The following is a 144,179-nucleotide window of genomic DNA, read 5'->3' on the forward strand; positions in this document are numbered from 1 at the left end:
GAAGTTGCTGATCTGTCACTCTGGTGCCAGGACAACAGCCTCATCATGAATGTCACCAAAACTAAGGAGCTGATTGTGGACTTTAGGAGGGTACAACAACAGAGGGCGTACTCACCACTGGAGATTAGCAGGACTACTGTGGAGAGGGTGAGCGGGTATAAATACCTGGGAGTCCACATCACCGAGGATCTGACATGGTCAGCAAACACAGACACTCTGGTGAGAAAGGCAAGGCAGCGCCTCTACCACCTCAGGCAGCTGAGGAAATTTAAAGTTTCCCAGAGGATCCTTCAGTCCTTCTACTCTGGAGCTGTAGAGAGCGTCCTGACAGGAAGCATCACAGCCTGGTTTGGCAACTGCTCCGCTCAGGACAGGAAGGCTCTGCAGAGAGTAGTGCGTTCGGCTGAACGCACTATTGGAATTACACTCCCCACCCTGCAGGACTTGTACACCAGGAGGTGCAGAACCAGAGCCGGCAGGATCATGAAGGATCCTCACCACCCCAACAACAGACTGTTTCAGCTGCTGCGGTCAGGCAGGCGCCTCCGTAGTCACGCTGCAAGAACAGAGAGACTGAGGCGGAGTTTCTTTCCTCAGGCCATCAGGACTGTGAACTCCGACCTCACCAGGACCCCCACATAGACCCACACAACTGCCCCTCTTAGGCACACACACACACACACACACACACACACACACACACACACACTTACTGTAAATATTGTGGTTTTTTTTTATTGTAAATAGTGTACTTGTTGCCCTTGCACATTCCTGCTGAGCATTGCCACTTTCATTTCACTGCACACCCTGTGTGTGTATGTGACAAATAAAACATCTTGAATCTTGAATCTTGAATCTTGAATGGAGACATTGTACTTGTAGCAGATGCTACAGCTCCACGAAGTTCCTGGTTACTCTGAAGAGTTCTAAAGACATTTCCTGATAAGAAAGAACTACTGCGTTCTGTTTGTCTGCAAACCAAGACAAGCATAATTGAGAGCCCAGTGACAAACATTTGTCTTCTTTGTGAGGCAAGTGACCAATAAAGGCAAATCCCAGAACCATACACGGTGCCTCATTAGGGTTATAGGAAGTTATTATGAAAGTCTGTTTTAGGGGGTACTTTTGTTTTATTTTCTGTTGTAATGGCTCCTTATATAAATGTATGATTAATTGTTTTGTGCGCTGCCAGAAACAATTAGGGGCCGGTGTGTAGGAGCCATTTTCTTATGTTATTGTTACTTTGGACATCCCACCACTAGGTGGGGCAAGTTTGCTGTAAAGTGTTGTTTGTCCCTACTTAATGAGGTGAAGTGGGAGGCCAGGTGTTGCTTATTGACGAGACCAAACAGTTTTTGACCGTCGGAATGTGAGCCAGGTCTCCTACGAAATTAATGATTGTGAATAAAACCACAGGAGAAATGATCGGGACTCTTGGTCTTACTAAAAACGCGTCTAAACCTTCGGCAATGAGCAGCCAGTAGTGGCCCACGTTAAACAGGTAACGGGGGCACTACATGCAGTATATGAATTCTTTGACATTTTATAATTTAACCAGTTTGCTCCAACAGATGAAAAACTGATACAAGTTTTTAATCACTTTATTTGATTACAAATACAGTTCTATCTGTGCAAAAAATAACAAACATTTGGCAAAAAATAGCTTATTGTGGCTGCAATTAACCTGTTTTGCACTGAATATCTTTTCAAGATCACAAAAATAACTTGCAAAACAAAACTAGCAGACATGTGTGAGTCATCACGTGTTATCATTATTATTAAAGCTCAATGTCGAGCTCTTGTTTTGAAGGGCAATGGTAGAACTCAAGGAGGTAACACTTGGTAAGTCGCCAAGAATCTCGGCCGTCGCGCAATCAGATGTTTTGTTTATGATTTGTCGACCAATCAGAGGTCTTCTTCAAATCTCATATTAATGAGATGCCAAGTCATAATTATGAGATACTATCTATTATGAGATAATATCTATTTTGGTGTTCACATCAAAAGCGTCTCAACGTAGACGCGTGTGGTTGCGATAGACGCAAATCTTTTCCTGGCGGCGCGTTTTCGGCTCTGCGAATTTTGCCTTTTTGCATCTTTGGGTAATATAATTTAATCAAATCATGAACTGCAAGTAACCACAAAGATATGCTTAATATTTGTTGATTTCATTTAATTACCATAATCTGGATGTAACAGAGTGGAAATCAAACCAGTGAAAAATACATTTCATAAATGAAGAATATTCATTTAACATGCAAATTATAAATGTAACTTTCTTAAGCAACCATTTAAACATTTATCATGAACACACATATTTAGTTTGAAAAGAAAAACCAGCAGCTGCAGCTTGCTTACAAACTCTGGGACAAATATGGAAGAACAACATTGAACCAATTTTTCAACACTCCAGGAATAAACAGGCTTCTTCTGTACATTTAATTTCTGAACGGACAACATGAAAAACAGCGAAATAGAAAAAAGTCATGTCAATATGTTGTTTCTTAAAAATATGCTACCAAGGTTAAAACATTGAGAGGAAATAAAACAGTGAACACAGTGCACATGTGTGTGAAGTATAGCAAAGTAGAGTTATATGACTTTGGAATTCAGGGACACACAAAATACATTTCTCCTCCATTAAACGGCAGCGCAGGAATCATATTCATGAGCACATCTTGTGTCACCTTCACCCAGCTGACCCCACCTGTAGCTGGTGGCCTTACACTGGCTCAAGAGACACATGTGGGACTATAGAGCGCTATCAAGGTGCACACAAGATTATTTTATTTATTTTACAAACAAGCTGAGACAGAAGCAGTCGGCCTGAAGTTTAATGTTTATTAGAGTGTTTTGGTCTTCTCTGCTGCCTGAGGAGGGGGGGGGGGGTCTTGCTGGTGCTGTTATCTGCAGCCTCATCACCACGAGATGCCGATAAATCTCGCACACTGTCTCTTGAATTAAAATTCAACTCTCCAGTCCATGAGCTGCAGTCCCAACAGCAACCACAAGGGGGAGACAGCAAGTTGAGGGGTGTTGTTCCTCCTCCTCCTCCTCACAGCTTTTACACACATTCTGGCGGTGGTCACAGTGGGGAGCCGCTCCATGGAGCATCAAGGTGCGATGTTTTGTGTTTATAATAACCGAAAAGTCTCCAGATGCGTCTCTGACGTCACGTGTTCCATCTTTTGTAATCTTTGGAGCGTTCATATTATTCTGTCTCACTGCTCAAACTTCATTCTGAGGGTTTTACTATTAATATTAAAGTAACCTGCAACATGTAATTAAAGATTATAGATGACGTGTAAAACTGACTAAAGATGATCTGTAACTAATGTGCATAGCAACATGTTCTGATGAAGTGAGTATGAGACACATATGTATTATAATGTGTAGCTCTTGGCTAAGATGAGGGACCTAGTGTGATTTAATGAGAACAATCAAAAAGAGTATCAAGTATCTGTTGAATGTTCAAAGATCTTAGAACTGACTCCAGAACAGGGAGCTTAAAAAGTCATGAATATGTCTCAAAATCAACAGTGAAGTTTCAGCAGACCCAACGGCTCATCTCATTACTGGGCTGTGCCATGCGTTCCCGGGGGCCAGCTGGACTTTGAACGTCTCATGTGTAGAAAATAAAAGCCAAAGACTAGATTCCACTGGATGGGTTGAACTGTTGATGCTGATGTCTTCATGTGTGGGAGAACATGTTGACATGTGTACATAGGAGAACATATTGACGATGTCTCATAGAACATGTTGTATGATGTGTTCATGGAGAGAACATGTGACATGATATCTTCATAGGGAGAACATGCATGACTGTTCTAAATGATAACTGTGGTACATAAACACGATACTGTCATCCTATACGTGCTCGAAACCTTTGAATGTATTCTCTGTGGTTCTGGACTTCAGTCAAGAAAACCTCCATGTTCTGCTACGACTCAGAAACTGTTGGTCTAGATCTGCGAGGCCTCCTGGAGCAGATGAACACAAGATAGTGTCAATATCATACTGCTAACAGCTTCTGAGTGGGCTGAACATGGCATGATTTGATTTAAGAGCATATTCTACAGCATGTTCGACAAATAAAAGAGAGTTGGACTAAATGTGATAACAATGACTAAACAAGCAGACCAACCGAAGGCGAAGGCTTTAAGGAGAACCTTTGAGGCCAGATGAAGGATGAAGATCATCTCCGTTCTCGATATTGCTCTTCACACGCTCTAGCAAAAGTGGACTTGAGGCGATTAACAACCATTGCACCGGCCGGTTACCTAAAAGTACCTGAAACAAAACTTGAAGTGTAAAATACACTTAAAACAACAAAAGTGAGCAACTCAAGTGTGCTGCGAATAGAGGCAGAAAAGTGAGCCAGTTTTGTCAGATGAACAGAACAGCAGGACAAAATGTGCGTCTCTCGAAGGCCCACACGCCCTTCTCAGCTCCGGCTTCTCCCTCCTGGGAGTACATCTCAGGACCCGCCAAGCTGGAAGAAAATGTATAGACTCTTGAGAGAAATCAAGACTTTAGATTTCTATGATAGACATCAGCGTCATTAGGACACAAACAAATTGAAAACAAACAAATTATATAAACACATATCTGTATGTCCAAAGTGATTCTCAGTATCTTCTGTCCAGGGCTGTCTGTTGCTCTGTGGTGGTATGTCTGTGGCCTGTGGTGGTGGCGAAGGCTGTCTGGTTGGGCGTGGTGGTATGAAGGCCGTCTGTGGGTCTGTGGTGGCGGTATGAAGGCTGTATGTATTCTGTGGTGTGCGTATACGTCTGTTGCCCGTGGTGGTATGAAGGCTGTCTGTGGCTCTGTGGTGGTATGAAGGCTGTCTGTTGCTCTGTGGTGGTATGAAGGCTGTCTGTGGCGGTATGAAGGCTGTCTGTGGCTCTGTGGTGGTATGAAGGCTGTCTGTGGCTCTGTGGTGGTATGAAGGCTGTCTGTGGCTCTGTGGTGGTATGAAGGCTGTCTGTTGCTCTGTGGTGGTATGAAGGCTGTCTGTGGCTCTGTGGTGGTATGAAGGCTGTCTGTTGCTCTGTGGTGGTATGAAGGCTGTATGTGGCTCTGTGGTGGTATGAAGGCTGTCTGTTGCTCTGTGGTGGTATGAAGGCTGTCTGTGGTGGTATGAAGGCTGTCTGTTGCTCTGTGGTGGTATGAAGGCTGTCTGTGGCTCTGTGGTGGTATGAAGACTGTCTGTGGCTCTGTGGTGGTATGAAGGCTGTCTGTTGCTCTGTGGCGGTATGAAGGCTGTCTGTGGCTCTGTGGTGGTATGAAGGCTGTCTGTTGCTCTGTGGTGGTATGAAGGCTGTCTGTGGCTCTGTGGTGGTATGAAGGCTGTCTGTGGCTCTGTGGTGGTATGAAGGCTGTCTGTAGCTCTGTGGTGGTATGAAGGCTGTCTGTAGCTCTGTGGTGGTATGAAGGCTGTCTGTAGCTCTGTGGTGGTAAGGAAGGTCTGTGGCTCTGTGGTGGTAAGGGGAAGGCTGTCTTCGTTTCTGCTCTGTGGTGGTATGAAGGCTGTCTGTGGCTCTGTGGTGGTATGAAGGCTGTCTGTGGCTCTGTGGTGGTATGAAGGCTGTCTGTGGCTCTGTGGTGGTATGAAGGCTGTCTGTGGCTGGTATGAAGGCTGTCTGTTGCTCTGTGGTGGTATGAAGGCTGTCTGTGGCTCTGTGGTGGTATGAAGGCTGTCTGTAGCTCTGTGGTGGTATGAAGGCTGTCTGGCGTGGTGGTATTAGGCTGTCTGTTGCCCGTGGTGGTATGAAGGCGGTAATGTGGCCCAGGTGGTATGGCTGTTCAGGCTCCTGTGGTGGCACAGAAGGCCGTCTGTTGCCCTGTGGCATGAAGGCCGTCTGTATTCGTGGCATGAAGGCCGTATGTATTCTGGTGGCGAAGGCTGTCTGTTGCTCCGTGGTGGCATGAAGGCCGTCTGTGGCCTGTGGTGGCATGAAGCTCTGTTGCCTGTGGTATGAAGGCCGTCTGTATGAAGGCTGTGCTCTGTGGTGGTATGAAGGCTGTCTGTGGCTCTGTGGTGGTATGAAGGCTGTCTGTTGCTCTGTGGTGGTATGAAGGCTGTATGTGGCTCTGTGGTGGTATGAAGGCTGTCTGTTGCTCTGTGGTGGTGGCGAAGGTCTGTGGCTCTGTGGTGGTATGAAGGTCTGTAGCCTGTGGTGGTGGCTGAAGGCTGTCTGTAAAGCTCCGTGGTGGTATGAAGGCTGCCGTCTGTGGCTCTGTGGCGGTACGAAGGCTGAGGACAGCTGCATGTGACATCTCTGAGACAAAAGGTCGCAGGTCTGACTTTAAGGACATTGCCAAATTCATTGAGCACGAGGTAAAGGTGATTTCTGATCCCGTCTTCGGAAACATCCAGGACCCTCAGTGTGGTGTACAAAAAGGGGGCGACAAAGTGAGGTCACGACCGGGATCACAATTCACAAGTAGTAGTTTTGTAACCGTTGTCTCTGTGGCCGCTGGGCCAGCTATGAATGAAACCCGAAGAAGCATTCAGACTCAAACAGAAAATGTGTCACATACAGCCGTCAATATTTCCTGTATATTTTGTCACGGTGGACATGCATTGGAGCACTGTATACCCTTCAGGAAATGAACCCATAGGTAAAAATTAGACTTTCTAAAAGAAAAGAGGGTTTGTTTTGGGTGCATGCACACAGGACACATTAATAGGAGTTGCAATAAGCGCTTGTCTTGCGAAGTGTGCAATCAACGTCATCCCAGCACTTTGCACATTAACACAAGAGAAGGAAGTAAAGGCGAAGATCAGCCAAAGGAATTGTCAGTGAGTGGCACGACTGTCTCAACTTGTGGTCATAGTTTCAAGTTTTCAAGTTTCAAGTTTTTATTGTCACATCCCCTTTTATACAAGTATAATCGGTTCGTGAAATTCTTATGTGCAAAACACCCGACAGCAGTAGCAGACTAAAAAAAGAATAAGAATGAGAATAAACTATACAATATCATACAGGGGCCGGAGGCAGTAACGGCATCCTTCCAATCTTACCCGTCAATGTTAAGTGTAAAAAGGGAAACAAAATCATACAAACTTATGCATTCCTGGACCCAGGAAGTACTGACACTTTCTGTTCGGAACGTCTAATGGAAAGGCTGAACATCAAAGGAAGAAATACAAAGGTTAATCTAAGTACAATGGGTCACAGCAGTACTGTTACATGTTGTGTTGTCGAAGGCTTGGAAATCTCTGAACTTGCCAAAAATCAGTTCTTTGAGCTTCCTAAACTGTTCACGCAGAAGAAAATGCCAGTGTCGACAAGCAATATAATTTCTGAAGAAGAGTTGACAAAATGGACTTATCTGAAAGGTCTAGACGTTCCTCGAATTAATGCTGATGTCGATTTGTTGATTGGCACAAACGCATCAAAGTTAATGGAACCAGGGGAGGTAATCAACAGCCGTGAAAATGGGCCATATGCTATTAAAACCCTATTGGGGTGGGTGATTAATGGCCCCCTTCAACAATACAGGGATGAGCTGGGGAGTGGCTACCCCTCTGCCACTGTTAACCAAATTTCTATAAAAAACCTGGAGGAATCGCTGAGGCTCAGCGAACACAGGAGTGAGGAGCTCAGGGAGGAGTTAGCCAATCAGAGAGCAGCATTCACCAGTCGGCTCCAGAGCCTGAAGAAGGAGCTTGAGTCTGAGGGCGGAGCTCTACGAGGGAGAGTGGAAGAGATGGAGAAAGCAGCAGGAGTATTTGCCTTTGTTACAGGAGCGACAAAGGTGGAGTAAGGAAAGACAAAATCTTGTTCATGAGAGAGATGGCGCGGCTGTGTCCAGACGCCGTCGAGGTAGCTCCGCGGAGATTGTGCGCTCTTTTAGTTTTTGTGTTTATTTTTAATGTTTTCTTTGCCACAAACACGGCACTAACAGCATCGACCACAGCACACTTTTGGACATAAACTTTGCGCAAAACAAGGGTTTTGTCCACTTTTCCATCGATCCAGCGTGGCGGCCAGAGATCGTGAGCGAACCACAACAACAACAGTGGAGCCGCTACTACGGGAGGCAGCGAAACATCGAGGAAAGCGGGCGGAATTGAACAGACTGAGTTCAAGCCCACCGTCCACCTCTGCCCAGCATCCTTCTTGCTAACGTCCAGTCTCTGGAAAATAAGATGGATGATGTTAGGGCAAGGATCAGATTCCAACGGGACATGAGGGACTGTAATATCTTTTGTCTGACGGAAACATGGCTGACCCGCTGGTGCGGATCAAGTCATATGCCCAACCGAGTCCTTCTCTGTTTTCCGTGCAGACAGAACGGAAGAGTGGGGTTTGCTTCATGACGAACAACATGTGGTGCGACCCCAAGAACATTAAGACTCTTTCTCGTTCCTGCTCGCCGAACCTGGAACATCTGACGATCTCATGCCGTCCATTCTACCTTCCCCGGGAGTTCAGCTCGGTCATCACCACAGCCGTCTACATTCCACCAAGCGGACACCGGCGTAGCACTTTCTCGGACCTACATGATGTGTTATGTCGGCATCAGAACAAGTATCCCGACGCCGGCTGTGGTGGGTGGCTGGGACTTAACATGGCAAACCCAAAAAAAGTCATGCCGAATTTTCACCAGCACATTACGTGCTACCAGAGGGGAAAAGACCATGGACCACTGCTATATTTATCTAAGAGAGGCATAAGGCTGTCTTCTTCTCCGTTAGGGAAAATCAGACCATGCCGCCATTTTTCTGCTTTTTCTCCGGAGTATGTTGTTGACCGCGCTGGAAGCGGTGAAAGTAGACGAGGAACGAAGTGGTCTGATCAATCAGAGGCTAACACAGGACGCCTAATGATTTGACCGACATAATCCCAATCCAGTCTCCAGTGACGCTAATAGTTTATGGAAGTAGTAATGAGCTCAGCAACGCTTAACGGACACCATCGTCACGGTAAAAGTTAGGTCTTCAACTAACGCTCGCCCCACGGGTCACGTAGGCATACATTTTTTTGGTCAGGGGGCCGCAACCGCTGCATTTTGGGAGCCTTTGAGGGCGCTAAAAAATCGAACACACCCCTACAGGGCTCACAGTGCCCCTTCCTGCTGCTTACATCTGGGAAAAAAGATTTAATTCTGACCTTCACCGCAGAGCGATTTTTTAAAAATGTATATACTGGGAGCATCCGATGCCACACACCAGAGGGCATAACGACCATGCATTAAATCAGGCCACTGGCATACACTCAAGGGCCGCCGGTATGCCAATTACCAACTTTGGCTCATCACGAGAAGATGGTCAATTTGCAAGAAAACCACCCATGATCGGCGATTCCTCCGGCATCAGTGAAAGCATCTGTCCGCGGCGTAGCACGGCCCGTGACGGCTCCTGTCATCTACTCTTTTAAAGTTTTAGAAGGTTTACAATATAGCTGTGGATTTTAGCTAGTTTTCAACATGCCCAAAATGCTTGAAATTGAAAACCCATATCCTAGGGTGGCGTGACTATACTCAAAGAACTAACCTCTAGACCCTTTCTAAGAGGTACTTTCGGCACTTCCGGTCTAGCAATCTCTCCGGGTTTAGCATTTAAATGTCCAAAAATGCTTGAAATGAAACGCCAGATGTCATGGATGCCCCTGGTCCTTTATGGACCACCTTCCAGTAAAATGTCACCAGTACCAGCAGGAGAACCATGGTCACATTACGACAAAAGCACCCAGGACCACCACCTTCTGGGCACACACAGAGCATGTTCCAAAGTACCCAGGACTGAGCCACCTCCTGGCACACAACAGGTAACATGTTTCCAAAGTACCTAGACTTGAGCCACCTTCCTGGTACACAACAGGTAACATGTCACCAGTACCAGACTTGAGCCACCTTCCTGGCACATACCAGGCAAATATGCACCAAAGTACCCAGGACCGAGTTTACCTTTCCTGGTACACAATAACAAGTCACCAAAGTACCCAGACTTGGGAGCCACCTTTCCTGGCAATATCAACAGGCGCAACATGTTACCCAGTACCCAGGACTCTGGAGCACCTTCCTGCGTCAACAGGTAACATGTCACTCAGCATCAGGACTTGCCACCTTTCCTGGCATGCAACAGGCAAAAACATGTTCACTCAAAGTAACGGTGACTTGAGCCACCTTTCCTGGGCACAAACAGGCAACATGCCCGTGCACCCAGGTTTTAAGGCACTTCTGTAACAAAGAATAACCCCAGGCACATCACACACTAGGCCGGACCACCGAGTGACAATACTAAAGATTTAACAAATTTCAAAGATCCAGGAGATCAGACAGGAGGGTCACCAGGTATACATCACATACAAGGCTGGACCACCAGGAGGACAATAGCTTGGGCATGTCAGCCAAAGACCCGGGAGGATTGGGGACAGTGAGGGTCACCAGGCACATTCCCTCCAAGACCCATCCACCAGGAGGACTATATTGGGGTACGTGGTCAGTCAAAGATCCAGGGAGGATTAAAGACAGTGGGAGGGTCACCAGGCATACATCACATTACAAGGCCGGACCACCAGGAGTGACTATAATTGGGGTAAATGTCAACAAAGACCCGGAGGATTGGGACAGTGAGGTCACCAGGCATACATTCCCTCCAAGACCGGCCAACCAGGAGTGACTATACTGGGTAAATGTGAGTCAGACCCGGAGGATTGGGGACAGTGAGGGTCACCAGGCATACACCCTCCAAGACCGACCACCAGGAGTGACTATACTGGTGTAAATGTGAGTCAAAGATCCAGGGAGATTGTATGAGGTCAGGCATAATCTCCAAGGCCGGACCACCAGGAGGACTATATTGGGGTAAATGAGTCAAAGATCCAGGAGGATTGTGATGAAAAGAGGGTCACCAGGCATACATCACATACAGAAGTCGACCACCCAGGAGTACCTATACTGTAAATGTGAGTCAAAGATCCAGGGAGGATTGGGGACAGGAGGGTCACCAGGTTAAGAACATTCCCTCCAAGGCCGACCACCAGGAGGACTATAAATGGGGAGTCAAGATCCAGGAGGATTGGGACAGGAGGGCTCAGGTATACATCATACAAGGCCGGACCACCAGAGTGACCATACTGGGGCAATGTGAGTCAAAGATCCAGGAGTGATTGTACAGTGAGGGTCACCAGGCAAACATCACAAGGCTGGGACTACCCAGAGTGACTTACTTGGTAAATGTGAGTCAAAGATCCAGGAGGATTGGGGACAGGAGGGTCAGGTACATCACATACAAGGCCGGGACCACCAGGAGTGACTATACTGGGGTGAGTCTGAGTCAAAGAACCAGGGAGGATTGGGGACATTGACTGTCACGGGACAAAGGCCAAGGTCTGTGGGGCCTCTGGAGCTTACTCCATGACCTTGCTCACCCTCCGACCCCGTGCACCCACACTTAAGCACCCATCCCTGAGTTAAAACCCTCTAACAATTTTTTTTCCGTTTCGGGCCCCTGGTGGTATAAACGGAAAAAAAAAAAAATTTATACCACCAGGGGTCCGAAACGAAAAAATTCGGCATAATGGTTTTAACTCAGGGCAGTGCTTAAGTTTGGGGTCCACGGGGTCGGATGGTGAGCAAGGTCAGGGAGTAAGCTCCAGAGGCCCCACAGACCAATTGCATTTTGCCTTTTGTCCCCCCGGTGACAGTCACTGTCCCCCAATCCTCCCTGGATCTTACCCAAGTAAAGTCACTATCAGTTCGGCCTTGGAGGGAATGTATGCCTGGTGACAGTCACTGTCCCCCAATCCTCCCTGGATCTTTGACTCACATTTACCCAAGTAAAGTCACTATCGGTTCGGCCTTGGAGGGAATGTATGCCTGGTGACAGTCAATGTCCCCCAATCCTCCCTGGATCTTTGACTCACATTTACCCAAGTAAAGTCACTATCGGTTCGGCCTTGGAGGGAATGTATGCCTGGTGACAGTCACTGTCCCCCAATCCTCCCTGGATCTTTGACTCACATTTACCCAAGTAAAGTCACTATCGGTTCGGCCTTGGAGGGAATGTATGCCTGGTGACAGTCACTGTCCCCCAATCCTCCCTGGTTCTTTGACTCACATTTACCCAAGTAAAGTCACTATCGGTTCGGCCTTGGAGGGAATGTATGCCTGGTGACAGTCAATGTCCCCCAATCCTCCATGGTTCTTTGAGAGGGGGATTTGACTAACATTTACCCAAGTATAGAGTCCTTTGTATGGGTGGAAGATGGTCACTTTAGCATGCAAGTACCCAGGTTTTGGGCACCTTTTCTGGGTACAAAACAGGAGAAATCCCCTTATAATAACCAGTGTCACTTGATGCCCTGAACTAATAACTCCACCTGATCTCTGTGTGGGAGGACCATGGTCAATTTAGCATGCATGTACCCAGGTTTTGGGCACCTTTTCTGGGTACAAAACAGGAGAAATCCCCTTACAATAACCAGTGTCACTTGATGCCCTGAACTAATAACTCCACCTGATCTCTGTGTGGGAGGACCATGGTCAATTTAGCATGCATGTACCCAGGATTTGGGCACCTTTTCTGGGTACAAAAGAGGTGAAATCCCCTTAAAATAATGAGTGTCACTTGATGCCCTGAACTACTAACTCCAACTGATCTCTGTGTGGGAGGACCATGGTCAATTTAGCATGCATGTACCCAGGATTTGGGCACCTTTTCTGGGTACAAAACAGGAGAGGAGGACCATGGCCACTTGAGCATGCAAGTACCCAGGTTTTGGGCACCTTTTCTGGGTACAAAACAGGAGAAATCCCCTTAAAATAACCAGGGTCATTTCACATACTCGGCCGGCCCATAAAAGTGTATGCCAAATGACAGTTTAATGAACTGTGTCATTTGGCATACATCTATGCCAAATGACAGTTTAATGAACTGTGTCATTTGGCATACATCTTCATGGGCCGGCCGTGTATGCCAATTTACCCTAACTTTGGCTCTACTACGGGAGGAAGATGGTCAATTTGCAAGAAAACTACCCAGGATCGCGGCGATTCCTCCTAGGTGCACATCAGTAAAAGTGGTCTGAGTCTATGGTACTTGGCCCCGTATTTTTATTCGCAATATTCACTTTTTAAAAGTTTTAGCTGGCTTGGCTACTGATTAGCATGTGGCTTCTAGCGATTTTTCAACATGCTCCAAAATGCTTGAAATTGAAACCACAGAGTCCCCAGGGTGGCGTGACTAACATACTCAAAGAACTAACCTCTAGACCCTTCATAAGAGGTACTTTCGGCACTTCCGGTCTAGCATGTAACTTCCGGTTTAGCATGTAAAACGTCCAAAATGCTTGAAAATGAAACGCCAGACAGCCATGGATGCCCTGGTCCTTTATGGGACCACCTTTCCGTAAATGTCACTAAAAGTACCAGGAGAACCATGGTCACATTACGATAAAAGTACCCAGGAATTGAGCCACCTTTCCTGGGTAAAGAACAGGTAAAATGTCACTCAAAGTACCAGGGACCATGCACCATAGATGTCATGTGACCCGATGAACAATAGATGTCATGTGACCAGATGAACAATAGATGTCATGTGACCAGATGAACAATAGATGTCATGTGACCAGATGAACAATAGATGTCATGTGACCAGATGAACAATAGATGTCATGTGACCAGATGAACAATAGATGTCATGTGACCAGATGAACAATAGATGTCATGTGACCAGATGAACAATAGATGTCATGTGACCAGATGAACAATAGATGTCATGTGACCAGATGAACAATAGATGTCATGTGACCAGATGAACAATAGATGTCATGTGACCAGATGAACAATAGATGTCATGTGACCAGATGAACAATAGATGTCATGTGACCAGATGAACAATAGATGTCATGTGACCAGATGAACAATAGATGTCATGTGACCAGATGAACAATAGATGTCATGTGACCAGATGAACAATAGATGTCATGTGACCAGATGAACAATAGATGTCATGTGACCAGATGAACAATAGATGTCATGTGACCAGATGAACAATAGATGTCATGTGACCAGATGAACAATAGATGTCATGTGACCAGATGAACAATAGATGTCATGTGACCAGATGAACAATAGATGTCATGTGACCAGATGAACAATAGATGTCATGTGACCAGATGAACAATAGATGTCATGTGACCAGATGAACAATAGATGTCATGTGACCAGATGAACAATAGATGTCATGTGACCAGATGAACAATAGATGTCATGTGACCCGATGAACAATAGATGTCATGTGACAGATGAACAATAGATGTCATGTGACCCGATGAACAATAGATGTCATGTGACCAGATGAACAATAGATGTCATGTGGCCAGATGAACAATAGATGTCATGTGACCAGATGAACCAGAGATGCCATGTGAACAGATGAACAATAGATGTCATGTGACCAGATGAACAATAGATGTCATGTGACCAGTGAACAATAGATGTCATGTGACCAGATGAACAATAGATGTCATGTGACCAGATGAACAATAGATGTCATGTGACCAGATGAAAAAAGATGTCATGTGACCGATGATCAATAGATGTCATGTGACAGATGAACAATAGATGTCATGTGACCAGATGAACAATAGATGTAATGTGACCAGATGAACAATAGATGTCTTGTGACCAGATGAACAATAGATGTCATGTGACCAGATGAACAATAGATGTCATGTGACCAGATGAACAATAGATGTCATGTGACCAGATGAACAATAGATGTCATGTGACCAGATGAACAATAGATGTCATGTGACCAGATGAACAATAGATGTCATGTGACCAGATGAACAATAGATGTCATGTGACCTGATGTACAATAGATGTCATGTGACCAGATGAACAATAGATGTCATGTGACCAGATGAACAATAGATGTCATGTGACCAGATGAACAATAATGTCATGTGACCAGATGAACAATAGATGTCATGTGACCAGATGAACAATAGATGTCATGTGACCCGATGAACAATAGATGTCGTGTGACCAGATGAACAATAGATGTCATGTGAAAATGAACAATAGATGTCATGTGACCAGATGAACAATAGATGTCATGTGACCAGATGAACAATAGATGTCATGTGACCAGATGAACAATAGATGTCATGTGACCAGTGAACAATAGATGTCATGTGACCAGATGAACAATAGATGTCATGTGACCAGATGAACAATAGATGTCATGTGAAAATGAACAATAGATGTCATGTGACCAGATGCACAATAGATGTCATGTGACCAGATGAACAATAGATGTCATGTGACCAGATGAACAATAGATGTCATGTGACAGATGAACAATAGATGTCATGTGACCAGATGAACAATAGATGTCATGTGACCAGATGAACAATAGATGTCATGTGACCAGATGAACAATAGATGTCATGTGACCAGATGAACAATAGATGTCATGTGACAGATGAACAATAGATGTCATGTGACCAGATGAACAATAGATGTCATGTGACCAGATGAACAATAGATGTCATGTGACCAGATGAACAATAGATGTCATGTGACCAGATGAACAATAGATGTCATGTGACCAGATGAACAATAGATGTCATGTGACCAGATGAACAATAGATGTCATGTGACCAGATGAACAATAGATGTCATGTGACCAGATGAACAATAGATGTCATGTGACCAGATGAACAATAGATGTCATGTGACCAGATGAACAATAGATGTCATGTGACCAGATGAACAATAGATGTCATGTGACCAGATGAACAATAGATGTCATGTGACCAGATGAACAATAGATGTCATGTGACCAGATGAACAATAGATGTCATGTGACCAGATGAACAATAGATGTCATGTGACCAGATGAACAATAGATGTCATGTGACCAGATGAACAATAGATGTCATGTGAAAATGAACAATAGATGTCATGTGACCAGATGAACAATAGATGTCATGTGACCAGATGAACAATAGATGTCATGTGACAGATGAACAATAGATGTCATGTGACCAGATGAACAATAGATGTCATGTGACCAGATGAACAATAGATGTCATGTGACCAGATGAACAATAGATGTCATGTGACCAGATGAACAATAGATGTCATGTGACCAGATGAACAATAGATGTCATGTGACCAGATGAACAATAGATGTCATGTGACCAGATGAACAATAGATGTCATGTGACCAGATGAACAATAGATGTCATGTGACCAGATGAACAATAGATGTCATGTGACCAGATGAACAATAGATGTCATGTGACCAGATGAACAATAGATGTCATGTGACCAGATGAACAATAGATGTCATGTGACCAGATGAACAATAGATGTCATGTGACCAGATGAACAATAGATGTCATGTGACCAGATGAACAATAGATGTCATGTGACCAGATGAACAATAGATGTCATGTGACCAGATGAACAATAGATGTCATGTGACCAGATGAACAATAGATGTCATGTGACGATGAACAATAGATGTCATGTGACCAGATGAACAATAGATCTCACTTTACTAGATGAACAATAGATGTCATGTGACCAGATGAACAATAGATGTCATGTGACCAGATGAACAATAGATGTCATGTGACTAGATGAACAATAGATGTCATGTGACCAGATGAACAATAGATGTCATTTAAAATGAACAATAGATGTCATGTGACCAGATGAACAATAGATGTCATGTGACCAGGTGAACAATAGATGTCATGTGACTAAATGAACAATAGATGTCATGTGACCAGATGAACAATAGATGTCATGTGACCAGATGAACAATAGATGTCATGTGACCAGATGAACAATAGATGTCATGTGACCAGATGAACAATAGATGTCATGTGACCAGATGAACAATAGATGTCATGTGACCAGATGAACAATAGATGTCATGTGACCAGATGAACAATAGATGTCATGTGACCAGATGAACAATAGATGTCATGTGACCAGATGAACAATAGATGTCATGTGACCAGATGAACAATAGATGTCATGTGACCAGATGAACAATAGATGTCATGTGACCAGATGAACAATAGATGTCATGTGACCAGATGAACAATAGATGTCATGTGACCAGATGAACAATAGATGTCATTTACCAGATGAACAATAGATGTCATGTGACCCGATGAACAATAGATGTCATGTGACCAGATGAACAATAGATGTCATTTACCAGATGAACAATAGATGTCATTTACAGATGAACAATAGATGTCATGTGACCAGATGAACAATAGATGTCATGTGACCAGATGAACAATAGATGTCATGTGACCAGATGAACAATAGATGTCATGTGACCAGATGAACAATAGATGTCATGTGACCAGATGAACAATAGATGTCATTTACCAGATGAACAATAGATGTCATGTGACTAGATGAACAATAGATGTCATGTGACCAGATGAACAATAGATGTCATGTGACCAGATGAACAATAGATGTCATGTGACCAGATGAACAATAGATGTCATGTGACTAGATGAACAATAGATGTCATGTGACCAGATGAACAAAAGATGTGACCAGATGAACAATACATGTCATGTGACCAGATGAACAATAGATGTCATGTGACCAGATGAACAATAGATGTCATGTGACCAGATGAACAATAGATGTCATGTGACCAGATGAACAATAGATGTCATGTGACCAGATGAACAATAGATGTCATGTGACCAGATGAACAATAGATGTCATGTGACTAGATGAACAATAGATGTCATGTGACCAGATGAACAATAGATGTCATGTGACCAGATGAACAATAGATGTCATGTGACCAGATGAACAATAGATGTCATGTGACCAGATGAACAATAGATGTCATGTGACCAGATGAACAATAGATGTCATGGACCAGATGAACAATAGATGTCATGTGACCAGATGAACAGTAGATCTCATGTGACTAGTGAACAATAGATGTCATGTGACCAGATGAACAATAGATGTCATGTGACCCGATGAACAATAGATGTCATGTGACCAGATGAACAATAGATGTCATGTGACCAGATGAACAATAGATGTCATTTACCAGATGAACAATAGATGTCGTGACCGGGAAAAATAGATGTCATGTGACCCGATGAACAATAAGTCATGTGACCAGATAACAATAGATGTCATGTGACCAGATGAACAATAGATGTCATGTGGGTGAACAATAGATGTCATGTGACCAGATGAACAATAGATGTCATGTGACCAAAGAACAATAGATGTCATGTGACCAGATGAACAATAGATGTCGTGACCAGATGAACAATAGATGTCATGTGACCAGATGAACAATAGATGTCATGTGACCAGATGAACAATAGATGTCATGTGACCAGATGAACAATAGATGTCATGTGACCAGATGAACAATAGATGTCATTTACCAGATGAACAATAGATGTCAAAGTGAACAATAGATGTCATGTGACCAGATGAACAATAGATGTCATGTGACCAGATGAACAATAGATGTCATGTGACCAGATGAACAATAGATGTCATGTGACCAGATGAACAATAGGTGTCATGTGACCAGATGAACAATAGATGTCATGTGACCAGATGAACAATAGATGTCATGTGACCAGATGAACAATAGATGTCATGTGACTCGATGAACAATAGATGTCATGTGACCAGATGAACAATAGATGTCATGTGACCAGATGAACAATAGATGTCATTTGAATATGAACAATAGATGTCATGTGACCAGATGAACAATAGATGTCATGTGACCAGATGAACAATAGATGTAATGTGACCAGATGAACAATAGATGTCATGTGACCAGATGAACAATAGATGTCATGTGACCAGATGAACAATAGATGTCATGTGACCAGATGAACAATAGATGTCATGTGACCAGATGAACAATAGATGTCATGTGACCAGATGAACAATAGATGTCATGTGACCAGATGAACAATAGATGTCATGTGACCAGATGAACAATAGATGTCATGTGACCAGATGAACAATAGATGTCATGTGACCAGATGAACAATAGATGTCATGTGACCAGATGAACAATAGATGTCATGTGACCAGATGAACAATAGATGTCATGTGACCAGATGAACAATAGATGTCATGTGACCAGATGAACAATAGATGTCATGTGACCAGATGAACAATAGATGTCATGTGACCAGATGAACAATAGATGTCATGTGACCAGATGAACAATAGATGTCATGTGACCAGATGAACAATAGATGTCATGTGACCAGATGAACAATAGATGTAATGTGACCCGATGAACAATAGATGTCATGTGACCAGATGAACAATAGATGTCATGTGACCAGATGAACAATAGATGTCATGTGACCAGATGAACAATAGATGTCATGTGACCAGATGAACAATAGATGTCATGTGACCAGATGAACAATAGATGTCATGTGACCAGATGAACAATAGATGTCATGTGACCAGATGAACAATAGATGTCATGTGACCAGATGAACAATAGATGTCATGTGACCCGATGAACAATAGATGTCATGTGACCAGATGAACAATAGATGTCATGTGACCAGATGAACAATAGATGTCATGTGACCCGATGAACAATAGATGTCATGTGACCAGATGAACAATAGATGTCATGTGACCAGATGAACAATAGATGTCATGTGACCAGATGAACAATAGATGTCATGTGACCAGATGAACAATAGATGTCATGTGACCAGATGAACAATAGATGTCATGTGACCAGATGAACAATAGATGTCATGTGACCAGATGAACAATAGATGTCATGTGACCAGATGAACAATAGATGTCATGTGACCAGATGAACAATAGATGTCATGTGACCAGATGAACAATAGATGTCATGTGACCAGATGAACAATAGATGTCATGTGACCAGATGAACAATAGATGTCATGTGACCAGATGAACAATAGATGTCATGTGACCAGATGAACAATAGATGTCATGTGACCAGATGAACAATAGATGTCATGTGACCAGATGAACAATAGATGTCATGTGACCAGATGAACAATAGATGTCATGTGACCAGATGAACAATAGATGTCATGTGACCAGATGAACAATAGATGTCATGTGACCAGATGAACAATAGATGTCATGTGACCAGATGAACAATAGATGTCATGTGACCAGATGAACAATAGATGTCATGTGACCAGATGAACAATAGATGTCATGTGACCAGATGAACAATAGATGTCATGTGACCAGATGAACAATAGATGTCATGTGACCAGATGAACAATAGATGTCATGTGACCGATGAACAATAGAATTTTTCCCTGAACAAAGAAAAGGTTTATGTGACCAGATGAACAATAGATGTCAACAGATGAACAATAGATGTCATGTGACCAGATGAACAATAGATGTCATGTGACCAGATGAACAATAGATGTCATGTGACCAGATGAACAATAGATGTCATGTGACCAGATGAACAATAGATGTCATGTGACCTGATGAACAATAAGATTTGGGTGAACAATAGATGTCATGTGACCAGATGAACAATAGATGTCATGTGACCAGATGAACAATAGATGTCATGTAACGAGATGAACAATAGATGTCATGTGACCCGATAAACAATAGATGTCATGTGACCAGATGAACAATATATGTCATGTGACCAGGAAAAAAAAACCCAAAAAAAAAACCCAAAAAAAAAACCCAAAAAAAAAACCCAAAAAAAAAACCCAAAAAAAAAACCCAAAAAAAAAACCCAAAAAAAAAACCCAAAAAAAAAACCCAAAAAAAAAACCCAAAAAAAAAACCCAAAAAAAAAACCCAAAAAAAAAACCCAAAAAAAAAACCCGAAAAATTTTTAAAAAAAAAAAAAAAAAAAAGTTTTAAAAAAAAAAAAAAAAAAAAAATTTTTAAAAAAAAAAAAAAAAAAAAATTTTTAAAAAAAAAAAAAAAAAAAAATTTTTAAAAAAAAAAAAATGTAGGGGAAAAAATTTTTAAAAAAAAAAAAAAAAAAAAATTTTTAAAAAAAAAAAAAAAAAAAAATTTTTAAAAAAAAAAAAAAAAAAAAATTTTTAAAAAAAAAAAAAAAAAAAAATAATGCGGGAAAAAAAAATTTCCGGAAAAAAAAATTTCCGGAAAAAAAAATTTCCAGATGAACAATAGATGTCATGTGACCAGATGAACAATAGATGTCATGTGACCAGATGAACAATAGATGTCATGTGACCAGATGAACAATAGATGTCATGTGACCAGATGAACAATAGATGTCATGTGACCAGATGAACAATAGATGTCATGTGACCAGATGAACAATAGATGTCATGTGACCAGATGAACAATAGATGTCATGTGACCAGATGAACAATAGATGTCATGTGACCAGATGAACAATAGATGTCATGTGACCAGATGAACAATAGATGTCATGTGACCAGATGAACAATAGATGTCATGTGACCAGATGAACAATAGATGTTTCCCAAAGAACAATAGATGTCATGTGACCAGATGAACAATAGATGTCATGTGACCAGATGAACAATAGATGTCATGTGACCAGATGAACAATAGATGTCATGTGACCAGATGAACAATAGATGTCATGTGACCAGATGAAAAAGAGTCATGTGAAAATGAACAATAGATGTCATGTGACCAGATGAACAATAGATGTCATGTGACCAGATGAACAATAGATGTCATGTGACCAGATGAACAATAGATGTCATGTGAAAATGAACAATAGATGTCATGTGACCAAAGAACAATAGATGTCATGTGACCAGATGAACAATAGATGTCATGTGACCAGATGAACAATAGATGTCATGTGACCAGATGAACAATAGATGTCATGTGACCAGATGAACAATAGATGTCATGTGACCAGATGAACAATAGATGTCATGTGACCAGATGAACAATAGATGTCATGTGACCAGATGAACAATAGATGTCATGTGACCAGATGAACAATAGATGTCATGTGACCAGATGAACAATAGATGTCATGTGAAAATGAACAATAGATGTCATGTGACCAGATGAACAATAGATGTCATGTGACCAGATGAACAATAGATGTCATGTGAAAATGAACAATAGATGTCATGTGACCAGATGAACAATAGATGTCATGTGACCAGATGAACAATAGATGTCATGTGACCAGATGAACAATAGATGTCATAAAATGAACAATAGATGTCATGTGACAGATGAACAATAGATGTCATGTGACCAGATGAACAATAGATGTCATGTGACCAGATGAACAATAGATGTCATGTGACCAGATGAACAATAGATGTCATGTGACCAGATGAACAATAGATGTCATGTGACCAGATGAACAATAGATGTCATGTGACCAGATGAACAATAGATGTCATGTGACCAGCTGCTCAATAGATGTCAAGAGATGAACAATAGATGTCATGTGACCAGATGAACAATAGATATCATGTGACCAGATGAACAATAGATGTCATGTGACCAGATGAACAATAGATGTCATGTGACCAGATGAACAATAGATGTCATGTGACCAGATGAACAATAGATGTCATGTGACCAGATGAACAGTAGATGTCATGTGACCCGATGAACAATAGATGTCATGTGACCAGATGAACAATAGATGTCATGTGACCAGATGAACAATAGATGTCATGTGACCAGATGAACAATAGATGTCATGTGACCAGATGAACAATAGATGTCATGTGACCAGATGAACAATAGATGTCATGTGACCAGATGAACAATAGATGTCATGTGACCAAAAAAAAGGATGTTAAAAAAAAATGGGAAAAAAAACGGAAAAAAGAAGAAAAGGAAAAAAAAAAGGGAAAAAAAAAAGTGAAAAAAAAAAGGAAAAAAAAAAGGAAAAAAAAAAGGAAAAAAAAAAGGAAAAAAAAAAGGAAAAAAATTAAAGGAAAAAATAATAAAATAAAAAATAGATGTCATGTGACCAGATGAACAATAGATGTCATGTGACCAGATGAACAATAGATGTCATGTGACCAGATGAACAATAGATGTCATGTGACCAGATGAACAATAGATGTCATGTGACCAGATGAACAATAGATGTCATGTGACCAGATGAACAATAGATGTCATGTGACCAGATGAACAATAGATGTCATGTGACCAGATGAACAATAGATGTCATGTGACCAGATGAACAATAGATGTCATGTGACCAGATGAACAATAGATGTCATGTGACCAGATGAACAATAGATGTCATGTGACCAGATGAAAAAAAAAAAAAAAAAAAAAAAAAAAAAAAAAAAAAAAAAAAAAAAAAAAAAAAAAAAAAAAAAAAAAAAAAAAAAAAAAAAAAAAAAAAAAAAAAAAAAAAAAAAAAAAAAAAAAAAAAAAAAAAAAAAAAAAAAAAAAAAAAAAAAAAAAAAAAAAAAAAAAAAAAAAAAAAAAAAAAAAAAAAAAAAAAAAAAAAAAAAAAAAAAAAAAAAAAAAAAAAAAAAAAAAAAAAAAAAAAAAAAAAAAAAAAAAAAAAAAAAAAAAAAAAAAAAAAAAAAAAAAAAAAAAAAAAAAAAAAAAAAAAAAAAAAAAAAAAAAAAAAAAAAAAAAAAAAAAAAAAAAAAAAAAAAAAAAAAAAAAAAAAAAAAAAAAAAAAAAAAAAAAAAAAAAAAAAAAAAAAAAAAAAAAAAAAAAAAAAAAAAAAAAAAAAAAAAAAAAAAAAAAAAAAAAAAAAAAAAAAAAAAAAAAAAAAAAAAAAAAAAAAAAAAAAAAAAAAAAAAAAAAAAAAAAAAAAAAAAAAAAAAAAAAAAAAAAAAAAAAAAAAAAAAAAAAAAAAAAAAAAAAAAAAAAAAAAAAAAAAAAAAAAAAAAAAAAAAAAAAAAAAAAAAAAAAAAAAAAAAAAAAAAAAAAAAAAAAAAAAAAAAAAAAAAAAAAAAAAAAAAAAAAAAAAAAAAAAAAAAAAAAAAAAAAAAAAAAAAAAAAAAAAAAAAAAAAAAAAAAAAAAAAAAAAAAAAAAAAAAAAAAAAAAAAAAAAAAAAAAAAAAAAAAAAAAAAAAAAAAAAAAAAAAAAAAAAAAAAAAAAAAAAAAAAAAAAAAAAAAAAAAAAAAAAAAAAAAAAAAAAAAAAAAAAAAAAAAAAAAAAAAAAAAAAAAAAAAAAAAAAAAAAAAAAAAAAAAAAAAAAAAAAAAAAAAAAAAAAAAAAAAAAAAAAAAAAAAAAAAAAAAAAAAAAAAAAAAAAAAAAAAAAAAAAAAAAAAAAAAAAAAAAAAAAAAAAAAAAAAAAAAAAAAAAAAAAAAAAAAAAAAAAAAAAAAAAAAAAAAAAAAAAAAAAAAAAAAAAAAAAAAAAAAAAAAAAAAAAAAAAAAAAAAAAAAAAAAAAAAAAAAAAAAAAAAAAAAAAAAAAAAAAAAAAAAAAAAAAAAAAAAAAAAAAAAAAAAAAAAAAAAAAAAAAAAAAAAAAAAAAAAAAAAAAAAAAAAAAAAAAAAAAAAAAAAAAAAAAAAAAAAAAAAAAAAAAAAAAAAAAAAAAAAAAAAAAAAAAAAAAAAAAAAAAAAAAAAAAAAAAAAAAAAAAAAAAAAAAAAAAAAAAAAAAAAAAAAAAAAAAAAAAAAAAAAAAAAAAAAAAAAAAAAAAAAAAAAAAAAAAAAAAAAAAAAAAAAAAAAAAAAAAAAAAAAAAAAAAAAAAAAAAAAAAAAAAAAAAAAAAAAAAAAAAAAAAAAAAAAAAAAAAAAAAAAAAAAAAAAAAAAAAAAAAAAAAAAAAAAAAAAAAAAAAAAAAAAAAAAAAAAAAAAAAAAAAAAAAAAAAAAAAAAAAAAAAAAAAAAAAAAAAAAAAAAAAAAAAAAAAAAAAAAAAAAAAAAAAAAAAAAAAAAAAAAAAAAAAAAAAAAAAAAAAAAAAAAAAAAAAAAAAAAAAAAAAAAAAAAAAAAAAAAAAAAAAAAAAAAAAAAAAAAAAAAAAAAAAAAAAAAAAAAAAAAAAAAAAAAAAAAAAAAAAAAAAAAAAAAAAAAAAAAAAAAAAAAAAAAAAAAAAAAAAAAAAAAAAAAAAAAAAAAAAAAAAAAAAAAAAAAAAAAAAAAAAAAAAAAAAAAAAAAAAAAAAAAAAAAAAAAAAAAAAAAAAAAAAAAAAAAAAAAAAAAAAAAAAAAAAAAAAAAAAAAAAAAAAAAAAAAAAAAAAAAAAAAAAAAAAAAAAAAAAAAAAAAAAAAAAAAAAAAAAAAAAAAAAAAAAAAAAAAAAAAAAAAAAAAAAAAAAAAAAAAAAAAAAAAAAAAAAAAAAAAAAAAAAAAAAAAAAAAAAAAAAAAAAAAAAAAAAAAAAAAAAAAAAAAAAAAAAAAAAAAAAAAAAAAAAAAAAAAAAAAAAAAAAAAAAAAAAAAAAAAAAAAAAAAAAAAAAAAAAAAAAAAAAAAAAAAAAAAAAAAAAAAAAAAAAAAAAAAAAAAAAAAAAAAAAAAAAAAAAAAAAAAAAAAAAAAAAAAAAAAAAAAAAACCCCCCAAAAAAAAAAAAAAAAAAAAAAAAAAAAAAAAAAAAAAACCCCCACCCCCCCCCCCCCCCCCCCCCCCCCCCCCCCCCCCCCCCCCCCCCCCCCCCCCCCCCCCCCCCCCCCCCCCCCCCCCCCCCCCCCCCCCCCCCCCCCCCCCCCCCCCCCCCCCCCCCCCCCCCCCCCCCCCCCCCCCCCCCCCCCCCCCCCCCCCCCCCCCCCCCCCCCCCCCCCCCCCCCCCCCCCCCCCCCCCCCCCCCCCCCCCCCCCCCCCCCCCCCCCCCCCCCCCCCCCCCCCCCCCCCCCCCCCCCCCCCCCCCCCCCCCCCCCCCCCCCCCCCCCCCCCCCCCCCCCCCCCCCCCCCCCCCCCCCCCCCCCCCCCCCCCCCCCCCCCCCCCCCCCCCCCCCCCCCCCCCCCCCCCCCCCCCCCCCCCCCCCCCCCCCCCCCCCCCCCCCCCCCCCCCCCCCCCCCCCCCCCCCCCCCCCCCCCCCCCCCCCCCCCCCCCCCCCCCCCCCCCCCCCCCCCCCCCCCCCCCCCCCCCCCCCCCCCCCCCCCCCCCCCCCCCCCCCCCCCCCCCCCCCCCCCCCCCCCCCCCCCCCCCCCCCCCCCCCCCCCCCCCCCCCCCCCCCCCCCCCCCCCCCCCCCCCCCCCCCCCCCCCCCCCCCCCCCCCCCCCCCCCCCCCCCCCCCCCCCCCCCCCCCCCCCCCCCCCCCCCCCCCCCCCCCCCCCCCCCCCCCCCCCCCCCCCCCCCCCCCCCCCCCCCCCCCCCCCCCCCCCCCCCCCCCCCCCCCCCCCCCCCTCCCCCCCCCCCCCCCCCCCCCCCCCCCCCCCCCCCCCCCCCCCCCCCCCCCCCCCCCCCCCCCCCCCCCCCCCCTCCCCCCCCCCCCCCCCCCCCCCCCCCCCCCCCCCCCCCCCCCCCCCCCCCCCCCCCCCCCAATAGATGTCGTGTGACCAGATGAACAATAGATGTCATGTGACCAGATGAACAATAGATGTCATGTGACCAGATGAACAATAGATGTCATGTGACCAGATGAACAATAGATGTCATGTGACCAGATGAACAATAGATGTCATGTGACCAGATGAACAATAGATGTCATGTGACCAGATGAACAATAGATGTCATGTGACCAGATGAACAATAGATGTCATGTGACCAGATGAACAACACATGCCATGTGACCAGATGAACAATAGATGTCATGTGACCAGATGAACAATGGATGTCATGTGACCAGATGAACAATAGATGTCATGTGACCAGATGAACAATAGATGTCATGTGACCAGATGAACAATAGTATGACTGGATGAACAATGAATCATGTGACCAGATGAACAATAGATGTCATGTGACTAGATGAACAATAGATGTCATGTGACCAGATGAACAATAGATGTCATGTGACCAGATGAACAATAGATGTCATGTGACCAGATGAACAATAGATGTCATGTGACCAGATGAACAATAGATGTCATGTGACCAGATGAACAATAGATCTCATGTTACATGACAATAGATGTCATGTGACCAGATGAACAATAGATGTCATGTGACCAGATGAACAATAGATGTCATGTGACCAGATGAACAATAGATGTCATGTGACCAGATGAACAATAGATGTCATGTGACCAGATGAGACAATAGATGTCATGTGACAGATGGAGATGTCATGTGAGATGAACAGATGAACAATAGATGTCATGTGACCAGATGAACAATAGATGTCATGTGACCAGATGAACAATGGATGTCATGTGACCAGGTGAACAATAGATGTCATGTGACCAGATGAACAATAGATGTCATGTGACCAGATGAACAATAGATGTCATGTGACCAGATGAACAATAGATGTCATGTGACCAGATGAACAATAGATGTCATGTGACCAGATGAACAATAGATGTCATGTGACCAGATGAACAATAGATGTCATGTGTGACCAGATGAACAATAGATGTCATGTGACCAGATGAACAATAGATGTCATGTGACCAGATGAACAATAGATGTCATGTGACCAGATGAACAATAGATGTCATGTGACCAGATGAACAATAGATGTCATGTGACCAGATGAACAATAGATGTCATGTGACCAGATGAACAATAGATGTCATGTGACCAGATGAACAATAGATGTCATGTGACCAGATGAACAATAGATGTCGTGACAGATGAACAATAGATGTCATGTGACTAGATGAACAATAGATGTCATGGCATTGAGATGAACAATAGATGTCATGTGACCAGATGAACAATAGATGTCATGTGACCAGATGAACAATAGATGTCATGTGACCAGATGAACAATAGATGTCATGTGACCAGATGAACAATAGATGTCATGTGACCAGATGAACAATAGATGTCATGTGACCAGATGAACAATAGATGTCATGTGACCAGATGAACAATAGATGTCATGTGACCAGATGAACAATAGATGTCATGTGACCAGATGAACAATAGATGTCATGTGACCAGATGAACAATAGATGTCATGTGACTAGATGAACAATAGATGTCATGTGACCAGATGAACAATAGATGTCATGTGACTAGATGAACAATAGATGTCATGTGACCAGATGAACAATAGATGTCATGTGACAGATGAACAATAGATGTCATGTGACCAGATGAACAATAGATGTCATGTGACCAGATGAACAATAGATGTCATGTGACCAGATGAACAATAGATGTCATGTGACCAGATGAACAATAGATGTCATGTGACCAGATGAACAATAGATGTCATGTGACTAGATGAACAATAGATGTCATGTGACCAGATGAACAATAGATGTCATGTGACCGGATGAACAATAGATGTCATGTGACCACATGAACAATAGATGTCATGTGACCAGATGAACAATAGATGTCATGTGACCAGATGAACAATAGATGTCATGTGACCAGATGAACAATAGATGTCATGTATTAATGTGACCAGATGAACAATAGATGTCATGATGACCAGATGAACCAATAGATGTCATGTGACCAGATGAACAATAGATGTCATGTGACCAGATGAACAATAGATGTCATGTGACTAGATGAACAATAGATGTCATGTGACCAGATGAACAATAGATGTCATGTGACCAGATGAACAATAGATGTCATGCAGATGTAAATGTGATGAACAATAGATGTCATGTGACCAGATGAACAATAGATGTCATGTGACTAGATGAACAATAGATGTCATGTGACCAGATGAACAATAGATGTCATGTGACCAGATGAACAATAGATGTCATGTGACCAGATGAACAATAGATGTCATGTGACCAGATGAACAATAGATGTCATGTGACCAGATGAACAATAGATGTCATGTGACCAGATGAACAATAGATGTCATGTGGTGGATGAACAATAGATGTCATGTGACCAGATGAACAATAGATGTCATGTGACCAGATGAACAATAGATGTCATGTGACCAGATGAACAATAGATGTCATGTGACCAGATGAACAATAGATGTCATGTGACCAGATGAACAATAGATGTCATGTGACCAGATGAAAAATAGATGTCATGTGACCAGAATAGATGTCATGTGACCAGATGAACAATAGATGTCATGAGACCAGATGAACAATAGATGTCATGTGACAGATGAACAATAGATGTCATGTGACCAGATGAACAATAGATGTCATGTGACCAGATGAACAATAGATGTCATGTGACCAGATGAACAATAGATGTCATGTGACCAGATGAAGACTAGATGTCATGTGACCGGATGAACAATAGATGTCATGTGACTAGATGAACAATAGATGTTATGTGACCAGGTGAACAATAGATGTCATGTGACCAGATGAACAATAGATGTCATGTGACCAGGTGAACAATAGATGTCATGTGACCAGATGAACAATAGATGTCATGTGACCAGATGAACAATAGATGTCATGTGACCAGATGAACAATAGATGTCATGTGACAGATGAACAATAGATGTCATGTGACCAGATGAACAATAGATGTCATGTGACAGATGAACAATAGATGTCATGTGACCAGATGAACAATAGATGTCATGTGACCAGATGAACAATAGATGTCATGTGACTAGATGAACAATAGATGTCATGTGACCAGATGAACAATAGATGTCATGTGACCAGATGAACAATAGATGTCATGTGACCGGATGAACAATAGATGTCATGTGACCAGATGAGACAATAGATGATGTCATGTGACCGGATGAACAATAGATGTCATGTGACCAGATGAACAATAGATGTCATGTGACTAGATGAACAATAGATGTCATGTGACCAGATGAACAATAGATGTCATGTGACCAGATGAACAATAGATGTCATGTGACTGGATGAACAATGAATGTCATGTGACCAGATGAACAATAGATGTCATGTGACCAGATGAACAATAGATGTCATGTGACCAGATGAACAATAGATGTCATGTGACCAGATGAACAATAGATGTCATGTGACCAGATGAACAATAGATGTCATGTGACCGGATGAACAATAGATGTCATGTGACCTGATGAACAATAGATGTCATGTGACCAGATGAACAATAGATGTCATGTGACTAGATGAACAATAGATGTCATGTGACCAGATGAACAATAGATGTCATGTGACCAGATGAACAATAGATGTCATGTGACCAGATGAACAATAGATGTCATGTGACCAGATGAACAATAGATGTCATGTGACCAGATGAACAATAGATGTCATGTGACCAGATGAACAATAGATGTCATGTGACCAGATGAACAATAGATGTCATGTGACCAGATGAACAATAGATGTCATGTGACCAGATGAACAATAGATGTCATGTGACCAGATGAACAATAGATGTCATGTGACCAGATGAACAATAGATGTCATGTGACCAGATGAACAATAGATGTCATGTGACCAGATGAACAATAGATGTCATGTGACCAGATGAACAATAGATGTCATGTGACCAGATGAACAATAGATGTCATGTGACCAGATGAACAATAGATGTCATGTGACCAGATGAACAATAGATGTCATGTGACCAGATGAACAATAGATGTCATGTGACCAGATGAACAATAGATGTCATGTGACCAGATGAACAATAGATGTCATGTGACCAGATGAACAATAGATGTCATGTGACCAGATGAACAATAGATGTCATGTGACCAGATGAACAATAGATGTCATGTGACCAGATGAACAATAGATGTCATGTGACCAGATGAACAATAGATGTCATGTGACCAGATGAACAATAGATGTCATGTGACCAGATGAACAATAGATGTCATGTGACCAGATGAACAATAGATGTCATGTGACCAGATGAACAATAGATGTCATGTGACCAGATGAACAATAGATGTCATGTGACCAGATGAACAATAGATGTCATGTGACCAGATGAACAATAGATGTCATGTGACTAGATGAACAATAGATGTCATGTGACCAGATGAACAATAGATGTCATGTGACTAGATGAACAATAGATGTCATGTGACCAGATGAACAATAGATGTCATGTGACCAGATGAACAATAGATGTCATGTGACCAGATGAACAATAGATGTCATGTGACCAGATGAACAATAGATGTCATGTGACCAGATGAACAATAGATGTCATGTGACCAGATGAACAATAGATGTCATGTGACAGATGAACAATAGATGTCATGTGACCAGATGAACAATAGATGTCATGTGACCAGATGAACAATAGATGTCATGTGACCAGATGAACAATAGATGTCATGTGACCAGATGAACAATAGATGTCATGTGACCAGATGAACAATAGATGTCATGTGACCAGATGAACAATAGATGTCATGTGACTAGATGAACAATAGATGTCATGTGACCAGATGAACAATAGATGTCATGTGACCAGATGAACAATAGATGTCATGTGACCAGATGAACAATAGATGTCATGTGACCAGATGAACAATAGATGTCATGTGACCAGATGAACAATAGATGTCATGTGACCAGATGAACAATAGATGTCATGTGACCAGATGAACAATAGATGTCATGTGACCAGATGAACAATAGATGTCATGTGACCAGATGAACAATAGATGTCATGTGACCAGATGAACAATAGATGTCATGTGACCAGATGAACAATAGATGTCATGTGACCAGATGAACAATAGATGTCATGTGACCAGATGAACAATAGATGTCATGTGACCAGATGAACAATAGATGTCATGTGACCAGATGAACAATAGATGTCATGTGACCAGATGAACAATAGATGTCATGTGACCAGATGAACAATAGATGTCATGTGACCAGATGAACAATAGATGTCATGTGACCAGATGAACAATAGATGTCATGTGACCAGATGAACAATAGATGTCATGTGACTAGATGAACAATAGATGTCATGTGACCAGATGAACAATAGATGTCATGTGACCAGATGAACAATAGATGTCATGTGACCAGATGAACAATAGATGTCATGTGACCAGATGAACAATAGATGTCATGTGACCAGATGAACAATAGATGTCATGTGACCAGATGAACAATAGATGTCATGTGACTAGATGAACAATAGATGTCATGTGACCAGATGAACAATAGATGTCATGTGACTAGATGAACAATAGATGTCATGTGACCAGATGAACAATAGATGTCATGTGACCAGATGAACAATAGATGTCATGTGACCAGATGAACAATAGATGTCATGTGACCAGATGAACAATAGATGTCATGTGACCAGATGAACAATAGATGTCATGTGACCAGATGAACAATAGATGTCATGTGACCAGATGAACAATAGATGTCATGTGACCAGATGAACAATAGATGTCGTGTGACCAGATGAACAATAGATGTCATGTGACCAGATGAACAATAGATGTCATGTGACCAGATGAACAATAGATGTCATGTGACCAGATGAACAATAGATGTCATGTGACCAGATGAACAATGATGTCATGTGACTAGATGAACAATAGATGTCATGTGACCAGATGAACAATAGATGTCGTGACCAGATGAACAATAGATGTCATGTGACCAGATGAACAATAGATGTCATGTGACCAGATGAACAATAGATGTCATGTGACCAGATGAACAATAGATGTCATGTGACCAGATGAACAATAGATGTCATGTGACCAGATGAACAATAGATGTCATGTGACCAGATGAACAATAGATGTCATGTGACAGATGAACAATAGATGTCATGTGACCAGATGAACAATAGATGTCATGTGACCAGATGAACAATAGATGTCATGTGACCAGATGAACAATAGATGTCATGTGACCAGATGAACAATAGATGTCATGTGACCAGATGAACAATAGATGTCATGTGACTAGATGAACAATAGATGTCATGTGACCAGATGAACAATAGATGTCATGTGACCAGATGAACAATAGATGTCATGTGACTAGATGAACAATAGATGTCATGTGACCAGATGAACAATAGATGTCATGTGACCAGATGAACAATAGATGTCATGTGACTAGATGAACAATAGATGTCATGTGACCAGATGAACAATAGATGTCATGTGACCAGATGAACAATAGATGTCATGTGACCAGATGAACAATAGATGTCATGTGACCAGATGAACAATAGATGTCATGTGACCATATGAACAATAGATGTCATGTGACCAGATGAACAATAGATGTCATGTGACCGGATGAACAATAGATGTCATGTGACCTGATGAACAATAGATGTCATGTGACTAGATGAACAATAGATGTCATGTGACCTGATGAACAATAGATGTCATGTGACCAGATGAACAATAGATGTCATGTGACCAGATGAACAATAGATGTCATGTGACCAGATGAACAATAGATGTCATGTGACTAGATGAACAATAGATGTCATGTGACCAGATGAACAATAGATGTCATGTGACCAGATGAACAATAGATGTCATGTGACCAGATGAACAATAGATGTCATGTGACCAGATGAACAATAGATGTCATGTGACTAGATGAACAATAGATGTCATGTGACCAGATGAACAATAGATGTCATGTGACCAGATGAACAATAGATGTCATGTGACCAGATGAACAATAGATGTCATGTGACCAGATGAACAATAGATGTCATGTGACCAGATGAACAATAGATGTCATGTGACCAGATGAACAATAGATGTCATGTGACCAGATGAACAATAGCTGTCATGTGACCAGATGAACAATAGATGTCATGTGACCAGATGAACAATAGATGTCATGTGACCAGAAGAACAATAGATGTCATGTGACCAGATGAACAATAGATGTCATGTGACCGGATGAACAATAGATGTCATGTGACTAGATGAACAATAGATGTCATGTGACTAGATGAACAATAGAGGTCATGTGACCAGATGAACAATAGATGTCATGTTACTCGATGAACAATAGATGTCATGTGACCAGATGAACAATAGATGTCATGTGACCAGATGAACAATAGATGTCATGTGACCAGATGAACAATAGATGTCATGTGACCAGATGAACAATAGATGTCATGTGACCAGATGAACAATAGATGTCATGTGACCAGATGAACAATAGATGTCATGTGACCAGATGAACAATAGATGTCATGTGACCAGATGAACAATAGATGTCATGTGACAGATGAACAATAGATGTCATGTGACTAGATGAACAATAGATGTCATGTGACCAGATGAACAATAGATGTCATGTGACCAGATGAACAATAGATGTCATGTGACCAGATGAACAATAGATGTCATGTGACTAGATGAACAATAGATGTCATGTGACCAGATGAACAATAGATGTCATGTGACCAGATGAACAATAGATGTCATGTGACCAGATGAACAATAGATGTCATGTGACAGATGAACAATAGATGTCATGTGACCAGATGAACAATGGATGTCATGTGACCAGATGAACAATAGATGTCATGTGACCAGATGAACAATAGATGTCATGTGACCAGATGAACAATAGATGTCATGTGACCAGATGAACAATAGATGTCATGTGACCAGATGAACAATAGATGTCATGTGACCAGATGAACAATAGATGTCATGTGACCAGATGAACAATAGATGTCATGTGACCAGATGAACAATAGATGTCATGTGACCAGATGAACAATAGATGTCATGTGACCAGATGAACAATAGATGTCATGTGACCAGATGAACAATAGATGTCATGTGACCAGATGAACAATAGATGTCATGTGACTAGATGAACAATAGATGTCATGTGACCAGATGAACAATAGATGTCATGTGACCAGATGAACAATAGATGTCATGTGACCAGATGAACAATAGATGTCATGTGACCAAGATGAACAATAGATGTCATGTGACCAGATGAACAATAGATGTCATGTGACCAGATGAACAATAGATGTCATGTGACCAGATGACAATACAATAGATGTCATGTGACCAGATGAACAATAGATGTCATGTGACCAGATGAACAATAGATGTCATGTGACCAGATGAACAATAGATGTCATGTGACCAGATGAACAATAGATGTCATGTGACCAGATGAACAATAGATGTCATGTGACCAGATGAACAATAGATGTCATGTGACTAGATGAACAATAGATGTCATGTGACCAGATGAACAATAGATGTCATGTGACCAGATGAACAATAGATGTCATGTGACCAGATGAACAATAGATGTCATGTGACCAGATGAACAATAGATGTCATGTGACCAGATGAACAATAGATGTCATGTGACCAGATGAACAATAGATGTCATGTGACCAGATGAACAATAGATGTCATGTGACCAGATGAACAATAGATGTCATGTGACCAGATGAACAATAGATGTCATGTGACCAGATGAACAATAGATGTCATGTGACCAGATGAACAATAGATGTCATGTGACCAGATGAACAATAGATGTCATGTGACCAGATGAACAATAGATGTCATGTGACCAGATGAACAATAGATGTCATGTGACCAGATGAACAATAGATGTCATGTGACCAGATGAACAATAGATGTCATGTGACCAGATGAACAATAGATGTCATGTGACCAGATGAACAATAGATGTCATGTGACCAGATGAACAATAGATGTCATGTGACCAGATGAACAATAGATGTCATGTGACCAGATGAACAATAGATGTCATGTGACCAGATGAACAATAGATGTCATGTGACCAGATGAACAATAGATGTCGTGACCAGATGAACAATAGATGTCATGTGACCAGATGAACAATAGATGTCATGTGACCAGATGAACAATAGATGTCATGTGACCAGATGAACAATAGATGTCATGTGACCAGATGAACAATAGATGTCATGTGACCAGATGAACAATAGATGTCATGTGACTAGATGAACAATAGATGTCGTGACCAGATGAACAATAGATGTCATGTGACTAGATGAACAATAGATGTCATGTGACCAGATGAACAATAGATGTCATGTGACCAGATGAACAATAGATGTCATGTGACCAGATGAACAATAGATGTCATGTGACCAGATGAACAATAGATGTCATGTGACCAGATGAACAATAGATGTCATGTGACCAGATGAACAATAGATGTCATGTGACCAGATGAACAATAGATGTCATGTGACCAGATGAACAATAGATGTCATGTGACCAGATGAACAATAGATGTCATGTGACCAGATGAACAATAGATGTCATGTGACCAGATGAACAATAGATGTCATGTGACCAGATGAACAATAGATGTCATGTGACCAGATGAACAATAGATGTCATGTGACCAGATGAACAATAGATGTCATGTGACCAGATGAACAATAGATGTCATGTGACCAGATGAACAATAGATGTCATGTGACCAGATGAACAATAGATGTCATGTGACCAGATGAACAATAGATGTCATGTGACCAGATGAACAATAGATGTCATGTGACCAGATGAACAATAGATGTCATGTGACCAGATGAACAATAGATGTCATGTGACCAGATGAACAATAGATGTCATGTGACCAGATGAACAATAGATGTCATGTGACCAGATGAACAATAGATGTCATGTGACCAGATGAACAATAGATGTCATGTGACCAGATGAACAATAGATGTCATGTGACCAGATGAACAATAGATGTCATGTGACCAGATGAACAATAGATGTCATGTGACCAGATGAACAATAGATGTCATGTGACCAGATGAACAATAGATGTCATGTGACCAGATGAACAATAGATGTCATGTGACTAGATGAACAATAGATGTCATGTGACCAGATGAACAATAGATGTCATGTGACCAGATGAACAATAGATGTCATGTGACCAGATGAACAATAGATGTCATGTGACCAGATGAACAATAGATGTCATGTGACCAGATGAACAATAGATGTCATGTGACCAGATGAACAATAGATGTCATGTGACCAGATGAACAATAGATGTCATGTGACCAGATGAACAATAGATGTCATGTGACCAGATGAACAATAGATGTCATGTGACCAGATGAACAATAGATGTCATGTGACCAGATGAACAATAGATGTCATGTGACCAGATGAACAATAGATGTCATGTGACCAGATGAACAATAGATGTCATGTGACCAGATGAACAATAGATGTCATGTGACCAGATGAACAATAGATGTCATGTGACCAGATGAACAATAGATGTCATGTGACCAGATGAACAATAGATGTCATGTGACCAGATGAACAATAGATGTCATGTGACCAGATGAACAATAGATGTCATGTGACCAGATGAACAATAGATGTCATGTGACCAGATGAACAATAGATGTCATGTGACCAGATGAACAATAGATGTCATGTGACCAGATGAACAATAGATGTCATGTGACCAGATGAACAATAGATGTCATGTGACCAGATGAACAATAGATGTCATGTGACCAGATTAACAATAGATGTCATGTGACCAGATGAACAATAGATGTCATGTGACCAGATGAACAATAGATGTCATGTGACCAGATGAACAATAGATGTCATGTGACCAGATGAGCAATAGATGTCATGTGACCAGATGAACAATAGATGTCATGTGACCAGATGAACAATAGATGTCATGTGACCAGATGAACAATAGATGTCATGTGACCAGATGAACAATAGATGTCATGTGACCAGATGAACAATAGATGTCATGTGACCAGATGAACAATAGATGTCATGTGACCAGATGAACAATAGATGTCATGTGACCAGATGAACAATAGATGTCATGTGACCAGATGAACAATAGATGTCATGTGACCAGATGAACAATAGATGTCATGTGACCAGATGAACAATAGATGTCATGTGACCAGATGAACAATAGATGTCATGTGACCAGATGAACAATAGATGTCATGTGACCAGATGAACAATAGATGTCATGTGACCAGATGAACAATAGATGTCATGTGACCAGATGAACAATAGATGTCATGTGACCAGATGAACAATAGATGTCATGTGACCAGATGAACAATAGATGTCATGTGACCAGATGAACAATAGATGTCATGTGACCAGATGAACAATAGATGTCATGTGACCAGATGAACAATAGATGTCATGTGACCAGATGAACAATAGATGTCATGTGACCAGATGAACAATAGATGTCATGTGACCAGATGAACAATAGATGTCATGTGACCAGATGAACAATAGATGTCATGTGACCAGATGAACAATAGATGTCATGTGACCAGATGAACAATAGATGTCATGTGACCAGATGAACAATAGATGTCATGTGACCAGATGAACAATAGATGTCATGTGACCAGATGAACAATAGATGTCATGTGACCAGATGAACAATAGATGTCATGTGACCAGATGAACAATAGATGTCATGTGACCAGATGAACAATAGATGTCATGTGACCAGATGAACAATAGATGTCATGTGACCAGATGAACAATAGATGTCATGTGACCAGATGAACAATAGATGTCATGTGACCAGATGAACAATAGATGTCATGTGACCAGATGAACAATAGATGTCATGTGACCAGATGAACAATAGATGTCATGTGACCAGATGAACAATAGATGTCATGTGACCAGATGAACAATAGATGTCATGTGACCAGATGAACAATAGATGTCATGTGACCAGATGAACAATAGATGTCATGTGACCAGATGAACAATAGATGTCATGTGACCAGATGAACAATAGATGTCATGTGACCAGATGAACAATAGATGTCATGTGACCAGATGAACAATAGATGTCATGTGACCAGATGAACAATAGATGTCATGTGACCAGATGAACAATAGATGTCATGTGACCAGATGAACAATAGATGTCATGTGACCAGATGAACAATAGATGTCATGTGACCAGATGAACAATAGATGTCATGTGACCAGATGAACAATAGATGTCATGTGACCAGATGAACAATAGATGTCATGTGACCAGATGAACAATAGATGTCATGTGACCAGATGAACAATAGATGTCATGTGACCAGATGAACAATAGATGTCATGTGACCAGATGAACAATAGATGTCATGTGACCAGATGAACAATAGATGTCATGTGACCAGATGAACAATAGATGTCATGTGACCAGATGAACAATAGATGTCATGTGACCAGATGAACAATAGATGTCATGTGACCAGATGAACAATAGATGTCATGTGACCAGATGAACAATAGATGTCATGTGACCAGATGAACAATAGATGTCATGTGACCAGATGAACAATAGATGTCATGTGACCAGATGAACAATAGATGTCATGTGACCAGATGAACAATAGATGTCATGTGACCAGATGAACAATAGATGTCATGTGACCAGATGAACAATAGATGTCATGTGACCAGATGAACAATAGATGTCATGTGACCAGATGAACAATAGATGTCATGTGACCAGGTGAACAATAGATGTCATGTGACCAGATGAACAATAGATGTCATGTGACCAGATGAACAATAGATGTCATGTGACCAGATGAACAATAGATGTCATGTGACCAGATGAACAATAGATGTCATGTGACCAGATGAACAATAGATGTCATGTGACCAGGTGAACAATAGATGTCATGTGACCAGATGAACAATAGATGTCATGTGACCAGATGAACAATAGATGTCATGTGACCAGATGAACAATAGATGTCATGTGACCAGATGAACAATAGATGTCATGTGACCAGATGAACAATAGATGTCATGTGACCAGATGAACAATAGATGTCATGTGACCAGATGAACAATAGATGTCATGTGACCAGATGAACAATAGATGTCATGTGACCAGATGAACAATAGATGTCATGTGACCAGATGAACAATAGATGTCATGTGACCAGATGAACAATAGATGTCATGTGACCAGATGAACAATAGATGTCATGTGACCAGATGAACAATAGATGTCATGTGACCAGATGAACAATAGATGTCATGTGACCAGATGAACAATAGATGTCATGTGACTAGATGAACAATAGATGTCATGTGACCAGATGAACAATAGATGTCATGTGACCAGATGAACAATAGATGTCATGTGACCAGATGAACAATAGATGTCATGTGACCAGATGAACAATAGATGTCATGTGACCAGATGAACAATAGATGTCATGTGACCAGATGAACAATAGATGTCATGTGACCAGATGAACAATAGATGTCATGTGACCAGATGAACAATAGATGTCATGTGACCAGATGAACAATAGATGTCATGTGACCAGATGAACAATAGATGTCATGTGACCAGATGAACAATAGATGTCATGTGACCAGATGAACAATAGATGTCATGTGACCAGATGAACAATAGATGTCATGTGACCAGATGAACAATAGATGTCATGTGACCAGATGAACAATAGATGTCATGTGACCAGGTGAACAATAGATGTCATGTGACCAGGTGAACAATAGATGTCATGTGACCAGATGAACAATAGATGTCATGTGACCAGATGAACAATAGATGTCATGTGACCAGATGAACAATAGATGTCATGTGACCAGATGAACAATAGATGTCATGTGACCAGATGAACAATAGATGTCATGTGACCAGATGAACAATAGATGTCATGTGACCAGGTGAACAATAGATGTCATGTGACCAGGTGAACAATAGATGTCATGTGACCAGATGAACAATAGATGTCATGTGACCAGATGAACAATAGATGTCATGTGACCAGATGAACAATAGATGTCATGTGACCAGATGAACAATAGATGTCATGTGACCAGATGAACAATAGATGTCATGTGACCAGATGAACAATAGATGTCATGTGACCAGATGAACAATAGATGTCATGTGACCAGATGAACAATAGATGTCATGTGACCAGATGAACAATAGATGTCATGTGACCAGATGAACAATAGATGTCATGTGACCAGGTGAACAATAGATGTCATGTGACCAGATGAACAATAGATGTCATGTGACCAGATGAACAATAGATGTCATGTGACCAGATGAACAATAGATGTCATGTGACCAGGTGAACAATAGATGTCATGTGACCAGGTGAACAATAGATGTCATGTGACCAGGTGAACAATAGATGTCATGTGACCAGATGAACAATAGATGTCATGTGACCAGATGAACAATAGATGTCATGTGACCAGATGAACAATAGATGTCATGTGACCAGATGAACAATAGATGTCATGTGACCAGATGAACAATAGATGTCATGTGACCAGATGAACAATAGATGTCATGTGACCAGATGAACAATAGATGTCATGTGACCAGATGAACAATAGATGTCATGTGACCAGATGAACAATAGATGTCATGTGACTAGATGAACAATAGTCATGTGACTAGATGAACAATAGATGTCATGTGACCAGATGAACAATAGATGTCATGTGACCAGATGAACAATAGATGTCATGTGACCAGATGAACAATAGATGTCATGTGACCAGATGAACAATAGATGTCATGTGACTAGATGAACAATAGATGTCATGTGACCAGATGAACAATAGATGTCATGTGACCAGATGAACAATAGATGTCATGTGACCAGATGAACAATAGATGTCATGTGACCAGATGAACAATAGATGTCATGTGACCAGATGAACAATAGATGTCATGTGACCAGATGAACAATAGATGTCATGTGACCAGATGAACAATAGATGTCATGTGACCAGATGAACAATAGATGTCATGTGACCAGATGAACAATAGATGTCATGTGACCAGATGAACAATAGATGTCATGTGACCAGATGAACAATAGATGTCATGTGACCAGATGAACAATAGATGTCATGTGACCAGATGAACAATAGATGTCATGTGACCAGATGAACAATAGATGTCATGTGACCAGATGAACAATAGATGTCATGTGACCAGATGAACAATAGATGTCATGTGACCAGGTGAACAATAGATGTCATGTGACCAGATGAACAATAGATGTCATGTGACCAGATGAACAATAGATGTCATGTGACCAGATGAACAATAGATGTCATGTGACCAGATGAACAATAGATGTCATGTGACCAGATGAACAATAGATGTCATGTGACCAGATGAACAATAGATGTCATGTGACCAGATGAACAATAGATGTCATGTGACCAGATGAACAATAGATGTCATGTGACCAGATGAACAATAGATGTCATGTGACCAGATGAACAATAGATGTCATGTGACCAGATGAACAATAGATGTCATGTGACCAGATGAACAATAGATGTCATGTGATGTCAGCAACACTGGAAGGAAGAGTGTCCTTCTGAGCTGTACAGACCAGAGATAGAGATCAGGCCGAGCTGCCGCCTTGTTGTCTCAGTGAAACAGAGGCCGCTATTACCTGTAGGTGTGTCTGCAGGTGTGTGTGTGTGTGTGTGTGTGTGTGTGTGTGTGTGTGTGTGTGTGTGTGTGTGTGTGTGTGTGAGGGAAGGGGGCGGGCTGCAGCTCCAATCGACTGCTCTCCTGCTGACTGAGTGTCTGCTCTGCGGGTCCGACTGGTAGAGCAGCCGTCTGCACTGGGTGGAGCTCTGTTGAAACAGAGGGGGCGGGGCTTAGTGCACCTGACTGGCAGAGCAGACAGAGAGCAGAAAGAATCAACAAGACCGGCCGCCTCCAGGTAAGCCCGCTGAACCGCTTTGAACAGAACTTCTTTCCCAAGCAGCTGGACCTGAAAGACCTTTAGAAAGTAGCCGCACATCAGCTGCGTCCTCCTGGTTCTACTTCAGGGTCCTCCTGCTTCTGCTTCAGGGTCCTCCTGGTTCTGCTTCTGCTTCAGGGTCCTCCTGGTTCTGCCCTGGAGCTGGAAGCCGGACTAACGAGCTGTTGGGTTCACGGGTCACAACATGCAATCTTCTTTTGAGGCGATCAGTGAGAATGACCCAATAATTCTAGCTGAGCCCGTCAGTGTGTTCCTGTTGCTGTGTGTAAAGACATGTTTGATGAGAGTCTATAGTCTATATATATATAGCACAGCTTCTGGAAGCTAGCCTTCACCAGAGAGTCTCTGCATAGTGAGCGCGACAGAGAAGAGTCAAGAGGCTTGTCTCTTCACCCTGAAGGCCCGGATGAGCACGAAAACATAAACTCATGTTTTATATTTATAATGCAGGCAGCTCACCTGCCAGGTCTCCGGGCTCCAGGCTCCGCCCTCGCAGAACCAGCTAGACACCAAAAGATTCAAAAGATTAAACACAGAGCCAAACATATGGTTTCAAATCCTGGGACACCGAACATCACGAGGTCCGGGCCACAGAACACGGCCACGCTTACGCTTATCGCTTATCACTTATCTTCATCGCTTATCACTTATCTCATTGTTTATCTTCATCACTTATCATATCTTCATCGCTTCATCACTATCGTCATCACTTATCACTATCGCCATCCTTCATCACTTATCGCTTCATCACTATCATCATCCTTCATCGCTTCATCACTTCATCCTTCATCGCTTCATCACTTCATCCTTCATCGCTTCATCACTTCATCGCTTCATCACTTCATCGCTTCATCACTTCATCGCTTCATCACTTCATTGCTTCATCACTTCATCACTTCATCCTTCATCGCTTCATCGCTTCATCCCTTCATCACTTCATCCTTCATCGCTTCATCCTTCATCGCTTCATCACTTCATCGCTTCATCACTTCATCGCTTCATTGCTTCATCACTTCAATGCTTCACGGTCTGCTAATGGTTCCTAGCTCTGGAAGATTAGATGAAGAAAAGCTTTGTGATTTTTACAAGGCGAACCTGTAACTTTTGTAATGTGTGCCGTCTGCCTTCTTCATTTCATCTCTACAGGAACATTCAGGCTGATGTTAAACATCTGGAGTGGTAAAGTGTTGACTTTCATTACAACACCAACAGTATCCAAAGAGCCCTGTGGTAGAGTGGCTACACCCTTTTTAGTTTGAATATGTTATTTTGTGCAGAAAAAACAAGTCTGTGTTAAACATTTCTCAGAACGCATTATGCTGAGTCATGATAATTACAGTGTGGCCAGTCATGACTCACACAGTCACTCTTCAGATGCAGCCGGTTCATCTCTAGAGATACGCTCATGCTTAGTGGCATTGACACGGCACATGTGATATAATATGATTTAAAATATATAGAATCAATTATCATATCGTTATTGAAACATTGACAAAGGATGTTCAAATATTGACTGAGATATTGACGATGGCATGAAAAGCTCTTGACTCAGGATCACCACGGTGATGAAGTTCAGAACCAATGTGTGTTGGTAGGGCTTACTATTGGGTGAGAGAGTAAGAGAGCGAGAGAGTGAGGGAGTAATGGAGTAAAGGAGTGAGAGTAAGGGAGTAAGGGAGTGAGAGAGTGAGGGAGTGAGAGAGTAAGGGAGTAAGAGAGTAAGAGAGTGAGAGAGTGAGGGAGTAATGGAGTAAGGGAGTGAGAGTAAGGGAGTAAGGGAGTGAGGGAGTGAGAGAGTAAGGGAGTGAGAGAGTGAGGAGAGAGCAGGAGGAGTGATAAGCAGAGAGTAAGGGAGTGAGAGAGCAAGAGAGTGAGAGTGAGAGTGAGAGTGAGAGTGAGGAGCAAGAGAGTAAGGGAGGAGAGAGAGTAAGGGAGGAGAGAGGAGGGAGTAAGAGTGAGAGAGTGAGGGAGTGAGAGAGTGAGAGAGTGAGGGAGTAAGGGAGTGAGAGAGTGAGGGAGTGAGGGAGTAAGGGAGTAAAAGAGTGAGGGAGTGAGAGTGAGGGAGTGAGAGAGTGAGAGAGTAAGGGAGTAAGGTAGTGAGGGAGTAAGAGAGTAAGGGAGTAAGGTAGTGAGGGAGTGAGGGAGTAAGGGAGTGAGGGAGTAAGGGAGTGAGGGAGTGAGAGAGTGAGGGAGTGAGAGAGTAAGGGAGTAAGGGAGTGAGAGAGTGAGAGAGTAAGGGAGTAAGGGAGTGAGAGAGTGAGTGAGTGAGGAGCAAGGAGAAAGAGTGAGGGAGTGAGAGAGTGAGAGAGTAAGGGAGTAAGGTAGTGAGGGAGTGAGAGAGTGAGGGAGTGAGAGAGTGAGAGAGTAAGCGAGTAAGGTAGTGAGGGAGTGAGGGAGTAAGGAGCAAGAGAGTGAGGGAGTGAGAGAGCAAGGAGCAAGAGAGTGAGGGAGGAGAGAGTGAGAGAGTGAGGAGGAGGAGTGAGGAGTGAGGAGGAGGAGCAAGGGAGTGAGGGAGGAGAGAAGGAGTAAGGGAGTGAGAGAGGGAGCAAGGGAGGAGGAGGAGGAGCAAGGAGCAAGAGAGTGAGGAGTGAGGGAGCAAGGGAGTGAGGGAGGAGGGAGCAAGGGAGTGAGGGAGTAAGGGAGTGAGGGAGTAAGGGAGTGAGGGAGTGAGGGAGGAAGGGAGTGAGGGAGTAAGGGAGTGAGGGAGTAAGGGAGTGAGAGAGTAAGGGAGTGAGAGAGTGAGGGAGTAAGAGAGTGAGAGAGTGAGGGAGTAAGGGAGTGAGAGTAAGGGAGTAAGGGAGTGAGGGAGTGAGAGAGTAAGGGAGTGAGAGAGTGAGGGAGTGAGAGAGTAAGGGAGTAAGAGAGTAAGAGAGTGAGAGAGTGAGGGAGTAAGGGAGTGAGGGAGTGAGAGAGTAAGGGAGTAAGGGAGTAAGAGAGTAAGGGAGTGAGAGAGTAAGGGAGTAAGAGAGTGAGAGAGTAAGGGTGTGAGAGAGTGAGGGAGTGAGAGAGTAAGGAAGTAAGAGAGTGAGGGAGTGAGATAGTGAGAGAGTAAGGGAGTGAGAGAGTGAGGGAGTGAGAGAGTAAGGGAGTAAGAGAGTGAGAGAGTGAGGGAGTAAGAGAGTGAGAGAGTCAGGGAGTGAGAGAGTAAGGGAGTGAGAGTAAGAGAGTAAGAGAGTGAGAGAGTAAGGGAGTGAGAGAGTAAGGGAGTAAGGGACTGAGAGAGTAAGGGAGTGAGAGAGTAAGGGAGTAAGAGAGTGAGGGAGTGAGATAGTGAGAGAGTAAGGGAGTGAGAGAGTAAGGGAGTAAGGGAGTAAGGGAGTAAGAGAGTAAGAGAGTGAGGGAGTGAGAGAGTGAGAGAGTAAGGGAGTAAGGGAGTGAGAGAGTGAGGGAGTAAGGGAGTAAAAGAGTGAGGGAGTGAGAGAGTGAGGGAGTGAGAGAGTGAGAGAGTAAGGGAGTAAGGGAGTAAGGTAGTGAGGGAGTAAGAGAGTAAGAGAGTGAGGGAGTGAGAGAGTGAGAGAGTAAGGGAGTAAGGTAGTGAGGGAGTAAGAGAGTGAGGGAGTGAGAGAGTGAGAGAGTAAGGGAGTAAGGGAGTGAGAGAGTGAGGGAGTGAGGGAGTAAGGGAGTAAAAGAGTGAGGGAGTGAGAGAGTGAAGGAGTGAGAGAGTGAGAGAGTAAGGGAGTAAGGTAGTGAGGGAGTAAGAGAGTAAGAGAGTGAGGGAGTGAGAGAGTAAGGGAGTAAGGTAGTGAGGGAGTGAGGGAGTAAGAGAGTAGGAGAGTGAGGGAGTGAGAGAGTGAGAGAGTAAGGGAGTAAGGGAGTAAGAGAGTAAGAGAGTGAGGGAGTGAGAGAGTGAGAGAGTAAGGGAGTAAGGGAGTGAGAGAGTGAGGGAGTAAAAGAGTGAGGGAGTGAGAGAGTGAGGGAGTGAGAGAGTGAGAGAGTAAGGGAGTAAGGGAGTAAGGTAGTGAGGGAGTAAGAGAGTGAGGGAGTGAGAGAGTGAGAGAGTAATCAAGTTTCAAGTTTCAAGTTTCAAGTTTTTATTGTCACATCCCCTTTTATACAAGTATAATCGGTTTGTGAAATTCTTATGTGCAAAACACCCGACAGCAGTAGCAGACTAAAAAAAGAATAAGAATGAGAATAAACTATACAATATCCACACAAAAAAGAAGAAAGTATTAACAATATATATATAAAACAATGTAATAGAATATACATAAGGCAGGAGGGAGAGGAGCAAGGAGGAGGAGTGAGGAGGAGAGGAGAGAGTGAGAGAGTGAGGAGAGGAGGAGGGAGGAGTGAGAGTGAGCAGGGAGTGAGGAGTGAGGAGGAGGAGTGAGGAGTGAGGGAGGAGGGAGTGAGGGAGGAAGGGAGTGAGGGAGTGAGGGAGGAAGGGAGTGAGGGAGTAAGGGAGTGAGGGAGTGAGGGAGGAAGGGAGTGAGGGAGTGAGGGAGGAAGGGAGTAAGGGAGTGAGGGAGGAAGGGAGTGAGGGAGTAAGGGAGTGAGGGAGTGAGGAGGAAGGAGTGAGGAGTGAGGAGGAGGGAGTGAGGGAGTGAGGGAGGAAGGGAGTAAGGGAGTGAGGGAGGAAGGGAGTGAGGGAGTGAGGGAGTGAGGGAGTGAGGGAGTGAGGGAGTGAGGGAGGAAGGAGTAAGGGAGTGAGGAGGAGGAGTGAGGAGTGAGGGAGGAGGAGGGAGGAGGGGAGTGAGGGAGTGAGGGAGTGAGGGAGTGAGGGAGGGAGGGAGGGAGGGAGTAAGGGAGTGAGGGGGGAGGGAGTGAGGAAGGAGGGAGGGAGGAGTGAGGGAGGAGGGAGGAGGAGGAAGGAGGAGGGAGGAAGGAGTGAGGGAGTGAGGAGTGAGGAGTGAGGGAGTGAGGGAGTGAGGGAGTGAGGGAGTAAGGGAGTGAGGGAGTGAGGGAGTGAGGGAGGAAGGGAGTGAGGGAGTAAGGGAGTGAGGGAGGAAGGGAGTGAGGGAGTGAGGGAGTGAGGGAGTGAGGGAGTGAGGGAGTGAGGGAGTGAGGGAGTGAGGGAGTGAGGGAGTAAGGGAGTGAGGGAGTGAGGGAGTAAGGGAGTGAGGGAGTGAGGGAGTGAGGGAGTGAGGGAGTGAGGGAGTGAGGGAGTGAGGGAGGAAGGGAGGAAGGGAGTAAGTGGTTTTGCGTGGTGCCGTCAGCGTGTAGGTGTTCCTGTGGCGTGACGCAGCCCACGGATCATCTCAAACACAGGGTAGCTGCTGAGTAACGACCTGCTGGCTCCATGACTCCTCCCTCTAGAAGCTCCGCCCCCGCCACACAGCGTCACGTCAATCCTCTGAAGTCATCTGCAGGATGCATGTGGAGCATTGATGTGTGTGTGTGCATTGTAAAACAGAGAAGTAGGAGGAGCTTTAAGAGCCGTCACTGTGCGTGTCAGACGCAATAATCCTCTGCAGCCTTCACGTCCTCGCTGTTCCTTCTCTGCAGGTTGTGTGAGCTACTCGTCTTCATCAGTGGAGTCGAGGTTTGGAGAAACAAACTGGGGTCAAAGGTTTTTATAACGTATTTCGACGCCTCACATATTTAGAATTTTGTTCCCGACTGAACTGAAGGTGTAACTTATCTCTACTGTTTTTATGAAGTGTAGTTGAAGAGGGCGGAGCCATGGAGCCATGAACATGTGACACACGGAGCGTCCACTGTGGTCGGGCTGCCCTCCTCCACAGAGCTCGGCTGGGCCTCCTGTCCGCGTCTGGCCCTTTAAGAGCTGCTCAACCAGTCACGATGCAGACTGAGAACCTGTTTGGAGTCTGATGTTTATTTACATCGCTGCTCGTCTGTGGGCATTTCCTGTTAGCACTAAACAGACCGGCACCAGATCCACCACTCCAACGTGCTTCTTGATCACTGTAGTGGTGACGGCAGTACGGCGTTAAGGCGTTAAGGCGTTAAGGCGTTAAGGCGTTAAGGCGGTACACTGGTACGTGTTAAGGCGGTACGGCGTTAAGGCAGTACAGCGGTACGATGTTAAGGCGGTACGGCGTTAAGGCGGTATGGCAATACGGTGTTAAGGCGGTACGGCATTAATGCGGTACGGCGTTAAGGCGGTATGGCGGTACGGTGTTAAGGCGGTACGGCATTAAGGCGGTACGGCGGTACAACGCCGACTCTCTCGAGTCCTGGTTCTAATGGCGAGCTCTGAGTCTTGATCCTCCTCTGGAGTCCTGGTTCTAGCGGTTCGAGTCTTTTCTAGCGCATCCCGGCCGATGGCTCAACCCGTTCTCTCTCGTCGGTGTTGACTGAAGGAGGGCTGATGGCTCTTTTTGTTGTTGACTTTGTGAAAGTTGATCTTATCGCTCTAAATCCTTAATATCCTTTTTTGTGGAGTTGGCACTGTACATCGTTCAGAAGCTGTCGGCACCACTGCGACTGAAAGAACCAGGTGTATTCCTGCAAATAGACTTTAAAATACAAGTAAAAAGCATAATTTACAAGAATGAACCTCTTGCCTTGCAACGCAGAGATGACTCAGTGTATAGTGGACATTAGAGACGTCCTTAGCCCGTCCTAAAGATCTACAGCATCGTGTCTCTCCTGTGGGAAGTTCACTCCGATGAAGCAGCTAGTAGCGTACATGCCCATGTCTACGTGAGACGTGAGTTTTTCCGCGCTAGCTAACGGAACACCGGCTGTACCAATACAGCACCGCGACTGCCCGGGTGCAGCCGGGGGTCCGGGTCTGGCTCACTGCAATGACATCAAGCATAGTGCACATCCATAGTTTACCATTGAGTATGCAACCTAGATTAAATACTGTTAAATACACGTGTGTCTCTTTATCTTCTTTACCTCCTGGGCTTAAAGGGAATTTTTGGGGTTGATGTAAATTAATTTAGCGAATGACTAGTCTGCATGATGGCTTTGTGCTGGTTTTGTTAGGTGTGTCGTGGGATGTCCTAGCCAGAGAGAGGGAGGACCCAAATGCCGACAGGTGGACACAATTTTTTTTCAATTCAATTCAATTCAATTCAGTAAGTTTGTAGAGCCCATTTTCACAAATTACAAATTTGTCTCGGAGTACTTTACAATCTGTACACATAGACATCCCTGCCCCAAAACCTCACATCGGACCAGGAAAAACTCCCAAATAACCCTTCAGGGGGAAAAAAGGGAAGAAACCTTCAGGAGAGCAACAGAGGAGGATCCCTCTCCAGGATGGACAGATGCAATAGATGTCATGTGTACAGAAGGACAGACTTAGAGTTTAAATACATTCAATGAATATGACAGAGTGTATGAATAGTTGGTAGTAGACATATTCCACGATGGAGACCTCCATGATCCATCAGGCAGATGGCGGTAGAGAGGAGGAGTGGGCGGAGTCTCAACAGTGGGCGGAGTCTCAACAGGGCAGTGGCGTAGTTGGTAGCAGGAATTCCACGACCCAGACCTCGATGATCCATCAGCAGATAGGATCTATGCCGTCTCATAGGGTCCCAGACCCAAGAGGGGAGTTTGCCGGTGAGCATCTGATGGCCGGGCCTTTGCCCATGGGACCCGGTCGGGCTTAGCCTGGAGAAAGGATGTGGAGCTGGAGCGTTACCAGCTAGATACCGTTGGGTTCACCTCCACGCACAGCTCCTGGAGAAGGTTGGACTCTGTCCTCTTGTGGAGTTTCCCAGGGTGGAATGCGGCGAGCGGAGATGGGGATAATCACGAGCTCCTGCCTGAGCGCCGCCGTGTCGGTTTTCTCCCTGGAGAACGAGAGGGTCGCCTCCCCGCGGGTTGCGGGGAGTAAGGCTCTGACTGTGGTTTGTGCTTATGCACCAAACAGCAGTTCAGAGTATCCGGCCTTCTCGGAGTTGGTGGGAGGAGTCCTGGAGAGGGACCGCCTGCCGACTCCAGAGTTCTCCTGGGAGACTTCAACGCTCACGTTGGCAATGACAGAGAAACCTGGAGGGTGATTGGGAAGAACGGCTTCTGATCTGAACCCGAGCGGTGTTCTGTTACTGGACTGCTGGACCCCGTGCTAGCCACGGCTTGTCCATAACCAACACCATGTTCCAACACAAGGGGGCTCATAAATGTACCTGGTACCAGAACACCTGAGGCCGGAGATCAATGATGGACTTTGTAATCGTATCATCTGATCTGAGTATGTCTTGGACACTCGGGTGAAGAGAGGAGCAGAGCTGTCAACTGATCACCACCTGGTGGTGAGTTGGATCAGATGGCGGGGGAGTCGGTTAGAAAGACCTGGCAAGCCCAAGCGTGTAGTGCGGGTGAACTGGGAACGTCTGGGTGAGGACCCTGTCAGGGAGGTCTTCAACTGAACCTCTCACACATACCGAGGGAGGTTGGGGACATGGAATCCGAGTGGTCCATGTTCAAAGCCTCTATTGTGGAAGCGGTCGATAGGAGCTGTGGTCAGAAGGTCATCGGTGCCTGGCGGCAACCCGAGAACCCGGTGGTGAATGAGGCCTTCCGGGCCTGGTTGGCCTAGGGGCAGGGCTCCAGACTGCGACCAAATGGTCGCATTTTGCGCCTAAAATTAGACACAGTGCGAGTAAATTTTTCATCAACTCACGCATGCGCGACCAGTAAATTAGCAGATTTCTTTTTTTTGTTATTAAATATTTTTGTTGTTTACAAACTTGTTCTACACTTCAGCCCATTATAGTTAGCGGTAATGCCTGAATGACTGGTTTGCTAACCGACATTAACTCCAGAAGAAGAAGAAAGGAGACGAAAACCGAAGAAGAAGAAGGCTGGCCTGTGTGTGAGAGGGGGGGGGGGGGCTAATGTGTGAAAAGAGGCGCACTGCAGCGGAGGGCCGCAGAGTGAGAGGTCCACGAGGGGATCCTCACCACCGAGCGCGCCCCGCCCCGAGTTGAATCACTGGGTCGACTCAGCCGACTCTCACATGTCTGCCCCTATAGACTGATGCTCACGGTAAACGCATTCGATCTGGAGCGCGCGAGGGTTTTGATAACGTTAGCGGAAGGATTTAAGTGACAACATCCGGTTTTGCAAAGTTAGCGGAAAGAACTACGTGAAACAACATCCGTTTATCAAAATAAGATGTCGACAAATCATACACTAACATATAAAAGTAAACAATGAACTGATGTTGTATCTTTATAGATAGTTTCTGAGATTTAGCTTAAATTATGCTAACATTAAAAATGTTTACTGTACCAAGGAAGAGTTTATAAAAATTAGTCAGTCTTTGTATGTTAAGAAAAGTCCTGTATATAGATTTCCCAAGAGTTCCAGGAAATGAATGATGCAGATGTGTTCCATACATATCTGAAATCCTACAATAGCAATCAAACAATTTTAATGTATCAATTAGGAAATTTTCAAAGTAAAGTTCTAAATGTTTAAAGAAATCGGTAATTTCTTTAATGTTTGAGTTGCTTTATATATGTATTTCCTCATAGTCCTAGGCAATAATGCTACACAATAAATAGAATGCTTCAATCAACACCGTGATCGGTGATTGGTATTATCGGATCGGCAGATACTGATTTCAGTGATCGGTGATCGGTATTATCGGTGATCGGCAGATACTGATTTCAGTGATCGGTGATCGTATTATCGGTGATCGGCAGATACTGATTTCAGTGATCTGCACCAAAACCTGATCGGTGCATCTCTAGAAACCAACAAATGTTTTGATTGGCCACATCGGCGCAACATGCACATGCTCAAGGTATGTTTTCTTCAAATATGTTTAAACTCAATACAGTAACTTCTGAAGAGTTCTCTGTTGTGAATGTTTTGCAGTTCATGAAGGCAAACAGGCATAAGATTGTATATTGTCAAATTATTTATCAGTAATACAGTAAAATGATGGGAAAACTTTGCAAGTCGATTTATAGTGTGTCAGGGTTTTTCCTGCAGAGAAAATTTGGGCGCCTAAGCCGTTTTCCTGAGCGCCATGACAAATCCCGAGCGCCTAAGGCAAAAAAGTCTGCGTTGAAAAACAAAACAACTGTGTTCATCAGGTTCATGTCAGCGAATATGTTCTCAATAGTATGTTTCAAGGAGGTGTGCTCACCTGTGTGCGCGTATCACGGCAGAGCGGCCAGCTGCTGATCACGCACTCAATAGCTCGACTGCATGAATAGAAGGTGCGCGATAGCGCAAAAATTTTTGGGACCACCCAAGACCCATTTTGACCCAGGAAAAAGTGCGCCCCTAAATTTTCTGCTTGCGCCCCTAACATTTTAAGTTAGGAGCGACTGTGCTCCTAGTTAAAAAAGTTAGTCTGGAGCCCTGCCTAGGGGTCTCCTGAAGCAGCTGAGACCGGACCGTCATGGTGAAGAAAGAGTTCTGGCACTCACCTCTGGTCAGGAACTCTGGGTTGTAGTGAACTGCCCTGAGGGGAAGAGAAGAAGTGGACCTCCTGCGTCCAGGCCAAACCCTCTGCTGGGTCTTTTACTTACTGGTGTTAAGTTCAATCGGCTGCCACCGATCTAACCCGAGTGGTGTTCTGCTCTTCTCTTCCAGTCCATCCAGGTGAGGAGTCCCTGCTCCACTGAAAGCCCCGTCTCTGCAGGTGTGCTGGACCTGGTAGAGCAGCAGGACCCTCTGGCTTCAGAGACCATGTCTGATGGAGAGGTCCTGCCCCCCACGGTACCCTTTACAAGGGGCAGTAGAGCCAGGTCCAGTCTACCTGTGGGCCGGTCCAGTGGCGAGACCAGAGCGAGGCCACCTGGTAGGTTGAGACACACACACACACACACACACACACAGGCAAACACACACACTCACACACAGGCAAACACCTGTAAAGTCTGAGTCGAGACCAGAAGGTGAGATCTGACTTTTAAACTATTATTTACTGCAGCAGATGTGAGATGACTATCAAGCCTGCTATGTGTGGACAATATGGTCAGTAGATACACACAGGAGAGCACAGGGAAGAAATGCAGTAGAGTTTAGTAAAGAAACAGTGGAGTTCAGTAAAGAAACAGTTGAGTTCAGTCAAGAAACAGTAGAGTTCAGTCAAGAAACAGGAGAATACAGTAAAGAAACAGTAGAGTTCAGTCAAGAAACAGTAGAATACAGTAGAGTTCAGTCAAGAAACAGTAGAGTTCAGTCAAGAAACAGTAGAATACAGTAAAGAAGTACAACATTTTAGAAACACAGGTCGATGCTCTCTACGGCCACTACCATCACCGTGGTGCGTTCAGGTGCTTCAGAGGACATGATGCCCCAGATAGAACTCAGATGAGCCTCTACCGTCACACTGTGCAGTCCTGGGAGACACTGAAGCCCTCTGTGTGTGTGTGTGTGTGTGTGTGTGTGTGTGTGTGTGTGTGTGTGTGTGTGTGTGTGTGTGTGTGTGTGTGTGTGTGTGTGTGTGTGTGTGTGTGTGTGCACGTGTGTGTTCCAGGTGTGTTGTTCCTGCAGTACGGGGGGGAGACCAGGCAGGTGTGGATGCCTGAGCCCAGCGGCCCCGGGGCCCTGGAGGCTCTGCTGGTCAGCGCCTTCCCTCAGCAGCTCTCCATGAAGATGCTGCAGTCCCCCAACATGGCCGTCTACATCAAAGACCCCAACCGCAACGTCTACTACGACCTGGAGGACGTCAGGTGAGGCCGTTAGTACTACGTCAATGTCCCTCCCAGGTGAAGGGCTGGTGACGGAGGCCTCCACCCAGAGCCAGAGGAGAGTCGTGACTGTTTACCAACAAACTTCAGCTTCACATTTCAAATGTCTGTTTGATGAGAGTCCAGTCACCTCCTCATGGAGACCTGATCCCCTCCCCCGCTCCCTGAAGTCTACATGGTGGTTCATCACATGAAGCTGTCCTGTGTGCTCTGCTTACTTCTAGAAACATCCCCTCACACTCCTGTGTGAAGGTGTATCACAGAGACGCCCCACGCCACGGCAGGCCGGCCGCCACGAAGCTCAGGGTGAGCCCACCCACTGTGAACTTAACTAAGGATCAGACTCTAGGAAACAGGAGACAGGAGATGTGAGACAGGAGACAGGAGACGTGAGACGTGAGACGTGAGACGTGTTGTGGGATGTCTCAGCATCATATGAGCTTTTCATTATTTCATCGTAGATTAACTTTTACCTAAAAAACTAACAAGTCAGAAGTAGCCCCACATAAGGAGAAACGGCAGGGAGCTGCATCTCACCTAGTCTCCTAGTCCCTTAGTACCCTACTCCCCTAGTCCCCTATTCCCCTACTCCCCTAGTGCCCTAGTCCCCTAGTCCCCTACTCCCCTCGTCCCCTACTCCCCTAGTCCCCTAGTGCCCTAGTGCCCTAGTCCCCTAACCTAACAAGGTTACTGGAGCCCCCTGTGCTACATCAGCACTGTGTTCTGATTGGATGAGGTCTGAAGGCCACAGCCTGCTGGGTGACACCATCTCCTGGGCCCTTCAGCCCCCTGCTGGGCAAGGGATGAAGCTGCAATAGATGTCAGACGAGCCGTACCGGGTCCACATGCAGGAGGAGGTGTCCCAGGAGGTGTCCCAGAGGGTTCAGGAACAGCAGAACACGAGTAGGCTGAGGACACGTCGGGGAACCGGTTGCCAGAGCTCCATGATGCCATACCCGACTTGTCAAACCGGCTCAGTGGGACCACGCGCTCTGAAGACCTGAACAGGTCCAGACCTGTCCACTGGTTCTGACAAAGGGAACCTCCAGAGCAATAATGGGACTGTTGACAGGAAGGGTAGACATGACCACACACAACCTCCTGCTGTGCACTTCGTGTAAACAGACATGTGTCCTCTGGCCGGGACGTGATGCAGTTAAAACACGTTGTGAGGTGAACTCAGCAGCAGAACCGGCTGGTCCTGGATCAGCCCGGCAGGGTCCAACAGCTGCTGAGTCTGTGGTGACAGAAAGAAACAGAAGAAGCTGCAAGCGTCAAAATGCTCTCATGAAGTCAGTGAGTCACCATGCAGCTTGATGCTGGGAGCTTTTACCACACACACACACACACACACACCTGCATGCCGACACAGGGCTTCTCTGTAAAAGCCGTTTTTCCTGCACTGGGTTAATTCCAGTCGGTGGGAGCTGCTGGGAGCTCGACAAATTTCCCCTTGGGGATTAATAAAGTATATATCTATCTATCTATCTATCTATCTATCTGTCTGTTGACGTGTCTGAAGTTTCCTCATCGCGCTGCATGTCAATAAAGTGGTTCCAGAAGGTTCCAGAACGTTCCAGACGGTTCCAGAAGGTTCTAGAAGGTTCCAGAAGGTTCTAGAAGGTTCCAGAAGGTTCTAAACGGTTCTAGACGGTTCTAGACGGTTCCAGAAGATTCTAGACAGTTCCAGAAGGTTTCAGAACGTTCCAGAAGTTTCCATAATGTTCTAGAAGGTTCTAAACGGTTCTAGATGGTTCTAGACGGTTCTAGAAGGTTCCAGAAGTTTCTAGACGGTTCCAGAAGGTTTCAGAACGTTCCAGAAGGTTCCAGAAGGTTCTAGAAGGTTTTTCAGGACACACTTGCCTGAGAGGAAGTGAACTCTTCAGTGTGTGCGTTCCCATGCATCAGGATACTGACCCTGGTGGTTTCTTGTAGATCTCCAAAGAGGTCTTGTACAGCAGTCCCAGTCCGGTCCACGGCGCCCTGCACCACCTGCAGGGCTCCATGTCTCCACCCATGGTGCGCTCCATGCCCACATCCCCCTCCAGGATGGCGTACGGCGGAGGGAGCGCAGCAGGGGGGGGGGCGGTGATGGGGGACCGAGGCAGCGTCACGTTACCACGGGAACGGCTGTCGGGCGTGAGGCGGTCCAGCTCCGTGTGCAGCAGCAGCAGCGGTGGTGCCATCCTGGAGAGGAGGGACGTGAGGCCCGGTGAGCTGTGTCCATGTGGATACTACATGTGTATAGTACATCTGGATACTACATGTGTATAGTACATGTGTATAGTGCATGTGTATACTACATGTGTATAGTACATCTGGATACTACATGTGTATAGTACATGTGTATAGTGCATGTGTATAGTACATGTGTATAGTCCATGTGTATAGTACATGTGTATAGTGCATGTGTATAGTACATCTGGATAATACATGTGTATAGTACATGTGTATAGTCCATGTGTATAGTACATGTGTATAGTCCATGTGTATAGTACATGTGTATAGTGCATGTGTATAGTACATGTGTATAGTGCATGTGTATAGTACATGTGTATAGTACATGTGTATAGTCCATGTGTATAGTACATGTGTATAGTCCATGTGTATAGTACATGTGTATAGTGCATGTGTATAGTACATGTGTATAGTCCATGTGTATAGTACATGTGTATAGTCCATGTGTATAGTCCATGTGTATAGTACATGTGTATAGTCCATGTATAGTACATGTGTATAGTGCATGTATAGTATGTGTATAGTGCATGTATACTACATGTGTATAGTACATCTGGATACTACATGTGTATAGTGCATGTGTATAGTGCATGTGTATACTACATGTGTATAGTACATCTGGATACTACATGTGTATAGTACATGTGTATAGTGCATGTGTATACTACATGTGTATAGTACATCTGGATACTACATGTGTATAGTACATGTGTATAGTGCATGTGTATACTACATGTGTATAGTACATCTGGATACTACATGTGTATAGTACATGTGTATAGTGCATGTGTATAGTACATCTGGATACTACATGTGTAGCGTACATGTGTATAGTCCATGTGTATAGTGCATGTGTATACTACATGTGTATAGTACATCTGGATACTACATGTGTATAGTACATGTGTATAGTGCATGTGTATACTACATGTGTATAGTACATGTGTATAGTGCATGTGTATAGTACATGTGTATACTACATGTGTATAGTGTATACTACATGTGTATAGTACATCTGGATACTACATGTGTATAGTACATGTGTATAGTGCATGTGTATAGTACATGTGTATAGTCCATGTGTATAGTACATGTGTATAGTGCATGTGTATAGTACATGTGTAAATTACATGTGTATAGTACATGTGTATAGTACATGTGTATAGTCCATGTGTATAGTACATGTGTATAGTCCATGTGTATAGTACATGTGTATAGTGCATGTGTATAGTACATGTGTATAGTACATGTGTATAGTATGATATACATGTATAGTACATGTGTATAGTCCATGTGTATAGTACATGTGTATAGTCCATGTGTATAGTACATGTGTATAGTCCATGTGTATAGTACATGTGTATAGTGCATGTATAGTACATGTGTATAGTGCATGTGTATAGTGCATGTGTATAGTCCATGTGTATAGTACATGTGTATAGTACATGTGTATAGTCCATGTGTATAGTACATGTGTATACTACATGTGTATAGTACATGTGTATGCTGTATAGTGCATGTGTATAGTACATCTGTATATACATGTGTATAGTACATGTATATAGTCATGTGTATAGTACATGTATAGTCCATGTGTAGTGCATGTATAGTCCATGTGTATAGTGCATGTGTATAGTACATCTGGATAATACATGTGTATAGTACATGTGTATAGTGCATGTGTATAGTGCATGTGTATAGTGCATGTGTATAGTCCATGTGTATAGTACATGTGTATAGTCCATGTGTATAGTACATGTGTATAGTGCATGTGTATAGTACATGTGTATAGTACATGTGTATACTACATTTGTATAGTGCATGTGTATAGTACATCTGGATACTACATGTGTATAGTACATGTGTATAGTACATGTGTATAGTACATGTGTATAGTACATGTGTATAGTACATGTGTATAGTGAATGTGTATAGTCCATGTATAGTACATGTGTATAGTACATGTGTATAGTACATGTGTATAGTACATGTGTATAGTACATGTGTATAGTACATGTGTATAGTACATGTGTATAGTACATGTGTATAGTCCATGTGTATAGTACATGTGTATAGTGCATGTGTATAGTCCATGTGTATAGTACATGTGTATAGTCCATGTGTATAGTACATGTGTATACTACATGTGTATAGTACATCTGGATACTACATGTGTATAGTACATGTGTATAGTCCATGTGTATAGTACATGTGTATAGTGCATGTGTATAGTACATGTGTATAGTACATGTGTATAGTCCATGTGTATAGTGCATGTGTATACTACATGTGTATAGTCCATGTGTATAGTCCATGTGTATAGTACATGTGTATACATGTGTACATGTGTATAGTGCATGTGTATAGTACATGTGTATAGTACATGTGTATAGTCCATGTGTATAGTGCATGTGTATAGTACATGTGTATAGTACATGTGTATAGTACATGTGTATAGTCCATGTGTATAGTGCATGTGTATAGTACATGTGTATAGTCCATGTGTATAGTACATGTGTATAGTACATCTGGATACTACATGTGTAGCGTACATGTGTATAGTCCATGTGTATAGTACATGTGTAAATTACATGTGTATAGTACATGTGTATAGTGCATGTGTGTATAGTCCATGTGTATAGTACATGTGTATAGTACATGTATAGTCCATGTGTATACTACATGTGTATAGTACATGTGTATAGTCCATGTATAGTACATGTGTATAGTACATCTGGATAGTACATGTATAGTATGTATAGTCCATGTGTATAGTGCATGTGTATAGTACATGTGTATAGTCCATGTGTATAGTACATGTATAGTACATGTGTATACTGTGTATAGTACATGTATAGTCCATGTGTATAGTACATGTGTATAGTGCATGTGATACTACATGTGTATAGTACATGTGTATAGTACATGTGTATAGTGCATGTGTATAGTACATGTGTATAGTACATGTGATAGTGCATGTGTAGTATGTATAGTACATCTGTATAGTACATGTGTATAGTACATGTGTATAGTCCATGTATAGTACATGTGTATAGTCCATGTATAGTACATGTATAGTGCATGTGTATAGTACATGTATAGTCCATGTGTATAGTACATGTGTATAGTACATGTGTATACATGTGTATAGTACATGTAGCATGTATAGTCCATGTGTATAGTGCATGTGTATTGTCCATGTGTATAGTCCATGTGTATAGTATGTAGTACATGTGTAGAGTACAGGTGTATAGTCCATGTGTATACTACATGTGTATAGTGCATGTGGATACTACATGTGTATAGTACATGTGTATAGTCCATGTGTATAGTACATGTGTATAGTACATGTGTATAGTACATGTGTATAGTCCATGTGTATAGTACATGTATAGTCCATGTGTATAGTACATGTATAGTACATATGTATAGTACATGTGTATAGTCATGTGTATGTGTATAATAGTACATGTATAGTCCATGTGTATAGTACATGTGTATAGTGCATGTATAGTCCATGTGTATAGTACATGTGTATAGTACATGTGTATAGTCCATGTATAGTACATGTGTATAGTCCATGTGTATAGTACATGTATAGTACATGTGTATAGTACATGTGTATAGTGCATGTGGATACTACATGTGTATACTACATGTGTATAATACATGTGTATAGTACATGTGTATAGTGCATGTGGATACTACATGTGTATAGTCCATGTGTATAGTCCATGTGTATAGTACATGTGTATACTACATGTGTATAGTATTATGTATAGTACATGTGTATAGTTGCATGTGTATAGTACATGTGTATAGTGCATGTGTATAGTACTATAGTCCATGTGTATAGTACATGTGTATACTACATTTGTATAGTGCATGTGTATAGTACATGTGTATACTACATGTGTATAGTACATGTGTATAGTACATGTGTATAGTCCATGTGTATAGTACATGTGTATAGTCCATGTGTATAGTACATGTGTATAGTACATGTGTATAGTACATGTGTATAGTGCATGTGTATAGTACATGTGTATAGTGCATGTGTATAGTACATGTGTATAGTACATGTGTATACATGTATAGTACATGTGTATAGTCCATGTGTATAGTACATGTGTATAGTCCATGTGTATAGTACATGTGTATAGTGCATGTGTATAGTGCATGTGTATAGTGCATGTGTATAGTACATCTGGATACTACATGTGTAGAGTACATGTGTATAGTCCATGTGTATAGTACATGTGTATACTACATGTGTATAGTACATCTGGATACTACATGTGTAGAGTACATGTGTATAGTCCATGTGTATAGTACATGTGTATAGTCCATGTGTATAGTCCATGTGTATAGTCCATGTGTATAGTATGTATACCATGTGTATAGTACATGTATAGTGCATGTGTATAGTACATGTGTATAGTACATGTGTATACTACATGTGTATAGTCCATGTGTATAGTACATGTGTATACTACATGTGTATAGTACATGTGTATAGTGCATGTGTATAGTACATGTGTATAGTACATGTGTATAGTACATGTGTATAGTCCATGTGTATAGTACATGTATAGTACATGTGTAGAGTGCATGTATAGTCCATGTGTATAGTACATGTGCATAGTACATGTGTATAGTCCATGTGTATAGTACATGTGTATAGTACATGTGTATAGTACATGTGTATACTACATGTGTATAGTACATGTGTATACTACATGTGTATAGTACATGTGTATAGTACATGTGTATAGTCCATGTGTAAATTACATGTGTATAGTACATGTGTATAGTGCATGTGTATAGTCCATGTGTATAGTACATGTGTATACTACATGTGTATAGTCCATGTATAGTGCATGTGGATAGTACATGTGTATAGTCCATGTGTATAGTACATGTGTATAGTCCATGTGTATAGTACATGTGTATAGTCCATGTGTATAGTGCATGTGTATAGTACATGTGTATAGTACATGTGTATAGTACATGTGTATAGTACATGTGTATAGTCCATGTGTATAGTGCATGTATAGTACATGTATACTCCATGTGTATAGTACATCTGTATACTACATGTATGTGTATATGTATAGTCCATGTGTATAGTATGTATTACTACATGTATAGTACATGTGTATACTACATGTGTATAGTACATGTGTATAGTCCATGTGTATAGTACATGTGTATAGTCCATGTGTATAGTACATGTGTATAGTACATGTGTATAGTGCATGTGTATAGTACATGTGTATAGTACATGTGTATACTACATGTGTATAGTCGATGTGTATAGTACATGTATAGTACATGTGTATATGTATAGTGCATGTGTATAGTACATGTGTATAGTGCATGTGTATAGTGTGTATAGTACATGTGTATACATGTGTATAGTCCATGTGTATAGTACATGTGTGTATAGTACATGTGTATAGTACATGTGTATAGTACATGTATAGTATAGTACATGTGTATAGTACATGTGTATAGTCCATGTGTATAGTATGTGTATAGTACATGTGTATACTACATGTATACCATGTGTATAGTCCATGTGTATAGTACATGTATACTACATGTGTATAGTACATGTATAGTCCATGTGTATAGTACATGTATAGTACATGTATAGTACATGTGTATAGTACATGTGTATAGTGTATAGTACATGTGTATAGTACATGTGTATAGTATAGTGCATGTGTATAGTACATGTGCATAGTACATGTGTATAGTCCATGTGTATAGTGCATTGTATAGTACATGTGTATACTACATGTGTATAGTACATGTGTATAGTCCATGTGTATAGTACATGTGTATAGTACATGTGTATACTACATGTGTATAGTACATGTGTATAGTCCATGTGTATACTACATGTATAGTCCATGTATAGTACATGTATAGTCCATGTGTATAGTCCATGTGTATAGTACATGTGTATACTACATGTGTATAGTACATGTGTATAGTCCATGTGTATAGTACATGTGTATAGTACATGTGTATAGTACATGTGTATAGTACATGTATAGTCCATGTGTATAGTCCATGTGTATAGTGCATGTGTATAGTCCATGTGTATAGTACATGTGTAGAGTACATGTGTATAGTCCATGTGTATAGTGCATGTGTATAGTCCATGTGTATAGTGCATGTGTATACTACATGTGTAGAGTACATGTGTATAGTACATGTGTATAGTGCATGTGTATAGTCCATGTGTATAGTACATGTGTATACTACATGTGTATAGTCCATGTGTATAGTACATGTGTATACTACATGTGTATAGTACATGTATAGTACATGTGTATAGTCCATGTATAGTCCATGTGTATAGTACATGTGTATAGTACATGTATAGTCCATGTGTATAGTACATGTATAGTACATGTATAGTCCATGTGTATAGATGTGTATAGTACATGTGTATAGTCCATGTATAGTACATGTGTATAGTATGTGTATAGTACATGTGTATAGTACATGTGTATAGTACATGTGTATACTACATGTGTATAGTACATGTGTATAGTACATGTGTATAGTACATGTGTATAGTACATGTGTATAGTCCATGTGTATAGTACATGTGTATACTACATGTGTATAGTACATGTGTATAGTCCATGTGTATAGTACATGTGTATAGTACATGTGTATAGTACATGTGTATAGTACATGTGTATAGTCCATGTGTATAGTGCATGTGGATACTACATGTGTATAGTCCATGTGTATAGTGCATGTGTATACTACATGTGTATAGTCCATGTGTACATGTATAGTCCATGTATAGTACATGTGTATAGTAATATGTGTATAGTACATGTGTATAGTACATGTGTATAGTCCATGTGTATAGTGCATGTGTATAGTCCATGTGTATAGTGCATGTGTATACTACATGTGTATAGTACATGTGTATAGTCCATGTGTATAGTCCATGTGTATAGTGCATGTGGATACTACATGTGTATAGTCCATGTGTATAGTCCATGTGTATACTACATGTGTATAATCCATGTGTATAGTGCATGTGGATACTACATGTGTATAGTCCATGTGTATAGTCCATGTGTATAGTGCATGTGTATACTACATGTGTATAGTACATGTGTATAGTACATGTATACTACATGTGTATAGTCCATGTGTATAGTACATGTGTATACTACATGTGTATAGTACATGTGTATAGTACATGTGTATAGTACATGTGTATAGTACATGTGTATACTACATGTGTATAGTCCATGTGTATAGTGCATGTGTATACTACATGTGTATAGTCCATGTGTATACTACATGTGTATAGTGCATGTGTATAGTACATGTGTATAGTGCATGTGTATAGTGCATGTGTATAGTGCATGTGTATAGTACATGTGTATAGTCCATGTGTATAGTACATGTGTATAGTCCATGTGTATAGTACATGTGTATAGTCCATGTGTATACTACATGGTGATGTGTTGAGTTCCCTCATGGCGGAGCAGCCCCTCCTTCAGTGTGTAGGATCACACATGGGAGAGTATCTGTGGTGGCTGGGGTGTGGTTAGGCTCAGCTGCGGCGGAGAGTTGCTCAGGGAACAGGTGCTGGGAAGAGGCCTTATGGGCATCAGCCTGATTCCCTACAGCTGATGCTAATTAGGCCTCTTCCCAGCACCTGTTCCCTGAGCCACTCCCTCACTCCCCTCCACAGCTGAGCCTAACCACGCCCCAGCCACCACAGTGTCATACTCAGTGATGTGTCTGTGCTTCCTGGACACAGAGGTGTGGAGGCTGGACCTTTGCTGACAACGATATCATTTATCTTTAAAAACATATTATAATCTGATCCTGTGTGTGTGTGTGTGTGTGTGACAGATGAGGGCGCTGGCAGCAGTAGGACCATGGCCCTGGTGCTGCGTGGAGAAGGAGGACCATATTACCCAGACTCCTACTGCTCCTCCCTGCAGGACAGAGGGGGGGGTGGCCTGAGCATGGCCTCCGCCCAGTGCAGCGCTCCTCCGTCCATCACTGCAGACATGGTGGACGTTGGGGTCACGGGGCTCCCAGGGGGGCTGCGGCAGTACCGGGCCTCCATCAAACCCCTACTGGTCTACGGAGAGAGCCTGGAGCAGCAGACCCGCTTCCTCCACAGGTACACACACATCTAGAGCCAACGCAGGCACGTACCCAGAGTCTGGACACATAGCCCAGTTACTTTGACTTTGTGACATCAGAGGTCAGGCGGTCATAAAGCGGCCTCATCCTGCTGCCATGGTGCAGCACACAGTACCTAGCTGTCTCCACTCGGGCTGCAGATCCACAAGGCAACCCGTATCATGTCATCGATAGGAACACATGGTCTGCATTGCTCTTCACACATGAGTTTGTTATTGTCAGTTCAGACCTCAGGAAGACAATCGCATCTGTTGTACCGGTGGGGACCGGCCATCCTGTAACCAGCTGATGTTCCACCATGCAGGCAGAAGAGCAGGAAGTATGGCGACAGCCAGCTTCCTCCACTGGGATCCAAGACCCCGCCCCCGTCCCCTCACCGAGTCCACGAGGTCCGGATGATAGAGGGACAGAGCGTCGGAGGGGTGGGCCCGGTGTCTCCAGAGAGGATGTCACGTATCCGCCGGTCCCTGCGCCGGGACAGCCAGGAAGGCTCGGTGGAGATCGTACCCAGAAGAAGAGCGAGCGGCTCGTCATCCTCCCCCTCGTCTGTGTTTCTGGAGAGCCCTCTGGGACAACCTGAGAGACTGTGTCATGGTCATGTGACCGCCAGCAGCGCCCAGAGGTGAGTCATTCCTTCAATGTGACGCTAAAGTAGCAGATCTGTGAACATGAATACTCACTGAGGATCCGCATCAGCATCGTGTCCAGTGGACAGAGCTGAATACGAAACCCTAACCCTCATATGAATTACATAATACTATCAACCAAACTTTATTCCACACTCACGGTCCAGAGACAGATTATTGGTATTCCTAAACTTTTGATGAAACCAAGATTATTTCACTGTCCGAGTCGTTAACACGGCAAATAAATGTGTCCATCAGAGTTCTTCAAGCTGTTTGTGAAGCCTTGACTCCTGCAGCCACGAGCACTTCACGATCTTCTGGAAGCCTCTTTCGGCTTTGTTGATCAGAACACAGGTGTGCAGTAGAACATGCTCTAAACCAGGGGTCGGGAACCTATGGCTCGCGAGCCATATATGGCTCTTCCGGTGACGACATATGGCTCCCAGAAAATTTGGAGTTGAAAAAAAAAAAATCTCCACCCGTCTCCTGATGTTGTGCAGCGTGGACCTACAGGAACGAGTTGTTGCAGTACTTGTTGGCCGTCAGGGAGAGTTGACTGTCGAGCGTCACACGTTTCCTGGCAGTCGGGGGCGGGGCTAACGCAGAGTTGCTTAAGGTCGTGGGTGGGAGAGCCTTTCCCTAGAATTCTAGTTTGGTAGAAAGAGCTTTTGTCTGCAGAGAAGGAGGAGAGAAGGAGGAGAGGAGGAGGAGAGGAGAGATCGGTAGGCGGGCAGGTCGTCAGCGTCTTTAGATTTTCTCCATTTCCGTTCCGTTTGATGAACATTACTGAAGGGTTTGTCCGTACAAGCATAATAAGCTCAGAAGTCCTCCTGATACCAAGCTACCTGATGTTTCAATGGGATGGATGCTTGTTTCTCTATGTTGCAGTGCGAGGATGAAAGCCATGGAGGAGCAGATAGCCAGTCTGGCAGGCCTGGTGCACAGATCTCTGTCTCTTGGACCAGACGTCCACGGGGTCAAGGACACCGTCAGGTCTGTTCATGCCTTTAATCTAACAGCAGCACATCCACTCATGTCTTTGTTAATTGTTCATAATGATAATAGAGTAGTGGCTGCACAGGGATGTAGTGGCTAGCACGTCACCACAAGAGGGCCCAGGATTCGGTTCCCAGTCCGGCAGTTATGTATTTCGTTTGCATGATGTCAGCGTGGGTTCCCTCCGGGTTCTCCGGTTCTCCACCGTCCAAACACATGGTCTCAGGTTAATCGGAGGCTCTTAATTGGCCGTAATGTTAGCGTGAATGGTTGTCGGTCTGTATGTGCCCTGACTGGCAACCGGTGGCGTGTATCCAGGCTGCTCCCTGCAGACTTGGATTAGTTCAGGTTCCAACGTGACATGAGGTCTTTGTCAAATCTGCTGGATGGAGGATGGTTATGTAACTGTGTGTGTGTGTTTTCAGTGGCGATATTGAACGCACACTCCTCAACAAAGCCGGTGAGATGACTAACGATAACATTACCTGCCACCGACTACATGCTGGTGCTCTGGTTATGATGATGACCTTCCTCTGTCCTTCAGGAGTGGCAGCTGAGCCTCGGGTCCCGGCTGCTGTGATGGACAGCTTCAGCCGCGCCCCTCTGGCGCCCCCGGCCCCTCCCCAGCGCTACAGCGGGCTGCAGCAGAGCTTGGCGTTAGCAAAGAGTGACGTGTATGATCTGCGGCTGCAACTCAACCACCTCAGACACCTCCAGGTACTGATGGAGTCAAGGCCACAGCAACCTTCATCATCGTCACCATCATAGTACTAGCTGAGATGGACGGTGTGATGTCTTGATGTCTTTTTTTACTTAATTTAGAATCAGGATTCAAGGACAATGCATTGCCATCATTTACCACAGGACTGTTAAAGGAAATGCAACAAAAAGAAAACAGTAGTGCATTCCTGTGGTGTGACTCTGCTCTCCTTCAATCAGAGGATCGCCGGTTCGATCCCCGGCTCCTCTAGTCCACGTCGATCTGTCCTTGGACAAGACACGTGTTCCTGCACTGTATGAATGTTAGTCCTGATGGACAGGTGGTACCTTACATGGTAGCTCCTCCCATCAGGTGGTACCCTACATGGTAGCTCCTCCCATCAGGTGGTACCTTACATGGTAGCTCCTCCCATCAGGTGGTACCTTACATGGTAGCTCCTCCCATCAGATTGTAGCTCCTCCCATCAGGTGGTACCTTACATGGTAGCTCCTCCCATCAGGTGGTACCCTACATGGTAGCTCCTCCCATCATGTGGTACCTCACATGGTAGCTCCTCCCATCAGGTGGTGCCTAACATGGTAGCTCCTCCCATCAGGTGGTACCTAACATGGTAGCTCCTCCCATCAGGTGGTACCTTACATGGTAGCTCCTCCCATCAGGTGGTACCTTACATGGTAGCTCCTCCCACCAGGTGTACCTACATGGTAGCTCCTCCCACCAGGTGTACCTACATGGTAGCTCCTCCCATCAGCTGGTACCCTACATGGTAGCTCCTCCCATCAGGTGGTACCCTACATGGTAGCTCCTCCCATCAGGTGGTACCTTACATGGTAGCTCCTCCCATCAGGTGGTACCTAACATGGTAGCTCCTCCCATCAGGTGGTACCTAACATGGTAGCTCCTCCCATCAGGTGGTACCTAACATGGTAGCTCTTCCCATCAGGTGGTACCCTACATGGTAGCTCTTCCCATCAGGTGGTACCCTACATGGTAGCTCCTCCCATCAGGTGGTACCTTACATGGTAGCTCCTCCCATCAGGTGGTACCTAACATGGTAGCTCTTCCCATCAGGTGGTACCTACATGGTAGCTCCTCCCATCAGGTGGTACCACATGGTAGCTCCCATCAGGTGGTACCTACATGGTAGCTCCTCCCATCAGGTGGTACCTACATGGTAGCTCTTCCCATCAGGTGGTACCTACATGGTAGCTCCTCCCATCAGGTGGTACCTACATGGTAGCTCCTCCCATCAGGTGGTACCACATGGTAGCTCCTCCCATCAGGTGGTACCTTACATGGTAGCTCCTCCCATCAGGTGGTACCTAACATGGTAGCTCCTCCCATCAGGTGGTACCTTACATGGTAGCTCCTCCCATCAGGTGGTACCTAACATGGTAGCTCCTCCCATCAGGTGGTACCTAACATGGTAGCTCCTCCCATCAGGTGGTACCTTACATGGTAGCTCCTCCCATCAGGTGGTACCTAACATGGTAGCTCTTCCCATCAGGTGGTACCTTACATGGTAGCTCCTCCCATCAGGTGGTACCTAACATGGTAGCTCCTCCCATCAGGTGGTACCTAACATGTTAGCTCCTCCCATCAGGTGGTACCTAACATGGTAGCTCCTCCCATCAGGTGGTACCTAACATGGTAGCTCCTCCCATCAGGTGGTACCTAACATGGTAGCTCCTCCCATCAGGTGGTACCTAACATGGTAGCTCTTCCCATCAGGTGGTACCTAACATGTTAGCTCCTCCCATCAGGTGGTACCTAACATGGTAGCTCCTCCCATCAGGTGGTACCTAACATGGTAGCTCCTCCCATCAGGTGGTACCTAACATGGTAGCTCTTCCCATCAGGTGGTACCTTACATGGTAGCTCCTCCCATCAGGTGGTACCTAACATGGTAGCTCCTCCCATCAGGTGGTACCCTACATGGTAGCTCCTCCCACCAGTGTGTGAATGGGTGTGAACGGGTAAATGACGACATCTCGTGTCAGAGAGCTTTGAGTGGTCGGAGGACTATAAAAGTCTCAAGTCTCCCGGACCACAGAGACCTTTACCTGCATGGTGTGTGTGCCTGAGTGAAGCCACCACAACCCACGTAAAGCTCCTGAGTGGTTCCCTGTGTCCCAGCTCTCCAACCAGGAGAGCGTGACCTCGGTGCTGCGGATGGCGGGTCAGGAGCTGGTGGTGCTGATGTACGACCGGCTGGCTCAGTCTGAGGAGGCGGTGTACCGACGGAGAGCTGGGATGGAGGAGGAGAGGATCCACTACCTCGCTGCAGAGGAGAGAATACTCACACAGCTCCGGTGAGCCTCTGAAGTCACTCCTCAGTACAGCGTAGAGAAGACGTAGTTTGGTATGTCCATCTCTCTAATGGAGCAGCTCGTAAAGGTGGAGCTCATTTACTATATATTAGCTGCCGCTGGGTGCTTTAACCTATGCTAATATAGCGTTTATCAGTCTATTGTGTTTTATTTTATTAACTAGAGCTAAATAAAGTAACTAGAGTATAAGAGTACAATATTCTCCTCTGAGATGTAGTGAAGTGGAAGGTTGCATGAAATAGAAACACTCTGAGATGTTATTCTCCTGAAGTAAAGTACTTAGTTACAATACGCCATCGTTAGCTTGAGTGTTGGTTTGTCCAAAGTGGCATAGTGCATTAAAAAGCATCACAAAAGAGTCCCCTCCCCCAACCCCCCCCCCCCCCCACACACACACACACAACAAATCCCAATCCAACCCCCTCACTGTTCAACATGAGGGGCGATCATATCTGACGTGGCGGTTTAGCCTCCTCACCGTTCACACGCTGGCGGTGACATCATGACCCTGATGATGTCACTGCAGCGGAACGTTTCTGGTGACATGCGAGACGGAGAGCGGCAACTTCTTCAGGCAGAGGGAGGATGTGAGGGAACATATTGTTAAAGATAGAGCCGGGGGATGGGAGTGAGTGGATTGGGTATGACTTGGGCTTCCAGAGACTTCACTCCTCATCCTCTCGTAGCGACGCTCTGCAGAGCACAGACGAAGACTTCCCAAGCATATCAGGTACAAACTTAGACTAACGTGCAAGAATATAAAGTCATATGTTTATGATAATGAACACAATAATCCATTAAATTACATTTATTTTGTAGAGATCCAAAATCACAAATGATCCTCAGAGGGCTTCACGGTCTGAACAGATGTGACGTCCCTGACCTTTGACCTAACATCGGATCAGGAACAACTTCTCAAAGACAACCCGCAAGGAGAAAAAGAGAAGAAAACTAACAACACCAGTACAGAGATGAGTCCTCTATCAGCACTAAGGTCTAACAAGACCAGTACAGAGATGAGTCCACTATCAGAATCAGAATCAGAATCAGAAACAGGTTTATTGCCAAAGAATGTTTTCACAAACAAACGAGGAACTTTTTTTGGCGGAAGGTGCAAGATTCACAAGACTAAGACACCGGCGCCGAATGGCGCCATCTTGGAAAGGGTGGATGAAAGATTACAGCATAACATGAGGGAAGAGAGGCGAGAAAGAAAAGCCACCCCCCGACTATGCCCCTAGAGGTACAGTGTGAGCAGGAGAAACAAAAAACACCATTGCACATAAGCACATACATCTTAGACATGACTTGCAACGCGTAGGAAGGGGGGGAGGGGAGGTAAGCCAAAGACTGGGCGATAGCCCCGCCATTGGGGGCAGAAGGTAACCAGCACCGACAAGCAGCCAGCCCGTCTGGCAGCAGCCACGGCGCTGACACAGACCCCTGGCCCTGTCACCCTGGGGCAAAGCAGGCGGGCGTGGGATGGGGGTTAGTGAGTGCATTTCAGTGTGATGGTTGTGTGTGAGTGGCCTGATGTATCGTCCTCCCCCAGTCCACAACAGACAAAGTTCCCAGACCGCAAGATGGTCGTTGCCATGGAGATGGCCTTGAAGGGTCCTGGGAGAAACAACCACAGGTGTCTGTGGATAGGGGAAGGGAATGAGAGAGAGTCTCGCTTCAGTGATCTTCGGGAGTTGTTGTTCCAGTCACGGCCTTGGCCAAGGCCCGTCCTGGTAGAGGGAGCCGAAAGCAGATAAGATTGGGATTGTTTGGTCTTCCAGTAGCTGCATTTTCAATTTTGCGCACCTACTATTCCTCCATTTTCCTCCCGTTTGCCAATAGGATTTCAAATCGATCCAATTTCATTTGCAGAGCCATCAGCTTCTCCACGATGTTGTCATTCTGACGGTTTAATGCCAAAGTCTGAGCAGTACAGAGATGAGTCCTCTATCAGGACTAAGGTCTAACAAGACCAGTACAGAGATGAGTCCTCTATCAGGACTAAGGTCTAACAAGACCAGTACAGAGAGGAGTCCTCTATCAGGACTAAGGTCTAACAAGACCAGTACAGAGATGAGTCCTCTATCAGCACTAAGGTCTAACAAGACCAGTCCAGAGATGAGTCCTCTATCAGCACTAAGGTCTAACAAGACCAGTACAGAGATGAGTCCTTTATCAGGACTAAGGTCTAACTAGACCAGTACAGAGATGAGTCCTCTATCAGGACTAAGGTCTAACTAGACCAGTACAGAGATGAGTCCTCTATCGGCACTAAGGTCTAATAAGACCAGTACAGAGATGAGTCCTCTATCAGGACTAAGGTCTAACTAGACCAGTACAGAGATGAGTCCTCTATCGGCACTAAGGTCTAACTAGACCAGTACAGAGATGAGTCCTCTATCAGCACTAAGGTCTAACAAGACCAGTACAGAGAGGAGTCCTCCATCAGCACTAAGGTCTAACAAGACCAGTACAGAGAGGAGTCCTCTATGAGCACTAAGGTCTAACAAGACCAGTACAGAGATGAGTCCTCTATCAGGACTAAGGTCTAACAAGACCAGTACAGAGATGAGTCCTCTATCAGCACTAAGGTCTAACAAGACCAGTCCAGAGATGAGTCCTCTATCAGGACTAAGGTCTAACAAGACCAGTACAGAGATGAGTCCTCTATGAGCACTAAGGTCTAACAAGACCAGTACAGAGATGAGTCCTCTATCAGGACTAAGGTCTAACAAGACCAGTACAGAGATGAGTCCTCTATGAGCACTAAGGTCTAACAAGACCAGTACAGAGATGAGTCCGCTATCAGGACTAAGGTCTAACAAGAGAGAGTCCAGAGACACATTGGTAGACAGGGAGCTTCCAGGAGACAGGTAGACGGGTCAGGAGAGGTAGACGGGTCTAGAGACAGGTAGACGGGGTCTAGAGAAAGGTAGACGGGGTCTAGAGACAGGTAGACGGGTCCAAGAGACAGGTAGACGGGGTCTAGAGACAGGTCAGACGGGGTCTAGAGACAGGTAGACGGGTCCAGGAGACAGTAGACGGGTCCAGGAGACAGGTAGACGGGTCCAGGAGACAGGTAGACGTCCAAGAGACAGGTAGACGGGGTCTAGAGACAGGTAGACGGGGTCCAGAGACAGGTAGACGGGGTCCAGAGACAGGTAGACGGGGTCCAGAGACAGGTAGAGGGTCCAAGAGACAGGTCTAGAGACAGGTAGACGGGTCCAAGACACAGGTAGACGGGGTCTAGAGACAGGTAGACGGGTCCAAGACAGGTAGAGACAGGTAGACGGGGTCCTAGAGACAGGTAGACGGGTCCAAGAGACAGGTAGATGGGGTCCTAGAGACAGGTAGACGGGTCCAAGAGACAGGTAGACGGGGTCTAGAGACAGGTAGACGGGTCCTAGAGACAGGTAGACAGGTAGACGGGGTCCAGGAGACAGGTAGACGGGGTCCAAGAGACAGGTAGACGGGGTCCAGGAGACAGGTAGACGGGGTCCTAGAGACAGGTAGACGGGTCCAGGAGACAGGTAGACGGGTCCAGGAGACAGGTAGACGGGGTCCAGGAGACAGGTAGACGGGGTCTAGAGACAGGTAGACGGGGTCCAGGAGACAGGTAGACGGGGTCTAGAGACAGGTAGACGGGTCTAGAGACAGGTAGACGGGGTCCAGAGACAGGTAGATGGGTCAGGAGACAGGTAGATGGGGTCCAGGAGACAGGTAGACGGGTCCAAGAGACAGGTAGACGGGGTCCAAGAGACAGGTAGACGGGGTCTAGAGACAGGTAGACGGGGTCCAGGAGACAGGTAGACGGGGTCTAGAGACAGGTAGACGGGGTCCTAGAGACAGGTAGACGGGTCCAAGAGACAGGTAGACGGGGTCTAGAGACAGGTAGACGGGTCCAAGAGACAGGTAGACGGGGTCTAGAGACAGGTAGACGTGGTCTAGAGACAGGTAGACGGGGTCTAGAGACAGGTAGACGGGGTCTAGAGACAGGTAGACGGGGTCTAGAGACAGGTAGACGGGGTCTAGAGACAGGTAGACGGGTCCAGGAGACAGGTAGACGGGGTCTAGAGACAGGTAGACGGGGTCCAGGAGACAGGTAGACAGGGTCCAGGAGACAGGTAGACGGGGTCTAGAGACAGGTAGACGGGGTCTAGAGACAGGTAGAGACAGGTAGAGGGGTCTAGAGACAGGTAGACGGGGTCCTAGAGACAGGTAGACGGGGTCTAGAGACAGATAGAGGGGTCTAGAGACAGGTAGACGGGGTCCTAGAGACAGGTAGACGGGGTCCAGAGACAGGTAGACGGGGTCTAGAGACAGGTAGACGGGTCCAAGAGACAGGTAGACGGGTCTAGAGTCAGGTAGACGGGGTCCAGAGACAGGTAGACGGGGTCCTAGAGACAGGTAGACGGGTCAGAGACAGGTAGATGGGGTCCAAGAGACAGGTAGACGGGGTCTAGAGACAGGTAGACGGGGTCCTAGAGACAGGTAGATGGGGTCCTAGAGACAGGTAGACGGGGTCCAAGAGACAGGTAGACGGGGTCCTAGAGACAGGTAGACGGGGTCTAGAGACAGGTAGACGGGGTCCTAGAGATAGGTAGACGGGTCCAAGAGACAGGTAGACGGGGTCCAGGAGACAGGTAGACGGGGTCTAGAGACAGGTAGACGGGGTCCTAGAGACAGGTAGACGGGTCCAAGAGACAGGTAGACGGGGTCCAGGAGACAGGCAGACGAGGTCTAGAGACAGGTAGACGGGGTCCTAGAGACAGGTAGACGGGTCCAAGAGACAGGTAGACGGGGTCTAGAGACAGGTAGACGGGGTCCTAGAGATAGGTAGACGGGTCCAAGAGACAGGTAGACGGGGTCCAGGAGACAGGTAGACGGGGTCTAGAGACAGGTAGACGGGGTCCTAGAGACAGGTAGACGGGTCCAAGAGACAGGTAGATGGGGTCCAGGAGACAGGTAGACGGGGTCTAGAGACAGGTAGACGGGTCCAAGAGACAGGTAGATGGGGTCCTAGAGACAGGTAGACGGGTCCAAGAGACAGGTAGACGGGGTCTAGAGACAGGTAGACGGGGTCCTAGAGACAGGTAGACGGGGTCCTAGAGACAGGTAGACGGGGTCCAGGAGACAGGTAGACGGGGTCCTAGAGACAGGTAGACGGGGTCCTAGAGACAGGTAGACGGGTCCAGGAGACAGGTAGACGGGTCCAGGAGACAGGTAGACGGGGTCCAGGAGACAGGTAGATGGGGTCCAAGAGACAGGTAGACGGGGTCTAGAGACAGGTAGACGGGGTCCAGGAGACAGGTAGACGGGTCCTAGAGACAGGTAGACGGGGTCTAGAGACAGGTAGACGGGGTCTAGAGACAGGTAGACGGGGTCCAAGAGACAGGTAGACGGGGTCCAAGAGACAGGTAGACGGGTCCAAGAGACAGGTAGACAGGGTCTAGAGACAGGTAGACGGGTCCAGGAGACAGGTAGACGGGGTCTAGAGACAGGTAGACGGGGTCCAAGAGACAGGTAGACGGGGTCTAGAGAAAGGTAGACGGGGTCTAGAGACAGGTAGACGGGTCCAAGACACAGGTAGACGGGTCCAAGAGACAGGTAGACGGGGTCCTAGAGACAGGTAGACGGGGTCCAAGAGACAGGTAGACGGGGTCTAGAGACAGGTAGACGGGTCCAAGAGACAGGTAGACGGGGTCCTAGAGACAGGTAGACGGGGTCCAAGAGACAGGTAGACGGGGTCCAAGAGACAGGTAGACGGGGTCCAGGAGACAGGTAGACGGGGTCTAGAGACAGGTAGACGGGTCCAGGAGACAGGTAGACGGGGTCTAGAGACAGGTAGACGGGGTCCAGGAGACAGGTAGACGGGGTCCAGAGACAGGTAGACGGGGTCCAAGAGACAGGTAGACGGGTCCAAGAGACAGGTAGACGGGGTCCAAGAGACAGGTAGACGGGTCCAAGAGACAGGTAGACGGGGTCTAGAGACAGGTAGACGGGGTCTAGAGACAGGTAGACGGGGTCCAGAGACAGGTAGACGGGGTCTAGAGACAGGTAGACGGGGTCCAAGAGACAGGTAGACGGGTCCAAGAGACAGGTAGACGGGGTCTAGAGACAGGTAGACGGGGTCCAAGAGACAGGTAGACGGGGTCTAGAGACAGGTAGACGGGGTCTAGAGACAGGTAGACGGGGTCTAGAGACAGGTAGACGGGTCTAGAGACAGGTAGACGGGGTCTAGAGACAGGTAGACGGGGTCTAGAGACAGGTAGACGGGGTCCAGGAGACAGGTAGACGGGGTCTAGAGACAGGTAGACGGGGTCTAGAGACAGGTAGACGGGGTCCAAGAGACAGGTAGACGGGGTCTAGAGACAGGTAGACGGGGTCCTAGAGACAGGTAGACGGGTCTAGAGACAGGTAGACGGGTCCAGGAGACAGGTAGACGGGTCCAAGAGACAGGTAGACGGGGTCCAAGAGACAGGTAGACGGGTCCAAGAGACAGGTAGACGGGGTCTAGAGACAGGTAGACGGGGTCCAGGAGACAGGTAGACGGGGTCCAGGAGACAGGTAGACGGGGTCTAGAGACAGGTAGACGGGGTCTAGAGACAGGTAGACGGGTCCAGGAGACAGGTAGACGGGATCTAGAGACAGGTAGACGGGGTCTAGAGACAGGTAGACGGGGTCTAGAGACAGGTAGACGGGGTCCAGAGACAGGTAGACGGGGTCTAGAGACAGGTAGACGGGGTCTAGAGACAGGTAGACGGGGTCCAAGAGACAGGTAGACGGGGTCCAAGAGACAGGTAGACGGGGTCTAGAGACAGGTAGACGGGGTCTAGAGACAGGTAGACGGGGTCCTAGAGACAGGTAGACGGGGTCCAAGAGACAGGTAGACGGGGTCCAGGAGACAGGTAGACGGGGTCTAGAGACAGGTAGACGGGGTCCTAGAGACAGGTAGACGGGTCCAAGAGACAGGTAGACAGGGTCCAGGAGACAGGTAGACTGGGTCTAGAGACAGGTAGACGGGGTCCTAGAGACAGGTAGACGGGGTCCAAGAGACAGGTAGACGGGTCCAAGAGACAGGTAGACGGGGTCTAGAGACAGGTAGATGGGGTCCAGAGACAGGTAGACGGTTCCAGGAGACAGGTAGACGGGGTCTAGAGACAGGTAGACGGGGTCCTAGAGACAGGTAGACGGGGTCTAGAGACAGGTAGACGGGTCCAAGAGACAGGTAGACGGGGTCTAGAGACAGGTAGACGGTGTCCTAGAGACAGGTAGACGGGTCCAAGAGAGAGGTAGACGGGGTCTAGAGACAGGTAGACAGGTTCCTAGAGACAGGTAGACGGGGTCCTAGAGACAGGTAGACGGGGTCCTAGAGACAGGTAGACGGGGTCCAGAGACAGGAAGACGGGTCCAGGAGACAGGTAGACGGGACCAGGAGACAGGTAGACGGGGTCCAGGAGACAGGTAGATGGGGTCCAAGAGACAGGTAGACGGGGTCTAGAGACAGGTAGACGGGGTCCTAGAGACAGGTAGACGGGGTCAGGAGACAGGTAGACGGGGTCTAGAGACAGGTAGACGGGTCCAGAGACAGGTAGACGGGGTCCAAGAGACAGGTAGACGGGGTCAGGAGACAGGTAGACGGGTCAGGAGACAGGTAGACGGGGTTCAAGAGACAGGTAGACGGGGTCAGAGACAGGTAGACGGGGTCTAGAGACAGGTAGACGGGTCTAGAGACAGGTAGACGGGTCCAGAGACAGGTAGACGGGTCTAGAGACAGGTAGACGGGGTCCAAGAGACAGGTAGACGGGGTCCTAGAGACAGGTAGACGGGGTCTAGAGACAGGTAGACGGGTCCAAGAGACAGGTAGACGGGGTCTAGAGACAGGTAGACGGGGTCCAAGAGACAGGTAGACGGGGTCCTAGAGACAGGTAGACGGGGTCCAGGAGACAGGTAGACGGGCTCTAGAGACAGGTAGACGGGGTCCAGGAGACAGGTAGACGGGCTCTAGAGACAGGTAGACGGGGTCCAGGAGACAGGTAGACGGGGTCTAGAGACAGGTAGACGGGGTCTAGAGACAGGTAGACGGGGTCTAGAGACAGGTAGACGGGGTCTAGAGACAGGTAGACGGGGTCCAGGAGACAGGTAGACGGGTCAGAGACAGGTAGATGGGGTCAGAGACAGGTAGACGGGTCTAGGAGACAGGTAGACGGGGTCCAAGAGACAGGTAGACGGGTCCAAGAGACAGGTAGACGGGGTCCTAGAGACAGGTAGACGGGGTCCTAGAGACAGGTAGACGGGGTCTAGAGACAGGTAGACGGGGTCCAAGAGACAGGTAGACGGGGTCTAGAGACAGGTAGACGGGGTCTAGAGACAGGTAGACGGGGTCCTAGAGACAGGTAGACGGGTCCTAGAGACAGGTAGACGGGGTCCAAGAGACAGGTAGACGGGGTCTAGAGACAGGTAGACGGGGTCCAGAGACAGGTAGACGGGGTCTAGAGACAGGTAGACGGGGTCCAAGAGACAGGTAGACGGGGTCTAGAGACAGGTAGACGGGGTCCAGAGACAGGTAGACGGGGTCCTAGAGACAGGTAGACGGGGTCCTAGAGACAGGTAGACGGGGTCCTAGAGACAGGTAGACGGGGTCCAGAGACAGGTAGACGGGGTCCTAGAGACAGGTAGACGGGTCTAGAGACAGGTAGACGGGGTCCTAGAGACAGGTAGACGGGGTCTAGAGACAGGTAGACGGGGTCCAGAGACAGGTAGACGGGGTCCAGAGACAGGTAGACGGGGTCCAAGAGACAGGTAGACGGGGTCCAAGAGACAGGTAGACGGGGTCCAAGAGACAGGTAGACGGGGTCCAGAGACAGGTAGACGGGGTCCAGAGACAGGTAGACGGGGTCTAGAGACAGGTAGACGGGGTCCAGAGACAGGTAGACGGGGTCTAGAGACAGGTAGACGGGGTCTAGAGACAGGTAGACGGGGTCCTAGAGACAGGTAGACGGGGTCAAGAGACAGCTAGACGGGGTCCAAGAGACAGGTAGACGGGTCTAGAGACAGGTAGACGGGGTCTAGAGACAGGTAGACGGGTCTAGAGACAGGTAGACGGGGTCCAGAGACAGGTAGACGGGGTCTAGAGACAGGTAGACGGGGTCCAAGAGACAGGTAGACGGGGTCCAGAGACAGGTAGACGGGTCCTAGAGACAGGTAGACGGGGTCCAGAGACAGGTAGACGGGGTCTAGAGACAGGTAGACGGGTCCTAGAGACAGGTAGACGGGGTCTAGAGACAGGTAGACGGGGTCCTAGAGACAGGTAGACGGGTCCAAGAGACAGGTAGACGGGGTCTAGAGACAGGTAGACGGGGTCTAGAGACAGGTAGACGGGGTCTAGAGACAGGTAGACGGGGTCCTAGAGACAGGTAGACGGGGTCTAGAGACAGGTAGACGGGTCCAAGAGACAGGTAGACGGGGTCCAGGAGACAGGTAGACGGGGTCCAAGAGACAGGTAGACGGGGTCCAGGAGACAGGTAGACGGGGTCTAGAGACAGGTAGATAGGTCCAGGAGACAGGTAGACGGGGTCCTAGAGACAGGTAGACAGGGTCTAGAGACAGGTAGACGGGGTCTAGGAGACAGGTAGACGGGTCCTAGAGACAGGTAGACGGGGTCCAAGAGACAGGTAGACGGGGTCTAGAGACAGGTAGACGGGTCAGAGACAGGTAGACGGGGTCCAGAGACAGGTAGACGGGGTCTAGAGACAGGTAGACGGGGTCAGAGACAGGTAGACGGGGTCAGAGACAGGTAGACGGCGTCCTAGAGACAGGTAGACGGGGCTCTACAGACAGGTAGATGGGGTCTAGAGACAGGTAGACGGGTCTAAGAGACAGGTAGACGGGGTCTAGAGACAGGTAGACGGGGTCAGAGACAGGTAGACGGGGTCTAGAGACAGGTAGACGGGGTCCAAGAGACAGGTAGACGGGTCCAGAGACAGGTAGACGGGGTCTAGAGACAGGTAGACGGGGTCCAGAGACAGGTAGACGGGGTCCTAGAGACAGGTAGACGGGTCTAGAGACAGGTAGACGGGTCCTGAGACAGGTAGACGGGGTCAGAGACAGGTAGACGGGGTCCAGAGACAGGTAGACGGGGTCCTAGTGACAGGTAGACGGGGTCTAGACAGGTAGACGGGGTCCTAGAGACAGGTAGACGGGGTCTAGAGACAGGTAGACGGGGTCCTAGAGACAGGTAGACGGGGTCCTAGAGACAGGTAGACGGGGTCCAAGAGACAGGTAGACGGGTCTAGAGACAGGTAGACGGGGTCTAGAGACAGGTAGACGGGGTCCAAGAGACAGGTAGACGGGTCTAGAGACAGGTAGACGGGGTCTAGAGACAGGTAGACGGGGTCTAGAGACAGGTAGACGGGGTCTAGAGACAGGTAGACGGGTCCTAGAGACAGGTAGACGGGGTCCAGAGACAGGTAGACGGGTCCAAGAGACAGGTAGACGGGGTCTAGAGACAGGTAGACGGGGTCTAGAGACAGGTAGACGGGGTCCTAGAGACAGGTAGACGGGGTCTAGAGACAGGTAGACGGGGTCTAGAGACAGGTAGACGGGTCCAAGAGACAGGTAGACGGGGTCCAAGAGACAGGTAGACGGGGTCTAGAGACAGGTAGACGGGGTCCAAGAGACAGGTAGACGGGTCCTAGAGACAGGTAGACGGGGTCCTAGAGACAGGTAGACGGGGTCTAGAGACAGGTAGACGGGTCCTAGAGACAGGTAGACGGGGTCTAGAGACAGGTAGACGGGGTCTAGAGACAGGTAGACGGGGTCCAAGAGACAGGTAGATGGGGTCCAAGAGACAGGTAGACGGGGTCCAAGAGACAGGTAGACGGGGTCCTAGAGACAGGTAGACGGGGTCTAGAGACAGGTAGACGGGGTCCTAGAGACAGGTAGACGGGGTCAGAGACAGGTAGACGGGGTCCTAGAGACAGGTAGACGGGGTCAGAGACAGGTAGACGGGTCCAGAGACAGGTAGACGGGGTCCAAGAGACAGGTAGACGGGTCAAGAGACAGGTAGACGGGGTCAGGAGACAGGTAGACGGGGTCCTAGAGACAGGTAGACGGGTCTAGGAGACAGGTAGACGGGTCCTAGAGACAGGTAGACGGGGTCCTAGAGACAGGTAGATGGGGTCCAGAGACAGGTAGACGGGGTCCTAGAGACAGGTAGACGGGTCCAGAGACAGGTAGACGGGGTCAGGAGACAGGTAGACGGGTCCAGAGACAGGTAGACGGGGTCTAGAGACAGGTAGACGGGGTCCTAGAGACAGGTAGACGGGGTCCAGAGACAGGTAGACGGGGTCCTAGAGACAGGTAGACGGGTCCAAGAGACAGGTAGACGGGGTCAAGAGACAGGTAGACGGGGTCCAAGAGACAGGTAGACGGGGTCTAGAGACAGGTAGACGGGGTCCAAGAGACAGGTAGACGGGGTCCAGGAGACAGGTAGACGGGGTCCAAGAGACAGGTAGACGGGGTCTAGAGACAGGTAGACGGGGTCCAAGAGACAGGTAGACGGGTCTAGAGACAGGTAGACGGGGTCTAGAGACAGGTAGACGGGGTCCAAGAGACAGGTAGACGGGGTCCTAGAGACAGGTAGACGGGTCCTAGAGACAGGTAGACGGGGTCCAAGAGACAGGTAGACGGGGTCCTAGAGACAGGTAGACGGGGTCCTAGAGACAGGTAGACGGGGTCTAGAGACAGGTAGACGGGGTCCAGAGACAGGTAGACGGGTTCTAGAGACAGGTAGACGGGGTTTGAGAATAGAGGGGAAGGAAAATAGAGGGTCCCAGAGCCAGTAGAGGGGTCAGAGAAGGAGATCAAAGGGGGAGTCAGGTCACCGTAGGAGTCCTTTGAGAAGAGTAAGGAGATGAGGTTCCTCTGTAGAGGGAGATGAGGTTTAAGGAGAAGGAGAAGGAGAAGGTCTCTTTTGAGAGCTGAGAGGTCCAGAGAAGGAGGTAGAGGACTCTCAGAGCCTTTGAGATAGAAGTAAGGAGAAGGAGGTTCGGGTTAACAGGTGGGGGAGGTCCTTTAGAGAAGGAGGACAGGGAGATAGAGAAGCCCAGGGGAGCCTTTGAGATTTGAGAAGAGATGGGTTCCCAGAGCCAGGAGATAGAGGAAGGAGAGAGGTCCTCCCGGAGCCTTAGAGAAGAGTAAGGAGGAGGCCCCGGTGGGGGCCTAGAGACAGTAGAGAGAGACATGGGCTTTGAGACAGAGTAGAGGGGAGATGAGGTAGAGTTAGAGAAGAGAGTGACAGGAGCCTAGAGAAGGAGAGGGTCCTGCAGAGGGGTAGAGAAGGAGATGAGGTTCCTAGAGACAAAGGGAAGGTGAGGGTCCAGGAGAGATAGAGAAGGAGATGAGGGGTTTCCCGCTAGAGGGAGAGCGGTAGAGTAGAGAAGGAGATGAGGGCCTTGAGAAGGGGGCCTAGGGGATAGGAGATAAGAAGGAGAAGGGGTTTCCACAGGAGCCTTAGAGATAGGAGGTCACAGAGAAGTGAGGTTCCCCAGGAGCTTAAGAGAAGAGGAAGGAGATGAGGTTCCCCAGGTAGACCTAGAGAAGAGTAAGGAGATGGGTCCTCAGGGGCCAGAGATTTGAGAAAGGAGATGAGGTCTCAGGAGCCAGAGATAGAGTAAGGAGATGGGTTCTCCAGGAGCCTTAGAGACAGGTAGAAGGGCCAAGGAAGAGCAGAGAAGGGTAGGGCCTCAGAGCAGAGACGGTAAGGAGATGAGGTTTTCGATGGGCCCAGAGAAAATGAGGTCTCAGGAGACCTAGAGTAAAGGAGATGGGTCTCCAAGAGGTCGGGTCAGGAGACAGGTAAGGTTAACATAGAGGGTTTCCAGGAGGGAAGAGGAAGGAGATGAGGTCTCAAATCAGAAGGAAGGGGTTTCCGTATAGAGATTTGAGACCTTAAGGAGAGGCAGGAGACTGGAAGGGCCTTTTTGAGACAGAGTAAGGGGGAGGGTTTGAACCAGAGACAAAAAAGGGGCCTTAGAGATAGGGGGTAAGGAGGTGAGGTCCCGAGGCTCTAGAGAAGGAGCGGTCTTAGAGAAGAGAGGGAGGAAGGAGATGAGGTGGCTGAGACCTAGGACATGTCCAGGGGCCAGAGAAGAGGAAGGAGATGAGGTTCCTCAGGAGCCTAGAGATAGAGGAGGGAGGAAGGTAGAGGAAGGAGGTCGGGCCTAGAGACAGGAGAGTCCTTAGAGATTTGAGAAGGAGAGGGGTTTCCCCAGGAGCTTTGAGATAGAGAAGGAGATGAGGTTCTAGGGGCCCAGGAGATCAGAGGAAGGAGATGAGGTTCTGACCTAGAGTAGAGGAGAGGGTCTAGGAGCCTTTGAGATAGAGAAGGAGAGAGGTTTCCCCAGGAGTTAGAGATAGAGGAAGGAGATGAGGTTCCTCTAGGAGTTAGAGATAGAGAAGGAGATGAGGTTTCCCCTTTGGAGCCTTAGAGATAGAGGAAGGAGATGAGGTCCCCAGGAGCCTTTGAGATAGAGTAAGGAGATGAGGTTCCTCAGGAGCTTTGAGATAGAGTAAGGAGAAGGGGTTTCCCCAGGGGCTTAGAGATAGAGTAAGGAGATGAGGTTCCTAGGAGCCTTAGAGATAGAGTAAGGAGATGAGGTTCTCAGGAGCCTTAGAGATAGAGTAAGGAGATGAGGTTCCTCTAGGAGCCTTAGAGATAGAGTAAGGAGATGAGGTTCCCAGGAGCCTTAGAGATAGAGAAGGAGATGAGGTTCCTCTGAGCCTTAGAGATAGAGTAAGGAGATGAGGTTCCTAGGAGCCTTAGAGATAGAGTAAGGAGATGAGGTTCCTCTAGGGGCCTTAGAGATAGAGTAAGGAGATGAGGTTCCTCTAGGAGCCTTAGAGATAGAGTAAGGGGATGAGGTTCCCCAGGGGCCTTAGAGATAGAGTAAGGAGATGAGGTTCCTCTAGGAGCCTTAGAGATAGAGTAAGGAGATGAGGTTTCCCCTAGGGGCCTTAGAGATAGAGTAAGGAGATGAGGTTCCTCTAGGAGCCTTAGAGATAGAGTAAGGAGATGAGTTCCCCAGGAGTTAGAGATAGAGTAAGGAGATGAGGTTCCCCAGGAGCCTTAGAGATAGAGGAAGGAGATGAGGTTCCCCAGGAGCCTTAGAGATAGAGTAAAGGGGATGAGGTTCCTCAGGAGCCTTAGAGATAGAGGGAAGGAGATGAGGTTCTCTGAGCCTTAGAGAAGAGTAAGGAGATGAGGTTCCTCAGGAGCCTTAGAGATAGAGGAAGGAGATGAGGTTCCTCAGGAGCCTTAGAGAAGGTAAGGAGAGAGGGCCTAGAGAAGAGTAAGGAGATGAGGTTTCCCCTAGGGGCCTTAGAGATAGAGAAGGAGATGAGGTTCCCCTAGGAGCCTTAGAGATAGAGGAAGGAGATGAGGTCCCCTAGGAGCCTTAGAGATAGAGTAAGGAGATGAGGTTCCTCTAGGAGCCTTAGAGATAGAGGAAGGAGATGAGGTTCCTCAAGGAGCCTTAGAGATATAGGAGGGAGATGAGGTTCCCCTGGAGCCTTAGAGATAGAGTAAGGAGAGAGTCCCCAGGGGCCTTAGAGATAGAGGAAGGAGATGAGGTTCCTCAGGGGCCTAGAGAAGAGAAGGAGATGAGGTTCTTCTAGGAGCCTTAGAGATAGAGGAAGGAGATGAGGTTCCTTAGAGCCTTAGAGATAGAGTAAGGAGATGAGGTTCTCAGGAGCCTTAGGATAAATAAGGAGATGAGGTTCCCTAGGAGCCTTAGAGATAGAGGAAGGAGATGAGGTTCCTCGGAGCCTTAGAGATAGAGAAGGAGATGAGGTTCCTCTGGAGCCTTAGAGATAGAGAAGGAGATGAGGTTCCTTAGCCTTAAGATAGAGTAAGGAGATGAGGTTCTCTAGGAGCCTTAGAGATAGAGTAAGGAGATGAGGGTTTTTAGGAGCCTTTGAGATAGAGTAAGGAGATGAGGTTTCCTCAGGAGCCTTAGAGATAGAGTAAGGAGATGAGGTTCCTTAGGGAAAAAAATGAGATTCCTCGGGATTAAGATAATAAAGTTTTGAGGGCTTAATGAGAAAGATGAGTTGTTTAAAAGATAAAAAGGGTAGTCCTCTGAGACCAGAAATAGAGTAAGGGATAAGGTCCAGGCCTTAGAGTGGGGGGGTCCTCTAGGGGGGGCCCCTGGGTAGGAGGGCTAACGACCGGTGGTCAGTTTAGGCCTGAGGGCAAGGGAGGGAATCCCAGCCCTTTAGGGAGAACCAAATTGAGCCCCCTAGAGGAGGGTGGTTTGGATCCAAGGTAAAGGGGGGGGGTCCCTAGTAGTGATGTCCTTAGGAAAAGGGGTAGTCCCGAAAATAAAGAAGAAGGAAATTCAGAGTAATATTAGGGTAGTCCAAGTCCTAGAAGGGAAAGGAAGTTTCCTGGAGCCTTTAATAACAGTGATGAGGTTTAAGGAGCTAACAAAAGAAAGGTCCCCAAAACCAAAAAAAATTTTTTTCACTTTAAAAGCCTAAGAGATGGAATAGTCCCTTACAGGTGTGAAAAAAGGTTCAAAAAGAAACCGGGGGGGTTTCGGAACAAAAAAAGAAGGCCGGGCCATGTAAGTGGGTGGGTTTGGGAAATGGATGGAGGGGGAAAGGTCCCCCCCCAGACCCTAGAGAAGGAAGAAATTCCAAGGCCAAGGTAATTAAGAAAATCTGCAAAATTTAAAAAGGAAGGGGGTTAACCTAAGATTGGGAAAGGGGGGGGCCAACTAAAGACCGAGGGGTTGGGGCTTAAAAATGACCGGGGATTTATTCTGAGGGAGGCCCCCCGGGGGAGGAGATTTTAGATTCCGAGTTCCCGGATAAGTTTTCCCCACCAAAGAAATAATCAGGTAGATTGAACAAAAAATTTTTAAGTTGAGAAAAAAGATTTGGGGTGGAACAGAAAGAAGAGGAGGTCCTGGAAAGTAGGGAAGATTAGAAACCCGAGGGAAGAGAAGAAAGAAAAACCCTTTTAGAGTAGTTTAGAGAAATTTTAACCAAAAATTAAATTCCCCGGAAAAGCAGTAAACCAAAGATGGGGTTTCCGGGTTGCAGAAGGAAAAGCCCGGCCCAGGGGGAGCCCTGGAGGTGAGGAAAACAGGAATGAGGGGTAGGGCCAAAAGGGGTTGGGAGGCCCAGACAGGAAAACCACAGCCCAAAACAAAGAAGTCAGGGGTTCCTTAGGAGGGGGATAACAAGACAGGGTAGGCCGGAGGGAAGGAAACCCCCAAAATGAGGCTTGGGAAAAATTCCGACGGCCGGATGGCCCCTGGGCCAAAGGCAAAAAGGGAAAGGGTGGTCCCTTAGGCCTTTTGATTTAGAGATTCCTCGTGCCCAAAGTCAAAACCATCAAGAGGCCCCTTAAACCTTAAAAGGGAAGGGGGGTTAAGACCAAGTTCGAGAGTAAGGATGGGAAGGGCAAAAGGGCTAAAGGAAAAGATTTCATCGGCCCAAAGGCTTAAAGAAGACAGGAGATGGGTTTGCCCCAAAGGCCAAAAACAAAGGGTATCCTCTATGGGCCTTCAAAAGGTAAAGAGGTCCTCTTATGGCAAGGCAAAGCTTAGAGATTTCTAGAGGAAAGCCGCTAACTAGAATAGTACAGAAATGAGTCCTAACAGAAAGAACAAGATAGGGCCTCATCGGGCCAAGGTCTAAAAGAAGACAGAGAGAGTATCAAACCCAAAGACCAAAGAAGATCCTCTGACCAAACTAACAGACCAGTCAGAAGAGCCTTTTCCCCAAAGGGTTAAAAGACCAGTAAGAGGAAACCTTAAGGAAGGAAAAATAAGGTTCCAAAACAGGACAGGTTCCCCAAAACCTCAGAGATGAGTCCTAAGGAAAGGTCTAAAAGACCAGTACAGAGATGAGTCCTCTTAGAGCCAAAAACAGCAAGAGAGTCCTCAAGCACCAAGTCAACAAGACCAGTAAAGAAGGGGCCTATCCCCTTAAAAAAAAGAGAGGGGCCTCTATCAGACCAAGGTCTAACAAACCAGAGGAGGAGTCCTTTGCCAAAGGGCCCAAAAAGAAAGAGAGGGTCCCACAGGAAGGTCTAAAGACAGTACAGAGATGAGTCCTCTACAGGACCAAGGTCAAAAAAGAGGGGCCCCCAGACAGGTCAAAAGACAGTAAGGTCCACAGGAGGTCTAAAAGAGGTACGAGAATTAACGGAAGAGAAGGTCGGGAGAGAAGGCCACAGAGAAGGTAAGGACCTAGAGAGGAGCCCTTTAGGACCAAAAAAGGGGGGGAAAGAAGGTCCTTAAAACCAAAGGGGAAGACCAAAAAAGTGGGCCTCAGAGAAGGAAGGGTCCCCGGAGCCAGGAAAGGAGAAGGGATAGAGACCCGGAGAGGGTCCAAGAGACAGGGCCCAGAGAAGAGGGGTCCAAGAGGAACGGGTCCAAGAAGAGATGAGTCAAAAAGGGCCCCGGAGCAAGAGAGTCAGAGCAGGAAGGGTCCCCGGAGGAGGTGAGGGCCCCCAGGACAGAGACGGGGTAGAAGAGACAGGTAGACGGGTCCAGAAGGAGACAGAACAGGTAAGGTAAAAACAGGGCCAGAGAAGAGTCAGAAAGGTGGGGCCAGAGAAGGAGGGGAAAAGAGGACGGTTAAAGGGCAGGGAGGGGAAGACAGGTAACGGGGGAAAAAAGGAGGCCCAAAAGGCAAACAGGAGACGGGAGAGCAGGGAGGTAAAGGTACGGAGAGACAGAGAGGCCAGAGACAGAGAGGGAGGCAGGAGACGGTTAGAAAGAAGGGGAGAGAAAGGGGCCGGTCAGGAAGGTAGACGGGCCAGGACAAAAGGTCTAGAGACAGGTAGAGGGCCAAAACAGGAGAGGGTCCAAGGGCGAGAAGGAGCCGAAGGAGAAGGGCGAGACAGGACAGGAACAGAAGTCAGAGAAGGTAGACCGGGTCCAAGACAGGAAGGGTAGGACAGGAAGGCCTAGAGACAGAGAGGGAGAGCGAGAGGGGTCAAGAGACAGGTAGAGGGGGCTAAAACAGGTAGAGGGGAGAGAGCAGGGGGGTCAGAGACAGGGGGGGGTCCAGAGCAGGAGACGGGGCAGAGACGGAGACGGGTTGGGGAGAGGAAGAGACGGTAAAACAGGGACGGGAGCCGGAGACGGGGTAGAGACAGGTAAGGGGTCCCAGGAGACGGTAAGGAAAAAGGTAGACGGGGTCCAGAGACAGGTAGAGGGGAGGACAGGAGACGGGGCCAGAAAGGTAGATGGGGTCAGAGAGGGCGGGGTCAGAGACAGGTAGAGGGGTCCCAGGAAGGGAGGGCCCGAGAAGGGAGGGGCCAGAGAAAGGTAGAGGGGTAGAGACAGGGAGGGTCTAGAGCGGGGGTCAAAGGAAGGTAGACGGGTCCAAAACAGGGAGGGCAGAGACAGGTAGAGGGGTCAGAGACAGGAAGGGGGCCAAGGAGGGGGGGTCAGAGACAGGAGACGGGGCTAGAGACAGGTAGACGGGGTCCAGAGACAAGGGGGCCAGAGACAGGTAGACGGGGTCAGAGACAGGTAGACGGGGTTGAGAAGGGAGGGAGAGACAGGGGGGGTCAGAGAAAGGGAGACGGGGTCCCAGGAAGGTAGAGGGGAGGAGAGGGGGTCCGAAGGTAGACGGGTAGAACAGGAGAGGGGAGGAAAGGAAGGGGCCAGAGACGGGAGGGGGCCCAGAGACAGGGAAGGGGTCCCGAGACAGGTAGAGGGGCCGAGACAGGTAGACGGGGCCGAGCAGGTAGACGGGGTCCGAGACAGGTAGAGGGGCCAGAGAAGGGGACGGGGTAGAGACAGAGAAGGGGTCAGGACAGGTAGCGGGGCAGAGAAAGGGAGACGGGGCGGAGCAGGTAAGGGCCAGAGAAGGTCGGGGCTAGAGACAGGTAGAGGGGTCAGAAAGGTAGACGGGGTCCAAGAGACAGGTAGAGGGGCAGAAGGTAGACGGGGTTCAAGACAGGAGGGGGGGTCAGAGACAGGTACGGGGTCCAAAAGACAGGTAGACGGGTCTCAGGACAGGTAGAGGGCCAGAGACAGGTAGCGGGGAGAGACAGGTAGGGGTTAAGGACAGGTAGAGGGTCTAGAGACAGGTAAGGGCCAAAAAGGTGGGTCCAAGAAGGAGACGGGCCCAGAGACGGTAGCGGGGTCCAGAGACAGTAAGGGGTTAGGCAGGGGGGTCCTAAGGACAGGGGGAAGAGCGGGTCAGAGACAGAGACGGGGGAAGACAGGTAGACGGGGTCTAGAGACGGGCGGGTAGGAACAGGTAGACGGGTCCAGAGACAGGTAGAGGGTCTAGAGACAGGTAGCGGTGGAGACAGGTAGAGGGTCCTAGAGACAGGGAGACGGGGTCAGAGACAGGTAGACGGGGTCAGAGACAGGTAGACGGGGCCAGAGACAGGTAGAGGGTCAAGACAGGTAGAGGTTCAGAGGGCCCGGGGTAAGGGTCCAGAGACAGGTAAGGTAAAGGGCGGGTGAGACAGGTAGACGGGGTCCAAAAAGGTAACGGTAGGACAGGTAAGGGTTTGGGTTCAAACAGGTAGACGGGGCGAGAAGGTAGACGGGGGAAGTAGACAGGGGGGTCCCGAGACAGGTAAAGGGGCAGAGACAGGTAGCGGGGCAGAGGAACGGGTAGACGGGCGGGGCAGAGACGGTGGGTAAAAAGGGGGTCCAAGCATGACCCAGGTAGACGGGCAAGAAGGTGAAGGGCTGAGGGTCTAGAAGGTAGACGGGGTCCAGGAGGAAGGGGAAAACGGTTAGACGGGTGAGACAGGTAGCGGGTCCAGAGACAGGTAGACGGGCAGAACAGGCGGGCGGAAGGGGCGGGTCCAAACAGGTAGACGGGTCCAAGGGAAAAGGGGAAAGGGAGGGGTCAGGCAGGTAGACGGGTCAGAACAGGTAGCGGGGTCCAAAGGAGGGGTTAGCAGGGCGAGAACCGGGGGAAGGGGTCCAGAGACAGGTAGACGGGGCCCGAGACAGGAGAGGGGTCAGAGACAGGTAGAGGAAGGTGAGGGAGAGACAGGGTAGAACGGGGCAGGAAAAGGGGTGAGACGGTAGAGGGGAGACAGGAGGAGACGGTTAGAGACAGGAAATCCAGGCAGACGGCTAAGGAGAGGGCGGACAGGGAACGGGCCCAAAAGACGGAGAGGGGTCCCAGGACAGAACAGGGTCAGAGACAGGTAGACGGGGTCAGAGAAGGGAAGTAAGAGCAAGAGACCAGAGAAAAGGGTCTAGAAGGTAGAGGGGTAAAAAAGACGGGTCAACAGAAGGGTCCTAGAGACAAGACGGGGTCCAGAGACAGGTAGAGGGGTCCAGAGACAGGTAGACGGGTCGACAGAGACGGAGACGGCTAGAAAGGTAGGGCAGGACAAAAGGGGGAGAAAGGTAGAGGGAAACAGGTAGACGGGTCCAGGAAAAGAGACGGGTCCTAGAGCAGGAAGGGCAGAGACAGGAGACGGGGCCAAAATGACGGGCTAAGACAGGGGTCAGGAAAAGGGCCAGAGACAGGTAACGGGTCCAAAAACAGGTAGAGGGGCAAGAGGGGCGAGGATAGACCCAAGGGGAACGGGTCCAGAAGGTAGAGGGGGAAAAGGTGAGGGTCCAAGAGGTAAGACGGGGGTCAAAAGACAGGTAGAGGGGCCAAGAAAAAGGGTAGAGAGCAGCAAAAATAGACGGGGTCTAGAGACAGGTAGACGGGCCAGGACAGGTAGAGGGGCAGAACAGGTAGAGGGGCCAAAACAAGGTAGACGGGGCCAGACAGGTGGGGCTAGGGTCGGGAGAAAAAGGGGAAGGGAGGAGGTAGACGGGCAGGAAAGGAGCGGGGCTAAAAAGACGGGCTAGACGGTAGAGGGGAAGAGACAGGTAGACGGGGTCCAGGACAGGTAGACGGGAGGCAAGGAGCGGGGTCAGAGACAGGAGACGGGGCCAGAGAAGGTAGACGGGGTCTAGAGACAGGTAGCGGGTCTAGAGACGGGACGGGGTCAGGACAGGTGGGGGCAACGGGGGTCCAAGAGCGGTAGGAAAGGGTTAGAGACAGGAGACGGGGTCAGAGACAGGAGAGGGGTCCAGAGACAGGTAGACGGGCAGAGAAGGTAGAGGGGTCCAAGGGCAGGTAGACGGGGCAGAGAAGGTAGACGGGTCAGGAACAGGTAGACGGGGTCTAAAGGGAACGGAAAAGAGGGGAAAACGGTAACGGGGCAGACTAGACGGGAGAGGGAAGAGACGGTGGGAGAGACGGTAGACGGGCAAGAAGGAATTTGGACGGTGGGGTTAGAGACAAGAGGGCAGAGCAAGACGGGGCAAAGGTAGACGGGGAGAAAAAGAAGGTCAAGAGGGGGCCAAGAAAGCAGGTAGACGGGTCCAGAGACAGGTAGACGGGGCGGCAGGAAACGGGGTTTGAGACAGGTAGCGGGTCAGAGACAGGGAGACGGGGTCTGAGACTAGGGCAGAGCGGAGGGTCGAGGGTTGGGGTCAGAGACGGTAGACGGGGTCCAGAGACAAAGGGGGGAGACGGGGGTCCAGGGGACAGGTGACCCGGAAAAAGGGGGGCAGGTAACGGGCGAACAAACTAGCAGGTAAAGGGCCGAGACAGGTAGACGGGGTTAGGACAGGTAGACGGGGTCAAACGTAGACGGGGCTGGCCCGGTAGAAGGGGGCCAGAGACAGGTAGAGGGTCCTGAGACAGGTAGAGGGGTCAAGAAGGTAGACGGGGCAGAGGAAGGTAACGGGTGAGAAGAGCCGGGGAGGAGACGGGGAACAGGTAGACGGGGTCCGAGAGGTAGACGGGGTCTAGAGAAGGTAAACGGGGTTAGAGACAGGAAGGGGTCCAAGGGAAAAGGGGTAAGACGGTAGAGGGAGAAGGGGGAGGGGTCAGGGGAGGGTCCAGAAGGGAGCTTAAAATAGACGGGTCAGAGACAGGAGGGGTCTAAGCGGGCGGGAGAAAGGAGGGGCGCAGGGAGACGGGAGGGACGGGTCCCGAGACAGGTAGACGGGGTCCAGGAAGGCAGACGGGGCCAGAGCAGGGACGGGGTCCAAAAGACAGGTAGAGGGGTCTGAACAGGAGCGGGCAGGAAGGAGGGGTCCAGAGACGGAGACGGGCGGGCCAGGGAAAACGGGTAAAAGGGCGGGGCCAAGGAAGACGGGGTCCTAGAGACAGGAGAGGGTCAAAACCTGGGCCGGGGGGTCAGGCAGGGGTCCAAAAGGACGGGTCTAGAGACAGGAGAGGGTAAGACGGGACGGGTCCGAGACAGGTAGACGGGTCAGGACAGGTAGACGGGCAAGGCAGGTAGACGGGGTCCGGAAAAGACGGGTTGAGACGGGGGGTCCGAGACAGGTAAGGGGCGAGACAGGAGACGGGCCAGAGAAGGGAGACGGGGTCGAAAAACTGCGGGTAGAGCAGAGCGGGTCCGGGGGGCTAGAGCAGGTAAGGGGAGACAGGAGACGGGGGCAGAGACAGGAGACGGGGTCCAGAGACGGTAACGGGGTCCCAAGACGGACGGTAGGGGAGCCAGCAGAAGGGTAGACTGGGGTCTAGAGAAAGGGAGACGGGGTCCTAGAGACGGTAGACGGGGTGAGACAGGTAGACGGGGTCCAGAGAACAGGTAGACGGGTAGGAGCAGGAAGGGCAGGAAAGGACGGGGTCTAGAGACAGGTAACGGGGTCAAAACAGGTAGACGGGTCGAAAGGTAGGCGGGAAGGGCAGGTAGACGGGGCAGGAAAAGGAGACGGGGCCAGAGACAGGTAGGGGGGGCTAGAGGGCCAAGCTAGACGGGCGAGAAGGGGGTCTAGAGACAGGTAGACGGGGTCCAAGGGAAAAACGGTCAAACGAAGGGGTCGAGAAGGTAGACGGGGTCTAAGACGGAGACGGGCCAGAGACAGGTAGACGGGTTGAAGGTTCAAGACAGGTAGACGGGGTCCCAGAGACGGGGCCTAAGGGGGTGAATACGGGTCAGAGACAGAGACGGGGTCCCAGAGCGGAAGGGCCAAAACGGTAAGGGCCAGGAAGACGGGGTCCAGAGAAAGGGGGGCCCAGGGACGGGAAAAGGTAACGGGGCTAGAGACAGGTAGACGGGGTCCAGAGACAGGTAGACGGGGTCCGAGACAGGTAGACGGGCCTAGGGGAACAGGTAGAGGGCCAGGGAGACGGTAAGGAAACGGGCCAAAAAGGGGGCGGGAGAAAGGGGAAGGGAGGATAGAGGGGTCCAGAAGAAGGTTAAACATGCCCAAGAACAGGTAGACGGGGCTAGAGGGGGTTAAACAGGTAGACGGGGTCCAAAAACAGGTAAAAGGGTCCGGCAAGGGGCAAGAATGAGGGTCCAGAGACAGGTAGACGGGGTCCAGGACAGGGAAAGGGGTCTAGAGACAGGTAGACGGGGTCAGAGAAAAGGGGCGGGTCCCAGAACAGGTAGAGGGTAGGAAGGGGGCCGAGAGGTGGAAAAGGTCGAGGTAGAGGGTAAACAGGTAGACGGGCCAGAGACAGGTAGAGGGGTCAGAGAAGGTAGAGGGTCCTGAGACAGGTAGACGGGGAAAGGAGAGGGGTAGACGGAGCTCGACAGGTAGACGGGGTCCAGAGAAGGTAGACGGGCTAAGAAGGTGACGGGGTAGAACGGAGACGGGTCCTAAGACAGGAGACGGGGCTAGAGCAGGTAGGGGTAAGAGCGGTAGACGGGGCTAGAGACAGGTAGACGGGGTCAGAGAAGGTAGACGGGCCAAAAGACGTAGACGGGGTCCAAAATAGGTTAGAAGGGGCGGGTCCAAGAGACAGGTAGACGGGTCTAGAACGGAGACGGGTAGAGACAGGAGACGGGCTAGAACAGGTAGACGGGGTCTAGACAGGTAGACGGGTCCAGAGACAGGGGTTTGGCCGGGGACGGGGTCGAACGGGCGGGGGAAGGAAGGGAGGGAGAGACGGTAGCAACGGGGAGAGACAGGTAGACGGGGCCGAGGAGGGAAAGGGGTCAGAAAAGGTAGACGGGGCTAGAGACAGGTGAGGGGCGAGACAGGTAGAGGGGGCAAGAAGGAAAACGGGGCAGAAGGAGACGGGGTCTAGAGACAGGTAACGGGGTCCAGAGACAGGTAGACGGGGTCTGAGACAGGGAGACGGGGTGAAAGGGGGGCCAGAAGGTGCTAGAGACAGGTAGACGGGGTCTAGAGAAGGAGAGGGGTCCAGAGACAGGTAGACGGGTCAGAAAGGTAGACGGGGTCCGAGGAAGGGAGCCAACCCGTAAGAGGAAAAGGAACGGGGTTTCCTAGAGACAGGTAGAGGGTAAAAGGGGCGTGGGGGGAGGAGAAGGTAAGGGGGGCAGAGGAAGGAGACGGGTCCAGGAAGGAGAGGGTCTGGAGGAGGGGGGCAGGTCAGGGGGCCTGAGAAGTAGAGGGGAGAGCGGTAGGCTTAGAGAAAGGGGGGGTCAGGCAGGTAGGGGTCTGAGAAGAGAAGGGGAAGAGAAGGGCCGGGGCCAGAGACAGGAGAGGGGGCCAGAGACAGGTAGAGGGTAGAGAAGGTGAGGGGTTCCCAGGGCCAGGTAGACGGGGTAGAGACAGGGCCGGGGCAGACAGGTAGAGGGGGGCAGAGCGGAGGAGCGGGTTAGAGACAGAGAGGGGCCAAAGGTAGCGGGGCAGAGCAGGGGCAGGAGTAGAGGTAGAGACAAGGTAGAGGGGTAGAAAAGGAGAAGGGATGGAGGTGTAGGACCCGGAAGGGGGAGGGTTAACAGGTAGACGGGTTTGAGCGGAGAGGGGAGAAGAGCCAGGAGACGGGGTTTGGGCGAAGGGCCAGAGACAGGTAGCGGGTCCAGAGCAAAAGCGGGCAAAAGACAGGTAGGGTTTTTAGAGAAGGAGACGGGGTCCAAAAAGAGAGAGAGGGGTTTGAGGGCAGGCGTAGCGGTTAGAGACAGGTAGGGGTCCAGAAGGCGGCCTAGAGACAGGAGAGGGGAGAGGTCCTAGAGCAGGTAGAGGGGGCAGAGCAAAAGGGTTAGAGGGTCGGTAGAGACAGGTCGGGTCCTAAAACAGGAGAGGGGGAAGGAGACGGGTTTGAGACGGTAGAGGGTCCGAGCAGGTAGAGGGGCTAGACAGGAGACGGTTAGAGGTAGACGGGGTCAAGGGAAGGGTGAGAAGGTGACGGGTTGAGACAGGTAGAGGGGTCCAGAAAAAGGGGAGGCAGGTAAGGGGCAGAGAATAAAGGGTCTAGGAAAAGGAAGGGGTCGGGAGCTAGAGAAGGAGAGGGTCTAGGGATGGCAGAGAGGAGGAGAGTCTGAAGAAGATAAAGGAGAGGGGTTCAGGAGCAGGGGGAGAAGGGAAAAGGTTTTAGGGGTTAGAGATGGTAAGGGAGGAAGGGAAAGGGGTAGAGCAGGGGGAAAAAAAGTCTCAGGTCGGTAGAGAAGGAGAGGGTTTTCCCGGACCTAAGGGCAGGGGAAGGAGACAGGTATGAGGGCTTGGAAGAAGGGGAGAGAGGTTGGGTTCCTTAAAAAGGTAGGCAGGGGCCGCCTAGAGATAGAGTAAGGAGAGGTTCCCCAGGTTTAGGGTAAGGGGAGGCCGGGGTAGGAGACGGTGAGTAGAGAAGGAGCCTGAGGTTAGAGAGAAAGGAGATGGTCCGAGGAGATAGGAAGCAGGGGAGGAGTAAGGAAGAGGAGGTTCCTCTAGGGTTAGAAAGATAAAGGGGATAGGTTCCAGGGAGTAGAGTAAAAGGGGGTGGCCAGGAGTAGAGGGGAGATGAGGTCCCAGGAGTGAGATAGGTAAGGAGAGAGGTTGGGGTCTTGAGAGATAGAGAGGAGATGAGGTTCTCAGGAGCAGAGATAGAGGAGGGAAAGAGGTCCAGAGCCTTTGAGATAGAGAAGGGATGAGGTTCTTAGAGCCTTAGAGAAGAGTAAGGAGATGAGGTTCAAAGATGAGGTGGATGAGGTAGACAGGAAGTAGGATTTTCTAGAAGGTTTAGAGATAGAGAAGAGAAGGATTTGAGGTAGAGTAGAGAAGAGAGATGAGGTCCGAGCCAAGAAGAGAGGAGAGGTTTAGGGTTTGGAAAAGAGGAGATGAGGTTTGGAGTAGAGAAGAGAAAAAGAGGTCAGGGGTTAAAGGGGGTAAGGAGATGAGGTCTGGGGCCCTTAGGAGTAAGGAAGAGGTTAGGAAAATAGGGATGGTAAAGGGGCCTTAGAGATGAGAAGTGAGGTTTTAGGAGCCTAGAGATGAGTAGGAGATGAGGCTCGGGGCCAAGAAGAGTAAGGAGATGAGGGTTTCCCAGGGCCTTAGAAAGAGAAGGGAAATAGGGCCCAGGATAAGAGGGGATGGGGTTCCTTAGAGAAGGAGAAGAGTAAAGGGAAAGGGCCTTAGGAGTAAGGGGATGGGGGAGTGAAAGAAAGGGGTGGGTTTTTAGGGGTTAGGAAAGAAAGGGTAGGTTCCAGGGTAAAAATTTAAAAGGGGAAAAGGGAAAGGGGAAATTTAAATTTTTAGAAGAGGGGTTTAACCTGGGGGAAAAAAAAATGGGGGAAAAAAAAATTTGAGAAGAGAAGGAATAGGGTTTTAAAAGAAGAGAAGGGGAGAGGTTTCTGGACCAGAGAAGAGAAGGAGATGAGGTTCCCCTAAAAGTAAGGGGGATGAGGAGGGGTTAGGGGAAAAAGGGGGGCCCAGAGTAGGAAAGGGAAAAAAAAGGCCTTAGAGGGGTAAGGAGATAGGTCCCAGGAGCCTTAGAGATAGAGAAGGAGATGAGGTTCCCCAGGGCCTTAAAAAAAAGGGGGGGGTTTAGGGGTGGGGGAAAAAAGGGTTTTAAAAGAGTAAGAGAGTTCCCAGCCTTTGAGATAGGGGGAAAAGGGCTTCATGAAAGAGCTGCAGGTATGTCAACTAAATGATGTTTCTTCAAACTCAAGCAGATCAAATACTCAACCAGGGAAAGTATCAGGAGACCACATCTGACAATCATTGTAATAACAATTGGGGAATTGGATATGTTTTTAGTACTAATAAATATTCTCCATCTCTGTCTCTCTCTCTCTCTCTCTCTATATATATATATATATCCTCCATCAATTCTACACATTACAGCATGAATGAAAGGTTTTTACTTCTGACCCCCCTGTGACCTTAGTCCTCATCATGGACCCTCTGTCCCTTCCATGCAGGTGTTCCAGAAATGCCCTCTGAGGGATGAGGGGAGCCGAGGGGATGGAAGCCCTTCTGAGCTCCACCGCCGTGAGATGGAGTCCAAGGTAACGAGAAAGCCTCTGAGCACTATGAACACAGCTCAGAGCGGCATATTGAGAAGGTCTGCTGGCTTTGAATAGGAGGTACTGCACCTTCTGGAGGGTAGAGTAGCTCACCTGGGTACAGGACGGCTTCTGCCAAAAAAATAAGTTTTATGTTACAAAGTTAAAAATCATAATTTGTGACGTTACAATCTGTTACCACCAGAGGATCCCTTCACCAGTAGAGCTGAGGGATGTTCTCTGGTACTCCTCTCACCCTGATGTGTTGCTGCTTCTCACAGCCGCTAACATCTGGAGTAACATCATTGAGCCTTTATGACTCGTGGCCTCTTTGCTCCTCGTCTTTCTTATATCACGTATCACTCTGTACTCTGGAGACAGAGTGATATAAAAGAAATAACAGAGGGGTTAACAAACAATGAAAAACAAACTACGCCTCATGGTGCTCACAGGGCCACATTAAGGGAGGTCCAGGAGGTGCTAGTAGCCTCCTGTTCAGTCTGCTGGGACACCTCCTCTCTAGAGGGCCAGGAGGTATCACCTCCTCTCTAGAGGTCCAGGAGGTGCTAGTAGCCTCCTGTTCAGTCTGCTGGGTCACCTCCTCTCTAGAGGGCCAGGAGGTATCACCTCCTATCTAGAGGTCCAGGAGGTATCACCTCCTCTCTAGAGGTCCAGGAGGTTCTAGTAGCCTCCTGTTCAGTCTGCTGGGTCACCTCCTCTCTAGAGGTCCAGGAGGTATCACCTCCTCTCTAGAGGTTCAGGAGGTTCTATTAGCCTCCTGTTCAGTCTGCTGGGTCACCTCCTCTCTAGAGGTCCAGGAGGTTCTAGTAGCCTCCTGTTCAGTCTGCTGGGTCACCTCCTCTCTAGAGGGCCAGGAGGTTCTAGTAGCCTCCCGTTCAGTCTGTTGGATCACCTCCTCCCAGAGGTCCAGGAGGTTCTAGTAGCCTCCTGTTCAGTCTGCTGGGTCACCTCCTCTCTAGAGGGCCAGGAGGTTCTAGTAGCCTCCTGTTCAGTCTGCTGGATCACCTCCTCTCTAGAGGTTCAGGAGGTTCTCCCAGCTCTGTGAACATATGCTCCTCCTCCCTCTAATTAACTGATGGGCTGCAGGTGTGACCAATGCCAGGTACCTATTGGCTGCAGCACCTGCACTGGACTCCCTCTAGCTCCTCCCCAACCTGAGCTTGGGGATCCGCCCCCTATGTCTGCTCAGCTTCTCCTGGTTTTCACAGTACAATGACACTCTAACACATTAACAGGACATACCAAGCAAACCTTTCTGATTCACTTCCTGTTCCTAATGTTGGTGACATAACATCAAGATGTCATCCAGGTCCACCAGTGCTTCCTTCCTGTAACCTCTGCCTCTCTTTTTGAAGACCATACCTTCATCTCTGTCCTAAACGTCTTCCCCCTGCCAGCGTCTCTCGTATCGTCGCTGCTGGATCTCTGGTCACATGACTGTTCCTACTCTATAACTGCTTTTATGAATTAATAAACGTCTGCTTTCCACCCTGCGTTGTCTTCTCAAGTCTTTCATTTTCTTTTAACTGGGGGCACACACACACACACCCACACACACACACACACACACACACCCACACACCTCTGGATCCAGAGCGGCTTCTTCAGGAGAGATATACTTACAGCTACTGAAGGAATGTGGTACATGGCCTGTTATCACATTGATAATATCTAATAGAGACAGGTAGACGGGGTCTAAGAGACAGGTAGACGAGGTCCAAGAGACAGGTAGACGGGGTCCAAGAAACAGGTAGACGGGGTCCTAGAGACAGGTAGACGGGGTCTAGAGACAGGTAATGGGTCCCAGAGACAGGTAGACGGGTCCAAGAGACAGATCGGGTTCAGAGACAGGTAAACGGGTCCCTAGGAGACAGGTAGACGGGCTCAGAGACAGGTAGACGGGTTCAGAGACAGCAGACGGGGTCCCAGAGACAGTAGATCGGGTCTATATTGGTAGACGGGGTCCAAGAAATGGTAGACGGGGTCCTAGAGACAGGAATGGGGTCTAGAGACAGGCAGACGGGGTCCTAGGAGAGACAGGTAGACGGGTCCTAGGGAGACAGGTAGATCGGGCCCAAGAAACAGGTAGACGGGGTCCCAGATAGGTAGACGGGGTCCTAGAGACAGGTAGACGGGCCTTAGAGACAGGTAGACGGGGTCCAAGAAACAGGTAGATCGGGGTCCTAGAGACAGGTAGACGTCCTAGAGACAGGTAGACGGGGTCCAAGCAAAACAGGTAGATCGGGGTCCTAGAGACAGGTAGGACGGGGTCTAAGAGACAGGTGAAGACGCAGGTCCAAGAGACAGGTAGACGGGGTCTTAGAGACAGGTAGACGGGGTCCTGAGAGACAGGTAGGCAGGGTCCAAGAGACCCAGGTAGACAGGGTCCAAGAGACAGGTAGAGGCGGGTCCTAGAGACAGGTAGACTGAGGGTCCAGAGAGACAGGTAGAGCGGGGTCCAGGAGACAGGTAGGCGGGGTCCAAGAGACAGGTAGAGCCGGTCCTAGAGACAGGTAGATCGGGGTCCAGGGAGACAGGTGAGACGGGGTCCAAGAGACAGGTAGGCAGGGGTCTAGAGACAGGTAGATGGGGTCCAAGAGACAGGTGCAGACGGGGTCTAGAGACAGGTAGATGGGGTCCTAGAGACAGGTGAGGACAGGGGTCTAGAGACAGGTAGACAGGTGGTCTGAGAGACAGGTAGGCATCGGGTCCTAGAGACAGGTAGGCGGGGTCCCTAGAGACAGGTAGACGGGGTCTAGAGACAGGTGATGACAGGGTCCTGAGACAGGTAGACCGGGTCTAGAGACAGGTGAAGGACGGGGTCCTAGAGACAGGTGTTGAGACAGGGTCCAAGAAACAGGTAGGCGGGGTCCAAGAAACAGGTGAGGACGGGGTCCTAGAGACAGGTAGACGGGGTCCAAGAGACAGGTAGGCAGGGGTCTAGAGACAGGTAGATGGGGTCCAAGAGACAGGTAGGCGGGGTCTAGAGACAGGTAGACGGGGTCCAGAGACAGGTAGACAGGGTCCTAGAGACAGGTAGGACGGGGTCCTAGAGACAGGTAGATGGGGTCTAGAGACAGGTGAGACAGGGGTCTAGAGACAGGTAGGCAGAGGTCCAAGAGACAGGTAGATGAGGGTCCAAGAGACAGGTGAGACGGGGTCCTAGAGACAGGTGGGCGGGGGTCCAAGAGACAGGTAGACGGGGTCCTAGAGACAGGTAGACAGGTCCAGTGGGCAAGAGGTCCTAGAGACAGGTGAGGCGGGGTCCTAGAGACAGGTGAGCGGGGTCCAAGAGACAGGTGAGACAGGGGTCCAAGAGACAGGTAGGCAGGGGTCCAAGAGGTAGACAGGGGTCTAGAGACAGGTAGAGCGGGGTCCTAGAGACAGGTGAGCGGGGTCCAAGAGACAGGTAGACGGGGTCCAAGAGACAGGTAGACGGGGTCTAGAGACAGGTAGACGGGGTCCTAGAGACAGGTAGACAGGGTCCAGGAGACAGGTAGACAGGGTCCTAGAGACAGGTAGACGGGGTCCTAGAGACAGGTAGACGGGGTCCAAGAGACAGGTAGACGGGGTCCAGGAGACAGGTCGACGGGGTCCAGGAGACAGGTAGACTGGGTCCAGGAGACAGGTAGATGGGGCCTCTAATAGTTAGAATCTTTTCATTAAAGAAGTTCATGAAGTCATTGCCACTGAGGTCTATAGGAATACTGGGCTCCACAGAGCTGTGACTCTCTGTCAGCTACAGAGCTAAAGAGAAACCTGGTCTGGTTCTTCTTCTAGTCCTGATGAGTAAGAGGCTGCTCTGGCATCACGGAGGGCCTTCTGATATGTTTTAAGACTATCTAAGCCCTCTGATCAGTCATTGGACTTCTTGGATCGTACTTGTCGTGTCTCATTGGAACCTGAAACCAAACCACTCCTGCTTAGTTGTGATACGGAGCTGTTCTCCATCTGAACAAAACATGTCAGGGACCAGCCAGCAGTATGAGGGTATCGGTCTTTGTGCAGATAAAGAATTTTAGCCTCTTAAGGATTGTTCCAGTCATCGAACAATCCTTTAGGACTATCTTGTAGGTAATGTATTGTATATTTTACTCATACTTGGATATAAGAGACTAAATTTAAGATTAAGTATTCTTCATTTTCAAAGTATGAATTATTTGACCTTGCCTTTTCTAATTATAGGTGACTACAGAACTGTCAAATAGGAATCATTTGCCAGGTGGGAATAAGCAATGGAAAGGAGAAGTAAGAACATCAGACCACCAGTCAACTCCTCAGACAGGAAGTACACATGGCTGCCCTCATGAAGTCAGAACAGCAGCCGGACTGGAAGACCACGTTGAAGTTAGGAGAGGCGATGTGAATCAGCGTAAAGTCCCAGAGGAGACTGTGGGTGAACTAGATTCTTCCACCAAGAAGATGGAGGTACTTCGAGTCCCATCTGTTCAAAAAGAGAAGGATCTGTCTGGGGAGAGTTCTGATCCAGTTAACGAGGAGGTTGTTGGTCAGATGTGCTGCCCGGCCTCCGCAGACAAGAAGGTCAAGTGTACAACAATTGTTACTCTACACAATGTTGTTCATGGTTTACCATCTGAGAAGAAGTCCAATGTGACGGTCGTATTAACGTTAGAAAAAGAACACAGCCCAGAGGACAGAGGGATAGAGTTCCAGCAGGACCGGTCCCTGAGCCCAGGTCAGGAGGGTGAAGCTTCTTCTCCGGTCCTAAGACCTCCACCCAGCCTGACTGACAGCAGCAAGCTAGACCAGCAAGCCACCCCGCAGGTATCCGGGGACCCATCGCAATACACAGGAGAAGGAAGTAGCATGAGCCCCCCGATTTGGGACGATTCAATTCAATTCAATTCAGTTTATTTGTATAGCCCAATTTCACAAATTACAAATGAGTGTCCACCACCTACAATGGGTACCATCTCCAAGACCCGGAGTCCAAGAGTCAGGACAGAGTCCAGAGATGCTGGAAAGTGGGACTCTGACTTACAGACTGGGGACGAACCCACCTATCAGGCATACGACAACCAAGCTTTCCAGGACAGTGACGACTCTGATAAGACACCTATTATTGTTTTCTTGGATGAGCCTGTGGACATCCAGTCAGCCTGCAAACGTCTCTCTACTATCCTAGAATGTGAGGAAGATCTTGATGGGATTGTCTCTCCAGAACATATCTTGGATGAAGAGGAGACAAAGCCGGATGAAGAGAAACAGAACATGAGAACAATAAGCATGACTGAAATAAATACAGTCGTTGACATGAAGGATACCGGAGGAAAAGGTCATGATGTTCTACGGACGCACAATCACATCCTTTCAGCAGATAGTGTCTCAATTCCAAAAAAACGAGACCAGGGTACACCAGACTCGTCTAGACCGCCAGAGACCAAAAGGAAATTCAAATTCAAATTCCCCAAAAACAAACTGGCTGCAATTAGCCAAGCCATTCGTCTCAGGACGACCAGAACAGGAAAGAAGACTCTCAAAGTGGTTGTTTATGAGGAAGAGGAGGACAAAGCATCGGACAGCAAGCCAGTGAAGGAGACCAAGAAGCCAACACAAGAATCCAAGAGGGTTAAGACCAGCAGTACCACACAACTCAACGTGGGTGAAGACAATGCCCGTGATAGAGACATCAAGGTCTCCCCTTCCATTGATACTAGACCCTCAAAGTCCGGCAGCCGGCTAGAGAAGCTCTGCAGGAGCACGTTGGACTCCATGGACAGTCTAGAAGAGTCCATTAAACAGTTGGAGATCAGCGTGGACAGTGTGTCCGGCCCTTCTTCTCCCTCCAGCGAAGTGTCCTCACCTCCTGCGTCCCCTGACTCCTCCTGTGACTCCAGGGACAGGACTCAGCTCCAAGGCAAAGTCAAACGAGAGAGGAAGACGAGCCCGTCCAAGAGGCCAGCGTCTCAGACCCTCAAGGGCCCCGATCCACCTCAGAGTAAGAGAGCCAAGCCCCAAGCTACACAGGACTCAGGAAAAACCTCCACCAAGAAACAGGTCTGATGTTCCTCTTCAGGGAAGCTGGGCTGGTGGTGGGCGCTCCGCTCTGACTTTACGCTTACGTCTTCTTCAATCCTTCGTTTGCAGCTAGGGGTCATTTGGTGGTCGTTGGTACCAGAAATGACGAACTGACTCGTACTGGTTTCGCCGTAAAGGGTTTTGCATTGTCTAAGAGATCGTCATCTCTGGCACACAGAGCTCCGGCGGAACAGGAAACAGCTCATTCCTTGTGTTGTATCGGCTCAGATCTGACAGCTGGACTATAATTATGTCTTTAATGGACAACCTGCACCCACCAGGAGAGATAGTCCCGATAGTCCTGATAGTCCCGATAGTCCAGATAGTCCTGATAGTCCTGATAGTCCCGATAGTCCTGTTAGTCCTGATAGTCCAGATAGTCCTGATAGTCCTGATAGTCCTGTTAGTCCCGATAGTCCTGATAGTCCTGTTAGTCCTGATAGTCCTGATAGTCCCGATAGTCCTGTTAGCCCTAATAGTCCTGATAGTCCCGATAGTCCTGTTAGCCCTAATAGTCCTGATAGTCCCGATAGTCCAGATAGTCCTGTTAGTCCCGATAGTCCCGATAGTCTTGATAGTCCTGATAGTCATGTTAGTCCTAATAGTCCTGTTAGTCCCGATAGTCCCGATAGTCTTGATAGTCCTGATAGTCCTGATAGTCATGTTAGTCCTAATAGTCCTGATAGTCCCGATAGTCCTGTTAGTCCTAATAGTCCTGATAGTCCCGATAGTCCTGATAGTCCAGATAGTCCTGATAGTCCTGTTAGTCCCGATAGTCCCGATAGTCTTGATAGTCCAGATAGTCCCGATAGTCCTGATAGTCCTGATAGTCATGTTAGTCCTAATAGTCCTGTTAGTCCTGATAGTCCTGTTCGTCCTGATAGTCCTGATAGTCATGTTAGTCCTAATAGTCCTGTTACTCCTAATATTCCTGTTAGTCCTGATAGTCCCGATAGTCCTGATAGTCCTGTTAGTCCCGATAGTCCCGATAGTCTTGATAGTCCAGATAGTCCCGATAGTCCTGATAGTCATGTTAGTCCTGATAGTCATGTTAGTCCTGATAGTCATGTTAGTCCTAATAGTCCTGTTAGTCCCGATAGTCCTGATAGTCATGTTAGTCCCGATAATCATGTTAGTCCTAATAGTCCTGTTAGTCCTGATAGTCCTGATAGTCATGTTAGTCCTAATAGTCCTGTTAGTCCTGATAGTCCTGTTCATCCTAATAGTCCTGATAGTCCTGATAGTCATGTTACTCCTAATAGTCCTGTTAGTCCTGATAGTCCCGATAGTCCTGATAGTCCTGATAGTCATGTTACTCCTAATAGTCCTGATAGTCCTGATAGTCATGTTACTCCTAATAGTCCTGATAGTCCTGATAGTCATGTTAGTCCCGATAATCCGGTTAGTCCTGATAGTCATGTTACTCCTAATAGTCCTGATAGTCCTAATGGTCCTGTTAGTCCCGATAGTCCTGATAGTCCTGATAGTCATGATAGTCCCGATAGTCATGTTAGTCCCGATAGTCCTGATAGTCCTGATAGTCATGATAGTCCCGATAGTCCTGATAGTCCCGATAGTCATGATAGTCATGATAGTCCTGATAGTCCCGATAGTCCTGATAGTCCTGATAGTCCTGTTAGTCCTGTTAGTCCCTTCCTTCCATGAATGGCTCCCTCGTGATAAAGGGGAATTGTTATAAATGTCCAGCTCATGTAAAACATGTATTGCATCATTTGCTAAACACACATTCCCCGTTGACTTGCATCATGTCTTTGAATCTGTTGAGTTAAAATGTTCTATTGTCTCAAAGATATGTTTGTTGATCCCTTTCTACCAACCTGGACTGATGGACTCCGTTGCTTCCCGTAGAGAGGACTCAGGTGTACTTCTCCCCTCCATGTGCTACTGGAGTTGAATAACTTGGAATTCAATGATGTCATCATTGATCTTAATTAGCTGCTTGAATCTGATGCTTCTGCAGCTGTTGTAAAATCAATCAATCAGTCAATCAAACTTTTAGTACAGACTCAACGTCCAGATAGTACAAAACATTAAAATATAATAAAATACATACATGTTTTTATCAAATGTGTGGATTTGATAAAAACATGTTGATCTCATGTTCAGAGTCATCAACCCGGCAGATAAACTTGTAAATTAGATTTCTTAAAACCGCGTTGAATGTGTTGACTCCTGCAGACCGTCTCACTGGCACTCGTCCACCTCGTCTCTTCAACCGATGCAGCGTCTGTACCTGTCGGTCGATGACGTCATCGCTCGGTACTGACTAACCTCGTGTCCGTGACTCTTCCTGATAGACCTCCAGCAGCAGCTCCGGCTCTTCTGCCCAGCAACCCCACTCCAGATCTCGTGACTCTCCTTCCTCCCGCTCACCGGAGAAGACGCCAGAGGGCCAGAAGCAGGCCGGCCAGGTAAACGAGCGAGGCCAACCCGTCCCCTTGGTGGTCCGTAGCAGGACAGACGCCTGTGGAGTGGAACTAAACGTAATGATTCATCATCTTTACAGACAGATACCTGTTGTACCACAGCTCTATCCATACATCTATATCCATCCGGTGAATCCAGGTGGATTCTGCTGAAGTGATACAGATATTAAAATGTACATCATATCGACTTCTCGTTGTCCCTGAGACATTGAAGAGGCGGTAGAAGATACAATTGGGTTAAATAATGTGGAGTAATCTTATTTGCAAAGAGAATCAGAAAATTACATCTAAACTAGAAATTGTACTTGAAGAGTCTTCAGTCAATAGCTGGAAGAAAAGAGTGAGTTGTATTTGAGTGAGTCTGACGTGTAGTTTGGGTGGAGGTGCATGTCTGTCTTTTGTCGTGGCTCTTCTGTCTCTTCACGTCCCTCTTCAACTCTTTCACTTCAACACACACTCCCTGATTTAGCTATAATACCCATCAATGGCCCCATATCCCAAACTAGTACACATTTAGTGATTACAAAACCATCCCAACGTGAGCCCAATGCTGCTAGTGACCCTGCACACAGAGCCCCTGCAGAGGGGGGGGGGGGGGGTATCAAACCCCCATGATGCAGCGTCGGTGGAGAGGAGCAGCCCCTCCTCAGACTGCAGGTCTTTAGATGAGTCGCTCCAGGCCACTAAAGGAGGGTCTCTATTCTACTGGTCACTTCCATTGATCCACTTCGTTCAGTCAATGTTGAAAAGCCCAAATCTATTGATGTAACCAAAGGTCAGCAGTGACTCCTGAGCTGGTGGCCTCTCTCTGGACCTCGGTGGAGGCAGCAGTACCTCCGCCGCTCTGGTTCTCGGGTGGATTTAAGGAACAAGGGTTTCAGTTCACAGTCAGGAGGCCGATGATGAAGCTGGCGGCGCGTTGGCAGGTGAGCTCTGCCAATCGGTCATTTGCAGTAACTCCAGGTCGTGGACTAAGAGACGTCTCTTTGGTAAAGACCTTTCGCTGGAGCACTCGTATCAGTTCCAGCCTCGCAGGGTCTTGGCAATACCAGATCTGAGTGCTCCTCTCCTCCTCCTCCCATGTGTGTGTGTTGGCTCTGACCTCCTCTCTGACCTCCTCTGCGGCCTGCTCCGTGGTGTGTGTTTCCAGGAGGAGCAGCGGAGCCTCCGGGGGTAGGAGCCCTTCCTCTAAGATCCCCGCCTTGAGCCACAGCTCTGGGAGCCACCCGTCTGCTCACTGCTCAGACACCAGCCATAGCTTCCCACGCCTGTCCTCCTCCTCCTCAAAGTGTCCTTCCGGCCCGCCTCCTTCTTCCTCGGCCCAGCTTTCCAGGCAACGGGCTCTTACGTGTCCTCTCTCCTCTTCTTCTCCCTCAGACTCCCCACCTCGCTCCCCGTCTCCTTCGCTCGCTTCCTTTCCTGTCTCCTCTCCCTGTCGTCAGTCTTTTATCCCGTGTCTGAATCTGAGTCGTCTCCTCTCCTCGTCTAGCCTCCTCGCCTTGTCGTCATCCCACGCTAACGCCGGCCCGGCCCAACGCCAGCACCGCCTCGCCATCACCTCCACCCCCCAACACAGCTACTCCTCCTCGGCCTCCTCCTCCTCCCTGCCCCCCACCTCCTCTTCCTCCTCCCTCCTCCGGATGGTCCAGATGTCGGCGTCCTCTCCGGGCAAGAAATGCGGCGAAAGCCAAGATGGCCGAGTCGGCTGCATGACGTTCAGGGCAGGAGGAAAGCGTGGGACAACTGATGACTGAACCTGATGTTCCTCTCCAGCAACAGTGTGTGACGTTTACCTGATGATGTCTTTGGACAATACAAGTCCGACCTGATGTCCGAGAGCAACACGGCGTGGACCTGTTCGCATCTTTTTCATCGTTATTTATTCTTTCTTTTTTTTTTAATCCAAACCGTGTTTTCAAAGGATCAATATTGAGTGAGCCGAGGTGACGTAGCACACGTTCCTCCAGAGGGCGTGGTTATTCACCGTGACTGATGCCTTGAGGCCTCTGAGCTATAGGTCTGACAACACGAGCCACGCCTCCATTTACGAATACGACGCACTAGTTGAAGTATGGCGTCATGAAGGCTGCACGGAAACACAAATAATGGGTTCCACGTCCTAAACCGTGCTCGAGGGGTTTGATGAAGTCACATGACTGAGTGTCTGTGTCCTGGCAACATGGCACATGGCCAACACCAGCTGATGTGGAGGATACGGGGTCAGACTAAATAACGCACACAGACTCACAAACGCAAACACAAGACGCGCTCATGCGATTGGCTGACGGTGGGAGTGACATCTGATTGGCTACAGGCCAGTCGATGTTGAAAAGAACGCATTTGTGAATCGAGCCTCGACAACAGAGGAGTCTCAAAAACCCACAAACAAAGAAATGGTCATTTATTTATGTGTGCATCGGAAAGTATTGGAGAGTCTAATTTATTTGTACATTTATTCTGTGTGCATTTGTAAATCTAATATATTTGTGAATTGTTCTGTGCACATTTGTGAATCTTTGTGTTTGCATTTTCAATTATTGAGACTGATCTGACCTCTAGAGCAGAGGTGTCAAACTAATTTTCACCGTGGGCCACATCAGCATCATGGCCGCCCTCTTAAAGGGCCGGAAACACTTTATAAACTCCTCGAACATATTGTTAAATATCTCTCTTTGCATTTGATTATTGTTTATTTGAGGGTAAAAATATTGTACATAAGAAAATGTCTCTAATATTACAACATAAATCCATTTAATTTGAAACCTTCAAAATAAAAGCAAAGCAATTATTCTTCCATTTAAAGAAAAGGATCACGTCTTTCAAGTCATTAGCCACAGAAAATGATGCGGCGGGCCGGATTCGGCCCACGGGCCTTGTGTTTGACACCTGTGTTGTAGAATAACAAGTCAAACTGTACACAGCTCCCATTGGCTCGTACGATTAAGAGGAGGGTCTTAAATGAAAGTCGCCCTATCATAGGCGGACGGAGGAGTGGGAAGAAGAATATTCCTCTATATGTGATCCTGATTGGAGGCACAGAGCATGATGTGTATTTAGTGTGCGTTGCTGCTGTGTGTGTATGTGTTGAACACCATGAGTGAAATGACGTGTTACACGAGAAAATGGAAATATCAGCCAAAAATCATAGAAGCTCCATCTGGAGATCGGCCTAAACGTTTCAACTTTGTTGTGACTTGACTCAATCCAAGTCAAAGTGATCCCAGAGACAGACGCACCTGATATGAACGGCAAAGCTCTCAAACACACAATTAAAAAAGATATTAATCATGGAATTTCTGTTTTACATTACATGTCATTTAGCAGACGCTTTTATCCAAAGCGACTTACAATAAGTGCATTTCAACCTAGAGTACAAACTAAGAACAACAAGAATATAATGTGAAGTACAAAAAGTACCATAAGTATTTACTTACATAACTCTAACCAATAAAAATTAAAGGGAAAAGTTATCTAAGTGTGCTACTGAAGTTAATCTGTGTCTGTGTTTTAATCCCCATATAGTCGGAAAAGGTTTTTTCAGTCTCCGACGGAAGATGTAGAGACTCTGCTGTCCTGATGTCAGTGGGGAGCCTGCTCCACCACTGAGGAGCCAGGACAGCAAAGTCTGGATTTCAGTGTGAATTGGCTAGCTCGAGGTGCAGAGGCACAAGTCGATTGGTTGCTCGGGCCGAGCGAACGTGCCGGGGTGTAATGGTGACCATATCCCTGATGGGAATGGGTCCCGATCCGTCTAGAGCACCGGCACGCGCTTGTGACCAGTGTTTTAGCTGGATGCGAGCAGCCACCGGTAACCAGTGAGTAGGAGCGGAGGAGCGTGAGTGGTGTGGGTGAATTTGGAGGCTGAAGACCAGTGGGAGCTGCTGCATTCTGGATGAGCTGCAGGGTCGGATGGCCTTAGCAGGTAGACCAGCCAGGAGAGGGAGTTGCAGTGAGTCGAGGCGTGAAATGACCAGAGCCTGGATCAGAAGACCTGCTCGCCGCCTTTCTGAGTGAAGAAGAGGGCGATTATTCTCCTGATGTTGTGCAGCATGTACCTCACAGGAACGCGTCGTGTCATGCCGAGCCATGTTGTGGCCGCCGGAGAGTTGACTGTCGAGTGTACTGCGAGGTTCCCTGGCAGTCCGGGTAGGGGCCAACACAGAGCCGCTGTTGAAGGTGATAGTCAGGTCGTGGGTGGGGAGCCTTTCCTGGAAGGAATAGTAGCTCAGTCTTGTCAGGGTTGATCTTCCAGGTGGTGAGCGAGACATCCACTGAGAGATGTCAGTCAGACAGGCAGAGATTCGTTACACGCCACCAGTGTTTAGGACGGTGAAACGAGAAGATCAGTTGGGTGTCATCAGCATATATGGTAGGAGAAGCCATGCTAACGTAATGACAGAGCCGAGAGTAATTTGTGTACAGAGAGAAGAGGAGGGACCCAGGACGGAGCTCTCGAGGAACCCCTAGTAGTGAGAGGACAGGGATCAGACACAGATCCTTCCAAGTTACTCCGTGAGGGTGCGGTCTTTAAGGTAGGAAGAGCGAAAAGAGCGAGTAGTGCCTGAGATCCCTGTCCTGGAGAGAGAAGAGATCAGGATCTGGTGGTTCACGGTGTCAAATGCTGCAGAAAGGCTAGAAGGAAGGATAAGGACAGAGGAGAGAGAGGCTGCTCTAGTAGTGTGAAGCTGCTCAGAGACAGGCAAGGAGGGCCGATCTCTGTCGAGTGGCGGGCCTTGAATCCAGACTGGTGAGGGTCAAGAAGGTTGTTACTGTGGAGATAGGGAGGACACTTGGCTCAAGATTAGCTCATTTCCAGAGTTTTGAGAGAGAAAGGAAGAAGAGAGACCGGTCTGTAGTTGCTGACTTCAGACGTTGGTCGGCGTGGGTTTCTTCAGGAGAGGGTTGACTCGCCTCCTTCAGAGAGTTAGGGAAACAGCCAGTTGAGAGGGAGCTGTTAATAAGATGGGTGGTAGGTCAGAAGGTCAGGGTCAGGAGCACAGCCTGGAGAATGGGACGGGAACCCGGGGTCAAGGCGAGGTGGTCAGGTCGGGCGGAGGTCACCAAGCCAAGAACTTGATTGGGAGACAAGGTGAAAGTGAAAGAGAGGGGATGAAGAAGATGAAGTTAGTTGGTGAGGTGATAGAAGATGGATTTGTAAGGAGAGCATTATGTCGTCTATCTTGTTTGTAAAGTAGTTTACAAAGTGGCTCGCAAAGGGTGGAAGGAGTGAGGGGACAGGTGGGGATCAAGGAGGTTGGAAAGATGAGAAGAGTTTTTGGGGTTAGAGAAGGAAGACTGAATTTTGGTCAGGTAGAGACTGAGCTTTTGGCTGCAGAGATAGAGGAAGAGGAGGAGAGGAGAGATTGATAGAGTTAGAGCAAGCCTTCCGCTTGATTCGATTTGGCGCTCATTTTTCTTCCTCATTGCAGGGTGGCTCTCTCTGGCAAGCACCGAGGTCCGGCTAAACCACGGAGCCGGGAGAGGATTTCCAACCGTCGTGTCTTTAAAAGGACAAGAGAATCAAGAGATGAAGACAGGAAGAGAGGAGAGTGTCTACTGCGGCAGAGTTAGGATGTAATGAGTGAGAAGCAGTCAGTTGGAGGGAGAGCAGATAGGGACAGAGGAGGCAAGAGAGAGGGACAGAGGGGTGCGAATGTTGCGACATTACAGGTGCAGAGTCTGTAGATATGGGTGGGTTGTCGCACCCAGAGAGCGAGAGAGAGTAAGAGATGAAGAAGTGGTCAGAGACATGGAGAGGAGTCACAGTGAGGTTAGAGGTAGAGGCAGTTTCAGAAATGTAGTCAAGGTGGTTGCCGGCTTTTGTGAGTAGGAGGAGGGACTGGAGTGAGAGGTTAAAGGAAGACAATAAGAGTAAGAGATCACATGACTTCTCTGTCTGGATGTTAAAGTCACCAGAAGGATGAGCGGGGGCCGTGGTTCCGAAGTTCGATAGGAGGATCGCCTAGCTGGTCCAAGAAATCTCCCAAAGAACCAGGGGGACGGTGAGAACAACAATGTGAAGTTGGACCGGATGAGTAACGGTCACGCGCATGAAAACTCAAAAGTCAGTGGGATAAAGAGTGGAAGCGGGTAGGGACAGAAACACCATGTGGGTGAGATGAGTAAACTCTGTACTTCCACCCCGACCAGAGGGTCTGGGTGTGTGGCTAAAGGAGAAGGCAGAGGAGAGAGCAGCCGGGGTAGACGTGTTGTCTACTGTGATCCAGGTCTCCAGTGAGAGCCAGGAAGTCAAGCTTTTGACTGCTCCACAGCAAAGCCAGAGATGAAGTCACCTTGCGGTTGGCTGACTGACAGTTCCAGAGGCCTCCTGTGACCAGGTGCTGGGTGTGGAGTAGAACGGGTAGGAAGGATAACAGAGGGAGGGTTCGCACATGAATGAGCTTAGAACTATAGTAACTACTTGTAGAGATACGCACAGGTATGGAAAGACACACATATTCATTCAAAAATGGGAAATACTCAGCCACCCCCAAGACCCAAACGGAAGACCCCATGTCTTTGTCATCCCGAGTCTTGACTCCAACCGGAAGACCCTAAGCTGTCTTTGTCCTCCGAGTCTTTTGTCCGATGAGTCACACTGGCTGACGCTACAGCTGACGGAAAAAACCCCACCCGGTTATGAGCTCCAAGTTAGTGCCACTACCTCCAGCCGCGTTGACTTTTACGCCCCTTGCTTTGCTTGGTATTCAAAATGACACTCAATAGAAACCAGGTGGCGATGTTTCACGTCCAATCAGTGAAGATTCAGGTGTCGGAACACAGGACACACCTCTCTACCAAAACAACTCCTCTTAAAAACAGGACAGACTAACAATCTAGCAGCTTTAATCAACAAATACAACAGTAACTTCTTTAGCAGATAAAAACTAGTTTCAAGAAGATACTTGCAGGATCCAAGTAGTCAGTAGTCTCGCCTCACAGGTGAAAATACACACTGCAGTGGCTCCCCGGAATTCTTTTAAAGACACTCAGCCAGCCACGTTGACACCGCCCCTTTTAATATTTCCTGTTGGTCTTTTTTTCTGTGTTCTATCATCAACCAATAAAGCAGGAGAAGATGAACTGCTGCACACATGTGAAGTGTTGTGTGTCTATGAGGATACAGCCTGGTGTTGAGGAGAAGCTCTGGTCTGTGACCACCAGCAGCAGTCTGGGGGAGGGTCATAACATGTCATCGACCAATGAGAATGAAGATGATGCAACAATACACACACGGGAATAAAGCATGTGGCAATCATACACCGTCTGTACACACACACACACACACACACACACACATTATTTTAAATAGTATACACCTGCTTGTTTTGATTCTACTTTTTCCCACCATCTTTCCACACTGTGTGTTTTGAGCCTTGTTGATATAAATGTTCCTCACTGGAGATGAAACATGAACTGCTCACTAGAGATGAAACATGAGCTGCTCTCTAGAGATGAAACATGAGCTGCTCTCTAGAGATGAAACATGAGCTGCTCACTGGAGATGAAACATGAGCTGCTCACTAGAGATGAAACATGAGCTGCTCTCTAGAGATGAAACATGAGCTGCTCTCTAGAGATGAAACATGAGCTGCTCACTAGAGATGAAACATGAGCTGCTCACTGGAGATGAAACATGAGCTGCTCACTGGAGATGAAACATGAGCTGCTCACTAGAGATGAAACATGAGCTGCTCTCTAGAGATGAAACATGAGCTGCTCACTGGAGATGAAACATGAGCTGCTCACTGGAGATGAAACATGAGCTGCTCTCTGGAGATGAAACAGCTACTGGAGAGAAACATGAGCTGCTCACTGGAGATGAAACATGAGCTGCCTCTGAGATGAAACATGAGCTGCTCACTGAGATGAAACATGAGCTGCTTCCCTAGAGATGAAACATGAGCTGCACACTGAGATGATAGGCATAGGCTGCTCACTGGAGATGAAACATGAGCTGCTCTCTGGAGATGAAACATGAGCTGCTCTCTAGAGATGAAACATGAGCTGCTCTCTGGAGATGAAACATGAGCTGCTCTCTAGAGATGAAACATGAGCTGCTCTCTAGAGATGAAACATGAGCTGCTCTCTAGAGATGAAACATGAGCTGCTCACTGGAGATGAAACATGAGCTGCTCACTGGAGATGAAACATGAGCTGCTCACTAGAGATGAAACATGAGCTGCTCTCTAGAGATGAAACATGAGCTGCTCTCTAGAGATGAAACATGAGCTGCTCACTGGAGATGAAACATGAGCTGCTCACTAGAGATGAAACATGAGCTGCTCACTGGAGATGAAACATGAGCCGGGCTGCTCACTGATGAAACATGAGATGCTCTGAGATGAAACATGAGCTGCTCACTGAGATGAAACATGAGCTGCTCACTGGAGATGAAACATGAGCTGCTCACTGAGATGAAACATGAGCTGTTCACTGAGATGAAACATGAGCTGCTCTCTGGAGATGAAACATGAGCTGCTCTCTAGAGATGAAACATGAGCTGCTCTCTCAGAGATGTGAACATGAGCTGGCTCTCTAGAGATGAAACATGAGCTGCTCTCTAGAGATGAAACATGAGGCACACTCTCTGGGAGATGAAGCATGAGCTGCTCACTGGAGATGAAACATGAGCTGCTCACTAGAGATGAAACATGACCTGCTCACTGAGGATGAGATGAGCATAGGCTACCTTCTGGAGATGAAACATGAGCTGCTCACTGGAGATGAAACATGAGCTGCTCACTAGAGATGAAACATGAGCTGCTCTCTAGAAATGAAACATGAGCTGCTCTCTGGAGATGAAACATGAGCTGCTCTCTGGAGATGAAACATGAGCTGCTCACTAGAGATGAAACATGAGCTGCTCTCTGGAGATGAAACATGAGCTGCTCCTCTGGAGATGTAAACATGAGCTGCTCACTGGAGATGAAACATGAGCTGCTCACTAGAGATGCAGAAACATGAGCTGCTCTCTAGAAATGAACATGAGCTGCTCTCTGAGATGAAACATAGAGCTGCTCACTAGAGATGAAACATGAGCTGCTCTCAGAATGAAACATGAGCTGCTCTCTAGAGATGAAACATGAGCTGCTCACTAGAGATGAAAACATGAGCTGCTCACTGGAGATGAGGCATGAGCTGCTCACTAGAGATCGAAACATGAGCTGCTCTCTAGAGATGAAACATGAGCTGCTCACTGGAATCAGGAGAACATGAGCTGCTCCTCTAGAGATGAAACATGAGTCTGCTCTGGGGAGATGAAACATGACCTGCTCACTAGGATGAAACATGAGCTGCTTTCAGAGATGAAACATGAGCTGCTCACTGAGATGAAACATGACCTGCTCCACTGGAGATGAAATATGAGCTACTCTCTAGAGATGAAACATGAGCTGCTCTCTAGAGATGAAACATGAGCTGCTCACTGGAGATGAAACATGAGCTGCTCACTAGAGATGAAACATGAGCTGCTCACTAGAGATGAAACATGAGCTGCTCACTGGAGATGAAACATGAGCTGCTCACTAGAGATGAAACATGAGCTGCTCACTGGAGATGAAACATGAGCTGCTCTCTAGAGATGAAACATGAGCTGCTCTCTAGAGATGAAACATGAGCTGCTCACTGGAGATGAAACATGAGCTGCCTTCCACTAGGGATGTGAAACATGAGCTGCTCACTAGAGATGAAACATGAGCTGCTCACTGGAGATGAAACATGAGCTGCTCACTAGAGATGAAACATGAGCTGCTCTCTGGAGATGAAACATGAGCTGCTCTCTAGAGATGAAACATGAGCTGCTCACTGGAGATGAAACATGAGCTGCTCACTGGAGATGAAACATGAGCTGCTCACTAGAAATGAAACATGAGCTGCTCTCTGGAGATGAAACATGAGCTGCTCACTGGAGATGAAACATGACCTGCTCACTAGAGATGAAACATGAGCTGCTCTCTAGAGATGAAACATGAGCTGCTCTCTAGAGATGAAACATGAGCTGCTCACTGGAGATGAAACATGAGCTGCTCACTAGAGATGAAACATGAGCTGCTCTCGAGATGAAACATGAGCTGCTCACTAGAGATGAAACATGAGCTGCTCACTGAGATAGAAACATGAGCTGCTCTCTAGAGATGAAACATGAGCTGCTCTCTAGAGATGAAACATGAGCTGCTCACTAGAGATGAAACATGAGCTGCTCACTAGAGATGAAACATGAGCTGCTCACTGGAGATGAAACATGAGCTGCTCTCTAGAGATAAAACATGAGCTGCTCACTAGAGATGAAACATGAGCTGCTCTCTAGAGATGAAACATGAGCTGCTCACTAGAGATGAAACATGAGCTGCTCACTGGAGATGAAACATGAGCTGCTCTCTAGAGATGAAACATGAGCTGCTCACTAGAGATGAAACATGAGCTGGTCACTGGAGATGCAACATGAGCTGCTCTCTAGAGATGAAACATGAGCTGCTCTCTAGAGATGAAACATGAGCTGCTCTCTAGAGATGAAACATGAGCTGGTCACTGGAGATGAAACATGAGCTGCTCTCTAGAGATGGAAACATGAGCTGCTCACTTAGAGATGAAACATGAGCTGCTCCACTGGAGATGGAAACAGAGCTGCTCTCTGAAGATGAAGAACATGAGCACTGCTCATCAGAGAGATGAAAACATGAGTTGGTTCACTGGGAGGTGCAACATGGCGCCTCTGAGATGAAACATGAGCTGGTCACTGGAGATGCAGCTCATGCTGCATTTTCACGAGAAGTCATCATGTTCATCTCTAAGAGCAGCTCATGTTTTCATTGTCGTCCTCCAGTGAAATCAGCTCTGCTCATGTTTCATCTCTAGTGAGCAGCTTGTAGAATAGATTTGTATTCAAACCTCCAGGTTGTGGTCTTCAGCATGCAGGATGTACTGAGTGTAAACTGACATGTAGCGGTGTGGAGTTGTTCTGGAGAGGAAGTCAGAACCAGAACACAGTCCACATGGAGCTGCTGTGTGTTGTGTTCATGCTCATCAAGTTATTCACACCGCTCAGCTCACAGACACGTCCTCATCAGAGGAGAAGCTGATCGTCATGTCTGGAGTTCTGTTCAGGAGCTTCTGGCTCAGGTCCATCGGAGGTCCAGAACATCGGCCAGACACAACCAAACATTCGATGGCAAATAGTTTGTTTCTTGTGTTGTTGCTGATGTTTGTTGTTGTTGTTGTTGTTGGCTTCCCAAAGCCAGTTCCTGTGCATGCCTTTCACACTTTGAAACATGACCTGTAAATAACTGTTTTATAATTGGTTGGTTGAGATGCCTGTCAGGCAGGAGAACCAATGAAAGGGCTTCCTGTTGGGGCTCCTGCTGCTCGATTCCTACTGCAGTGCTGCGTTGTGCCACTAGAGGCCAGTAGAGACACACCTCAAGTTTCAAGTTTCAAGTTTTTATTGTCACATCCCCTTTTATACAAGTATAATCGGTTTGTGAAATTCTTATGTGCAAAACACCCGACAGCAGTAGCAGACTAAAAAGAGAATAAGAATGGAGAATAAACTATACAATATCCACACAAAAAAGAAAGTATTAATAATATATATATAAAACAATGTAATAGAATATACATCATGACAATATATATATATAAACAATGTAATAAAAATACTACTTTTTGAGACAATATATATATATATGTATATGACATACAATATATATATACAATATATATATATATAAAACAATGTAATAAAATATACACCATGTGCAAATATTCTACGGAAATATGTTCACCAATTGTGTAAGTGTTAATGAGGGTCTCAGTCAGCATTCCCAGCAGCCTGATGGCCTGACTGGAAGAAGCTGTCCCTCAGTCTGTTTGTACGGCACTTGATACTGCGGTATCGCCGCCTGACGGTGAGAAGGGTGAAACAGTTTGTGGCAGGGTGGTTCTTGTTGTCTTTCATCATCCGTTTGGCCCTGGCTCACGCACACAACAGTGTATGTGCTCCAGTGATGGAGGGAAGCTCACACTCAACGATGTACTGTGCAGGCCGCTGCCACCCTCTGTGGTGCCCTAAACTCCAGGGGCGGTGCAGTTCCCGATACCAGACGGTGATGCAGCCTGTCAGAACGCCTCTCGATGGTACTGGTGTAGAATGTTCTGAGGATGCGGAGACCATGTTGAATTTCCTCCAGTCGCCTAAGGAAATACAGCAGGCGTTGTTGGGCCCTTTTCTGCGTGAGTGGTGTGCGTGGTCCAGCGTGGTCCTCGGAGATGTGGCCCACGCATGGGAGACTCTCAAACTGCTGACCCTCTACTGCAACTCCGTCTGGAGATGGGGTGTGCTCTCCTCTCCGCCCAACCCTGTGGTCACCGCAGTCCAGCTCCTTGGTCTTCTTGGCGTTGAGGGCGAGGCTGTTCTCTGGCCCCTGTACCAGTGATCCAACCTCCTCCCTGTGGGCTGTCTAGGTAGTAAATGGGTGATCAGCCCCAACACTGAAATACGTAGTCAGCAAACTTGATGGCCCGTTGGGCTAATGCATGTGTGATCGTCGTGGGTGTACAGGGGAGTGAGGAGAGGCTCCTTTTCACCGCATCTGAGGCTCCTGTTGAGGTCAGCGGCTCTAGTGAGCCACCGCCCATCCTCACCACCTGGCGGCGGCCGACAGGAAGTCCAGTATCCAGCTGCACATGGTAGAGGTGCAGGCCTTTGACCTCTGAGCTTGGTGTCGAGCTTGGCGAGACAATAGTGTTGAGCAGCTGAGCTGTAATCTGACAACCAGCATTCAGACTTTTAGCAATTCCTCCCCTCCAGGTGGAAGAGGCGGGTGTGAAGTGCCATGGCAATTCGTCGCTCGGCCAGGATCTGTTTTGACGATATGCAAATTGCCATGGGTCCATAAATGAAAGAGCAAGCTTGGAACAAATGAAGTCCTGACCGGTAACCTCTCAGGCATTTACTGATGACAATCGAGGGTGAGGTCTACGGTCTCCAGTCATTCAGGCAGGTTACTCTTGGGGTGTTTGAGGACATCTTGAAGCTCTCAGGAACAACAGTTTGGGACAGGGAGAGGTTGGAAGATGTCTGCGGAGCTCTACCAACTGGTCTGCACATACCTGAGGCGGCGCCCCGGGATGTGGTCGGGACCCGCTGCCTTCAGGATGTCCACCAAAGCTTGAAGTTGCTCTGCATATCAGCCTCTGAGATGATCCAACCAGGCTGAATGCTCCTCGAACAGCTGCCGGTAGACTTTTCCGGGCGGATTCCGTCACGCCGAACCGGGCAAGGAATGTATTTATTTCACTTGGGAGGGAGTAGAGGAGTTCTCTTCACCGCTAGTTCTCCTCTGAAGTCCATTGATTGTCTGTAGCCCTTCCACACACCTCTCACGTCATGGCTCTTGAGCTTTCCTCCACCTTGTTCCTAGACTCCCGCTTGGCTTGGGCGATGAATATACGGAGGTCGTAGCGGGCTCTTTGTATTCCGCCATATTCCGGTCAAGTTATGTGTTACGTCTGGTGTAGTGCAGCGCCGTAACATAGCCATTTATCCACCGGTTTCTGGTTGGGATAAATCCGGAACCGACTTGGTAGATTTCGCGTCATCTATGCATTTCTTGATAGACCCGGTGACTGAGAACGGCGTACTCACTGGCGTTGTTGTCCGGCGCGACCCTAAGACACATCCCAGTCAGCACGTTCAAAACAGTGCAACAACATAGACTCGATTGGTCCGGACCAGCGCCGCTTTTACTTCCTTCACAGCGATTGGTTGCTGCTTCAGCCTCTGCCTGTAGGCGGGGAGTAGTTAGATGGAGGCGTGTGGTCCGACGTTGCTGAGCAATTGGGCGGAGGTGGCTTTGTATCCATCCCGGAAGGAGTGTAGCAGGTCGGTGAATCCGCCTCCCCGCAAGTGTTGCTTGTTATGTGTTGGTAGAACTTCAGGAGAACTTTCTTTGGGTTCGCTTTTGTTGGAAGTCCCATCACAATAGAAAGCAGCCTCGGGGTGTGCAAACTCTCACTCGCTGATCGCCCGTAGGAGTTCCTTCAGCGCTATGTCCGTGTTAGTTGAGGCGGAATGTACACAGCTATTCACGTGGTGACTGCCAAACTCCAGCTGGTAGCCAGAATGAATGCGTACATGACATTAGGTACTCCCAGGTCCGAGAACAAACGACTTGAGAGTATGTACATGACTTTGGTTGCACCAAGATCTGTTTATCATGAGGACATACCCCCCTCCGATCTTTACCAGAGAGAGTCTTTTGTTCTGTCATGTGATTGGGCGGAAAATCTCTGGCGCTGATGGCTGAGTGGGGTAACCTCCTCCGACATCCATATCTCCGTATAGGCAGATGATGGCAGTTGTCCTTAGTTTCCCGGTGGAATTGAATACGCAACCTGTAGCTAGCATATTTATTGACCCCAAAGACCGCATGCATTTACTTGATAAAATGGTGGGTAGTGGGGTCGATTGGCTCGATCGATATAAGCCTGACCAGCCATAGCTGGCTTCCCCCTCCGTCGGTTGACGCTTGCAAGTGGTCAGCGCCTAAAATGATTTGGAGATAGTTCCGCTACTGTTCTGGCGGGGCGTCCGAGTAAGGATTGATAAACTCTGGTAGGCGGCGAGCTGCCGATCCAATCTCCAGAAGTGTGCATCTGTCGATACGTTAACTGGCTGCTAACGTTTTGTGCAAAATAATCGTACTTATTAAGAATAAATAACAAAAACTACTACAAAATCCGGGAGCTAAGCAACACAGCAACCATCACGTCGTTCACCTGCTCCAAAAAGCAGGTCTTCAACGTTGGGTCTTTTTATAGTCTGCATAGTAATTGCCAGCATTTTGAGTAAATTATCTAGTAAAATTTAAATCATGTTGAGGATAAGTGTGGAAAGGGGCTGATTACTTTGATGAACCATAAAACCTTTAACAAAAGGTAAGCTTTATGTTATAATATATTAGTTAAATGTTATCTTTTTGATATTAAATACTTTGTTATTTGAAAGAAAATTCTTAGCAAAAGGTTCTTTTCATATTGAAATGTTGGTTTGTGATTTCATATAAATATTTTGGAGCAATGTTTCAAATTAGGGATTTTCCCGGGACCCCCCCAAAGGGCTAGTGTGTCAGAAGTGTGTGAATCGCCTGCTCTGGCCCTGTTTTCGATCCTGCTGGCTCTCAGATTACCTTGCTTGCTGTGTTTATGTTGTAGGTCTGTAATTAGTCTATTCCCACCGGGAGCTTTTTTCTGGTTTAAAAACTTTGTGCCAAATTTTCTTTAGTCATGAAAACAAGCAGGACCCAAGGACTTGAATTAAAGGTGCAAAGATCGTTATGGAATCCAGCGATTCTTGACAGAGACATAGTTCTGCAAGGGGGTTCTGCAGTTTTAAAACTTAGTCATGTAACCCCAAAGCCGGGGTTTTTGTCAAAGAGCATTGACCCGATCTCTCTCCGCTTCCTGTAGTCCACGATCAGCTCCTTGGTCTTCTTGGGGGGGGGGGGGGGGGGGGGGGGGGGGGGGGGGGGGGGGGGGGGGGGGGAGGGGAGGGGGGGGGGGGGGGGGGGGGGGGGGGGGGGGGGGGGGGGGGGGGGGGGGGGGGGGGGGGGGGGGGGGGGGGGGGGGGGGGGGGGGGGGGGGGGGGGGGGGGGGGGGGGGGGGGGGGGGGGGGGGGGGGGGGGGGGGGGGGGGGGGGGGGGGGGGAGGGGGGGCGGGGGGGGGGGGGGGGGGGGGGGGGGGGGGGGGGGGGGGGGGGGGGGGGGGGGGGGGGGGGGGGGGGGGGGGGGGAGGGGGGGGGGGGGGGGGGGGGGGGGGGGGGGGGGGGGGGGGGGGGGGGGGGGGGGGGGGGGGGGGGGGGGGGGGGGGGGGGGGGGGGGGGGGGGGGCCCGCTCTTTTAATTAGTCTGTAGTTCCAAACGAGGGTCTGAGGCAACAGGGGAGGGGCTGGACTAATTAGAAATATCTCATGAAGCATTTCTACATTATTACAACACTTTTGTGTCCCAATACTTTGTTCCTTTCCGACAACGAGGTCTCAGAGAACAACACGCTGCTCTTAATCACAGATGTGGCTCCTTATTTGCATGTCTAATTGGAATTAATTAGGATGACACAAATAGTTTTGTTGTGTGATGTGTCTGTGCTCTCGATATCTCTTATGTGGATCTCTTCATCCAGCTGCTGATGTCATGATGAACAGGCAGCAGGACAATCAGCTTCTGACAGCCATATCAAGGGTTTAAAATGTCAGTTTAAACCAGTTCCCGTCGATGTTGTAGAGTATATAAAACAATGTAATAAAATATACACTTTTTTGAGACAATATATATATATATATGTATATACATACAATATATATATACAATATATATATATATAAAACAATGTAATAAAATATACACCATGGCCATAGATATTCACAGAATATGTTCTGGTGTGTAGTGTTAATGAGGGTCTCAGTCCTTGTTCAGCAGCCTGATGGCCTGACTGAAGAAGCTGTCCCTCAGTCTGTTTGTGCGGCACTTGATACTGCGGTATCGCCTGCCTGACGGTAGAAGGGTGAACAGTTTGTGGCCGGGGTGGTTCTTGTCTTTCATCATCCGTTTGGCCCTGGCCACGCACCGCTTGGTGTATATGTCCAGGATGGAGGGAAGCTCACCTCCAACGATGTACTGTGCCGACCGCACCACCCTCTGTAGTGACCTACGCTCCAGGGCGGAGCAGTTCCGTACCAGGACGGTGATGCAACCTGTCAGAACACTCTCGATGGTACTGGTGTAGAATGTTCTGAGGATGCGGGGCCATGTTGAATTTCCTCAGTCGCCTAAGGAAATACAGGCGTTTGGGCCCTTTTCACCACGTGAGTGGTGTGCGTGGTCCATGTGAGGTCCTCGGAGATGTGCACGCCGAGAACTTGAAGCTGCTGACCTCTCTACTGCAACTCCGTCTATGGAGATGGGGTGTGCTCTCCTCTCCGCTTCCTGTAGTCCACGATCAGCTCCTTGGTCTTCTTGACGTTGAGGACGAGGCTGTTCTCCTGGCCCCACTGTACCAGTGATCCAACCTCCTCCCTGTAGGCTGTCTCGCGTCGCCGGTGATCAGCCCCAACACTGTTGTGTCGTCAGCAAACTTGATGATGACGTTGGAGCTGTGCACGGCCGTGCAGTCGTGGGTGTACAGGAGAGGGCTCAACACGCATCCCTGAGGGGCTCCCGTGTTGAGGGTCAGCGGCTCTGAGGTGGTACCGCCCATCCTCACCACCTGGCGGCGGCCCGACAGGAAGTCCAGTATCCAGCTGCACATGGTAGAGTGCAGGCCTGAACCTCTGAGCTTGGTGTCGAGCTTGGCGGGAACAATAGTGTTGAACGCTGAGCTGTAGTCCACAACCAGCATTACACAACAGTTCCTCCTCCAGGTGGGAAAGGGCGGTGTGAAGTGCCATGGCAATTGCGTCGTCGGTGGATCTGTTTTGACGATATGCAAATTGCCATGGGTCCAGCGTGAAAGGCAACATGGAACAAATGAAGTCCTTGACCAACCTCTCGAAGCATTTACTGACAATCGAGGTGAGGGCTACGGGTCTCCAGTCATTCAGGCAGGTTACCTTGGGGTGTTTGGGGACATCTTGAAGCTCTCAGGAACAACAGCCTGGGACAGGGAGAGGTTGAAGATGTCTGCGAAGACTCCTGCCAACTGGTCTGCACATGCTCTGAGGGCGCGCCCCGGGATGTGGTCGGGACCTGCCGCCTTCCGGATGTCCACCCGCTTGAAGGCTCTGCGCACGTCAGCCTCTGAGATGATCAGCAGGCTGGTCTCCTCGGGCAGCGCTGCCTTCGGCGGGCTGCCGTTCACGTCGAACCGAGCAAAGAATGTATTTAGCTCGCCTGGGAGGGAGGTAGAGGAGTTCTCTTCACCGCTGGTTCTCCCTCTGAAGTCCGTGATTGTCTGTAGCCTCTTCCACACACCTCTCACGCCATGGCTCTTGAGCTTTTCCTCCACCTTGTTCCTGAACTCCCGCTTGGCAGAGCCGATGGTCTTACGGAGGTCGAGCGGGCTCTTTTGTATTCCGCCATATTCCCGAGTCAAAGGCGTGTTACGCAGCGGAGTGCAGCGCGAACATCGCCATTTATCCACGGTTTCTGGTTGGGATAAATCCGAACCGACTTGGTAGGAACAACGTCATCTATGCATTTCTTGATGAACCCGGTGACTGAGGACGCTGCTCACTGACGTTGTTGTCCGACGCGACCCTGAACACATCCCAGTCAGCACGTTCAAAACAGTCCTGTAGCATAGACTCCGATTGGTCCGACCAGCGTTGCACTTCCTTCACAGCGATTGGTTGCTGCTTCAGCCTCTGCCTGTAGGGAGTAGTTGGATGGAGCGGTGGTCCGATTTGCCGAACGGTGGGCGGAGGAGGGCTTTGTATCCATCCCGGAAGGGAGTGTAGCAGTGGTCGAGAATCCGCTCCCAGCGTGTTGCTTGTTATGTGTTGGTAGAACTTGGAGAACTTTCTTCAGGTTCGCTTTGTTGAAGTCCCCGCCACAATGAAAGCAGCCTCGGGTGTGCCGACTCCTGCTCGCTGATCGCCCGTAGAGTTCCTTCAGCGCTATGTCCGTGTTAGCTTGAGGCGGAATGTACACAGCTGTTACGGTGACTGCTGTAAACTCCTTCGGTAGCCAGAATGGTGCACATGAGCATTAGGTACTCCAGGTCCGGGGAACAGAACGACTTGAGAGTATGTACATGACTTTGGTTGCACCAAGATCTGTTTATCATGAGACATACCCTCCACGATCTTTACCAGAGAGAGTCTTTGTTCTGTCCGCGGTGGACGGAAAATCCTGCCGGCTCGATGGCTGAGTCGGTAACCTCCTCCGACATCCATGTCTCCGTAAGGCAGATGATGCAGTTGTCCTTAGTTTCCGGTGGAATTGAATACGAGCCTGTAGCTCGATAGCTTATTGTCCAAAGACTGTACATTTGCCAGTAAAATGGTGGGTAGTGGGGTCGATTGGCTCGGCGTCTCAGCCTGACCAGCACGCCAGCTCGCTTCCCCCTCCGTCGGCGACGCTTGCGTGAGATCGCGCCTAAAATGGACGGAGATAGTTCCGCTACTGTTCCTGGCGGGACGTCCGAGTAAGAGTTGATAAACTCTGGTAGGCGGCGAGCAACTGCCGATCCAATCTCCAGAAGTGTGCATCTGTCGTACGTTAACTGGCTGCTAACGTTTTGTGCAAAAATAGTCGCAATAAGAAGAATAAATAACAAAAAACTACTACAAAATCCGGGAGCTCGCAACACAGCAGCCATCACGTACGGCGCCATATCACACCTCGCCTCCAATAACGACCACGAGCTCTCACTCACACGATGTGGAGGCTCTTTGTTTTATAGTTCTGTCATAGTAACAAAAACATTTGCCAAGAACATTTTTAAATGAGTAAAAATTTTAAACTATTGAAAATAAAAAGTAATTAAATCATGTTGAGAAAGATAAGTGTGATTTTAGTGATGCTGATTAACTTAATGATGATAAAAACTCATCAAATCTCACATATGACACAGAATGGTGTAAAGCTTTATGTTATATATAGTATATCTTTATGTTATATATAGTATATCTTTGTGTTATATATAGTATATCTTTATGTTATATTGTATATATTTATGTTATATATAGTATATCTTTATGTTATATAGAGTATATCTTTGTGATATGTTGTATAGTGTTGGTTTGTGATATCTTATATAAATAGTTTTGTGATGTGTCTTCTTTATATTGTTCCTCTCAATACTTTGACGGCAGGTCTGTCTCTCCTCACACTCCCTCCCCTGTACCCCCGGCCCCCGAGCAGGGCCCCGGCCCCCGAGCAGGGCCCCGGCCCCCGAGCAGGGCGCTAGCTGGTCCAGTGTGAACAGAAGCTGATGGAGGTGAAGTCGTCCCTGCTCTGGCTCCTGTCACCATGTCGATGACAGGCTCCGCCCCCTCGTCATGGACTACTTTACTAGTCATTAGTTCCGTGCTCTGCTAATTAGCTGATATGTAAATTGCGGCCCAGTTGAGTCCCAGCGCCCGTCTCTGTGTAATTAGTCTGTAGTTCCAAACGAGGGTCTGAGGCAACAGGGGGAGGAGCTGGGGACTAATTAGAAATATCTCATGAAGCATTTCTACATTAATTACAACACTTTCTGTGTCCCAATACTTTGTTCCTTTCCCCGACAACGAGGCCGTCAGAGGACAACACGCGGCTCTTAATCACAGATGTGGCTCCTTATTTGCATTTCTAATTGGAATTAATTAGGATGACACAAATAGTGTGTGTGTGTGTCTGTGCTCTCGATATTCTCGTTTATGTGGATCTCTTCATCCAGCTGCTGATGTCATGATGAACAGGCAGCAGGACAATCAGCTTCTGACAGCCACAAGGGGTTAAACTGTCAGTTTAAACCACTTCCAGTCGATGTTGTAGAGCCCAATGATCCTCAGAGGCGTTACAGTCTGAACAGAGACATCCCTGACCTCTGACCTTTGACCTCACATCAGATCAGGAACAACTCCCAAGATATAGAAAAAAACCTTCAGGAGAGCAACAGAGGAAGATCAATAGATGTCATGTGACCAGTTGAACAATAGATGTCATGTGACCAGATGAACAATAGATGTCATGTGACCAGATGAACAATAGATGTCATGTGACCAGGTGAACAATAGATGTCATGTGACCAGATGAACAATAGATGTCATGTGACTAGATGAACAATAGATGTCATGTGACCAGATGAACAATAGATGTCATGTGACCAGGTGAACAATAGATGTCATGTGACCAGATGAACAATAGATGTCATGTGACCTGATGATCAATAGATGTCATGTGACCAGATGAACAATAGATGTCATGTGACCAGATGAACAATAGATGTCATGTGACCAGATGAACAATAGATGTCATGAGACCAGATGAACAATAGATGTCATGTGACTAGATGAACAATAGATGTCATGTGACCAGATGAACAATAGATGTCATGAGACCAGATGAACAATAGATGTCATGTGACCAGATGAACAATAGATGTCATGTGACCAGATGAACAATAGATGTCATGTGACCAGATGAACAATAGATGTCATGAGACCAGATGAACAATAGATGTCATGAGACCAGATGAACAATAGATGTCATGTGACCAGGTGAACAATAGATGTCATGTGACCAGGTGAACAATAGATGTCATGTGACCAGATGAACAATAGATGTCATGAGACCAGATGAACAATAGATGTCATGTGACTAGATGAACAATAGATGTCATGTGACCAGGTGAACAATAGATGTCATGTGACTAGATGAACAATAGATGTCATGTGACCAGATGAACATGCTGGTGACTTTCATGTATAACATAGTTTTGGCCGGTGAGCTCACTGAATGTTATTATATAACGTTATAATATATATTTATATATATAGGTGCATCAGCTGCTTCCAGCCTTCACTAAGGACAATAGATAATGACCTTGACTGTTTGCTTTATGTTAATAATTCCCTCTCTAGCTGTAGAACAGAGTCCCATCAGCAGCTTCTAGCCTCAGAGTCTCTGATCCTCCAGAGTGAAGAACAACTCATGTGTGGCCTTCAATGAGCCCTGAACCTGCGGGGAAGACTCCAAGACGGGGCCCACCGGGTCTGGGCCAGTGAGTTTCCACTATACTGGGCCAGAGACCATGACGCGTGCTCAGTGAAGCCAGAGGTCACAGGTCACGGAGGCCTCTGGCTGCAGCCCTAGAGGAAGCGTGTGTTGTGAGGATATGTAGCACATGACCTTGGCTCAGCCTCTAATTCAGTCTGCTGTCGTTTTGAGGGCAGCACCGCAGGCGCCCCCCCCCCCCCTCCTCCCCCGACCCCAGGCTGTCTGTCTGACAGCAATTAGAACTTCACCAGTAACTACCCCAGACCCTCATTACCAGTTAATTAAATCAAATCTATTAGGACTAATGGGATAAACCTGGGAGGAATCCCTCCAGGAGGCGTTCAGGGGCTTGTTCTGGAGTTAGTGGCTTGTTAGAGAACAAAGCTTTGAGGCCCTCCACACCGAGCAGTAAAGACACGCTGCTCACCAACACACCGGAGACCAAACATAATGTACAGTTTTTATTCCAAAAGCAGAGCGTCCGAGCTTTACAGGTCATAGGTCAACAGCTACAAGCTTAAAATCGTCCATAATTTAAACATTCATTTCAGAAAAATAACATCCATGGATGTGTTCTCAGACCGGTAACAAAACGCTACAAAAGGATCCGTGCACAGAAATAAAAACATAGAAAAGTCAGGGCGGTCCAGGCGGCTCCTGATTGGCTCCTCCTCCAGTCCTCGTGACATCAAGTGAACTTATACGTAAGACTGTCAAGGAGTTATCACATTATGATGTCGTCCACAGCGTAAAGTTTAAAGTCCTAACATAAACAAGTCATGCAAAGTGAAGCGTAAAGACACAGTGACCAGCATGTTCCCACAGGATGATGATGTCATCACGAGCTGACCCGTCACTGGTGGAAAGGATATGAGTCGTAGTCCAGCTTCTGGGTGAGGATCCCCGTCAGGATGAACTCGGCGTTGTGGACGTCTGGACCACAGAGACAGAACCAGAACACACCAGAACACATCAGAACGTCTCATCGTCGACACACACGCTCAATCTCTACGAGAGAAACAATGAACCACAGGAGAGCGGAGCAGGAAGTGAAGGACAGGAAGTCTGTTCACAACGGCTTCTAAAGGAGGACGGCACTCAGGGCTGTGTGTGTGTGTGTGTGTGTGTGTGTGTGTGTGTGTGTGTGTGTGTGTGTGTGTGTGTGTGTGTGTGTGTCTTACCGATGTTCTTCAAGAAGTATTCTCTACAGAGGTGGAGGTCGTTGTCACAGGAAATTAAGATGATCTCTGGAAGATTCTGAAAATGAAATTAACAAAAGTAAAACCAGGCTCCAGAATAATATCTCACATCATGTGACGTATTTTTAGCGCTAAAGCTTTGTACAGTTTATTTATCTTCACGTCAGGCTTCAGAGTGAAACCAACCGGCCTCGTGGTCAACTCCTTATTATCAGGCTGCTCTATAAGTCTCTTAGGTCAACTCCTTATTATCAGGCTGCTCTATAAGTCTCTTAGGTCAACTCCTTATTATCAGGCTGCTCTATAAGTCTCTTAGGTCAACTCCTTATTATCAGGCTGCTCTATAAGTCTCTTAAGTCAACTCCTTATTATCAGGCTGCTCTATAAGTCTCTTAGGTCAACTCCTTATTATCAGGCTGCTCTATAAGTCTCTTAGGTCAACTCCTTATTATCAGGCTGCTCTATAAGTCTCTTAGGTCAACTCCTTATTATCAGGCTGCTCTATAAGTCAACTCCTTATTATCAGGCTGCTCTATAAGTCTCTTAAGTCAACTCCTTATTATCAGGCTGCTCTATAAGTCTCTTAGGTCAACTCCTTATTATCAGGCTGCTCTATAAGTCTCTTAAGTCAACTCCTTATTATCAGGCTGCTCTATAAGTCTCTTAGGTCAACTCCTTATTATCAGGCTGCTCTATAAGTCTCTTAGGTCAACTCCTTATTATCAGGCTGCTCTATAAGTCTCTTAAGTCAACTCCTTATTATCAGGCTGCTCTATAAGTCTCTTAGGTCAACTCCTTATTATCAGGCTGCTCTATAAGTCTCTTAGGTCAACTCCTTATTATCAGGCTGCTCTATAAGTCTCTTAGGTCAACTCCTTATTATCAGGCTGCTCTATAAGTCTCTTAAGTCAACTCCTTATTATCAGGCTGCTCTATAAGTCTCTTAGGTCAACTCCTTATTATCAGGCGTCTCTTAGGTCAACTCCTTATTATCAGGCTGCTCTATAAGTCTCTTAGGTCAACTCCTTATTATCAGGCTGCTCTATAAGTCTCTTAGGTCAACTCCTTATTATCAGGCTGCTCTATAAGTCTCTTAAGTCAACTCCTTATTATCAGGCTGCTCTATAAGTCTCTTAGGTCAACTCCTTATTATCAGGCTGCTCTATAAGTCTCTTAGGTCAACTCCTTATTATCAGGCTGCTCTATAAGTCTCTTAAGTCAACTCCTTATTATCAGGCTGCTCTATAAGTCTCTTAAGTCAACTCCTTATGATCAGGCTGCTCTATAAGTCTCTTAGGTCAACTCCTTATTATCAGGCTGCTCTATAAGTCTCTTAGGTCAACTCCTTATTATCAGGCTGCTCTATAAGTCTCTTAAGTCAACTCCTTATTATCAGGCTGCTCTATAAGTCTCTTAGGTCAACTCCTTATTATCAGGCTGCTCTATAAGTCTCTTAGGTCAACTCCTTATTATCAGGCTGCTCTATAAGTCTCTTAAGTCAACTCCTTGTTATCAGGCTGCTCTATAAGTCTCTTAGGTCAACTCCTTATTATCAGGCTGCTCTATAAGTCTCTTAGGTCAACTCCTTATTATCAGGCTGCTCTATAAGTCTCTTAAGTCAACTCCTTATTATCAGGCTGCTCTATAAGTCTCTTAGGTCAACTCCTTATTATCAGGCTGCTCTATAAGTCTCTTAGGTCAACTCCTTATTATCAGGCTGCTCTATAAGTCAACTCCTTATTATCAGGCTGCTCTATAAGTCTCTTAGGTCAACTCCTTATTATCAGGCTGCTCTATAAGTCTCTTAAGTCAACTCCTTATTATCAGGCTGCTCTATAAGTCTCTTAAGTCAACTCCTTATGATCAGGCTGCTCTATAAGTCTCTTAGGTCAACACCTTATTATCAGGCTGCTCTATAAGTCTCTTAAGTCAACTCCTTATGATCAGGCTGCTCTATAAGTCTCTTAGGTCAACTCCTTATGATCAGGCTGCTCTATAAGTCTCTTAGGTCAACTCCTTATGATCAGGCTGCTCTATAAGTCTCTTAGGTCAACTCCTTATTATCAGGCTGCTCTATAAGTCTCTTAGGTCAACTCCTTATTATCAGGCTGCTCTATAAGTCTCTTAGGTCAACTCCTTATTATCAGGCTGCTCTATAAGTCTCTTAGGTCAACTCCTTATTATCAGGCTGCTCTAATAAGTCTCTTAAGTCAACTCCTTATTATCAGGCTGCTCTATAAGTCTCTTAGGTCAACTTCTTATGATCAGGCTGCTCTATAAGTCTCTTAGGTCAACTCCTTATTATCAGGCTGCTCTATAAGTCTCTTAGGTCAACTCCTTATGATCAGGCTGCTCTATAAGTCTCTTAGGTCAACTCCTTATGATCAGGCTGCTCTATAAGTCTCTTAGGTCAACTCCTTATTATCAGGCTGCTCTATAAGTCTCTTAGGTCAACTCCTTATGATCCGGCTGCTCTATAAGTCTCTTAGGTCAACTCCTTATTATCAGGCTGCTCTAATAAGTCTCTTAAGTCAACTCCTTATTATCAGGCTGCTCTATAAGTCTCTTAAGTCAACTCTTTATTATCAGGCTGCTCTATAAGTCTCTTAAGTCAACTCCTTATTATCAGGCTGCTCTATAAGTCTCTTAAGTCAACTCCTTATTATCAGGCTGCTCTATACGTCTCTTAAGTCAACTCTTTATTATCAGGCTGCTCTATAAGTCTCTTAAGTCAACTCCTTATTATCAGGCTGCTCTATAAGTCTCTTAGGTCAACTCCTTATTATCAGGCTGCTCTATAAGTCTCTTAAGTCAACTCCTTATTATCAGGCTGCTCTATAAGTCTCTTAAGTCAACTCCTTATTATCAGGCTGCTCTATAAGTCTCTTAAGTCAACTCCTTATTATCAGGCTGCTCTATAAGTCTCTTAGGTCAACTCCTTATGATCAGGCTGCTCTATAAGTCTCTTAAGTCAACTCCTTATTATCAGGCTGCTCTATAAGTCTCTTAAGTCAACTCCTTATTATCAGGCTGCTCTATAAGTCTCTTAAGTCAACTCTTTATTATCAGGCTGCTCTATAAGTCTCTTAAGTCAACTCTTTATTATCAGGCTGCTCTATAAGTCTCTTAACCCTCCTGTCGCCTTCGGGTCAATTTGACCCGATTCAATGTTTAATGTCGGTGTTCTTTCGGGAGTCAACAAACAAACATAAAGTACCTCACACTTAAACTTGGAAAACAATATTAATTCTAATAATTTTCTGGAGATTTTAATAGCTGGGGTCATATTGACCTCAAAGGGAAAATATGTTAGTAAATATAAAAGCGACAGGAGGGTGAAACATTGAATCGGGTCAAATTGACCCGAAGGCAACACAAGGGTTAAGTCAACTCCTTATTATCAGGCTGCTCTAATAAGTCTCTTAGGTCAACTCCTTATTATCAGGCTGCTCTATAAGTCTCTTAGGTCAACACTAAGAACAGAGATCACATGACTCCTGCATTAGCTGCTCTGCACTGGCTCCCTGTAACATCAAGAATCACATTTAAAATCCTTCTCACCTACAAAGCCTTGATTGGTGATCATCAGATCTTAAGGAGCTTGTATTACCATGTTACCCCACTAGAGAGCTTGTAGTACCATGTTACCCCACTAGAGAGCTTGTAGTACCATGTTACCCCACTAGAGAGCTTGTAGTACCATGTTACCCCACTAGAGAGCTTGTAGTACCATATTACCACTAGAGGGCTTGTAGTACCATGTTACCCCACTAGAGAGCTTGTCGTACCATATTACCCCACTAGAGATCTTGTAGTACCATGTTACCCCACTAGAGAGCTTGTAGTACCATGTTACCCCACTAGAGAGCTTGTAGTACCATGTTACCCCACTAGAGAGCTTGTAGTACCATGTTACCCCACTAGAGAGCTTGTAGTACCATATTGCCCCACTAGAGAGCTTGTAGTACCATGTTACCCCACTAGAGAGCTTGTAGTACCATATTGCCCCACTAGAGAGCTTGTAGTACCATGTTACCCCACTAGAGAGCTTGTAGTACCATATTGCCCCACTAGAGAGCTTGTAGTACCATGTTACCCCACTTGAGAGCTTGTAGTACCATGTTACCCCACTAGAGAGCTTGTAGTACCATGTTACCCCACTAGAGAGCTTGTAGTACCATGTTACCCCACTAGAGAGCTTGTAGTACCATGTTACCCCACTAGAGAGCTTGTAGTACCACATTACCCCACTAGAGAGCTTGTAGTACCATATTGCCCCACTAGAGAGCTTGTAGTACCATGTTACCCCACTAGAGAGCGTGTAGTACCATGTTACCCCACTAGAGAGCTTGTAGTACCATGTTACCCCACTAGAGAGCTTGTAGTACCATGTTACCCCACTAGAGAGCTTGTAGTACCACATTACCCCACTAGAGAGCTTGTAGTACCATATTGCCCCACTAGAGAGCTTGTAGAACCATGTTACCCCACTAGAGAGGTTGTAGTACCATGTTACCCCACTAGAGAGCTTGTAGTACCATGTTACCCCACTAGAGAGCTTGTAGTACCATATTACCCCACTAGAGAGCTTGTAGTACCATGTTACCCCACTAGAGAGCTTGTAGTACCATATTGCCCCACTAGAGCTGCCTCACTAAACGTTGGTCTTGGTCCAGACCTAGAGATGCTGCTATAGGCTGATAGGCTGCTGGGGGACGTTTAGGATACAATGAGCTCCTCTCTCCTCTCCTCTCTCCTTATGGACGTTTAGGATACACTGAGCTCCTCTCTCCTCTCTCCTTATGGACGTTTAGGATACACTGAGCTCCTCTCTCCTCTCCTCTCTCCTGATGGATGAGTGTTCATCTCTCCATCACACATAAATAACTCAACTTCCTCCCCAGAGTCTTTGGGATAGGGTTTATATTTATATCCTGACTCCTTGCCCCTGCATCCAGCCTCTGGTCTAGACCTGGCCTCCTTCCCAATGGCCCCGCCTCCTTCTCTGTGTGTCCTGTCTTTAAGGCCGACCTCATTGGTCGGGCCTCTTTCGCAATGCCTCCGGCCTCCGCGGCCCTGCTCCCCTTATATTTTCTGAAAGGGTTGTGTGTACAGATTGTAAAGCCCTCTGAGGGAAATTTGCCGCTTGTGATATTGGGCTGAATAAAATAAACTGAATAGAGGTGAAATATTGAATAAATCATCGCCACTTTCCATCCATCGGCTTTGAGGACTTTAGAAAGTGGTACTGAGGGACCGTGAGAACCTTGTAACGGTCCTGCTGCTCATGCAGGTGAAGCACCTTGTTCTGCTTGTGCTCCATGATCTTCCTGTAGGACGGCTGCTTGGCCAGCAGCTTCCCCCCAGCACCCTCCAGGATGGGCTTCATGGTGCTGAGGCTGGGGCACACCCCCGGGGTCAGGTAGAAGTACTTCCCCTACATCAGCCATGGAAGGAGACACAACACACACACACATCAGATCACACATGGGGACCCACTCATTCCGAGCGGCGGGTTGAGAGGGACCCGGTGGTCTCACCTTGAAGAGCGGGGCGCTGTGGGCCCTCTTCAGGGACTCCTCCAGACTGAAGCCAAACAACACCTCGGCCTCCGCATCCCTCAGAGTGGAGCTGTGCTCATCTGACACACACACACACACACACACACACATTAGGCAAACTGCTGTGTGGAACCCATTTGTATTCTCGTCAATAGGAAACAGAGACACACACACACACACATACCCACAAACTTCTGGCTCCTCCAGCTCTCCTCCAGCCACTCGGGGCTGACGATGTGCTTCACCACCGACATGGCCGTGAGGAACTTGATGGTGCGCGTCACCTTACTGGCCACCAGGTGGGTGACCTTCTGAGTGCTGTCGGCCACTTCTCCACCTAAAGCGTGGAGCCGCTGCAGAGGAGGACACGAGGCATCAGACAGAGCGTGGAGGCTGACAGGAAACAGGAAGTGACCTCAGGACAGTGTCAGACTCCAATCAGTCTCCCGTCTCGGGATGGAAGTAACGGTGCGTTTGAGAGCATGAGGAGGTGACCGTACCTTTGTGTACTGCTGTACTAGCGCCGGCTCAAATCCTGTGAACATGACTCGGGGAGTGGACTCAGGAGGAAGCTTCTTGTTGGGGGACTGGATCTCCTCCAGCCTACACACACACACACACACACACACATACACACACACGTTTATCCACAGAGTCCTCGTCCTCGTGCTCTAGTGACACACGGTGCTGCTGTGCTGACCTGGCCTTCTTGTTAGCCGGCTGGTTGGAGGCGTCCATCATCTTCTGCTTCTGGAGCAGCTGGAGACTCTAAACAACAACACCACCGATGAGCCAACACAACACAACACACAACAGGTGCAGCCTCCGTCCCCCCTGCTGGGGGTCTTCTACTGAACTAGAACTGTAGGGACCGCAGTAGACCTGTGACCTGTGACCCCACGACCCCCAACCTGAACCTCAGACTGACCCAGGTCCACACTGTTGTCCTCCAGAAGTAGTAGTAGTAGTAGTAGTATTAGAAGAAGTAGTGGTAGTAGTAACAGTAGTACTAGTACTAGTAGTAGTAACAGTAGCAGTAGTAATAGTGGTAGGAGAACATAACACGGGACATGGCGATGCGTTCAGGCTCTGCTCTGGGAAAATGGGTGCTGGTGATGAACTAGAATAAATGTGGATGTTTACACATGAAGATCAAATAGATATTAGAGTTGTCCTCTGAGAGTCGAGAGTAACTGGTGACCGTCAGAGGAATACGGGACTCACCGCCAGCGCTTCAGAGGAGACCTTGACCGGCGTCCTCCAGGCGACTGCAGAGGGAAACACAAGTGTTGAGCGACAGCAGCGACAGAGTGGCGTTCAGGGGCCGGCGGACGCTACGCACCCAGCAGGCTCTGCACCAGCTGAGGGTTGGGCGCCAGCGGCTCGGGGTGGCTGTAGACGGAGAAGCGGCTGTGCTGGATCTGCCTCAGGGCCTCGAAGTTGCCCAGCAGCACGTCACACAGCCACTGGGCGTTGACACACGGGATCTTCCACTCCTTGGCCTTCTCGTATTTCAGCCCGCTGGGTCTGAGGAGAGCAGCACATGAGCTCTGAGCTGCCGAGCGCTCTGTACAAACACATTCGTTTCGTCCGGCTCCTCCTCCTCGCCGGAGGACGCTTGCTGCTCCGGAGCGCTCGTGTTCCTCAGGTCATGAGGATGAACCGGCTCTGCGGCCGCAACGCCGCGTTCACACCAACATACACAGGACACACGTCTTTCATCAAAACAGGACCGACCACGCTTTACTCGCTTCACCATTTGTGGCTTTTCGCTTCACTCGCGCGAGGGGCGTGGCTTAGAGGGGGTGGGGCTTATCTCCGGGGAAACAGTTATCATCTCCTTCATCCACCATGAAGAACTGACCACTAGTTCTGCTTCATACTTGTTGAGGACATCTAACGCCCTCGTGTCTGGGTTCATTATATATATACATAAATAAATATATAACTAAATACATATATAACTATATAACTAAATATATATAAATATATAAAAATATATATCTATATAAATATATATATACACCCTGGATGGACGGGCGCCTTCGCCCTGTCAGCTGGGATCGGCTCCAACGCCCCGCGACCCTAATGAGGATAAGCTGTATGGATAATGGAATGGAATATATATATATCATACCTGCAAACTCATGAGGGGTGAAAAAGCTGACAACGGGGGGGGGGGGGGGGGGGGTGCAGGTGACTTTCTCTTTTTTTTGTCACCACATCCACGTTGTTTGAAGCCTCAAAGCTTTTAGAACCACAACTACAGTCATTTTATTGTTCTGACCACAAATCTAAATAATGATAATAAACAGTTTAAGAACAAAAGGTTCTCCGCTCTGACTCAGCCCTATAATGATAGTAATAACAAATATACATTGTCATTATATATAATATGGTTAAAGTCATTCATGAACCAACTTACTTTTTTCCCCCTGAACAGTCCTCATGGACTTCTCCCTGAATCTGTTCTGTCTCTACTTGTTTGTCACGATACTCATATTATAACTTCTATACATATTACATACCTGCCATAAATATCATGATACCCGATACCAGAATTCAATACAATACCATAAATACGAGACTGGTATATTTATCTATAATAGTAATAAATAAAACATCTGTATGGTTCACTTATTACCAACTTTTTCAACACTTAACAAATGACAGTAATATTAGTATTAATACAGCCAGATATGAATGAAACTACATGGTTCCATCATAGCATTGATGATACACTATGAGGCCGTTAGTCTCTGACCGGATGATCCACAGTTCATCAGGATGAGCAGCTGGAGAGTTACACAACTTTACAGACTGAAACATTTACCTTCTGGCATCTTTTATTCTTTAAGCCGAAGTCTCTAAGCTCCGCCTCTTCTCTCGCTGTGAGCTGCGCAGCGCAGTGTGCGCAGACAGCTCGACACGGAGCAGCGAGTGCGCTCTGATCGCTCTCTTAATGAAGTATCGATACTAAAAATATGCTAAATCACATCATGTTTAACGTACGGGTACTTTGTTAGCATCGCTACACCGTGCAGCGTGACAGCTGCACGGTGTAGTGATGCTAACATTCAAGCTAACCTGAACCCCCAAACGATGTCGACATCTTGACACTGATTGGCCGAGACTCGACACGTCCCATCAAAGATGTTTTATTGCGAAGAGCACCACTTCACACTTTTCTCCGTGTCTCACTGCAATCTCAACGGCAGCGGGCCAGGTGACCCCCCCCCCCCCCCAAAAACAAAAACTCTTCGGATCTCCACGATTCACGTGGATGACCTATTTTGAGTTCAAAACTGTGAATTTCACCGAAAGGTGACAAGTTTGCAGTTATGATATATATATATTTATTAGGGCTGTCAATCGATAAAAAATTTTGTGCAAATTAATCGCACATTTTGAAATTCATTAATCGCGATCAAAAGGTTTTTTTTCTTCTTTTTAAAGACCAAACTTCACACAGAGCTGTGTTTTCAAAGAGGCTCCTACCTATAAAGTGCCAGCGAGGTATTTAATATTGTGGATGATAAATTGTTTCTTCAGTGAAACATCAGATTAGTAAAAGAAAAGAAGTATATTGAGACCCCATTGGTCCTGTCATCTTTACCACTGAACAGCAGAACCAGTGGCCTTGGTAACTGACTGACATTCACATATGTCACGTTCACCCTCTGGAGGCTGGGGGCATTTTATACATTTTACAAAATAAATTAAATTCACCGTTTAAAGTCTTTTGCATGTGACACATACCCACGTGTTCTACATCAAACATTCCAGAACAATCTCAGCTCTGAAATGAGGCTCATTGTCCTTGCGCTGTGTTCTCTGCTCTCTGACTGACAGGCTGCTAATGAGCCTCACCTGTGAGGTGGGAGGTCCTTTGTGATTTACTGAGTGTTCATTGGTTGTTTTTTCCCCGAAATGTTGACAGACAAACGGATTGACCAATCACGGTGAAGGTTTCGTGTGACGAGTTCTTTCCGCGCCGCGTCCCCCGACACGTCACCCCTCCGTTCCTCTGTGGATCAGAGGGGGAGACGGGAGGAAGGAGGAGCAGGAGGAAACCCGACTGATTCATCCACCAGTTAAACTCATTTATGATCCTTATTTTCGCGGAGAAATAATTTTTTAAATAACGGAAACAGTGTCAAACCGTACTGCCGCGGCTTGAAATTCAGAGGAGTGAAACAACGTCAACGACACCGGAAGTAAACAAAGTTGCGTTAATTGCGTTAAAATATTTTAGTGCGTTAACGCGGCCAAATTAATCGCATAGATTAACGCGTTAACGCTGACAGCCCTAATATTTATTCATGACATCACCCATAGGCTCACAGCTCGGTGACCTTCACCTCTAGTCTGAATGTCTCTTCAGCTCCACTAGAGCAGCAGTTAGATTCACCAACGGAGCAGCAGCTCAACTCCGATTGGCTTTCGCAACTCAGCATTTGCCGAATTCTTAACCAAAGTTTAAATATTTAAACTTGAGGTGAGTTTTTCGCGCCGCACAATTTGCATCAAACGCATTGGCCGCCAAAAACTCACTTCTATCTACCCTTGTCAACGCTTTTGGTGTGAACGCAGCTCAAGACCTCGGCGTGTCTCCTCTGCTCCCCGAGCCACACGTATGATCCTCCCTCTATTCTTACTCTTTGCAGATGAGGACGGTGTTGCTGCGACACAGGTACCCAGTGTACCGGGCTCCAGACAGGTAGGCCATCAGCTTCAGGTCGTCCCGGTCAGCATCCACGAAACCCGTCACGGATATGATCTACGAGAGGCAGAGGAGAGACCTCAGGTCAGACACTGGGGCTCCTCTGAGGCAGTCTGGAGGCCTGTGGCTAGCAGAAGGGTTGTCGTTAGCATAAGGTGTGTGTTTAGCAGAAGGTGTGTGTTTAGCAGAAGGTGTGTGTTAGCAGAAGGTGTGTGTTAGCATAAGGTGTGTGTTAGCATAAGGTGTGTGTTAGCATAAGGTGTGTGTTAGCATAAGGTGTGGTTAGCAGAAGGTGTGTGTTAGCAGAAGGTGTGTGTTAGCAGAAGGTGTGTGTTAGCATAAGGTGTGTGTTAGCATAAGGTGTGTGTTAGCAGAAGGTGTGTGTTAGCATAAGGTGTGTGTTAGCATAAGGTGTGTGTTAGCATAAGGTGTGTGTTAGCATAAGGGTTGTGGTTAGCAGAAGGTGTGTGTTAGCAGAAGGTGTGTGTTAGCATAAGGTGTGTGTTAGCAGAAGGTGTGTGTTAGCAGAAGGTGTGTGTTAGCATAAGGTGTGTGTTAGCATAAGGTGTGTGTTAGCATAAGGTGTGTGTTAGAAGGTGTGTGTTAGCATAAGGTGTGTGTTAGCATAAGGTGTGTTAGCATAAGGTGTGTGTTAGCATAAGGTGTGTGTTAGCATAAGGTGTGTGTTAGCATAAGGTGTGTGTTAGCATAAGGTGTGTGTTAGCATAAGGTGTGTGTTAGCATAAGGTGTGTGTTAGCAGAAGGTGTGTGTTAGCATAAGGTGTGTGTTAGCATAAGGTGTGTGTTAGCATAAGGTGTGTTAGCATAAGGTGTGTGTTAGCATAAGGTGTGTGGTTAGCAGAAGGTGTGTGTTAGCATAAGGTGTGTGTTAGCATAAGGTGTGTGGTTAGCATAAGGTGTGTGTTAGCATAAGGTGTGTGTTAGCATAAGGTGTGTGTTAGCATAAGGTGTGTGTTAGCATAAGGTGTGTGTTAGCATAAGGTGTGTTAGCATAAGGTGTGTTAGCATAAGGTGTGTTAGCATAAGGTGTGTGTTAGCATAAGGTGTGTGTTAGCATAAGGTGTGTGTTAGCATAAGGTGTGTGTTAGCATAAGGTGTGTGTTAGCAGAAGGTGTGTGTTAGCATAAGGTGTGTGTTAGCATAAGGTGTGTGTTAGCATAAGGTGTGTTAGCATAAGGTGTGTGTTAGCAGAAGGTGTGTGTTAGCATAAGGTGTGTTAGCATAAGGTGTGTTAGCATAAGGTGTGTTAGCATAAGGTGTGTGGTTAGCATACGGTGTGTGTTAGCATAAGGGTTGTGGTTAACATAAGGTGTGTAGTTAGCATAAGTGTGTATAAGGTGTGGTTAGCATAAGGTGTGTGTTAGCATAAGGTGTGTGTTAGCATAAGGTGTGTGTTAGCATAAGGTGTGGTTATAAGGTGTGTGTTAGCATAAGGTGTGTGTTAGCATAAGGTGTGTGTTAGCATAAGGTGTGTGGTTAGCATAAGGTGTGTGTTAGCATAAGGTGTGTGGTTAGCATAAGGTGTGTGTTAGCATAAGGTGTGTGTTAGCATAAGGTTAGCATAGGTGTGTTAGCATAAGGGTTGTGGTTAGCATAAGGTGTGTGTTTAGCATAAGGTGTGTGTTAGCATAAGGTGTGTGTTAGCATAAGGTGTGTGGTTAGCATAAGGTGTGTGTTAGCATAAGGTGTGTGTTAGCATAAGGTGTGTGTTAGCATAAGGTGTGTGGTTAGCATAAGGTGTGTGGTTAGCATAAGGTGTGTGGTTAGCATAAGGTGTGTGTTAGCATAAGGTGTGTGTTAGCATAAGGTGTGTGTTAGCAGAAGGTGTGTGGTTAGCAGAAGGTGTGGTTAGTATAAGGTTGTGTTAGCATAAGGTGTGTGTTAGCATAAGGTGTGTTAGCATAAGGTGTGTGGTTAGCATAAGGTGTGTGTTAGCAGAAGGTGTGTGTTAGCATAAGGTGTGTGGTTAGCATAAGGTGTGTGTTAGCATAAGGTGTGTGTTAGCATAAGGTGTGTGTTAGCATAAGGGTTGTGGTTAGCATAAGGTGTGTGTTAGCATAAGGGTTGTGGTTAGCATAAGGTGTGTGTTAGCATAAGGTGTGTGGTTAGCATACGGTGTGTGTTAGCATAAGGGTTGTGGTTAACATAAGGTGTGTAGTTAGCATAAGGGTTGTGGTTAGCATAAGGTGTGTGTTAGCATAAGGTGTGTGGTTAGCATAAGGTGTGTAGTTAGCATAAGGGTTGTAGTTAGCATAAGGTGTGTGTTAGCATAAGGTGTGTGTTAGCATAAGGTGTGTAGTTAGCATAAGGGTTGTGGTTAGCATAAGGTGTGTGGTTAGCATAAGGTGTGTGGTTAGCATAAGGTGTGTGTTAGCATAAGGTGTGTGGTTAGCATAAGGTGTGTGGTTAGCATAAGGTGTGTAGTTAGCATAAGGGTTGTGGTTAGCATAAGGTGTGTGGTTAGCATAAGGTGTGTGTTAGCAGAAGGTGTGTGTTAGCATAAGGGTTGTGGTTAGCATAAGGTGTGTGTTAGCATAAGGGTTGTGGTTAGCATAAGGTGTGTGTTAGCATAAGGTGTGTGTTAGCAGAAGGTGTGTGTTAGTATAAGGTGTGTGTTAACATAAGGTGTGTAGTTAGCATAAGGTGTGTTAGCATAAGGTGTGTAGTTAGCATAAGGGTTGTGGTTAGCATAAGGTGTGTAGTTAGCATAAGGGTTGTGGTTAGCATAAGGTGTGTGTTAGCATAAGGGTTGTGTTAGCATAAGGGTTGTGGTTAGCATAAGGTGTGTAGTTAGTATAAGGGTTGTGGTTAGCATAAGGTGTGTGTTAGCATAAGGGTTGTGGTTAGCATAAGGTGTGTAGTTAGCATAAGGGTTGTGGTTAGCATAAGGTGTGTGTTAGCATAAGGGTTGTGGTTAGCATAAGGTGTGTGTTAGCATAAGGGTTGTGGTTAGCATAAGGGTTGTGGTTAGCATAAGGTGTGTGTTAGCATAAGGGTTGTGGTTAGCATAAGGTGTGTGTTAGCATAAGGGTTGTGGTTAGCATAAGGGTTGTGGTTAGCATAAGGGTTGTGGTTAGCATAAGGGTTGTGGTTAGCATAAGGGTTGTGGTTAGCATAAGGTGTGTGTTAGCATAAGGGTTGTGGTTAGCATCCTCCCTGTGAAGGCATTCCTGAGACTTCGTGACATCTCCGGGTGTTGGTTGCGTGAGCAGGTCCAATGGGAGCTCTGCTCTTCTTCGTTGGTGTGCAGTGAGGCCTTACGTGCTGAGAGCAGGGCTTGGCTCCGGGGGGGAAGGCGAAGGGCAGGTGTAGTGTCCGGTGTGGAGGGACCATCCTCTTCCTCTTCAGGATGGTGTTGAGCCAGTGCGCCGTGACGCAGCGCTTCCCCTCTCGAAGGGCCTGGCAGAGAAAACAAACAACAAGCACAGAGTTGTTGTTGTTGACATTGAGAGCAGAGCGCCGTGGGCTCGTGTTCTGCGAGCTGCGAGTGAACTCGCTCTGCTGCTCTCAGCTCTGTCCCTTTCCCCGCGGCGTGGAGGTGACGTCTGTTCTCCAGCACACGTTCTTACCTGCACATACATGTTGCTGACTTGACTCTCACACAGCAGGTGTGTGCAGCGGGCGGTGAGGGCGGGGTCAACGGCACCGCCGCACGCCTGGATGACCTGCGGGAGGGGTCAGACAGCTCAGCACCGCGTGGATACACAGCGATGACTCATCGTTCATGGGACCGCGCGGAGGCCTCACCCTCTTCCAGGTGGCCAGCAGCTGCTTGTCGGCCATCTGCTCGGGGTAGTCGGCCACGGCGAACACGCAGCCCAGCAGGAAGCCGTCCTGTGGAACTGAGACGGGACACAGAGGTCACGCACAGAGGTCACACAGGTACACGCACAGAGGTCACAGGTCAGTCTGCAGGCTCAATGAAACTCACAAGAAGTTCAGTACCAAATGGAGAAATTATTTTAAATCATGTAACACAATCTTCACAAGTTCTCATTATCAATATTCATAAATATATATACACATAATAATATATACATACAGAAATACATGCATATGAATATAAATATACATAAATATATATATACAAAAAAATCCATGTATACATATATCAAAAGATATGAATATATACACACACATATATATATATGAATGTAAAAATGAATATAAAAAATTTAATATATAATATATGTATATCCATATATACACACAAATATATATATACACACACAAATATATATATATACACACACACATATAAAAAATATATATTAAAATATATATATATTAGGGCTGTCAGCATTAACGCGTTAATCTATGCGATTAATTTGGCCGCGTTAACGCAACTTTGTTTACTTCCGGTGTTCGTTGAAGTTTTTTCACTCCCCTGAATTTCAAGCCGCGGCAGTACGGTTTAACACTGTTTCCGTTTTTAAAACAATTATTTCTCCGCGAAAATAAGGATCATAAATGAGTTTAACTCGTGGATGAATCTGTCGGGTTTCCTCCTGCTCCTCCTTCCTCTCGTCTCCCCCTCTGATACACAGAGGAACGGAGGGGCGACGTGTCGGGTGACGCGGCGCGGAAGGAACTCGTCACACGAAACCTTCACCGTGATTGGTCAATCCGTTTGTCTGTCAACATTTAGCGAAAAAAACAACCAATGAACACTCAGTAAATCACAAAGGACCTCCCACCTCACAGGTAAGGCTCATTGTCAGTCAGAGAGCAGAGAACACGGCACCAGGACAATGAGCCTCATTGAATAGAGCTGAGATTGTTCTGGAATGGTTGATGTATAACACGTGGGGGTGTGTCATATGCAAACGACTTTAAACGGTGAATTTACATTTTTTTGTAGAATGGAGAACATGCCCCCAGCCTCCAGAGGGTGAACAGGACATATGTGAATGTCAGTCAGTTACCAAGGCCACTGGTTCTGCTGTTCAGTGGTAAAGATGACAGGACCAATGGGGTCTCAATATACTTCTTTTTTACTAATCTGATGTTTCACTGAAGAAACAATTTATCATCCACGATATTAAATACCTCGCTGGCACTTTATAGGTAGGAGCCTCTTTGAAAACACAGCTCTGTGGGAAGTTTGGTCTTTAAAAAGAATTTTAAAAACCTTTTAATCGCGATTAATGAATTTCAAAATGTGCGATTAATTAGTTACTTTTTTGTAATCGATTGACAGCCCTAATATATATATGAACGTGTATATATATATATATAATATATCTGGATGCTATGTCTCTGGGTGTACTCACTCTCTTGTCCCGGCTCGTGTCCAAACAGCTGTGAGATGTGAGGAGGCTGCTGAGGCTGCAGCGCCGTCTGCTGGTTCTGCTGCTGCTGCATTTGCTGCATGTGTTGCTGCTGCTGGAGGAAATGCTGCTGCTGCTGCTGCTGCTGTTGTTGTTGTTGATGCTGTTGGTGCAACTGTTGTTGAGTCTGCTGCTGCTGCTGCTGCTGCAACATCTGCATGCGTTGCTGCTGCTGGAACTGCTGCAGCTGCTGTTGCAGCGCCTGCTGCTGCTGCAGCTGCTGTAGACCAGGTCGCAACAGCTGCTGGGGCCGGAGCTGCTGCTGGGAGAAGGCATGTTGGTGCTGCTGCTGTTGTTGTTGTTGTTGCTGTTGTGAAAACATCTGCTGTTGGTGCATTTGCTGCTGCTGTTGTTGCAGAAACTGTTGTGGCAATTGTGCAAACCCCTGTTGTGCGACCTGTGACTGTTGTTGTTGTTGCTGCTTCTGGTGATGTAGCTGCAGCATCTGA

The 144,179-nt window shown here is 46.5% G+C and overlaps 3 protein-coding genes across 9 annotated transcripts in view; 2 read left to right on the forward strand and 1 right to left on the reverse strand.

Annotated features, from left to right (window-relative positions):
- Window positions 1-52,747: 52,747 nt before the first annotated feature.
- Window positions 52,748-69,467, forward strand: LOC130197619 (sickle tail protein-like). Its single transcript, XM_056420372.1, has 11 exons — window positions 52,748-52,886; window positions 52,940-53,473; window positions 54,155-54,350; window positions 54,593-54,674; window positions 56,304-56,580; window positions 64,509-64,785; window positions 65,113-65,430; window positions 66,323-66,427; window positions 66,856-66,890; window positions 66,975-67,147; window positions 69,288-69,467. Exons 2-11 carry the CDS (start codon window positions 53,362-53,364, stop codon window positions 69,465-69,467), a joined length of 1,755 nt encoding a protein of 584 aa, XP_056276347.1. The 5' UTR covers window positions 52,748-52,886; window positions 52,940-53,361.
- A 27,140-nt stretch (window positions 69,468-96,607) lies between these two features.
- LOC130197856 (uncharacterized) lies at window positions 96,608-107,700 on the forward strand. Of its 7 annotated transcripts, XR_008832530.1 has the most exons (5): window positions 96,621-96,695; window positions 100,899-102,731; window positions 105,071-105,184; window positions 105,975-106,125; window positions 106,350-107,700. XR_008832530.1 is itself a non-coding variant. In XM_056420802.1 (4 exons), exons 1-4 carry the CDS (start codon window positions 96,634-96,636, stop codon window positions 106,374-106,376), a joined length of 354 nt encoding a protein of 117 aa, XP_056276777.1. In that variant the 5' UTR covers window positions 96,608-96,633; the 3' UTR covers window positions 106,377-107,700. The 7 variants fall into 7 exon arrangements, 6 of the variants coding, with proteins under 6 accessions (XP_056276777.1, XP_056276775.1, XP_056276776.1 ...); XM_056420802.1 differs by lacking the exon at window positions 100,899-102,731 and having other exon boundaries at window positions 96,608-96,695; XM_056420799.1 differs by lacking the exon at window positions 105,975-106,125.
- Window positions 107,701-127,342: 19,642 nt separating this feature from the next.
- The window catches only part of paxip1 (PAX interacting (with transcription-activation domain) protein 1), a 28,688-nt gene continuing 11,851 nt past the window's right edge, over window positions 127,343-144,179 (reverse strand). Inside the window, 14 exon segments of the mRNA XM_056420840.1 lie at window positions 127,343-127,829; window positions 128,078-128,153; window positions 133,398-133,532; window positions 133,636-133,736; window positions 133,841-134,009; window positions 134,157-134,259; window positions 134,357-134,424; window positions 134,881-134,924; window positions 134,999-135,183; window positions 138,315-138,436; window positions 141,662-141,799; window positions 141,970-142,065; window positions 142,148-142,242; window positions 143,674-144,179. The exon segment at window positions 143,674-144,179 is cut by the window's right edge and continues 248 nt beyond it. Of these exon segments, the coding sequence (XP_056276815.1) occupies window positions 127,750-127,829; window positions 128,078-128,153; window positions 133,398-133,532; window positions 133,636-133,736; window positions 133,841-134,009; window positions 134,157-134,259; window positions 134,357-134,424; window positions 134,881-134,924; window positions 134,999-135,183; window positions 138,315-138,436; window positions 141,662-141,799; window positions 141,970-142,065; window positions 142,148-142,242; window positions 143,674-144,179 (1,918 nt within the window). The 3' untranslated portion in view covers window positions 127,343-127,749.

Source organism: Pseudoliparis swirei, chromosome 8, assembly GCF_029220125.1.
Source record: "Pseudoliparis swirei isolate HS2019 ecotype Mariana Trench chromosome 8, NWPU_hadal_v1, whole genome shotgun sequence".
Lineage (NCBI taxonomy): Eukaryota > Metazoa > Chordata > Actinopteri > Perciformes > Liparidae > Pseudoliparis > Pseudoliparis swirei.

Excerpts from the sequence above, each read along its gene's own strand:
- LOC130197619 (XM_056420372.1), top strand. The coding sequence starts at position 53,362 with ATGTCTGATGGAGAGGTCCTGCCCCCCACGGTACCCTTTACAAGGGGC. Across the intron at positions 54,675-56,303 it reads CGGCCGCCACGAAGCTCAGG|ATCTCCAAAGAGGTCTTGTA; the intron begins GTGAGCCCACCC and ends GGTTTCTTGTAG. Across the intron at positions 56,581-64,508 it reads GAGGAGGGACGTGAGGCCCG|ATGAGGGCGCTGGCAGCAGT; the intron begins GTGAGCTGTGTC and ends TGTGTGTGACAG.
- LOC130197856 (XM_056420797.1), top strand. Across the intron at positions 102,732-105,070 it reads AAACCTCCACCAAGAAACAG|ACCTCCAGCAGCAGCTCCGG; the intron begins GTCTGATGTTCC and ends TCTTCCTGATAG. Across the intron at positions 105,185-106,576 it reads GCCAGAAGCAGGCCGGCCAG|ACTCCCCACCTCGCTCCCCG; the intron begins GTAAACGAGCGA and ends CTTCTCCCTCAG.